We start from the raw sequence: 134466 nt of genomic DNA, 5'->3' as shown, positions 1-134466 counted from the left end.
GCCTGTTGAAGGTCGTTCCCACTCAGCGCTCAGGTCCACACATTCCTGCCTGTGCTCTCCTGAACGAGGCTGCCTGGGACCTGCCACCACTTCCCTGGCCCCCAAGCTCCCTCGTCTGCAGCACCAAAGCCAGACAACTTGTGCGTGTGTGCTTGGTACCCAGGTGCTTTTCCAGGTGAGGGGCCAAGACTAGGTGCACAGAAGTTCTCCCCTGCCACTGGCTTCTCCTTTTTCGGCCCCCCCAGCCTGGCCATGCCTGTGTTGTGGGCCCCACAGCCCCCCACCTGGAGGGTTCCCTGACACCTGCTGTGCCTTGGGGGTTCCTGGGAGGCTGCCCGCTCAGACCAGCGGTCAACAAATGTCAGATCACAGACCTGCCCTGCCCTGAGGGCCCCCAGAAGAGCCTTAGCTGCTGGCCATCAAGAAACCCTTTCCAGAGCCTCCAGACAGACGGAGGCTCCAGACAGCACTCTGCCGTGTCCCCGGCACCCACTGCCCGGAGGCCTGGGTGCATGCCATCCTCTCCAGAGTGGGAGGGACATCGTGGGCTGCTGACCTCCGGGGGCCGTGAGCTGGGTGCAGGCAGCCAGGGCTGGCCTCTGTTCAGCAGGAAGGCACTGCCCACGCCCTGCCCTGCATGGGAGACACTCAGCACTGGGCAGCCTAACCTCCAGGGCCTGAGAACAGAACATGCTGCTCACAGGACCAGCCGGGCACAGCAAGTCCTGCTCGGCCGCATCTGTCACCGGGAGGCAGAAGCTGAGGCGATGGTCACCCACTCACTGAGCAAAAGAGGGAGGCACAGGGGCAGGGCGGCCCCGGCCACATTGGCAGGCCCCAGTGGGAACACTCTGGAGGGAGCATGTGAGGGTAAGAATTCCATAGCCTCACCAAGACCCACGGCCACCTCCTGTGCTTCTCTTCCCAACCTTCTCTCTCCTCAGGGATCTGCCGTCAGCAAGCCCCTCACTGTCCCCACAGGGCCTGCTCAGTGTCCACCCAGGACGGACAGGCGCTGGAGCCTGTGTGGCAGATGCAGACACAAAGATGGGCCCTTGTGGCCTGATGCGGCCTGTGTGTCCAGACTGGCCTGTCCTTAACTGGATGGCCCAGGCCATCCAACTTAGGTCTCAGGTGAACGTGACTCATGGCCACCACCAGGACACGGTCCTACCCGGTCTCTGAGTCCATGAGTCAGACCCTGCAGGAACAGCCACAGTCGCTGTGGCCCCTTTCACGTGGGCAGCCAGAAGCTGCCAGGGCACCTGGACCCCACCCCAGGTTCCCAGAGCACGGGGGTCGGGACAGGTGTGTCAGCTGCAGATGTGGGGGCTGCCTCAGGCCTCATGGGAGCAGCATGACGTCTTTCCACACCACCAACCTGGGGCTCCCACGTCTGAGCTCCCCACCCCCTTCATTCCTGCTGCACGAGCAGGCCACAGTGTCAGACTGTCTCCCACCATGCTCCTTCCCGTGGCCTCACAGCTCCTGAAACCAAAGATGCCCCCATACTCATGACCTGCCCCCAGTTCTCACCACCCTCCCCAGCCAAGTCTCCCAAGGCCCTATCACTCCCCGTTCCCCGTGTGTGTGCACGGGTACTCCGTGCAACGAGTATCCACACATGTATATATACTTATGTATGTGCACACACACATGTGCAAGTGTGTGTCCATGTATACGCGTGTCTGCATGTGTGTGCAGTGTGCAGCTGGTGACCGTAGCTGCGTAGCTGGGAGAAGCGTTCTGTGGCCTTCGTCCCCATGAGCCCTGAATTGCCAAATAAATATTTACCCAGGGTGGGGCTCGGTGCTCAGGGTTCAGAATTAATGGGCCCAAAGTCGGAGGATCCTTTGGCAGCCCTGCAGAGCCCCGACAGTGGAGGGGGCAGGGCAGAGGGAGGGTGCATGGGCAGGGGAGCATGCATGGGGTGCAGGTTGCCTGCCAGCCTCCTCCCTTGTGTGGGGCTGGCATTGCAGGCACCAGAGACTGGGGTCTGCCCCAGCAGAGTGCAGGACAGCGGCTCTTTGCCCACAAGAAACACCCGGGCTGTGGGCACCTGCTGTCTGTTGGTGTGGAAGTTGGAAGCTGCCACCTCTGTGAAGCTGGCACCCAGAGCAAAGCACAGAGAGGGGCCGTGCTAGTCCCCGATGCTCACCCCCGTACCACCCCCGGAAACTAGCACGGCCCCTCCCACTGCTGGGTGCTGTGTCAGTCCACCCTGGGACTGGCTAGGAGGGGGCCCTGGCGTAGGGTGGGAAGCACCAGTTCCTGGCATGGCATCTCCAGTGCTCGCTTGCTCTCCTTGGAGACCTGCCTTTCCTTCCGTAGTGCCTCTCTGATAATCTGCTGGTGAGGAGTGAGGAGTGGGAAGATGCCTTTTTTTTTTTCTTTTTTGGGTCACACCCAGCGATGCACAGGGGTTACCCCTGGCTCTGCACTCAGGAATTACCCCTGGCGGTGCTCAGGGGACCATATGGGATGCTGGGAATCAAACCTGGGTCGGCCGCGTGCAAGGAAAACGCCCTCCCCGCTGTGCTATCGCTCCAGCCCCAAGACGCCCTTGTTTTGACTTAATCCCAGGCCAGTTTAGCAGGGCCAGGACTCTCCCTGGAGGGAGCCTCCCTGCCACCACCAATGCTGGGGGTACTGCAGGCTGCGCCTCCCTGTCCACACTCCACCTGAGATCGGCTTGCTGACCCCGCAGCCCCGGCGTCCCTGCCCCTGTGGGCTGACCCTGTATGGGCTTGGCTGGCCTGGGTGTCCGAGATCAGTCACACATTCTGGGTGCCCCCACAAGGTGATCCAGGAGTGTCCCCTGAAACCTGCTCCCTCCATCAGGGGCAGGGGTGTGGGCAGCTAGTTCAGGTCTTTCGGCGGGGGAGGGGGACATGGATCTCAGTCTCCGGTCAGTCCTCCCAACACAGGGGCTGCCCCGACACTTGTTCTCTATAGGAGCTGCCACAGAGCTGGCCACCATCCTCCAGCCAGTGTCTGTCCCACCCACACTCTAGTGGTCATTGGACAGTCCCCTGCAGACTGGGGTTCAGAAGGAAGTTCTGATTCCAGGAGAGGGCCAGCTGGCAGCCAGCAGACAGGTTATGGGGACAGGCCTGGATAACACGATAGATTCATTGACTGACAACAGCTCCAGAGGACCCTGGGGTGATGGGCCCCAGCCAGTGGTCTCAGGCCTGCGACCCATGGCTCAGGGACGCCACCTGCAGGCAGGCCTAAGAATGCACTAACACATCTCACACCCCACCCACAACCTGAGCTGCAAGGCCCCCAGAAACGGTGAAGCACCCTGCTGGGAGGCACGTCTGGTCACCAGTGTTCCCCACAGGGCCCCTAGTCCCTAGGGAGTGCCCTTGGCCACCTTGGCCCACCTTGGCCCACCTGCAGCCTCAGAGATACCAAGGAGATGAGCACTGGCTCTCGGGAGCTGTTCCTCGGGTCCTGGCAGGCTCTGCCGAGGCTTTGGCCACTAGGCATGCAGGGGTCAGGGGCCAGCCTGGCTGGCACCCGAGGTCCTGGCTCACCCAGCCTCTTCTCAAGCTTTGCCAAGTGACTGACATTTACACGCCTCTGTGGCCACTGCTGTGGGGTGCTGGGCCAGCTCCACCCCAAAGAGCCTGTCATCTTGGGGTCCTCTGGGGGGCCAGCCTGTCGGGGAGCACGTGCAGGACCCCACCCCAGAGGCAAGGACAGGGTGAGGCAGGAAGCACCCATAGCCCAGGCCCTGTCGGTGTAAACACAGCAATTAAGGCTCCTCCTAATTGCGGATGATTAATTAGCCCATAGCGAGGCTCCCCCAGCACTGCGCCTGTCTGGGAAGAGCTGAGAGCCTTCGCCTGCACTCACTCACTGGGCAGCACAGGTGCGCCGGGGTGGGGGCCTGAGGGCCTCCCTGAGGGGGCAGCCACTCAGGGCTGGGGCAGGGCCCCCAGGCCCCCTCTCCTGGCATTCACAGGGGCTCACAGCCCCTTCTGGAACCGCAGAGAACCCTGTCCTGGAGGCAACCACCGCCCCCCAAGCAAGTGAAGGTAATCAGGTAATGGCTGCTGGGGCCTCCACCCTGCCCCCAGCTGATGCAACTGTAGGCCCCAGGGGCCCCAGGCTGTTTGCCACCCGCTGGGCTCCCCGGGGCTTCATCCTCCCATCCTCCTGTGGGTGTGCTGGGGCTCTGAGCCACTGGCTCTTGCTGTGGGAGGGGGTTAGTCTCCATCGAAGCACTGTGTGTGGGAGAGACGCTGGGCACAGGAATGTCCCGGGGGCCAGCAGACGGAGTCAGCAACCAAAGACCCAGGACTGGCTAAGACTCAGGGGCTCCTCCAGTGACCCCTCTGGCACATTGCTCGCGTCAGGGTGCAGATTCCACAGGCTGGTGAGCGTACAAGTCACTGTGGTCATGTCCCAGCTGTGGCTTCTGCAGCTGAGACCCACAGGAACCCTCTGGCACTGCCACCCCACCCTAACACCCAGCTCTTGACCTGCAGCTGTGATGGTCCCTTGCAAGAGTGGGGCCCTCAGCGTGCCGAGATGTGCTGTGGCCATAGTCCTGGGCATATGCGCGTGGCATGCTGTGGGGTACGTGCTGCCCTGTGCTGTGTGACAACCAGCACTCCTGGGTCTGTGCCGTGATGGGCTGCCTTCCTTCCTGGGTTGCCCAGCAGCTTTTGAAGAACAGGGCCCCAGCCTCACCAAGTGCTTGCTCTTTTGCACACCCACCAATTGTATAGCCAGGTCCTATCAGCTCAGCATGGCTGAGTGTGGCCACTGTCAGGCATCTCCTTGTGGTTGGACACAGGTTCCTGGTGGCTAACGGTGCATCTCCACATCCATCTGCTCAGTGACCATCCTCACTGATGTCTCCTCACACCTTTAGCCTACCTTCAAAAACTGCATTTAGAAGCATACAAATCCTATTTCCTCCAAATTTTGAATCTACAAGTGCTCGCCCACCAAATAACAGACATCTGAACTCCAGACGAGTCCAAAAACTCTTTCTGAATTTTCCAACACTTCCCTAAATTCAGGAGGATTGTACTTTGTTTTTATGGAGGGGGGCACACCCAGCTGTGTTCAATGCTTCCTCCTGGCTCTGGAGGTCTCACCACCCCTGGGGCCCGATGCGGTGTTAGGGATGGAACCCAACACTTGTACTCTCTCTCCCACCCCAGGTTCACACATCAACACACAGGTCTGACTCATGCCCTTTGCAGGTTTCTGTGTCAGGCTGACCTCTCAGGGCACAAGTGCTGTCTGCACCATGGGCTCTGTTCCAACAAAGCTACTGGTGCATCCAGCTCTTCAGGCCTTTCCCTCCTCAGGCTTGAAACCCTGAGCTGGAGGCGTCCTTCAGGTGCACCATCAGCCTGTGGGCTGAAATGTGCCCTGGGTCCAGAACTTTCTGTGTGTGCTGGCCAGACACAGTCTCTGCCCTGGCACCTTGCCCTGCCTTCAGGATGTGTGGCCAGAGCACTGCTTGGGCAGGGTTGCGTTTCTGAGGCTCTTCAGAGGAACATTGCAGGATTCCTTAGGCCTGGTGAAGCCTGGAGTTGAGCTTCTATCCTCTGACCTACTGGTGCTCACTTTCCTTCCCATTCAGGGCCTGCCCATGCGGCCTATGGGGTCACTTGGGATATGCCAGGAATATCTCTAGGGTTTGTCCAAGGGCATAGGGTCACTGACCACCATCCCCAAGAGGCTTCTGGGTGCTCACTTTGTGCGTGGGCCCTGAGAGCAGCTGGGCAGATCCAGGGCCCCCGGAGAGCACTGTCTCCACAGGGGCCAGGTGTGCTCTGTCCCAGGGCCGGGCTCATTGGAGCAGACACCTGAGTTCTCCAAGAGGAGAGGGGTCGTGGGGCAGCAGGTCTGGGCCGGGGCAGGTATGTGCAGGACAGGACAGCACTGGGGTGCAGCAGGCTGGTCCTGGGCCCTTGGAAGACACTTGTGTGGCCTGCTGTGCACACTGGGATGCCCGGGAATTTAGATGCAAGTGTCGGGGAGAGGCAAGCCTGGGGGCAGGTTGTGGTGACTTTGACTGCCACCATCTGAGCCAGTAGCAACCTGGAACCCCCCTGACCTTTCCCACGAAGGCGACCTCAGCCTTGGCCCTAACCCAACAGTACCCTGAGATCTAAGTGACCAGCCCTCAACAGACCTTGACTCTGCCCACAGGGCTGCTGGGCTCAGGAGGGGGGGCTGCGAGCTTCTGCTCTGGTGGTCATCGGTCATCAGAGAAGGGCAGAGTTACCACCACACTCAACTTCCCCCTCCACTTCTGGGTGCCTGTCCCTGTGTGTTCCGGGAGGAATGGTGGGAGGGGCAGTGTTCACTCAGCCTCACCACAGGGGCACAAAGGCTCTGGGAGTCAGGCCCCTCCAGAATCAGCCTCAGGTCATTTAGGGTTGTCCTGTGGTTAATGCCTGCATTGTCCAGAGGGGCAGAGTGACTCACAAAGGAACTGGATAGAGGAATGTGAGAGGACTAGGACGAGGTCCTGGGGACACTGAGTGTGGTCACAGGGCATCACCGCTCACCCCTTCTCTGCCAGGTCCCCAAGGGCCTTGTTACAGAACCTCTTGAAGAAACTTCTCACCCTAAGACAGAGCACCTGCTCTTGCTGGAAACGGGGACAGTCAGGGTAGGCTGGCCATCTGAGGCGGGTCCAGAAAAGGAGGCTAAGGCTGAACATCACCCACTCCTAACCCTAAGGTACCCAGAGCTCTTATTAGTGGGTTCTTGGGGGAGGGTTTTGAAGGTGTCTTGCCGGGGTGTCAGGCTGGGGCTCAGGGGTGGGACTGGGCCCAGGAGAGGCTTCACCTGGGTTCTGTGCAGAAATGGGCCTCCTGCAGCGGTGCAGATGTGCCCAGCCACTTGTGCTTGTGAAGTCGGTATGCAAAAAGGAGAGGGGGCTTGTTCCGAAACACACATAGCACTTTGTCGTCTCACACAAACACACAGAGCGAAACACACAATTCCTTTCTCTGTCCCTTAGCAATGACAAAAATTGCTGCTGCATGAGGAATCCTGGGGAGTGTAGTCCTGCCCGTCCTTTCCACTGAGGACTGGCCTGGCGACAGGGGTCTGGGAGCCTGGATTCTCCTCACATTCCAGATTTATCCTCTTAGACTAACACTCCTAGGAACAGCCAGGCACACAAGAACAGATAGCCGCCTCCCCTGTCACTCTAGCCAGGTTAAGCTTTCACATATCGAAGGGGACCTGCTCTGGGAGGCAGCAGAGGCCACAGCGGTTCCCGGGCCCGGACCCAGGGAGCTTTTCGTCCGTGCCGCAGCTTTCCGGACACCGGCAGCCTCCTCTCCCTAGTTAACCAGCCTTTCCGGACACCGGCAGCCTCCTCTCCCTAGTCAACCAGCCTTTCCGAACACCAGCAGCCTCCTCTCCCTAGTTAACCAGCCTTTCCGGACACCGGCTGCCTCCTCTCCCTAGTCGACGAGCCTTTCCGGACACCGGCAGCCTCCTCTCCCTAGTTAACGAGGGACACCGGCAGCCTCCTCTCCCTAGTTAACCAGCCTTTCCGGACACCCGCAGCCTCCTCTCCCTAGTTAGCGAGCCTTTCCGGACACCGGCAGCCTCCTCTCCCTAGTTAACGAGGGACACCGGCAGCCTCCTCTCCCTAGTTGACCAGCCTTTCCGGACACCGGCAGCCTCCTCTCCCTAGTTAACCAGCCTTTCCGGACACCCGCAGCCTCCTCTCCCTAGTTAGCGAGCCTTTCCGGACACCCGCAGCCTCCTCTCCCTAGTTAACGAGGGACACCGGCAGCCTCCTCTCCCTAGTTGACCAGCCTTTCCGGACACCGGCAGCCTCCTCTCCCTAGTTAACCAGCCTTTCCGGACACCGGCAGCCTCCTCTCCCTAGTTAACCAGCCTTTCCGGACACCCGCAGCCTCCTCTCCCTAGTTAGCGAGCCTTTCCGGACACCGGCAGCCTCCTCTCCCTAGTTAACCAGCCTTTCCGGACACCCGCAGCCTCCTCTCCCTAGTTAGCGAGCCTTTCCGGACACCCGCAGCCTCCTCTCCCTAGTTAACGAGGGACACCGGCAGCCTCCTCTCCCTAGTTGACCAGCCTTTCCGGACACCGGCAGCCTCCTCTCCCTAGTTAACCAGCCTTTCCGGACACCGGCAGCCTCCTCTCCCTAGTTAACCAGCCTTTCCGGACACCCGCAGCCTCCTCTCCCTAGTTAGCGAGCCTTTCCGGACACCGGCAGCCTCCTCTCCCTAGTTAACGAGGGACACCGGCAGCCTCCTCTCCCTAGTTGACCAGCCTTTCCGGACACCGGCAGCCTCCTCTCCCTAGTTAACCAGCCTTTCCGGACACCGGCAGCCTCCTCTCCCTAGTTAACCAGCCTTTCCGGACACCCGCAGCCTCCTCTCCCTAGTTAGCGAGCCTTTCCGGACACCGGCAGCCTCCTCTCCCTAGTTAGCGAGGGACACCGGCAGCCTCCTCTCCCTAGCTAACGAGCCTTTCGGCGCATGTGTACGGCCCGTTTCCAGCACTCCTCTCCTCCTTCCCGCCCCTCCCCCTCCTCCCCGCCCTCCCTCTCCCCTTCCCGGCCATCCTCCCCTTCCCCCCGTCGCCCCTTCCTCCTCCCCGTCCTCTCCCCTCCCCTTCCTCCTCCTTCCCCCGCGCCTTTCAGGCTCCTGAATACACAGCCCCAGGGCCCCGCGTGCGTCTCCTAGTCTCGCGAGAACGTGAAGTCGGGGGCGGGGCCACCGGCGAGACCGGGTTCTCGCGAGGACCGCTGGGAGTTGTAGTTTTGCTGGACCGCGCGCTTCCCGGGGCCAGGGGGGAGACTACAAGTCCCGGGAGGCGCGGCGCGAGCGCCCGGAGGGCGGGGGGTACGAAAGAGAAACCCGGAGCGAGCGGTGAGTGCGGCGCGCGGGTGACTCGGGCCGGCGGGAGGGAGCGGGCCCGCGGCGAGCGCGGGGGCGGCTACCGGCCGGGTCTGGGGGCGTGGGGCTCGGACGCTGGTGCGGGCTGTGGGCCGCGCGGTGTAGGCCTGGGCGCACTCAGGCCCAAGCGAGTTCCTGCGACGCCGGCCGGCCCCCTACCGCGCTAGAGCAAGACCCTCAGAGCAGCCCCCCAGAACACTCAGAGCAGGCACCCAGGAACTCGCAGCGCAGACCGTCCAGAAACAATCTCAGTGTGGCCCCCAGAAACACCCTCAGAACTGCCTCCCAAAACACCCTCAAAGCAACTCCCGAGGCACCCTCACAGCAGCCCCCAGAGACACCCTCAGAACAGCCCCCGGAAACACCCTCAGAACAGCCCCAGAGACACCCTCAGGGCAGCCCCCAGAAACACCCTAAAAAAACAGCCCTAGAGAAACCCTCAGGGCAGTCCCCAGAGACACCCTCAGGGCAGTCCCCAGAAACACCCTCAGAGCAGCTCCTCAGAAACTCCTTCAGAGCAGCCCCCAGAAAACTTTCAGTGCAATCCCCCAGAAACACCCTCAGTGCAGCCCCCTAGAAACACCTCAGAGTAGCCCCCAGAAACACCCTCAGAATGGCTCCCAGAAATACCCTCAGTGTAGCCCCCAGAGACATCCTCAGAGCAGCTCTCAGCTATACCCTTGGAGCGGCCCCCAGAAATAACCTCAGAGCAGTCACCCAGAAACACCCAGTGTCACTGTCACTGTCATCCCGTTGCTCATCCATTTGCTCGAGCGGGCACCAGTAACATCTCCATTTTGAGACTTCGCCCACATGGCAGAGCCTGGCAAACTACCCGTGGCATATTCGATATGCCAATAACAGTAACAAGTCTCAAGTCTCAAAACACCCATATAGCCCCAGAATCACCCTCAGGGGTGGGAATGATGGCATAGTGAGTAGAGTGCACACAGCGACCTGGGTTCGATCCCTGCCATCCCATATGGTCCCCTGAGCATCGCCAGGAGTCACTCCTGAGTGCAGAGCCAGAATAACCCGAGCATTGTGGAGTGTTGCCCAAAAAACAAAAAAAGAAAACACCCCTCAAAACCAAAAACCCAGAAGCACCCCCAGAGCAGTTAATAGAAACACTCCCAGGGCAGCCCCCCGAGACTCCCTCAGTGTAGCCCCCAGAAGCCTTCATAGCAGCTCTCAGTGTAGCCTTCAGAGCAGCCCTTAGAAACACCCTCAGACATCCCCTCAGAAGAGCCCCCTATAAGCGTGCAGGTGAGTGGCAGGTGAGGACTAATGGTTCTTTCCTTGTCCCCCGCATTCAGGTGTTGGGGTGCAGCTGCAGTGTGCACAGTTGTGACTGACATCTGAGATGGCTTATGTTTGCATGTCTGTTGTGCACTGGCAGCCCCACTCCCCAGCATAGCCCCAGTGTTTCAGGTACATCGTAGGAGACTGCCGGGAAGTCATTTGGTCCTGTGCAGCCTCCTTCAAAAGTGAGCCTGGTCTCTGCTTGGGGAGACCCAAGTGCCTGGCTGGGTCTTGGCTCAGGACTTTTGCCAGGTTTGTTCCACGTTCCTCTGTGTGCAGAAGTGAACCTGGGAAGCCCCAGCTGTGCCACACCCTGGCAGGCAGTGAGGGTGTTTGCTCTGCTCTCCCGCCTCTGTTCTGCCTTATTTTTCTCATTTTGCGGTGCTGGGATCTCTGCCATATTGTCCTTAGAAGTTTGTACAGGGAAGTAAAGTCTGGATTTTTCAGAAAGCTGCTTTTCCTGGCACACACACTCCTGCCCCGCCTGTTCCTTGAAGCCAGCAAACCGCTGTCTCAAGGCTCTGAAAGTGCCTCCCAACCCTGCCCGGGCACCCTGGTTCTTAGGGTAAGTTGCGACTTACCCTTAACTGGTGCGGGAATGACCTGGGGTTGCAACAATTCTTAGAATCATGCAGTGCTAAAGAAAGCGTGTGTTTGAGCGGCTGTGTTCCAGAACCCCGTAGGGAGGGTGGGGCTGCTGCCCTCACTTTGTCAGGGCCCTGAGGCCAGCATGGTGCGCCCATACAGGGAGCAGGTGCCACAGGTGCTGCAGACTGTCCTTACAGAGACGGAACCTGCCTCCTCTGGGTCTCCTTGACCACTTCCCATATAAGATCCCTATACCTGCCTGGCAGGGTGGGAAACAGCCGGTGGACCCCCCCCCCCATGCTTCCCACATCCCGCCCATGGCCTGCAGTGATGGAGAACTGTGCCAGGTGTGGTCAGTATGCTCCGGCTAGGCCTCTTATTCACATGGCTGCCCTGCAGCTCCTAAGTCCAGTGGATGAGCCAAATCAGAACTAATTCTGCCAATACCTGTGCCAGTGGCTCAACTGTGGTGACTTGGAGGCATCATATTTTCAGTGAAGTCAGTAAGGAAAGTGAGTGTAAAGGAATATGCATGGGCTGGAGTGATAGCACAGCGGGTAGGTTGTTTGCCTTGCATGCAGCCAACCCGGGTTCGATTCCCAGCATCCCATATTGTCCCCCAGCACTGCCAGGAGTGATTCCTGAGTGCATATACAGGACTAACACCTGAACATCACTGGGTGTGACCCCCAAGAAAAAAAAAGGAACATGTACAGTCATTTAAATGCTCTCTACGCTTCTTACTCCCTTTTAGAGTTTTCTTACCCAATTACTTAGCTTTGGGCTTCTAGAAGATTTCCGTGTGCAAAGTGAACTGTGCTTACTGATTGACAATTCACAAATTCATGTCATGTGGATCTGTTTGCAGCAGCTCATGTGACTAAGGCTGGCGCGCCTGTGAGATGTGAGAGCACTGTCTGAATGTCCACTTGCTTGCCACTGCTGAGCCCTCAGCTTGTGGTGATTGCGGCTCTTGTGTATACTTCCTGAATGTTGACAGATTTCTAGTCTCATATCCAGACCTTGGTGTGGGTGGATGTACTTTTAATGTGGATAAAATTGCTTTTCTTTCTTGGTTATGCTTCTGTATGCTGTATTTTCTTCTAGAGTTTTAAAGATTGGTTTCTGCATTCAGTCTCACAGAGCATTTCTAGTTTATCAGCGAGATATTAGTCTCACTCAGTTTAGTTTGTATTGCACATGCACTAGCTAGATTTTCCAGCAGCATTTATTGAAAAACTTAATTCTCCTGTTCAATTGCTTTGGCATTTTGTCAAAAGCCATTTAATTGTTACATCTGGATTCTCTATTCTGTTGTGATCTGTCTATTCCTCCCTCTATCCGTCATTCAACAATATCTTGTGACTTAGTGTTATAAGTCTTCAAGTAAAGTTGTATAGCCTCCATCTTTTTATTTTTTTTCCCATACTCAGAATGCTCGGGGCTTTCTCCTGGCTCTGTACTCAGAGATTCCTGGAGGGACTGAGGGACCATGTGAAGTGCCAGGGATCAGTCCTTGGTCGACCGCATCGAAGGCAAGTGCCTTGTCTACTATACTATTTCTCTGATCCCCTTTCTTTGATCTTTTCAGTAATTTCTTTGGGGAGCTAAAGAGCATGGGTTAAGGTGCATGCCATGCACGTGGCTTACCCACAGTTAGATCCCTCACCTTACTGATGGTTCCCCCGAACCCCACCAGGAATGATCCTTGTGCACAGAGCCAGGAGTAAGCCCTGAGCATGGGTGTGGGTGTGGTCACCCCCCACTCTTCCACCCCACCCCCTGCTTTAAAAAAAAGAAAGATTTATTTGGGGCCTTGAGAGCTTGTTTAGAGGATCTAGCCAGAGAGCGCAACTCCTTATACTCCGCTGCAGGGAAGGTCTTCCTCTCTGATGGGTCATCACCTTCAGGAGGGACACATGTGGAACATGAAGACAGAAGGGGACTCTTGTCTAGCCAGCTAGACCAGCTGAATCAGATTTGCTGTCATTGGAGTGGCAAGTGTCATAACCAGACAAATGACACTATATCAGGTAAAAACCTTTACATGACAAAAGAAATTCAGATCTAAATAAATAGACAGGGGCCAGGAGATAGTACAGTGGTTATGGCTCATGCCTGACATGTGCTTGACTTGGGTTCAATTTCCAGTACCATACAGTTCCTCAAACATTACTGGGTGCCCCTGGCACAGCAGGGCCTGAGCAGAGTCACATCTGCAGGCTCTTACCTTGAACTTCCATCGAATCACCTGTGTGGACCCTGAGCCTCCTGAACACTACTTGGGAGGACCCCCAAATAAATAAAGTAAAAGGACACCCTACCAAACGAGAGAAAATATTTACACATAGTACATCAGATCAAGGTCTATAGCCAAGATACATAAAGCACTCACAGAGCTCAACAATTAAAAAAATAAATAACCTCATTAGATAGTAGGGGGAGTAATAGCACAGTGGGTTGGGCGTTTGCCTTGCATGTGGCTGACCCGGGTTCGATTCCCAGCATCCCATATGGTCCTGAGTACTGCCAGGAGTAATTCTTGAGTGCATGAGCCAGGAATAACCCTTGTGCATCGCCAGGTGTAAGCCAAAAAAGAAAATAAATAAATAAATAAGGACTGCTATAATTTAGATTCAGATTGTACCTGATATATATACATCTAGGAAGAATTTGTATCTTCCTGGTTTATTATTTTGGTACTTGGGATAGAGCCCAGTGCTTCACACTGCCATGTGCTCTATTACCAACCAAGTCACATTCCTGGCCCTAGAATTTGTTATATTACACCCTCTAATCTGTTGACATGGAGTAATGGTGTATCCAATATATACTGATAAAATTACGTATATCAGGACATATGATTCTTTTTCATTATTTGGAGCTTAGACTTCTCTGTTTTATACTTTTCACTATACAAGTATTGCACATTTTATTTTATTTTATTTTTTTGCTTTTTGGGTCACACCCAGCGATGCTCAGGGGTTACTCCTGGCTTTGCACTCAGGAATTACTCCTGGCGGTGCTTGGGGGACCATATGGGATGCCGGGGATCAAACCCAGGTCGGCCGCGTGCAAGGCAAATGCCCTACCCGCTGTGCTATCACTCCAGCCCCAGTATTGCACATTTTAAAATTAAACTTATCCACATGTGTTTGAACATCATTGCAAATTATATGCATATTAAAATTAATTTTTTAAATTATTTTGAGTTCTTAGGGATCATATCCAGCAGTGCTCAGGGCTTATTCCTGGCTCTGTGCTCAGGGAACACTCCTAGCTGTTCTGGGGGACCATGTGGGTGCTGGGGATCAAACCTGATTTGGCTGCATACAAGGCAAGTGCCCTACTTGCTGTATCAGCTCCCTAACCCATAAATCATATCATGTTCCTTTTTCTCTTTATTAGAACTCAGAGTAATGGGTTCTGAGTTGCAAAAGAAGATTTAGTTTTTCAATCTGCTTTGGAGTCTTTGTCCACACATCAAGCAAAAATTCACATAGGTGCTGGCGTAAATTTTATATATATGTATATGTATATATATGTGTGTGTATATATATATATATATATATATATATAATTGGTTTTTGGGTCACACCTGGAAATGCACAGGGTTTTACTCCTGGCTCATGCACTCAGGAATTATTCCTGGAGGTGAGGGACCATATGGGATGCTGGAAATCGAAATCGAACTTGGGTCGGCCGAGTGCCAGGCAAAAATGCCCTACCCGCTGTGCTATCACTCCAGCCCCACGTAAATTATATTTTTAAGACTGATTATTTAGCTGATTATTAGCAGGAAGGGATAATGATTGGTTTTGTGTGTTGACTGTATTCCTAGAACATCTTTGTATTTGCTTATAAAGTATAGTATGTATTTTCAGATGGATTTTCCATGTAGTCAGTTGTGCCCTCTGCTTGGAGGCAGTTCATCTTTCCTTTCTAACCCTTCTAGCTCTACTCTGCTGTTTACCAGTGGAGAGAAATGAGAGGTCTAGGGTAGCCTTATCTCCCTCTCACTAGGGCAGCTTTCACTCTCTCCCTTGCGGATGGGACTAGCACTCATTTTTGTGGAAATCTCTCATCAGGCTGAAGATATCTTTTTTCACTATTTTTCAAATTCTCTCAAAGTTCTCCCAAAATTCTCTCAAAATTCTCTCTTTTTTGCTATTTGTAAGTGTCTGGGATTACTCTTGACTCTGCACTCATGAATCACTCCTGGCGAGCTCAGGGAACCATGTGGGATGCTGGGATTCAAGTCTGGGTCAACCATATGCAAGGCAGGTGCCGTGCCTTCTGTACTCTGTTTGTTGGGGGCACACCTGGCAAAGCTCCAGGGTTACTCCTGGCTCTGCACTCAGGAATCACTCCTGGCAGTGCTCTGGGGACCATATAGGATGCTGGGGATTGAACCCAAGCGACTTACCTGCTATACTATCTCTCCGGCTCCTTTTTTTTTTTTATGTTTATCATGAATTGATCTAAAATTTTATCACAGCTGGTTGTGTATCTACTGAGATGAACTTTCCCTTTTGATCTTTGGAGATAAAGCATGTATGCAGCCCATTGAACTCTCTTGCTGAGGAATAAAGAGGTACTTTTTTTTCTTTTAAAAATTTACTTATTGTTCTTTTTAAAAAAAAATTATTGATGGGGCTGGAGTGATAGCATAGTGGGTAGGGCGTTTGCCTTGCACGCGGCTGACCCGGGTTCAAATCCCAGCATCCCATATGGTCCCCTGAGCACCGCCAGGGGTAATTCCTGAGTGCATGAGCCAGGAATGACCCCTGTGCATTGCCGGGTGTGACCCAAAAAGCAAAAAAAAAAAAAAAATTATTGAATCACAATGATGCATGGTTTCAAGATTGTTCATGATTGGATTTACTATGTAATGTTCCAACACCCGTCCTGTCCCTTCACCAGTGTATATTTCCCATCATCAGTGTCCCCAGTTTCCCTCCAGCACACTCTCACCTCTGTGGCAGGCACTTTCTTCTCTGTCTCTCTCTGTTTCTCTCTCCCCCCCAACCTCAGAGGTACTTATTTTTTGTTTCGGGGCCATGCCTGACAATGCTCAGGGCTTACTCCTGGCTCTGTGATTAGGAATACTTTTGGCAGTGCTGGGGGACCCTGGGGTACTGGGGATTGAACCCTGGTTGACTCTATGCAGAGCATGCTCCATACCGGCTGTACTATCTCTCTTGCCCCAGAGGGGTGTTTGGACAAACCATAGTTAAAGGAATCCATCACTAAGAAACACCTAAGGGACTTCCATAAGAGTAAGAGAAATGCCACCTGGAACTAGTAAGGTAGTAGAAGACTGGAGGCGGGTGCTTATTCCTTCCTTGTTATCTCTAACTGATACGATTAGAGAATGGTAAATTGCAGACATTGTGGTTTTCAGTCCTAAAGTTTATATTTGTTATCAATCACCTTCTCCCCTTCTCTGTGGTGTTGTGAGGACCAGGCTGGCCACACACTTGGCCCTGGTGCTCAGTGGGATTCAGACTCCTTGCCTGTACACAGGCCCATTGGCGCCATCACCCTTAGCAGATTCATTAAATGAACTCCCAAAACATTACTTTGGTTTCTGAGTACAAAAAATCATGCAGGGCGCATCAGCAAGATAACACAGAGGGTAAGGCTGACCTAGGCTTGATCCTTGGCACTACATATGGTCCCCTTCCCAGGAGTAAGCCCAGAGCACCACCAAGTTGTCCTCAAACAAACAAGTCAAACAGAAAATGATTCAATGGAGTTATTTCCAGAGTTGACAGAATGTAGCTCCCACGGCACCCATTTTTTTCCTGGCCAGACACAAAAGACACACTGAGGGCTGTGGGGACAGTGCTGGTTGCTCGAGAGGGCAGCGTCAACTGAGAGGCAGAAGCCAGCACAGCGTGCAAGTCCTTTCTCTGGCATCTTTGAGGGCTGCATATTCCCACAGTTAGGGTGTGGGTGACTAACTCTCTGACAGTGCTGGACGCTGCTGGGGTGTAAAAAGGAGAGGTTCCAGAAAGAGGAACACTGGTTATGCTGGACCCCTGTATGCACAGGCCAGGCTGAGAAGCTTCTCTAATTGAGATCTGAGTCTGACAGAATTTTTTTTTTTTTTTTTTTTTTTTGCTTTTTTGGGTCACACCTGACGATGCACAGGGGTTACTCCTGGCTCTGTACTCAGAAATTACTCCTGGCGGTGCTCGAGGGACCATAAGGGATGCTGGGAATCAAACCTGGGTCAGCCGCATGCAAGGCAAATGCTCTACCAGCTGTGCTATCGCTCCAGCCCCTGAGTCTGACAGAATTTGCTGTCTGGGTCTGAGGAAATGAATGTTTTGCTAAAGCAAAATTTATCTCTTTTCAGAGGAACCTAATAGAACCAAGAGTCTTCACCACATACTTGCCATGGTCAGCCTAGGTTTGATCCCTGGCACCTCATATAGTGCTCTGTACCCTGCCTGGAGTTATCTCTGAGCACAGCCAGTTGTGGCCCAAAACATAAACACACCCTAAAAAATGCAAATTCAGGGCTGGGAGGTAGATTAACAGATAGGAGACATGATTTGCCTGTGGGAGTCTTGGCACCCAAGCTTAATATGACTCCAAAATTAAAGGAATAAGACCAGAAAAAAAAATCAACTTTCCAAATTTCCAAATTGTTGAAAACTGTCTTAGTTAAGAAACTCAGTGACCCATGAGAAGGATAAGTGAATAAAACCAGGCCTGACACAGACTTTTCCCCTATTTCCCTCCCTTTCCCTTGTCCTGTCTCCCTGGTGGTGTTGTGATTGGAGGTGGCCCACCATAGTCATGGTGCTTATGGAGTCGCTTTTTTTTTTTTTTTCTTTTTAGGTCACACCCAGCGATGCATAGGGGTTACTCCTGGCTCTACACTCAGGAATTACTCCTGGTGGTGGTCAGGGGACCATATGGGATGCTGGGAATCGAACCTGGGTCGGCCGCGTGCAAGGCAAACGCCCTACCCACTGTGCTATCACTCTAGCCCCACATTCTTTTTTTTTTTAATTTATTTTTAAAATTTCTTTATAAAGTTGTTCATGATGGCTTACTACATTCAGTATTCCAACACTATTCCCACCATCACTATTTCCAATTTTACCAACTACCTCCCAAGCCTGCCCCAGTAGCTGGCCCTAAATAATTTATTTTATGTTACTTGTTATGAATAATTTGCTAAAAATGATCAAAAAAGGTTTCCTTAGAAGAAAGTGTGTGAAGATTGTTTTATCTCACTCTGGAACCATTAAGCCCTTTTATAAGAGATTACTAACATATTGTTATAGGTTAAGCCTTGTGTGTTAATATTTTCTTAATCAAGATTGGTTACATTCTACTTTACATCCTGTCCAATGTAGTGTGCTACTCCTAGTACATCAGTGACATAGAGTATGAGATGTCACGTGGCCATGAACGCATGGTCCAGGAATTCTAAAATTTTGAATGGAGTAATACAGGTGGGGTTAAATTTTTAACTGGATGGTGACTTTGGGGTCTGGAAGCATCTCTGCAGCTTGTTGATCTCCTTTGAAGTTTATTTATGAGTGTGAATCATGGCCGGTTAATGAACTTATATGGACCATTGGCAGTTTCAGGCTCCCAGAAGAGCAGGGAGATGAATGGAGGCAGCCCATCCCTGGAGTCACATTCTTTGTTGTGCTAGTGTTGTGCAAATAGCAGAACCACTGGGATCTGAGGTGGGCATGTGGGTGCTGTAAGGGCTGGAGATTATAGCCTCAGTCTTACAAGGCTGGCATTCATAATACTGAGTTATCCACATTACTGGAAAATAGAAATTATCATTGAAAATCTGGGAAACAAGCAAAGAAGTTCCAGCACTGCATTATTAGGACTTAAAATTTAGCATCAGTGGCACCAGTACAATTTCAGTGATCTAATAGAAAGCAAATAATGAAAAGACAAATAGACCTATTTGAACCCTAATGACAATCCCATTAAGCATTAATGAATTAAAATTCAATTAGAAGTGACTCCGAAGCCCAGGTTGTCCCTCATGCATAGCCTGTGCTCAGGCCCTTTGAGTATCTTCTTGGCCTCTTGTGGGTTCTTTGGAAGGGAATTTCAAAAATATTCAGTCATGTAGAAGATGCAGGACAGAGTATACAGAGGGATGCAGACAGTGCCCAGGGCAGCCCCACGTCCAGCTGTGCCCTGATGCTGGAGCCCACAGACATGCACTGTGTCAGTGTGGGCAGAGCAGCTCAGTGCCGCCCCATCGCCCCACCAGTGTCCCTTCCTGGTGCAGGTGTCAGGGAGGTCCTGCTTGTGTAGGGGCAGGGACAGAGCATTCTCCCACTTCCTGTTAAGGTTTGCTGTGAACCTGAAGCTGCTCTGAAAAATAAAGTCCCCTATGTGTTAAAACAACTAGAGAGATAGCACAGCAGGCAGGGCCCTTGCCTTGCACATGGCTGACCCGGGCTCAGTCTCCGGCACCACATAGAGTTCCCCTGGGTCTGCCAGAAGTGACTCCTAAACACAAAGCCAGGAGTAAGTCCCAAGAACCACCAGGTGTGTTTGTAAAACAAAAGAAAAAAAAAAGAGTTGGCCAGGAAGGTAGCTCAGAAGACTAGAGTACAGGGGCTAGAGTGATAGCATAGCGGGTAGCGCGTTTGCCTTGCACGCGGCCGACCCGGGTTCAAATCCCAGCATCCCATATGGTCCCCTGAGCACTGCCAGGAGTAATTCCTGAGTGCAGAGCCAGGAGTAACCCCTGTGCATCGCCAGGTGTGACCCAAAAACAAAACAAAAAAACAAAAAAAAAAAGAAGACTAATTGAAAGCAAATAATGAAAAGACAGACCTATTCCAACCCTGATGATAATTCCATTAAGTATTAATGGATTAAAATTCATTTAAAGGTAGAGATGGTCAGACTGGTTAAAGAAAACCATACTCTGTATTATCTGTAGGAGGTTAACCTCACATATAAATAAGTTTATAAACATTTGGATGATAAACATATACACATATACATACTCATTTATACATATTTGTATATTTTTATCTTATCATAAGAAGGTTGGAGTGACTATATTTATTTCAGATACAATATTCTGAGACATGCTATATTGTCAAAATGAAAAAGGATGTTTCTAATGATAAAAGGTTCATTTCCTCATGAAAACATCAGTCATGAATGTTTTACTAATAATAGCCTCAAAACACATGAGCAAATTTGACAGATGTTAAAGGGAGAATCATAGAAGTTTTAATGCTTCACTTTCCCCAATTATTAGAACAATACCAAAGGAATTTTGTTAGTGAAGACAGAGGATTTGATTCATCATCTCATCATCTCAGGCTTCTTTTCTCTTTGAGGGAAGGAGCACCTGGAAGTACTTAGGAATAATTCCTGGCGCTGTGCTCAGGGATCACTCTTGGCAGTGCTGGGATTGAACTGGTTTGGCTGTGGAAGACAAGCACCTTTCTTGCTGCTATCTCTGACTCACTTTTAACCCAGTTAATACAGGTAGACTGCTACACCTGTCAAAAGCAGAATGCAAAGTCTTATTACGTGCACATTGTACACACTCTAATAGGCTAACACCTGTGCCTTCAGAGTTTAAAGGACTTAGAATCACAGATTATGTTCTTGACCACTAAGGATTTTAATTATAAGTCAGTAACAATAAAATATTTAGGAGAACTTAAAAAATTAAAGTTAACCTCCTGAATAACTAAAGGGGGAAAATAAAACCAATAGGAATAGGGAGAGAAAAAATACTTCAAATGGAGTGATACTGTAATATTACATCAGATGTGAGTGTAGCTACAGTAGTCAGGAGGAAATTTATGTCTTCCAGTGCTTCTATGGGAGAAATGGCACAAGAGTCAGCAGCAAGCCAACCTCCCCACCGCAGTGTGGCCAGAAAAGGACTGTAAGCCAGAGACCCACAGTGGCCCAAAGCCTGAGAGACTGGGCACCTCTTCCTGGGGCAGCAGTGGCAGTGCTTTCAGGAGGACTGGGCTTAAGGAGGGGTCTGTGCTGGCCTGTTTCAGCCCCCTCTGCTTTGGAAGATCAGGCCCTGCAGCAGGGGACAGCTGTTGGCACTGTAGTACATGGCCTCAGCCACCATCTGGGCATGCTGGCAGAAGCTGGGGCCCTAGGCCAGGGCAGCTGGAGCAGCAAGACCAGAGTGCAGCTTGTGTCAGGGACGGAGGCAGAGAGCACCTGTAGCTCTCCCTCTGGGCTGTACATCCCCCACCCCACAGTGGCAATACTGCGATTGGTCTTTCATCTTAGTCTTTACCAGTGCCCCGCCCCATCATGGCCTTGGAAAAGAAATCCATTAGTTAAGCCACAGCGCCACCTGCAGAAAAACAAAGGAAACGAACCCAGAAACGGTTCTAGAAACATGAAAAATAGATGGAATTTTTCAGAGAAACAGGCCTCCAGATGGCAAACTTAAATTAGAAAATTGGGGATGGTAACAGACATAGAATCATAGCATACCTTAAACCCAGAAAATCTCAGCCATAGAAATGAATTCTGTGTCTCAGGAAAGAGATACCTTGAGGCTGGAGCGATAGTACAGGGGTAGAGTGTTTTGCTTTGCCATCCCATATGGTGCTCAGAGCACTGTCAGGAGCAGTTCCTGAGTGTAGAACCAGGAGTAAGTCCTGAGCATTGTCATATGTGATCCCCAAAACAAGCAAAAAGATACTAGACACAAAGCTTCACCAAGGAGGGGGCTGGAGTGATAGCATAGCAGGTAGGGCATTTGCCTTGCACGTGGCTGACCCAGGTTCGAATCCCAGCATCCCATATGGTCCCCCAGCACCGCCAGGAGTAATTCCTAAGTGTAGAGCCAGGAGTAACTCCTGTGCATCGCTGGGTGTGACCTGAAAAGCAAAAAAAAAAAAAAAAAAAACACCAAAAAAACAAACAAACAAAAAAACAAAGCCTCACCAAGGAGACTAAAGACATTCAGTGCCAGAGATGCTGGGCATGAAGGCACTCAGAAGTGCAATCTAACATGGAAAATGGTACGAGTGGACTCTGTCATAGAGGGAGGAGATCCAAAATGAAAGATAAAATCAGGTGTTTGCCTTGCATGCGGCCAACCCGGATTCGAATCCCAGCATCCCATATGGTCCCCTGAGTACCGCCAAGGGTAATTCCTCAGTGCAGAGCCAGGAATAGCACCTGTGCATCGCTGGGTGTGACCCAAAAAAAAAAGCAAAAAAAAAAATCACAGTAATGATTCCAGGAAAAGCAGAGCAAGGAGCTTGATTTAGGATAAATGTAGAAGCTATTGAAAGTAGCAGACTAGACTCAGATGGGTAAATAGCAGAACCATGGGCATTCCAGAAGGGGGTCGGAGAGAGAGAGAGAGAGAGAGAGAGAGAGAGAGAGAGAGAGAGAGAGAGAGAGAGAGAGAGAATGAATAGAGACCATATTCAAAGAAATAACAAACAAGGGTGTTCCAACTTTCCCTTCACTAGGGAAAATCATTCACATGAAAAGACAGACAGAATGAGGTGGGAAGACCAAAAAAGTATAAGCTATAAACAGAAAACAAAAGATAGAGTGGTGATTAGTACTCCCATATATCAGTAACCACTCTGAATGTGAATGGTCTGAACTCATCATTTAAAATCAAACATGGAGTGATTAATTTTTTTTTTCTTTTTGGGTCACACCTGGCAATGCTCAGGAATTACTCCTGCACTCAGGAATTACTTCTGGTGGTGCTCAGGGGACCATATGGAATGCTGGGAATCGAACCTGGGTTGGCCCCATGCAAGGTAAATGCCCTACCTGCTGTACTATTGCTCCAGCCCCGTTAGTTTTTTTAAAGGAGGCCCCACCCATACTATGCGTACCAGAGTCTCAGGTCAGTATGAGCTCAGTGAAATGGTGGAGCAGAATGTTCTACAGCAGGGCTGGAAAGGGCATGCAGTGGTTAAGGCACATGCAGCCCAGCCTAATTCACCTAATTCAGTCGCTGCCACCACATGACTTCAGAGCACTTCCAAGGTGCAGCTCCGGAATCCTCCCAACACTGCCAGGGTGGCCAGGTAATCCCTGGCACCTCAGTGCCTGAGCAGCTCCAGATCCTCAGGCCCTAGTGCTGAGAATCGCCAGAAGGGGGCGGGGAGAGAGAGAGAGAGAGAGAGAGAGAGAGAGAGTGAGTACTGCACACACAGACTCGCGCACACACGCACATGCACATGCACACGCACGCATGCTCTCACACACATGCATGCACACACGCATCCACACACACACAAAAGCAGCAGACCAACATCTCTGATGAACATAGATGCAAAACAAAAAAATCTTGGCAAGTCATTGCCAAGAAATTTGATGGCAAAAAATTTTGTAAGCACACAGTAAAAAAATTATTTATTGTAACCAAGTGTGATTCATCTCAGGGATTCAAGGATAATTCAGCATACTCAATATACCATATTTTCTTGGTTTTGTTTTGAGTGGGGATCACACCTGGCAGTGCTCAGGGGCCATATGTGGCATCAGGGATTGAACCTGGGTTGGCCATATGCAAGGAAAGCATCCTATATGCTGCATTATTACTCCGGCCTGCACCGCATTTCTTGTAATACACATCGAGAAAATTATTTTATTGCGACCAACTGGGATTCATCTCAGGGATTCAAGGATAGTTCACCATACTCAAATCAATTAATGTGATATACCACGTTTGAGGCATGGGGGTTGAGCGATACCTGGTAGTGCTTAGGGTGATAAGACATTGACAAGACATGAACTAAGGCATGCATCTAAACCCCTATACTACCTCTCCACTCTATACCACATCTTTTTAGATAAAGATAAAAATATTATCATTCAGGACATCCTGGAAAAGCAATTGACAGAGTTTAGCATCAATTTATGATAAGAACCTTCAATAAATTGGGAATAAGAAAAACATACTTTTCATGACACATATGGCCACAACTAATGTTGTACTCCTGAAAATTTGAAAGCTCCCCCCTCCAAAAAAAGCAAGAACAGGCTGGAACCATTAGGGCATTTGCCTTGCACTCGGCCAACCTGGGTTCAATTTCCATCATCCCATATGGTCCCCTGAGCACCGCTAGGGATAATTCCTGAGTGCAGAGCCAGGAGTAACCCCTGTGCATTGCCAGGTGTGACCCCAAAAGGGAAAAAAAGATCAAGAACAATAAAAGGAAGTAGATTTACTCACTTTTATTCTAAATGAAGATATTTACTGTTTCAGGCTTACTTGCTTAAAAAATAGATAAGCAGGCCTCAGAAAGCGGGGGGGGGGTGTTCATAGCTAACATACAAAGATTTGGTAAATTTAAAATAGACAACTGATTAAACCAGGTGGCCAGCAGATATGAAGAGACACTTTACAAAATGAACACAAGAGGTAATACTGGTGGTCACCACACTTAACAGGACATAGAGTCCACACCATGGATATGGTGGTGCCCACTGGCTATGGAGACATGTGGGGTCACCCTACTGCATTGTCTTGGGTGGTAGCATAACTGTGCTTTAGTGCACAACCCTTGGTGAAAGTCTGCTTTAGGGCCCGAGCTCAGTCCCACCTCCAGTGCAACCTCTCAGGCTTTGACATTCTGAGTTTGGGGTTCCTCTGGGCCACACCAGTGGTGCTTAGGGGCTATTTCTGGCTCCTGACACTGCTTGGGAACCACGTGGTGCCAGGGTCAGCCTCATGCACAACAGCTGCCTTAGCCTCTGCACTGTCCCCAGCCCCAGGGGCTGGCACTTTGGCGTTCCATCTGCCCTCCCACCATGTCCCTGACCTACCAGGTCTCTGCCGTGGCAATGTCAGTTCTGGTTGAGACCTGGTGACTCCTCTGTGCCCAGCGTGGAGGTGGCAGAGACAACAGCCCAGAATCTGCACTGCCTGGCCCGCACCTCACATCTGCCCCTAGGGTGACATGAGTTGGGCGAGTAGGCCCGTCTGCACTCTGGCTCTTCCTCCCCAGATCCCTTGCAGTGTCCCTTGCAGTGTTGCAGTGACCAAGTGGGTCTCCCCAAACATCTTATTTTGCAGGTCCGCTGGGCTGGCTGAGGCTTCCATTCTGAGAACTGGGCAGGAGCACCTGCATGTCGGCAGCTCTCGTGCTGGAGAGTCAGACCTGCACTGAAAGCCACCATCCCCCTCCCCCCGTAGCACCCTCTCACCTACAGACCCTGCACCCTGGGACATGGCATTCCAGCATGTGGTTCTCCTGGCTGGCCTCCTGGTGGAAGTTGCCAGCAAGTCCTCAGCAAGTGTGGTAGGTTCTGTGGGAGGCAGTGGGATGAGGAGAGAGGCAGATCCTGTGGGGGACAGTATATGGGGGCAGGGTGGGCTCTGGAGAGGTGAGGCGACCCCACCCTGCCCAGCTCCTGGGACGTCTTCCCTCTGACTTCAGGCCTCCGCACTGTGGAAGGTGCTCCCCCCTCAGCTGCTTAGTCAGTTCTTGTGTCTTTGCCACCCTGGATTCCGTCGCTGTGACAGAAGTAGGGTCAGGCTAAGCTGCCCACCACCACTGGGATGAGGCAGGGCCATGGGCATCAGGAGGAGCTCCCTGGGTGTCTCTTGATGACTCTGCCACATGAGCCACATGGCTGCTATCTCCCCTGCAGGGCCAGCAGCCCGAGTGTTGTGTGGCCACACTGGACACCAATGCCACTTGCCCGGGCACAAGCCTATGTGGCCCAGGTAAGTGGCTCCACGCTCGCCAGCATTGACTGGCCTCTGGCCCCTCCTGCCTTGATGCCACTACCCCATGGGTCCCTGTGTGCAGGGAGCCGGGGCCTGATGGCAGGGGCAGTGGGGGGACACGGGACACAGGCCTGGGAGGGACTGCAGCTAAACTGACCTAGAACAGGCCACAGGAGACACAGGAGCCTTGTTCTGAAGAAGACTCAGAGGGACAAGCAGTGCAAGATCCGGCCTCCGAGCGGATCTGTGATGTTGAGGCTTTCTTGGGGAAGAGTGGGGGAGGGTCCCCGCAGAGGGTGGAGGCCCGGAGTGGACATCGTGTCAGGCCCCGATGGAAGGGGGTGGGCTGGGGCCCACCATCCCCTCCAGAGTGAGAGAACCTGGCCTGCTTCCTACCTGAGAGGAGCTACCTGGGCAGCTCCTGCAGGTGCTGACTGGCTCCCCCACACCCCTGCATGCTTGAGCACCAGCAGCCCCTCCCCTACAGTCCTGAGCGCTTCAGCCTTGATGGCCCCTCCTCTGCATCCTGCATGTGCACAGGCTGATGGTCCCTCCCCTGCCTCCCACAGGCTGCTACAGGCTCCCCAATGAGGATGGAAATGCCAGCTGTGTGCAGTGCGGGAACGGGACCTTTCTGGCCAACGGCTCCGAGTGCAGAGCCTGTATGTCTGACCCCTGCCCTGTGCCCCCTGGTGCTTCCCACTCACCAAAGTGGTGGGTGAGGCCTGCATGCTTCCTCCCTTTTACATTTCTTTTTCTTCATTTAAAAAAAAAAAAAATTGGGCCACAGCCAACTGTGCTCAGGGCTTTCTCCTGGCTCTGTGCTTATGGATCACTCCTGGTGGGGCTCAGGGGACCATATGGGATGCTGGAGATGGAGTCAACAGTGTGCAAGGCAAATGCTCTCCCCACTGTGCTATGGCTCCAGCCCCCTCTGGCCAGGCTGTCTCTGGCTTCCCGGGAGAGCATGCAGGACAAGCAGAGGACTTGTGTGAAGTCCCATGCATGGCCGGGACTTGCCCACAGAGCCATGGTGCTAAGTCAGCTCTGTCCCCCAGCCGCTGGCCAGGACGGACACTCCTCAGGGAGCCAGAGCACAGCAGCACCCAGGCAGCTGGACTTCGGTGAGTGTCTAGGCTGAGTAGGCTAGGGCAGGGATTCTGCCAGGTCCTGAGGTAGTGGTAGGCACCAGCTTAGCAGTGCCACAGCGGGGCCACAACCATGGTCGCCATCACTCAGCCAGCCAGGCACTGTGTGTGACACCCTGTGTGTGGACAGGGAGGCTGGCCCTACGGTCCGCGTCAGCCCTGGCTGAGGCATCCCTCCCGCCCTGCCTGCTTCTGGTTGGCAGAACCCCGCAGAGCTCAGCAGATTGGGGGAGTGCAGTCTCCAGTTCTGCGACTGGCCCCTGGCAGTGTCACTCTACCTGCAGGCGGTCCTCAGGTGGCAGCCTCCCTTTTCCTGGGCACCTTCTTCGTCAGCTCCGGCTTCATCCTTGCCGTGGCCGGGTGGTTCTACCTCAAGCGTGCCAGTAAACTCCCCAGGGTCTTCTACGGAAGAAACAAAGGTATTCCCAGATGCCGAGCAGCCAGGGGTGCCCAGCACACACTCCACGCAAGATCCCAGGTGAAGGCTGAGGGCCACCCAGAAGGGACCCGGGGCCTGGATGACAGCCTAGTCCCCACCAGGCGGGGGCCCCCTCTGCCCTTGTTGCGCAGTGAAGCAGGGATGGGCGTGACTGGAGCCCTGACCCCAGAGCTGGGCCACTGCCTCTCGGATCCTTCCTTCCACAGTGCAGGGGCTCAGGGACAGGGCAGGACAGTTGGGCCTTCAGGTTCTTGTCTGTGAGGAGGTGGTGGTGCAGCCCCTCCCCTACCCCCCCAGAGACACAGGACCAGAAGTGAAGGGTCAGGCCATATGGTGGTCCTTCCTGTGGGGTGGGGGAAAGCAGGGCAGCCAGGTGGGAGGGGTGAGCCTGCCGGCCCCCACGGGAGGGGAGGAGACCCTCACGGGGCCCCCTGACAGTGCTGTGCTTTTCCACAGCCCCTGCCCTGCAGCCTGTGGAAGTGGTGAGTGACCCAGGACATCCTTGTGCTGTGCTGGCCCCATCCCTGACCCTGACCTCTCTGGGCCCCCGTGTCCCCACATCCACTCTGGGCCCGCTGTCCCTGTCTATACTAGGCCTGCTGTGCCTGCATTTACACTGGGTTCCCAAGTGCCTGTGTCCACACTGGGCCCTCATGTTCGTGTATCCACACTGCGCCTGATGTCCCTGCATCCACATTGCACCCCTACATTCATGTGTCCACACTGGGCCCAGTGTCCTCGCATCCACTCTAGGCCCCGGTGTCCCCGTGTCCCCATTGGACCACCCTGTCCTGTGTACTGTGTTGTCACTAGCCCTCACACTTCCTCTTTTCCTTTCAAGGCCTCGATGAGCTCCTCCCCGCGGTCCTCAGGTACGTCCACCCTTTCTGTCCCTCAGTCTGGCCTTTCTCGTCTCTGGTAGCTAATTCAAAGCACAACCCATGATGCTTCATGGATGTGTGTCTTCTCAGGCTGCCTGGGGTGGCACAGGGACAGGGACAAGGCTGGCCAGGCCCATCCCCACCCCACCTCTGCTTCTCTGCTCTCACCATCTCCCTCTCAGTAAGCCAGCATACTCAGTGGGAGGATCATCTCAGGGCCCTTATGTACCCCTGCAAAGACCCTTTCTCCAGTGAGGCCACATCCACGTGGGCCCCTAAGTGCATCGTGGGGTCTGTGCCTATTTTGAAAGCTGGTTCCTACCCGGCCACCCGGCACTCCTCACCAGCCACCGTCTGCCCACAGTGCTGTGTGTGGCTGGGTGCGGTGGCCTGGCTCTGACGCCTCTCTCTGGCTCTCCAGTGCGAAAGCCTCGCTATGTCAGGCGGGAGCGGCCCTCGGATGGGACCATGAGCCCCACTGCCATCTCCCTAGAGGGGGCCCGGCTCAGCGACGTCTGACAGACTGGCAGCTTCACACTGGATCTTGAGGCTTCAGGACAGACCTGGATGTGGCCCAACTCAGCTCGTCTACCTCGCACCGACGGTCCCCCTGCTTTCTGCACCCTGTGCCCCTGCAAGAAGAGAGGCCAGACCTGGGTGTTCCAGATGGTGACATCCTGTCCGGGTGCATAAGCGAGCAAAGCCCTTGTTTTCCTCTGACCTGTTTGTATGCAGAAGTGGATTTAAAGAGAAATTGAGTTCTTCTCTGCTCCACACCTGACCCAGGTGTCGGGCCCAGGACAGTGCCTCAGCTGTAGGAACATAGCATGTGGCTCCCATGGGCTGTGACCACAGATCTGTCTGCCTCCAGCATCGCTCCCTGGACACCCTCCCTGAGGCCTGAGGCTCTGCAGCCTGGTGGGAGGGAGGCAGAGCAGGGCTGTGTTCCCCCAGCCCAAGGTCACTGTGCCAGGACCGATGGCAAAAGGAAGGAGGAAGGAGAGTGTGCCTCAGGACAGCAGCCCGACGAGGGCTTGTCCCAGCGCCTCCTGCCTGAGACATGCTGCCGCTCTCCCCCAACCCTGTTAGGTCTGGGGGGTCCCAGATCACTGCAGGCCCCTGAGTAGAGAATCAAGCCAGTCTCCAAGTCTGAACAAGACAGGGAGTGCAGTCATCCCTACCAGGCCAGACAGATGGACCCTTTCCAGTGACCGTCCCAGGAGGCCCCTCACTCTCCTGTGACCCCTCAGCTCCAGCCCTGCCTCACCCTGTTCGCAGTCTCAGTACCATGCACACTGAATGCGACCCCACCCTCACGCTGACTTGAAGCTCCCCAACCCCACATCACCCTTGCTTCCCCTCACCTTTGATCTGCCTCTTGGGGATGGCTCAGCTACTCTGGCATCTCTGAGCTAACAGGATGGGGCAGCCGGCCCTGCTGGTCCTCATCAGATAGTGTCCAGCTCAGAAGGCAGGTGGGTGGTAGTGTGGAGTGAGGGCAGAAGGTGGTGGGAAAGGGCACGGGGGCGGGCAGGTTAGGGAAAGGGTGCCTGGAGTGGGAGCCGGCTCAGCCCCACCCACTTCACTCCCCCGATCCCCCAGTCACCTCTTCCCTGGACTCAGTGCTGTGAGAGTGAAGTGGCCATCAGCTGAGGTCAAGGCAGGGCCTGTTCCTCCTGACCCCCTCCCAGTTTCTGGGTGTCGGGGCCCTGGGGCCCAGGTGAGTGGGCTGGGAGATAGTCCCTCTCTCCACTCTGGAAGCAGAAGTCAGGCAAAAGGCCTGTAGCTGGGTGCTCATAGCTCGGGAGGTGTGTGAGGGTAAAGGTCCTGGCCAGGGTGTGGCGTGAGCACCAGGTGGGCTGACCACCAGGTGTCCAGAGTTGTCTCGTGCTGTGTTCACCTGAGTGGCCCCACGTATTCTGTCCCCAGTCCCAGGGTTGGGGGGAACTGGCCGGTTGCCATGTCAAGAAGAGCAGCAAGTCTCAGGCTGGCTGCAGGCAAGGACACAGGTACACACACACCACCAGGGTCACCCGGGCACAGAACACTGTAAGGGACTGAGCAAGAGGAAGGGGCATAGCCCCGCCTGTTACATTCCTCAGTGCTGTCCCTTTGCCTCGGGCACTGACGCTCCCGTGAGAACCATGGTGACCTCAGAGCTCACCCATTCCCTGGAGCCTTCAGGAGGGGAGGCTGTTCACAGCACAGGGATCAATCAGGATCAACCTTCCAGTTCCTCCTCACTCTCCAGGACCCAGACGACAGCTTGGGACCCAGAGTCAGGATGCCCAGGGAACTAGAGCCCACACCTGGGGCTGGCCCCACTGTGCCGACCCCAGGGCTGCAGCACCTGCCTAATCTTGAGTGATCCACAGCACTGTTGGGTCCCACCCAGAAAGAAGAGCAGGTTCTTGGTGACCTCCGATTCCTCCTCACTCTCCTAGTGCGGAGAGGTGGGGCAGTCTGCAGTAAAAGACCCCTGGAGCCCTGTCGAGCGCCCTCCCATCCTCTCAACCCTCCATTCCATCCCCCTTGGTCCCTCCGTCCTGTTGTCCTTGCAGTCCCTCTATCTGATCCCCTCAGCCCTCCATCCAGTGTCCTCAGTCCCTCCACACCGTCCCCTCTATCCCTACATCTTGTCTTCAGTTTCTCCTTCCCATCCCCTCAGTCCCTCCATCCGTTCTCTCAGTCCATTCCGCCCCCATAGTCGTTCCACCACATCCCCTCAGTCCCTCCATCCCATCTCCACACGCCCTCCATCCTGTCCCCTCAGTTCATCCTGTCCTCAGAATTGCTCTTCCCGTCCCCTCAGTCCCTCCATCCCATCCCCTCAGCTCTCCATTCCCTTCCCCTTAACTCTTGTCCTTTCAGGCCCCTTCATCCTGTCCTCTTAATCCCTTGGTGTCCCCTAGGCCTCTCCTGTTTCTGTTCAGCTGCCCCCTGTCTTCCAGCCCTCAGACTAAACTGCCCACACTCTACCCCTGGAGGTTCCAGAACTCTGCCAGTTGCTTTCTCAGCCTCCAGGGTCCCTGACCAGCAGGGACTTGAGGCGTCTGGCAGTCACTTCCCTGAAATGGGTCCTGGGGCCCAGCCTCACCAGAGTCTGCTCCTTGGGGTGCTCCCATTCTCCTAGGTAGAGTGAGGGTTTCCTCTGCTCCTAGAGGCTGTAGGAGATGCAGCAGGTCCACAGATGTGGAGGTGTGTATGGCAGGTGGTGCTGGGACAGAGCTGCCCAGAACAGGCCACCCACTGGGCTGAGCTCTCTGGAAGCCACTGTGCACTTAGGGGTACTGAATGGAGATTACTGGAGAGGCCACAGGCTAACCTGCCAGAGCTGCCCTGGCGGGCTCTGACTCGCCTTGCCCACACCTGGAGAGGGCGGGCCAATCCCAGGGCCCCAGGCCACACCCCTGGGCTCATGACCTCAAGCATATAAATACTCCTGCCGAGAGCCCACGCCCAGACAAGTCACACCTGCCACCTCGCCTGAAACAGCACACGCACCCCTGGCTGCCCAGCACAGAGCAGAGGACGCACCTGAAGGCCTGGGCCACCGACACTGCTAGTGTTGACCGTGCTGAGGGTCACCTGCCTCCCTGCAGGAGAGGTCCTCCAAACTGGCTACCGAGAGCATGCCAAGGCCCTGCTGACCGCCTCACCAGGTAAGACCAGCTCTCTGGCCCTCACCTCACAGGCTTGGTCCCACCTCCTGAGGATGGGGCCTCAGTGCCAGGAAGTTGGCTCTTATGGGATGCCCCAGCAGACCCCTAGACTGCCAAGGCCCCTACAGGCCCACAGGACTGCTCTGGGACAGAGGGCCACCTCATGGCATGACACGGGACATGTGTGATGTCACAGTGACAGCACCACAACTCATGCAGTCAGTCCTGACAGTGTGTCACTGTGGAGTCACCTGCATTGCTCAGGGTCAGGCTCCTCTGAGCTTGAAAGAATTAGCCTCTCCCCTTTCTTCGCCCAGACAAAGCTGATTATACAGGGAGGTGCGGGCTCCTGGGGAGGGGTGCAGGGAGATGGGACTCCTGGGTGGGATGTAGGGGAAGAGAGCAGATGCCCTCTACTCCCCCACAACACCTCCATAGCCGGTGCCCCAGTGTGGGCTTCCAGGCACAGCTGGGAAGACCATCCTCACAGGGATCCCACTTGGGCCCCAGACCGGAACCTGATCCTCAGCCTGTGACCTGGTTCCTGCAGGTGGAACATGTGTATCCACCCAGAGTGGATGCCCAGTGGGTTCCCCTTAGAGCCTCTGTATCAACCCTGGCACCTGGGACTCGTGAGCTGTGGGCTAGGTGGCCCGGCTCCAAGCTGCCTTTCTGCAGTGGCCTCTGAGAGGCCTGGCTGTGACCCAGTGAGGTAGGAGTCTACTGCAGGCCCTTGTCACTGTCCCTCCCCACACTCGGCCATGAGGACAGGACAGCAGGGGCATCCTGCAAGGACATGATGCCCTTCAGTCTTGAGCTCTCCAGCCAGCCAGGCTATGCAGTTGCAGGTCACGCACATCCCAACTGTGGCGTCCCTTCCCGATCAGGGTCCGGTGCTGGCAGAGGTACAGAAAACAGCTGGGTGTCTGCAGGGTGGGGTCATCTTTGGTCACTCACAGTGGTCTCTGTCCCACAGCCCAGAGCCATGTCCGCAGGCCAACAGGTGTGGCACACAGCCATGCCACCCAACAGCCAAAGAAGCCCCACAGCCTCAGTGCCCAGGTCCCCCGGCTCCTCTGGCGACCCGCGGTCCCCCGGCTCCTCTGGTGACCCCCGGTTTCCCAGCTCCTCCAGCAACCCCTGGTCCTCCCGCAACCCCCGGTCCCCCAGCTCCTCTGGCGACCCGCGGTCTCCCGGCTCCTCTGGCGACCCACGGTCCCCCAGCTCCTCTGGCGACCCGCGGTCCCCCAGCTCCTTTCGAGACCCGCGGTCCCCCAGCTCCTCCAGCAACCCTCGGTCCCCTGGCACGCCTGGCTCAGAGAGGGTGGCCTCTCCTTTGGAGTGCTCCATCTGTTTCTCTGGCTACGACAACATCTTCAAGACCCCCAAGGAGCTGTCCTGCACCCATGTCTTCTGCCTAGAGTGCTTGGCACGGCTGGCAGCTGCTCAGCCCACAGGTCGCCCTGGTGGTGAAGCCGTGCCCTGCCCATTCTGCCGACAGCCTACGGTTGTCCCAGCCGCCGGGGCTCCAGCACTGCGCACCAGCCGCCAGCTGCAGGCCAAGTTGCCAGCACACCTGCGGCGGGAGGAGCCCGTGTGGCTGGAGGGGACCAGGCTGTGCTGCTGCCCCCCGCCCTCTGCCCCTGGCCTCGCTGCACCTGGCTTTGTGTGTGTGGACGTGGGCCTGAGCAAGCCGGCTGAGCCCCCTGTGCCCATGCTGGCCCCAGGCTCTGCCCGCCGCCCAGGCCGCCTGGCCCGCTGCTGGGCCCGCTGTGGGGACTGGAGGCGCCTGGCACTCATAACAGCACTGCTGCTCCTGCTGTTCTGTGTGGTGCTCTGGCCTGTGCAGTGCGCGCTTAAAACCGGCAACCTGCGCTGCCTGCCACGGCCACCTGCGCGTACCACCACCGCGGCTGCCACCGAGGCCACCTTCTCCCTTGGGCCCCGCACCCACAGCTAGGGTTGCCCACTACATAGCGCGGGCCAGCAGCCGGCCTACATCCCCCCAGAGCACAGTGACTGCTCGCTCGGCAGTGCTCCCAGGAGTTAGGAGGAGGCCCAGCGCCTCTGAGGACCCCACTCCTGTGGGTTCCTGGCACCCTGCTGCTGGGTCCCCCAGGTCTAAGCACTGCAGACTTCTGTGGATGCGGAGGGCGCGGATGCCCCCTACAGAGGCTCAGGAGACAGCCTCTGGGCACAAAAGGGAGGCATTAGCCCTGACTGCATGTTCTTACGGAGTGCTCCCCTGGACCCCGGCCTGGCCTCATCAGCAGACGGTGGGAGCAGGGCGGGAGCAAGAGGCCTGGCCTCTCCTGAATTGTACATTTCTAAATAAATCTTTTTGTATCCATGTTTTATAAGCGGTTTTACCACATTTGCCCTCTTCCTACCACACTGAACCAGTGCCCTCCCTCCAGGGGTGTCTCAACTGGATCTGACCCCAGCCGCCCTAGCGGAGTCCAGCTTCCCTGCTGGCCAGTTCTCTGGATTCAACTCCCACCTCCCCATGTCATGGAACTGCTCCAGGGAAACCGGTGTGGTGGGAGGCAAGTTCTTTCCATGCCTCCCTGTTGGTCACCCTGAGTCACCCCCAGGCAGTCATGGCCCCCTAGGCGTGCTGGGAGCTAGCTGACTGGAGCCACAGACCCCGGGGCCCCTGGGGACCGAGGCCCAAGGATACATGGAAGCAGAGATGGGCCACCCCACCACACAGTGCTGCCGCCAAGCCCCACCCATTGCACCCCGTTCTGAGACCAGCCCCAGGAATCCTGCACCACCAGGTCGGTGTGGAGGAGAGGCCAGGCAGGTTCTGGCTCAGGCAGGTCTCTTCTTCCTCAGCCTCACCCCAAGCCCAGATCTTCCTGCTCCAACTCGTGGGCTGTGGTTAGGGTGGGGAGGGGTGCAAGCATGCTGAAGAAGTGGCCCATCGGTAGAGTTCTGCTCTAAGCCCAGCACAGACTTGGAACAGCCAGTGAGCACTTTCCTGAAGACACCAGGAAACCCCAGGTCCCCTTGGCCACATGCCAAGCATTACCTGTCATAGTCATGGGGACCTCACGGGCAGGGCCAGGCCCAGGAGGAGGCTGCACACACCCTCATGTGAGCACCTCACACATTCCCTCATCCAGCAAACATTTCCCCAGTAGTGATGGTGCTGTGAGGTTCAGGCCTGGCACGCAGGGACTAAGACACAGCTGGTTACATCCCAGGCACTCAAGGAGATGGGAGGTGGCACAGGCAAGATGTCCAGTGAAGCCACAGACTGACCACACTGCACACTCCTGCCACATATACAGGTGGACATTCAAATACATGCCTGGGGTCACACACGGTCATTGCACTGTGCAGGGGTCCTTGGTGGTCACAGGCAGCACCCCTAGAGACAAACCTAAACCTGCCTCCCTCTATTCTCACCCAAGATCTGAGAGAGGCAAAGATACCCGGTCCCTCTGGTGCCTCTTCTGGTTTGTAGCATCCAGGCCTGGTTAGGGAGAGGCAAGGTAGACTCTGGGAACCCTTCCCTATCTCTGGTACAAGTTTCTGTCATTTTTTCTCCAAACATGGGCCTCTGCAGGTTCACCAAGACAACCTGTGGAGACCCAAAACCCCTTCAGGTCCAACTTGCTGACAGGCTTCTGGAATTCTGCTGGTGGTGGCTGGGTTCGGCCAGCACCACTGTCTCTGCCCTGGCTCCCCACTTTGTTCTAGGGAACCCAGGTCATAAGTGGAAAGCCTAGTGTAAGACGTGTGAGACTCGCATCTCTTTTGCTCACCTTGGCTCACCCTGCACGCACCAACATCAGGTCTGCACCTCCCTGCATGCTACCACTGCACCAGCTGGATCATCTTCTTGATGTGCTGGTGTCGGCCAAACCCAATAAACAAGCATTCAAGAAGTCAGGGGTGGGACTATATTTGGGGCGGGTCCAGATGGGAGGGGACAGACCAGAGAGATGGAAGGGATTAGACCAGGGGGCGGGACCCCTAGGAGGAGAGGAGTTATACCAGAGGGGTGGGGCCTGAAGGAGGGTCGGGACCGCCCAGAGCAGTGGTTTGGGCAGAGCTCAGCTGTGGCCAGATCATGTCATGCAGTGTGTGGACACAATAGCAATGGCGTGCCAGGGAGTTCACCAGTGACCGGGGAGGCTGGTGACGAGTTCTCCCAGGAAAGTCCTAATCTTCATTTCCGTCCCCAGCGCACCTGGACCGCACAGCCACATCTGCAGGATATTTCAGGGGTTCTGGCTTGCTCCTCTCCCGTGCTGCTCTGGGTCTCGTGGGCTCTGACAGGACATGCTGCTCTGTCAGCTGACGTAGGGTCACGGCTCCCAGTGGGGCGGGGATCCCCGGGGTGGGAGGACACTGACCTTAACTCACACGGCTTTACCAAAGGAATGAGCAGCAAACCTTGTAGTGGGACTAACGCTGAATAGGAGCGGGTGGAAGGGTGGAAGGAAAGGTCAGGTGTCCCCGGGACTCGGGTGCTGAGGAGGGCAAGTGAGAGGTTTCAGGGATGCAGAGTTCTAATTTGGGAAGGCTATGAGGGTATTAGCCCCAGGGGGCACAGGACCAGGCTGTGAAAACCCCTCTGGCCACTGCCCCCCACCTGAGCAAACCCTAATGTGGGTCACCGTGTCCAGCATGAGGCTCAGTTCAACTCGATTCTCTGGTGCTGGAAGTAGCCTACACAGGGCAGTTTCGTCTCAGGTAGCACCTGGCCTGAGAGGTGGAGAGGGACACAGGTGAGACTGGGGAGGGGTCCCAGACCCACGTGTAGATGCAAGGCTCAAGGATGAGACACTGGGGCAGGGACACAGATGCTGATACCTGTGGACGGGTTGCTGGAGCACGGGGATAGGGCTGCAAGATGCAAGGTGGCCACTAGGTGGCAGCCTGACCCTTTGCCCAGAGGGGACCTGTTTCACCCCCTTCCTGGTGGTGGCAGCTCCCCCAGACCTCAGCAGTGCTCACCCCAAGTCCCCAGCCAGGAGGGCAGAGGTCAGACAGGCGGCAGCACCCCTGCTCACATTCTTGGGTCTGGCGCCTCCTTCTGGGGAGGGCTGCAGGATAGACAACACATTCTTGGCAGTTATGCCCCAGCTGAGCCTGAATTGCGGGGCATGGATGACAGCCCTGTGGGTGATGGGCACGGGTGCATTTCCCTGGCTGCCCCCATGCCACAGGGCCTAGAACCCGTCCACACTCTTTCAGGAGTGTCCGCTTCCTTCAAATCACCCTCACTTGCTGCAGGCTCTGCTTTCTGTCACGGTCAGCGCTGCCCATTCCTCCTCCTCTGCAAGGTCCCTGAGCATCTCTCCTTTAGGGGCATTTCTGGGCTGAGATGGGACTGTCCTCAGGCAGCACCTCTGAGCAAGGGGAGAAGCAGGTGCGAGTGCACATGTAGGTGAAATGGACGGTCCACTCCCTCACCCACCGCCAGCAGCACTGGACACTGCGCAGTGCACCCTCGGAGCCCTGTCCCTAGGGCAGCCAGTGCACCTGAGGGCACCGCAGATGCTGCAGTGTACAGACTGGGTCAGACGAGGGTCCTGCGTCGGCTAAGAAAGCCAAAGCTCCGCCTCACCTGTAAATTGGAGGATCCTGTGAGGATCCCAGTCCAGCCCACCGCTCATACCGCACTCAGACCTGCTCTTCCCCCTCCTCAGACCGCCCGTGTCCTGGTGGGCCTGCTTGCTCTGCCTCCATCACTGCCCATCATCCCCAGGGGCTCCCTCCTGTTTGTCATCCGTCCGAGTCCTGGGTTCCCGTATCCTGTAGCGGGTTCTTAGAGGCTCAGATGACCTGCAGGACTGCCCAGTGTGATCCCGCTCATGGCCACTTCCCCTCTCGCCCCTGCAATCACTGGCTGCAGTTTCAGTGACCCAGGAAGGCTGCAGTGAGCAGGACTGTCTGTCACGTGGTGACGATGGGCAGACTCAGGAGAGCCGAGAGCCCACGAGTAAGGGGTGTGGGGATCGTGGGGGAGGCACAGACCTGGAGGGGGAGACCAGACCCCAGGGACACAGCAGCGGCCCTGCTCTGGCTCTACCTCTGCTTCCAGAGCAGGGCCCTCTCAGCCCTGCGACAACCTGGAAAGTGTCTTTGCTTCCCCTGGGGTCTGGCTAGCCCACAGGCCCTGGCTGTGGAGAGGCAGGTGTCAGGATTGAGGGGCCACCCGGGAAGGCCTCCCCCAGCAGGTCACGACTGAAGCCTGGCCTCTGGAGTTCCTTAAAGGAGCCACAGCCCACACAGCTTGCTAAGGTGCCTAGAAAGTTGCACCAGGGTCAGGAAGCATGAATGTCCTTCACTCACCTGAGGCCCTCTGCTCTCACATGCTCCTCCCCACTCTCTTCATTTACCCCAGCCAGCACTGCACACACCCCTCTGACCTGTCACACCCCCACCACTGCCCTCAGCTTTCTGGTCCTTCTTGCCCTCCATTGTCCAGATTACCGTGCCAGACCATGCCAGTCTCCCCATGCCCCCTGACCGCTGACCCTGGAGATGTCCCTTAACCAGCCAACCCTCCACCACCACTTTTTAAAGTATAGAAACTTCTGGATCTCTGCTGCATTCTTCTCCCACTCACCAGGTCACCACCCATTTCTGGTCACCTCTCTACTTCCCAGAGGTGGCCCCGGAACCTCCCTCCTCCTGGGAGCATCCAGTCTCCCCAACCCAGCACCTTCCCAAAGACCTTCTAACACCCAGGGGCTCATCCCCTCACTCAGCAGACCCCTATCAGATGTGGGGCCTCAGCACAACCCGCCTTTGCCTGCCCGCTCTCAGGCGCCCGTAGACCCTCTAGGGTGGTCTGCACCGAGGGGCTCCAGCGCAGACCTCATGCGCAGTACCCTGCTGGTCACTCACTCCCTCTCAGTGTCCTCTCCGCGTGAAACAGGCCCCAGCACTGTCCAGATGACGGATCCCCTTTCTCCTGGGTCCTGATGCCACACTGGTGTCAGAACGGCCAGTCGGGCCACAGGGCCTGCACTAAGTTCGCAGCTCTCCACCTTCAGGTCTGGCTGTGTCCACTTCTGAAAAAATCCCCATTGGGACCAGGCCCAGAAGTTTGGGGCCTGAAATCACTCTTGGTGATTAGTCTGTGCACACAGATGAATCCATGCATACGCACCATGCCCCAGGAGACCTGCATGGGTGCCAGCTCCCGTGCCCTGCCCCCAGCCCACGGATAATGGTGCAGCCACTGCAGATTCTGCTGGAAGCAGCCCATACCCTGCCCAGGTCCCTCAGGTCAGCTCTGCTGCCAGCTGAGCACGAAGTGAGTGAGTGACCAGTGGGACCAGGATGTGGGCAGACAGACAGAAGCTCTTTCTGAGTGTTCATACTTTATTTCACGTGACGGACACAAACAAGACTGGGGTTAGTGGGCTGGAGAGAGCACAGCAGGTAGGGCACTTGCCTTGTATACGCCCGACCTGGTTTGAATCCTCGACATCCCAAATGGTCCCCTGTGCACCACCAGGAATAATTCCTGAGTGCAGAGCCAGGAGTCACCCCTGAGCATTGCCGGGTATGGCCCCAAAACAAACAACAAAATTGGAAAAAAAATGAAAAAAGACTGGAATTAGTAAAGAAACAGAGCTGGAGGCTCCCACTGATCTCTGGGCCTGAAGCCCTGCCCAGTGCCCCTCTCTGACACAGTGCTACAGCTACAGGCAGGTCTGGCGTGGCTGCCTGGTCGGCTGTGCCTGTACCTTGGGCCTTGGTCAGTCATCCGGCCAGCCCCTAGTCGATCCTGGGCAAGGGCGCCCACGCCTCACTCCAGGAGTGTGAGGTTTTCTCTGTGTAGCTGCCAGCTGCCCTGGCTGCCCACTGCCCTGAGGTCCAATAACACCAACGCTCAGAGAGCTCAGGCCTAGACAAACACCCGCGGGCTAGAGCTGTCCAGGCAAGCAGACACACACCCACCATGTTCCCCGTGTCCTGCTCCCTTGCTGTGCTCCTCAAAAGGCCTGGGGTGTCCGTGAGGGGACATGCCCCTGGGAGGCGGGTGGACAGGCAGGGCCAGCTAAGGGCCGGGCCTCTCCAAGGCCCGGGCATGGTACACATAGTTGCAGAGAGGGGGCAGGGCAGTCCCCAAAGTAACATTATTCCTAAGTCACAGTACTGGCCCAGGTGAGCCCCGGGAAGGGCCCAGGTGCTGGCTGGAGGGGCCACTGCTGACCTCACAGAGGGAAGGAGGACAACGTATGCAGAAGGGACACAGCCCAGGACAGGTGGGCAGTGGATGGCCTGCAGGCGACGGGTGGGTCTGGAGGGCGGGTCGCGTGAGCCTTCCCTCAGAGCACCATCTGGATGGACAGAGTCTCTCCAACCAACACAGGCAAGAAAATCATATCAGGAAAGAAACGCGTTTACAAAAGTAGAAAACGGTTAGCGCAGGGGCTGGGGCAGCAGCGGGCTCAGGGTCTGGGGCAGGGCTGGAGCGCTGGTCTGGCAGCTGCGTCCTCCACCAGCTGCAGCGGCCGGCCGCCCACCACCACGTCGCGGAGGCAGCCCACAAAGCCCGTGCCGTAGGCCTTGGGCAGGGCCTGGCCCACAGGCAGCTTCTCCAGGCCTCCTGCAGGGTAGACAATAGGAAGCCGCAGCTGAGTCCAGGCACACCGGTGCAGGGGAGGGCTGCGGCCCGCCAAGCTCCAGGCCTGGTCCTGCCCGGGCCAGCGTGCTCTGCCCCCAGGGCTGTTTCTGGGACGGGTCCGCCCAGCGCTCAGGCACTCGCCCTTGGCAGTCACTCCCACTCACCCAGCCACAGGGCTCCATCTGTGTCCAGCTGCGTGGCGCCCAGCGGGGAGGAGCCGGTCACGGGGGCCTCATTGCCCACCTGCAGCGAGCCTTCCCTCTGTTCCCTGTGGGGGTGGGTGTAGTGAGACCCCACCCTGGCAGCAACCTGCTGGCCTGCATCCCCACGTGGCCACCAGTGCCCGACGTCCCACTGACCTGTGTGCCCTGACCCGCAGCCAGCGGTTGGTGTTCACGGGCACCGTGGACCTCAGTACCACGGGCTGGGAGCCCAGGTCGTAGGCCAGCTGCAGGTGCCCATCCACGATGGCCAGGGCAACGTAGTCGGCCCGCTCCGTGGCCTTGCCGCTCCACAGCACCAGCCCCTGCGTGGCCTCCGTGCGCAGGCTCAGCTCAAAGTGGTTGGTCTGCAGCGCCTTCTCGCTGGGGGGCAGAGGCCTGCTCAGGGCACCTCAGGGGCAGGCGGGGGGGGGGCACACATCCTGGGGATGGGACCTGGGGTGGCTGGACGGTAGGAGGGGCCGTGGGCAGACACAGGGGCCAATGAGGGGAAGACAGCAGGCTGGGCCACGAGCTCACCTGTGAAGGGCCCCAGGGTCTGGCGCTTCGGGGCTTAGAGCAGGAAGAGAGGGAAGCAGGTAAGCAGGGAGCAGACAGGCTGAGTGCAGGCGAGGAGGGAAAGGCAGCAGCCCCTGCCCCTTACCCGCTTTGTAATGTGGGGAGGATTTGGGTGCCATACCCAGTGGGCCCAGAGCCAGTGAAGAAACAAGCACGAAGAGACAGTGGATGTGGACACCAGCTCCAGCCCCCCCCCCCCGAGCCTCCCCCACCTCAAAAAACTCAGGAACTGTCAGGGGCTGCAGGCCCGGCCCAACCCGGTGCACAGTTCTGAGGTGAGGCAAGGGGGATGGAGCAAAGGCACAGTCCACCTGCCTGGGACACCCCCACAGACAAGCGCTGGGGCTGCTGGGCACACAGAAAGGCACATGTGCAGGCACACATGCATGCAGCCCCATGCTTTCACATGCAGGCACACAGGCAACGCATGTAAGACACATAGGCACACTTACATACAACACACAACCACTCCTACACACATGCATCCAGGCAATTCACACACAGGCACACACACTCACACATGCACACACTTATACATGACACACAGCTACACATTTACAGGCATATACATGTAACATATGCACACTCACACAGGTACACACATGCTCACACACAGGCATATGCACACTCATGCACATGCAGGCACACATACAGATTCACATGCATACTCACGTACACGTACATGCGGACACAGAGAGGTGCACATATACACACTCATGCACACACACAGGCACACGCAGGCACACTGAGCCTTTAGCTGGGAAAGGGGACGACACAGTTCTGAGCTGGGAAGCAGAAACAGCACCCTGAATCTGCCTGGGTGCTGGGGCCCAGCTGTGGTGGGAAGGAAGGAGCAGAGAAAGGGTCGAGGTAAGTGAGTCATGAAGGTGGGCCAAGCACTACTTACGCTGGGATCTCATTGGTGAGTCCGCTTGGAAGCAAAGAGACAGCCGTGAACAGAAGAAAGGGGAGGGGTATGCAGCGGGCACACTGGTAGCATGTGGCCTGCCTGCACACACACACACACACACACACACACACACACGTGCAGAGGGGACACAGAGGGAACACAGAGGTCACGCACTGCCTCTCCCTGGGGCTATTACCTCTCTGTCACTGCATTGAGGTACTCGATGTATGTCCGCCCGTCAAAGGCTAGGCTCTCCAGGTCCCCTGCTGCCTTCTCCAGGAGTCCTGAGAGACAGTCGGTGAGAGGTGGCCGCAGCTCCACGACCCCTGCAGCCACAGCCCCGTCTGCTCACCCTGTTCACAGTGCAGCCCTGAGAAGCCCCCAGGACACAGGCACTCGTAGGCAGCCTCCCGGGGGACACAGGAGGCCCCGTTGAGACAGGGGTGGCCTGAGGCCTGGGTACAAGGGTGGTCTGTGAAGGACGAGACGTCCACTGCCCGCACCACATGTTCCGGGGTCAGCAGCTGGCGGCCCTTGAGGGAAACCTGGGGGATGGGGAAGCCTGCGTGGGAGGCGATCCCTAAACTGGGACAGCACCGGGAGAGGCTCCACACCCCCACCCTCTGCTCCGGCCCCAGCCAGCCCCACATACTAGCTGGATGGCGCCGTTGAAGCCAGAGGACACAGCGGCAGCCCGGGCCAGCTTGCTGAAGTCAGGGGCGCCCCCCACATAGAGCGGCTCCTTCAGGTTGAGGATGGTGTGTGGCACCTGGCGGAGGTCTTGAGTGAGGGGCCGTGGAGGCCACCCCCTGGGCAGGGACTGGCCCAGCCCCAGATGCCCCCCCTGCCCCCACCCATCAGGAGGCAGCGCTACTCTAGAGTGGAGGCACCAGAGGGCGCCAGCAGGAGAGGGAGCTGGTACCTTGCGGGATTTCTGACATCCGGAGAGGGGGTTGCAGAGCGAGAGCCAGAGAGCAGTAGGGGCAGAGGGGACAGAGACAGGCGCAGCGCAGAGGGAGAGAAAACAGTTCAGTGAGGACGCGAGGCAGCGGGCGGGAAGGCCAGTGGCCTCTGCGCCCGGGGACACTCACCGGGGACTCCCCCAGCTCACGGGGGCCGTTGCCCACACGCAGAGCACCCTTGCGACCGGTCCGCTCCAAGAAGACCCTGGTCCAGGCTCCTAGGGCCACTGGCTCCGTGCTCCTGGCGAGGGACACCATGGCAGGCTGTGGGCTCAGCCACTCTCCCGCTGACCCTGGCCACTCACCCTCTGGGACGCAGCCAGCACGCACCTGATGACCGCTGCCCCCTTGCCCAGGTCATAGCGAAACTCCAGATGCCGGTCGTGCAGTGCCAGGGACACAAAGTCCCCCTTGCCATCTGTCTTCTGCCCGTTGTAGAGGAGCAGGCCGCTGGGCCCGCGGGCCAGGAACACCACCTCCAGGGCCATCTTCTCCCTGGGCCAGACAGGCGGGCGGGCAGTGAAGCAACAGTGGGTGCGAGGGGCCAGGGCAGGACCCCTCACCCACCCCTCGATCCCACTGACCCCAGGTCCCGGTCCAAGGCGTGCAGGCCTCTCAGCTCCAGGTAGGAGAAGCCATTGAAGTCAGCCAGAAAGGGCAAAGGGGCATCCCTCTCTGAGGCTGTGAAGGGCAAGAGGCTGCCAGTCACACGGAGTTACACCGCCACCCTGGGGACCCCTGCCCCCACGGCTCCCTGAGCCCTGCGGGTAACTCACCCGCCCCCACCCCCATAGCTCCCTGAGCCCTGCGGCAACTCAGACCGTGGCACCAGCCTCAATTCCAAGCCCAGCCCCACCCTGCCTGGCCATGCGCCAGCCCCCTCTGCACTCTCCCACCTGTCTGACAGAGAGCGCCCCTGCGCCCCAGAGGACACTCGCACTTGGCCTCGCCCGTCGGCAGCGCGCGGCACGGGGCTGCCCCGTGGCACGGGTTTGGCTCGCACGGATCCTTCTCGTCTGCACAGGTGGGTCCTGTGGGGACAGAGGGGAGTGCCAGGGAGCTGCATGCAGAGGTGGACCCCGCCCTGAGGACCCAGGCTGGGCGCTGCTCTCACCGAAGCGGCCGCGTGGGCACTGGCAGTGGAACATGCCGTTGTCCAAGGCCTGGCATGGGGCTCCGCCCAGGCAGGGGCTGGGGAGGCAGGGCTGGTCCCCACACTCGCCCACACCGGAGCTCCGCGTTGCGGCCTCCTGCCAGCGACCCAGCTCCAGCCGCTGGTTGTTGACGTCCAGCAGGCGGATGCAGCCCCTCAGGCCGGTACCCACAGAGGTGCGCTCCAACACCCTGACACCAGGATGAGGGTCAGAGGTCAGAGCCTCCTCTGACACCATCCAGGGTGGGGGGCAGCACAGCTCCCGCCCCACCGGCCACACGATCAGAGCTGGGTGTCGGGGGGAACGAGTCAGAGCAGCCCAAGCCCTGCAGGCAGTCTGGCCCTCAGGGACCCCCACAGACAGGACAAGCGGGGTTGAGGCAGGTTCGTGAGGGTGTCTGGGGCCACCTGCCCCAGTCCAGGTTCCGGCCCACCCAGTCCTTTGCTCACACGGAAGCCTGGTCCTCGGGGAAGCCACCCACGAAGAGTTCTGTGTCCAGGTTGAGACCGTCGGTGCCGCTGGGGCTCTGGCCCACCACTGGACTCTCTCCATCCACTGAGAGAGAGCCACGGCGCCAGTGCCGGGACAGCTCCAGGCGGTGCCACCGACCCGGCTCTATCGACACCGAGCTGGTCAGCACTGCAGGCCCCGATCCTGTGTCAAACCTGGAGGAGCAGGTGTTGAGAACCACCCAAGGAAGCCCCAGCTCCAAACCCTGCCCATGCACTGGTATCACAGAACCCCACTTACCCAGTCTGCCGGGCCCCACAAATTCCGCCCTCCACTACAGCCCCGCCCCACCACCGCCCTCGCACCAGGCCCCGCCCCGCCGAGCCCCTCCCACCAGGCCCCGCCCACCAACACGCCCCGCCCCCTCCCTGGGCCCTAGACCCTGCTGCACCTGAGCTGCACTCGGCCTCCCTGCAGCGCCAGCGCCAGGAAGTCCTTGCCCCGAGCGTTGCCATTGTAGAGCAGCAGCCCCCTGGGCTCCAGAGACCGGAACTCGAGCGCCAGGCGCAGCGTGTGGTAGGCACGCAGCGTGGGGAAGGCCAAGAAGGAGTGGCCCCCAAATGCTGGCACCAAGCTGTGCAGCGCTGTGGAGACAGACAGGACCGCTGGAAGGAAGGCAAGGCGGGCCCTGCCCAGCCCGCCAGACCTGCCTCGTTGATCCTGCCTCTTCCCTGGGGAGTGAGGACACGAAGGGTCCCCAACTTGGGCTGGCACAGCAGCCGACACTTACCCTTCTCACAGATGGCACCGGTCCTGCCTGCTGGGCAGCTGCAGCTGAACTTTCCAGCTGTGTCCTGGTCCCAGCAGGTGCCCCCGTGAAGGCAGGGATGGGAGTCACAGGGACTTGGGGGCTGCTGGGGGCGTGGGCTCAGGGGCCGACGTGCAGGTACTCGACCAGGGGCAGTGGTAGGGGGCCGGTGTGTGTGGGGGGGGCCTGTGGTCCTGAGGACCGGTCGGCTTGTGTGGCTGGGGTGGAGGGTCCGGGGGGGCGCAGTGGAGGCAAGCCGATGCGCCCCAGTGGTGGCTCTGGCTGTGGCTGCAGCGGGGGTGGTGCCTGTGGAGGCTCCCGTGAAGAAGGCAGGAAGCCAATCTGAGGGTGGGGCACCGGTCAGCACTGGGGGCACGGCGGGGCCTTGGGGGCCCGTAAGCTGCACCAGTGGGGCATGGGGAGGGGCCATGGAGCACAGGGGCGGGAACAAGGGGTTAGGGTTAGCCTGTGGGGGAGGCGTGTGGGCTCACCAAAGTCCATGAAGCGGACGTGCTCTTGCGGGGGCCGCCTCACCCCCAGGCGCCTGGACGCCTGGATCTGCCTGAGCAGGGCCCGGGTCACATCTGCCGCCCGCACGCTGGAAGCTGTGGGGGAGCGACACTGAGTCCCTCGAGCCCCACGGAACCCCACCTGCTCCGGGAGCCAGCAGGGCAGGGCCTCACTGGGGTCGAAGTGCACGTCCACGATGGCTCGGACGGAGAGGCCAGGCCCCAAGTCCCGAAGTCGGACACTCCGGAAGTCCTTCTTGACTTCTGAGTTCCGGAAAAGGTCCTCCAGCTGTGGGGGGGGGGGGGGGAGAAGCGGAGGGTCCGGACAGCTGCTGCCAGGCCGTGCGCTCTCCCGCCCCGTCTCCTCAGGATCTGCCCTTCTGAAAGGCCTGGGGCCGGGCTGCAGCCGGACCCTTCCGGGGCCCCAGACTCACTGCACTCTCAATGCTCCTGGCGGTCTCCCCGAACAGCTCCGACTTGGGGTCGGCCATCTCTGGTGTGTAGAACAGGTCCTGCCCCTCGACCTCCTCGAGCTCCAGCACCCCCTGGAACACCTTCGTGGCTGTGGGGGAGGGGGCAGTGAGGTCCTGCCTGGCATGGCTGGGCACAGCCCCAGCAGCAAGCCCCGCGGGCAGCCAGCATGTTAGTCAGATGGCCATGAGGTTAGTGGGCCCCGGGCAGTTACCAGGCGGACTCCTCATGACAGTAGCCAGGCCGGCTTGCAACAGGAGAGACGGGTTAGCCGCGAGGTCCTGGGCACCCACGAGTGTGGGGGCCGAGACCACACGTGCACGTGTGCAGGGTAAAACCCCAGAAGCGGGCACACGTTTGTGCGGAGGTCCGAGCGCCCTGGGCCCGGCGCAGACCTGCGGTGACGGCTTCCCGGGGGTGTCGGACTCCTGGGCTCACCGTGGCCCAGCCCCACTCACCGGGACAGTTGGAGCCCTCTGTGTCCAGCGAGGGCGTCTTGCCATCTGAGCAGCAGCCCAAAGGCGAGTTGTAGCAGGACGCCCTCTCGATGGGCAGCCCTGGGGCCTCAGTACGGCCCACCTCAGGAGGCTCGAGTCCTACAGAAGGAAGTGCAGCGTGAGGCCCGACTGGGCCCCTGGACCTCCCCCCAGGCCCCTGTGCCTGCACACACACCCTGGGGCCACCTCCACAGGCCTCCAGGCCCCCGTGCCTGCACTCACCCCCTGAGCCGGCTCCGCTGGCCTCCAGGTCCCCACTGAGCTCCTCGTCCCCACTCCCATCAGCACTGCCAGACTCGCCAAAGGCGGACATGGCAAGGCTGGTTGTCGCAGGGGGTGCTGTGGGGGGCATGGTCAGCGCGGGCCTCGCCGTGGCCCTGGGCATGCTGGCAATGGTCCGTGGCGGTGCAGAAGGCTGAGGGGTGGGCTGGCTATGAGGCGTGCTGCTGGGAGCCAGGGGCTGGGCACTGGTGGGGGGTTGCGGAGCCTGGCTCGGGCGGAGACCCAAAGTGACTACAGACGCAGATGTAGGGGGCATGCCAGAAGTGACAGCATCTGCAGGGAGAGGGGAGTGAGGATGGGCCGGGCAGGACCGGATCTTCCTGGCCAGGGCCGGCAGGGGCAGTGAGTCTCACCTTGGCACGGCCCGAGGCTCTGGATGGTGATGTCCAGGCCCTGGCGGCAGGCGATTGTTCTCAGCTGACACTCGTTCCCGTAGGTGACACCGTCTGACCCACAGACCTGGGCACAGAGCAAGGATGTTTGGGGCCATCTCTGCCCCCGCCCCCCCTACTCCCCAACTCTTACCTTGGTAGCATTGGCCCCCAGACAGGTAAGTGCTGGACACACACAGTGGGCAGCACCAGCCTCCTCCACGCAGGACGCCCCAAACTCACAGTGCATCACGGCACACGTGGTGGGCACTGCGCCGTCTGGCACGGAAGAGATGCTGCTGGCTCAGGAGGCCTGGCCAGCTCGGCCAGCCCCACTCCCAGCTCAGAGTTGGTCAGCAGAGGCCCCCTCACCTGATTCACAGCCAGCAGGGCCCAGAGCGCGGCCATCCGGACACTGCCCACATTTGGGGCCAGCCACCCCGGGCTTACAGGAGCACAGCCCGGTCATCTGCTCACAGTCATCCCGCACTGCGCCCTGGGAATCACAGCTGCAGGCTGCAGGCAGCAGGGGAAGGCCGAGGTCTGTGCCTGGACCCCTCCCCAGCTGTCCCACAGCCTGGCTCCAACCCCACCAACCGTGAGGCAGGACGGGTAGGGGTACAGAGCTGAGGCCAGCATGGGTCTTGGCACTCACGGGTGCAGCCGCTCCGGCCATCAGTGACGATGCCACGGAAGTTCCAGAAGCCAGGCTCACAGCGGTCACACTTGAGGCCCCCTACACCCGGGCGGCAGGAGCACTGGCCTGTGGCCGGGTCACAGGTGCCAGTGTAGGAGCCATGTGGGTTGCAGTGGCAGGAGCCTGCAGGAGTTGGGCAGGACAGTCACGGGCCTGTGGTCACAGCCACTGCCTTGCCAGGGTGGGTCTAAAGGGGCACTCAGTCACGTGGCCTCATAAGGGCAGGTCTGCATGGACACTCAGTTACATGACGTCCTAAGGGTGAATTTAGGGGCACTCACCAGGGCAGCCAGCGTGGCCCACACCCTGAGCAGCAGTGAGGTTGTCTGGACAGCACCCGAAGGGGCTCTGGGTGCAGTGGGGAGGGACTGCCGGTGGCAGTGGGGACAAGGTAGGACCTGCAGGCAAGGGCAGGAGTTGAGTGTTGAGTTCTGCTTCACTCTCCCCTCTATGGCCACTCCCAGCTGAGAACACATCTGTGTGGGCAGGGCCAGGGGCGACGTTCTGCACAGCTGGAGGCACACCTGGGCTAGTATCATGCACAGCCTGACACACACACGGAGACACGGACACACACACTACCCAGCACCCCCAGACCACACATTCGCCCACACAGCCACCAACATGTGCACACGCAGCTTCAGGTGCACAGTGCTCGGGGGACTGCGCCATATCCAGGGCTGAGCAGAGCTCATGCTGCAGCCTGCTGGCATCTCCCAGCTCCCCGCCCCCCATTACGCAGCAGTGAGTGTGACCAGGTTCCCCCACTAGAGAACCCCGAGCGGTGGGCACACAGGCACAGCATGGCACAACGCATGGGGAGCACAGGCCAAAGGTCAGGAAAAGGCTCAGGAGAACGGCTGGACGTGCACACCTTGACAAGCGCCCTGGGCCACGACGTGCAGCTCCTGCCGAGACTCGCACCGGGCCTTCTTCAGCTCGCACTCGGTGCCGTAGGTGACACCATCAGAGCCACAGACCTGGGGAGGCAGCAGTGGTGAGGCCAGCCACAGCCCCCTCCTCACTCCCGCCAGAGCCAGGAGTGCCGGGCCTCACCGGACTCCTTGGGACGCCCTGGCAGCTGAAATCACAGACGCACGGCCCATCCTCGGAGTCCTCGTCCCAGATGCCACCTCGCTGCTGACACAGCTCCTGCTCACACTCGCCGTCCTCCCCAGAGCCAGAGCCACCGGAACCGCACTCGGCTGCAGGAGGGGTGTCACCTGTGTGTCACACCCGCACGGGGCCAGCACCCCGCAACCCGCTGCCACCACCTACCCTGCTCGCAGGGTCCTGCCCGGGCCTCCTCGATCTGCTTCTGCTGCTGGCACGCAGCCTCTCGGAGCTCACAAACACTCTGGTAGGTGACACCGTCACTGCCACACACGGGCCCAGGCGGGGGGTGCTCACACCGGGGACACACACACCGGCCCGCCGAGCACACGGCCCCAAAGGCACACACCGTGTCCCCACAGGCCTCTGCAAAGGGCAGGTGGTTAGGCAGTGTCCTCCGGGGCAATGTCCCTGTAGCACTCTGCCCCGTGCCCCCACTCACGGCAGGGTCCGGCGGAGGCCACGTGAAGGCTGATTTGGTGTGTGCAGGCGTGGACATGAAGCTCACACTCACTGGCATACGTGTGCCCATCTGAGCCGCACACGGGCTGAGCCATGGCCACACACTCGGAGGGGCACACACAGCGCCCTGTCTCTGGCTCACACAAGGCTCCAAAGTGACACTGGCCGCAGCGATCTGGGAAAGAGGCGACGTTATCCTGGGACCTGGACACTGCCTGTCCCCCACCACCAGCAGAGCTGCTCGCCTGCCACTGACCACAGGGTCCTCTGCGTGCCACCCGGATCTCCCGCTTGAGGGTGCAGGCTGTGGCCTCCAGTTCACAGGTGCTGCCATACGTGACGCCATCACTGCCACACACAGGGTCATAGACACCAGAACACGCCAGTGGGCACGCACATGTGGCCTCCCCATTCTTCACAGCACAGGTGGCCCCGAATGGGCACTGCACTCCACGACACGGGGACGGGGGCTGGCCTGGGGAGAAGGCAGACAGTCAGGGGTCCAGTCACTGCCTGGGACATGCACAAAGCCCCCGGCCCCTTCCCGGCAGCAGATCCTTTCCCAGGGGTTGGGAGAATAGAGGAAGTCGGGCCGGAGGCACAGAACACAGCTGGAGAGGGACAGACACACAGCAGACACGGACAGGACACAGACCCAAATGGACCTGGTCCCACGCGCGAGTGTGGGGCTGCTCCCAACACACTGGCGGTGGCGGGGCAGGTGTCCTCAGCCGCCCCTGCAGCCCCAGGACAGCCATGCACGCACACACGGGGCCTGTGCCACCGGGGCGCGAAGCTCTGCAGCCCACTACACCCAGGGGCACACAGGGAGGGGATGTCCGTCCATTTGCTCTGCGGAGCACAGGCCAGGCAGCAGCGAGCCACACCCCCCCTGCCACACGGGGGGCAGACCTCGGGCTGCGGCTCCTGGCGGCAGGCGCGGGACCTCATCCTGCCAGCGGCTCAGGCTGGAAGACACAAGAGTCGGAGCCGAGAGGGAAGGAAGGACGGAGGGACAGAGAGACGAGAGAGACCAGAAAGATGGACAGACCTACTGACGAGACAGCTGGAGGTGGGCAGCACCGCCACGCAAGACACACCACCTCCACCCTCTGCTGGCCACACAAAGCCCAGCGGGGACACGTGGGACCCAGGGAGCTGGACACCACTGGCTGGGAGGTGCCAGGTTCCTCGGCAGAGTGGACCCTGCCCCCACCCAGAACCCACTGACCAACACGTGCCGGCCATCCCAGTGACCGGAGCCTCAGGTCCCTCGACCCCAGGGAACACAGCGCGAGATGGAGATGGCAGTGATGAGGGCCGCAGGGACCTCGGCAGGCTGGCTCCCGCACGGCACCACCCACGGAGCTCACCACACGGGCCCTGGTGCTTGGCGGGAATGGCTCGCTGCTGCTGGCACTCGGCCTGCTGGCGCCAGCACTCGTTGTCATACGTGTGCCCATCCTGAGCGCACACGGGCCTGTAGGCTCCGTCACACGTGATTCGGTCGCAGGAGCAGCGGGAACGGCCTCGGCGAGACAGGCACACAGCATTGAACTTGCAGGCTTCTGGGCACTGGTCTGCCATGGAGTGGAGCCAGAAAGTCAGACGGGGGGGGGGGGGGGGGGGGAGCACCCCAAGAGGCAGTGAGGGCCCAAGGCAGTAGCAGGACCCTCCTCCCAGAGTGGCCCACCTCTAGGCTGGCACTGGCCAGAGCGCACTTTCTGGAGCAGGAGGCCACGGGCAGCTCCCACGCGGTCCATGATGCAGTCGTTGTCGTAGGTGACCCCATCGTCCCCGCACACGGGCGCCCGCCGGGAAGGGCAGCTCTCAGCGCGCAGGAGCATCTCCGGGCGCCGCGTGCGCGGATTCACGCGGCAGAAGCGGCTGGGGTCGCTGAGGGCACTCTGGCAGGGGTCTGGGGGCGGGAGGCCTGGACTCAGCTAGCGCGCATGGTGGGGGGGGGCGCCCTCCCGTGGCCCCACCGCGCCGGCGCACCGCACGGGCCATCGAACTTCTTGACAACATCCTCCTGGCGCGCGCAGGCTTGGCGCAGCAGCTGGCACTCGCCGGGGTAGTCGGCGCCGTCGCTGCCGCACACGGTGCCTTCGGGCGCGCCGCGGCAGCTCGCGGGGCACAGGCACACGGCGCTCTGTCCGTCGGCCGAGCGCGCGCAGGTGCTGCCGAAGCTGCAGGTCACGCCGGCGCACGGGTCCCGGGAGCCTGTGGGCGGCGCGGGGCGGGTCACCTGCCGGCGGCGCCGCCGCGCCCCCGCCCCGCCCGCCAGGCCCCGCGCTCACCGCAGGGGCCGCGGCTCAGCAGCCGGATGCGCCGCTGCTGGCGGCACTGCGCCCGCAGGAGCTCGCACTCGCTGCTGTAGGTGGAGGCGTCGGAGCCGCACACAGGCGCCACCACGCTGGGGCAGGCGCTCTTCTTGCACACGCACGAGGCGCGGCCCGGGCTCTCTGCGTTGGGCTCGCACACGGCGCCGAAGCCGCAGAGCATCCCTCGGCACGCTGCGGGGGCGGGAGGGAGGTCCGGGCTGTGCATGCAGGTCCTGGGCACAGACGGGGCCCTGCGCGCCGCCCACGGCCCCGACCGGCCGTGAGGCCTCCACGGACACCTTCCCGCATGGGTGGGCCCGTGCGCGAAGTCTGCGCTCACGGCCGAGACACACGTCCCACCGGGACGCACCCTCCGGCTCCAGCCCTTCCTCCTGGAAAACCGTCTCTGCCCACCGCCCTGCCAGGCCCTTAAGGAGAGGGGGCGCATCTCCTGCAACCCCGTGGCCAGGCCAGACCTCAGGTCCCCACCACATCAAGCAAAGTCCGCCACGGCAGCTGGCCTTCCTCCAGAGCCCTGGCCCCTTCCTGAGAGCTGCCTGTGTCCACAGCCACATCTGCCACCCCCTACATCCCCCGCCCTTTACGGACAGACCTTGGGGTGTCCAGCTACAGTAAAGCGGGGTGCCTGAGGACCCTTTCTTCCATGTCTCCCCACTCCAGCCTCCCTGGAGGCTGTTCCCTGCTACCAGGCCCTTTCTGAGTGGCCTGAAGGGAGAAGCTCCGGGCCCACCTCCCCAACTCCACTCCCAGTGCGTAGGTGCCCGTGCAGGGTCCCACCGCACAGCGTCCCACATGCAGTGGCCCGGGATGCCTCCCGGAGGCCTCACTCACCGTCCGCAGGTGTCAAGGGCGCTGGTGTGAAGTGGGCGCCAGGCTTATCTGGAAGAGAATGAGTTTCCAGGTGAGGCCCTGCCCATGCCCAGCTATGAGCCCCCGTCTGGCCATGGGCAGGGCAGGGTCTCGACTCCCGAAGCAGCAGCGACCGCATGTCAGGATGAGGACGGAGCCAGCGACCCGAGCGAGGGGGCTCAGGACTGCCCTGCTGCCCGTCCCCGAGCTGGGCGGATGGGGTGAGGGGCCCCGCCTGGGGGGGGTCCCCGCCGCCCCGCACGTACAGCCGCCGAGGAGGAGCACCGGGGCGAGGCTGAGCGTGACGGTGGCCAGCAGGATCAGGCAGACATTGCAGGGGATCATGAAATAGCGCACGAGCACCGACGCCCCGTGCGGCTGCTGCGGGTCCCGGGCCAGGGGCAGGGGCCGCATGGCCCCGGGCTCCTCAGCGCCCCCCTCCTGGGCGAAAGGATCCTCACGGGGCGCCCTTGGGCCTCTTCGGGGCCACGGCCCCCATTCTGGGCCGCCCCGGGCAGCTGACAGCAGCGGGGCCCCGAGTTCAGCTCCAGACCCCGCCCCGGGCCCCCGCGCAGCCCTCCGGGCTCATCCTGGGAAGGGAAGTGGGCAGGACTTAGGGGCACGGAGGGCGCCGGCGGCGGCGCGGCGGGTCCGGGGGGCGGCCGGAGAGGGCGAAGGGCCGCGGGGCGCCCTTCCCCGAGCGGGCGGTGATGGGCGCGGGGCGCGCGGAGGGCGGCGGGCGGGGAGCAGAGACAAAGAAGCAGCCGCCGGGGACCCCGGGTCCGCGGGGAGTCGCGGCTCGCGGCGCAAAGAGGGACCCGGCGGCGGCACAAAAGGGCGCGCGGGGGCAGCTGCCGGGCCGGAGCCCAGCCAGGGGCCGGCGCGGCTGCAGGGGCGGGAGGTGCGCGCCGAGAGGGGCGCACGGGGTGAGAGGGGAGTCGAGAGGGGCACAGGGGCGGGAGCGGGGAGCGGAGAGGGGCACAGGGGCGGGAGGGGGATCTGGAGGGGCGCAGGGGCGGGAGGGGGAGCGGAGAGGGGCGCAGGGGCGGGAGGGGGCGGCCGAGAGGGGCGCAAGGGCGGGAAGGGGGGTGATAGGGGCGCAAGCCGCGGGAGGTGGGAGCCGAGGGGCGCAGGCAGGCAGGTGCTGGGGCGGGGCAGGGGCGGGGCCAGGAGCGGGGCGGGTCCACGGCCGGGGCTGGGGCTTGCTCACCCGCAGGACCCGGATAGGCCGAGCTGCGCGTGTGCTCAAGCGCGCGTGTCGCGTGTGCCCGCTGGCATCTGCTCCTCTCGGCCCGCCCAGGCGCCACACCCAGGTGGGGACCGAGCTGGGTCCAAGGCTGAGGGTGGGAGGGGCGTGAAGGCACAGACACGCTCTCATCCACTCCTCCCTGGGGGCTGACAGCGACCCCAACGCACCCCACAACGCACCTAAGGCTGTCCTCCAAATTCTAGGGCCCATCCGATTAGCCTCCCTTGAGCGCCCTGACTGACTTCTCACATCAGCAGAAAACCTTAACTGTCCAGTTAACCCTAAATCATACTTTTCCCCTCCTGTGCACTATATCACCCCTCACATCCACTCAACTCACCCAATCACACCACCTCCTCACACACCCAATTCACACTTGCCCAATCATACTCATCCTGACACCCACCTACCCAATTTCACTCACCCACAGGCACACACACCCACATTCACTCACACGCTCCATCACACAACTCCCCCTCACTCACACACGTCTATCACATGCTCCCAGACACAGCCATATTCACTCATGCTCCCCCTTTCACATACACACACGCACTGCACCCAGGTCCTGGCCATGTCTACACTGTCAAAGACCCCTTTCAGGTGAGGCCCAGCCCATGCCCAGCTCTGAGCCCTCCGTCTGGCCAGGCCCCTTCCTGCCCCTGCAGCTGGGCCCAGCAGCAGAGGCATCGGGGTCCCTGACTCCCAAAGCAGCAGCTACTGCATGTCAGGATGAGGACCGGGGCCAGTGACCCGTGCAAAGGGGCTCAGGACTGCTCTGCTGCCAATCGCCAGTGCTGCCCCAGTCACCTCTGGCCTCATCTCAGGGTATCTGGGAAGAGACATGATGAGCACAGTAGTCTCCCTGGAGCCCCAAGACTGGGGGGCTCCTCTGCCTGGCCCTTGGAACAGACACTTCCTGAGCCATCTCTGCCTCAGCACCCACCAAGCTGCCGGCGAGACCGTCTCCCATATCCAGCTGCCTCACATGTCCCTTCCCACACTCTCACCTTTCTGCCCCCGTGCTCAAGTCTGCCCCGTCTGGCACGTCACCCACAGCACAGATCTGCAAAGCCTCTTAGCATTTGGAACTAAGGTCCTAAGGAAACCGATGGGAAGCTAATACCGTGTGGCATCAAGCCATGGGACCGCCTGCAGACCCTGGCCCCCCAACCTCACCTCCCTTGCCCAGAGTGCCTGTGCCTGCAATAGCGTCTCTGGTACTACCCTGGACAGGGAGTACCAGCAAGGCCTGAGTCAGCATCTCCACAGGGTGGGGCCTGACCCAGAGCCGAGACCTGGTATGGGGAGCCTTGGAAAGGCCCTCGGCCCCAAGACTTTCACTGCAGCTCTCAGGACTGCGGGCTGCATCTCTTGGCTCAGAGAGGCCCTGGAACAACGCGAGGAATTAAATGCCAGAGATGTCCACTGGGCCCAATTGGCCCTGCCTGCCCCCCACGGCAACCACAGGACATTTTGGTGGACGCCACAGGAGGGGGCTTGGGAAGGGTGAGTCTAGGATCAATGGGAGTCATTGGGGCTTGCAGAGAGGGCCACACATGCTGCCTGGAAAAATGCCCCCCACCCCACCCCCACCGGTGCTGGCCCGGTCAGAACAGAGGTGTCAGGGCTAGAGCCCACAAGGCAATGGGCGAAAGGGAAAGAGTGAATGCAGCTGGCCCAGCAGCCCTGCCCCAGACTGTCTGAGCCCCCCAAAGGAACTGGACGCCTTCAGAGAAACAAAGGGCCATTGAGGCCCCAGACCAGCCCAGGGAGGGGAGCTCAGGCTACTGGAGCTATTTTGGGATCTTCAGACTCAAAATCATTCAGCCCTGACCAGCCCACTCAGTCTCCTGCCTGGGGCATGAAGAGAAGATCTGAGCCACGACTCAGCCCTGCTCTCTGGTCACACACACAGCAAGACACAGCTGCACACTCGCACCCCCCCCCCCCAGCTCTCCAGGCTTCCCACATGGAACACACACATGTGAACACGCCCCAGAGCCCAGCCCAGGGGAAACCCACCTGCCTCCTTCCCTCCCGTCCCAGGGCACACACATGTACATGCAGGTCTGGGAGCCTCCAGGAACAAATGGCCTGAGAAGCACAGCAGGGGAGGGGTCTGGAGAGCTTTCTCAAGCAGGGGCCCCTCCCCCCATTCCAGCTTCCTGGAGAGGCCCACGGCTCAGCCCCACACTGCGCCAGCATCTCTGATGGACACGGCCCTGGGACACAGACCTCAGAACCTGGTGGGAGCCACAGGTGTCCACAGCAGACAGGGAGTGGAGGCTCTGCAGCTCCCTCCCCTGCCCCCATCCCGGGCCTCTGGGGCCTCCAGTGTCCCCTCCCCCTGCCCCAGCAGACAATAGGCATTTCACAGCAGGGTGTTCTCTGGGTGATGGCCAGAGAACCTCCACTGCAGCTCCAGGTGAGACTGGGAGGTGTCCCGGTGTAACTCCTGGGCTGCAAACCCACCACACCCCCTGCCAGCTAAGCCTGCTGCGGGTGGGGGTGAGTTTGGGGAAGGGGCTCAGCAGGACTGGCTCATAGGACAGCAAACACAGCTGCTGGCCAGGCCTCCGTGCCCTCCCACTTGTGACTCAGCAGAGCTTTACTCACCTCCTGCCAGGGCCCCTCCCCCTCGCCTGCCAGCACATCCTGGCTGTGTGGTGCGCCCTGAGTCAGGTGAGCTCTGGACAAGAGTCTGGGAGGGACCCCAGTGACCTGACATGGGCTGGCAGCTCACTGGGGGGAAAGCCTCCAGCCAGTGGCCCAGGGTTCCAGGGGAAAGGGCCCAGCTGGGAGCCCAGGCACCTGTCAGGAGTTGGACACCCAGGTTCCGGGGTGTCCATGCCCTCAGTCTCTGCCTCCCACACGGTCCTGCCCATTCCAGGAGGAAGGAAAGCTGGGGGAGGCAGGTGGTGGCCAGGTGCGGTCTGGGCAGTTGAGTCAGGAGGCAGAGTTCCTGGTGAGCCATGCAATGCCCACGGAGGCAGTGAGCATCACAGCCCTGCACGGAGGCCGGACCTGAGGGTGGGGTTTCCTGGACAGGACAGGTGGTGTCCGGGCACTCCCTGAGGGAGGACAGGCGGAGACCCAGGATGTACAGGAGGTCATGGAGGCAGCCAGGACCTAGGGAAGTTGCTCCTTGGGTAACAGGCTCCAGGCCCTGGTCTTCCCTGCATTCATGGCCGGTCACTGTGCTGTCCTCTCCACCATGCCAGTCCCCTCCACTCTCACAATTCGCACCTGCCTCCGAGCACACCCAGCAAAGCAGAGTCTTCGGCCCTGAGGTTTTGCTGCCGGGCAGTGAGAGGCCACGGTGTGGAAGGAGGAGCGGAGAGCAAAAGAAGCAGGTGCCCTCTCCTCCCCAGCTGTCGGTCAGGCCAGGCCACATCTTGGCCCAGATACCCAGACACCACTGAGCCTGTGTGTCTGTTCCAGATGTGCACGAATGAATGTGTGCACCTGTCTCCCAGATGTGCACTGGGCTGGCATGTCTGTCTCCTAGATGAGCCTGTGTGGCTGTCCCCAGATGTGCAGAGTCCATGTGTCTGTCCCAGATATGCCCTGAGCATCACAGCTGCAGGCAGTGGGGCAGGTGGTCCTCCTGGCTTCCCTTTGGCAGGTGTGGGACAAGGGGCACTGCTGAGGGAGGAGCAGAAACGCTCACAGCTGCCCTGCCACCAGGGGGACTCCTGTCAATGTCAGGTCTGGCAGGCACGTAAGGGCAGTGAGCTCCCTTGCCTGTCTTCTCCAGTGGCACCAAGCACTGTCTCAGCTGCTGCGTCACTTGTATAGAGCTGCAGGAGCAGGGCCCTTTGTCAGGCACCGGCTGGCCCCCCAGCCCTGGAAAAACAGGGTGGCCGGAAGCACAGGCCACCCGCTGGGCTCCAGCCAGGCGCCTGCACACAGTTCAGTGCAGCTGTCCACAGGCAGCCTTGCACACGTGCACACGTGCAGCCCACACAGCTGGACACAGCTGGATGGCGCTGGCTGCCGGGGCTCACTGAGCTCCCCTCTCCCACGCCTCTGCTCTGCGGGAGGAGAATGGGGGTGTGGGAGGGGCGTCCTCCTTTCCCAGGTCCAGCTGTAAGCAGAGCTGGCAGGGGGCCTTCCTCAAAGGAAATTCTCAGGATCTGCTCCGAGGGAGAGGCCCCTTCCAGGAGAGCGGCCCACATCACCCCTCCCCAGATCCCAGCTTCAGTGTGGATCTCAAAAAGGGCCCCTCCAGACCCAGTGCAGACCCCCGTGCCTCTGCTGACTGCATCAGTACGGGGCAACAGCCCTGGGAGCCATCGCAGCCCCAGTACGCTCCTTTTTGTCCTACTTCCAGGTCAGGGAGCTGAGGTACGAAGAGGGTCCTGGGTCCTGATGACACTGTACGGGGAGCCAGGGATGGAATGGCAGGGGGGGACGAGTTTGCTCCCAGACCCAGATCTGGAGGCAGGTGGAAGGGCACCCAGTGGGTCCTCCAGCTGGAAACAAGGGCGGAGGGGGCTGCTTCTGAAACTCTTCCACTCTCCCAGTGTGGTGGGAGCTCCCGGGGCTGAGTTCCTCCCAGGGCTGGGGCTAGGGACAAGCTTTCAAAGAGAAGCCATCTCGCCAAGCGGAGGAGGCTTGCTGGCCTCAGAGTGACCTCTGGCTGGACCCTGGCCTGTGACCTCCCTGCTCTGCAGTCTCTGCACCCCCACTGCAGCCTGTAAGGACTGCTGGGTGCAGGGCCAGGAAGTCCAGAGACCCAGGCCAGTGTCTTGACCGCGTGTGGCCCCGGGCCCGGTCAGCTCTAGGGAGAAGCAGGGAAGGCCAGTGTGGCGAGAGGGAGCAGGCAGGGCCGGAGGGAATGGATGGGTGGAGAGTGTGGGATGGGCGGGCTCTGGAAAAAACCCAGAACTGTTTCCACCAATTCAGCCCTACAAGAGGACCACAGGCCTCGGCAGAACAGAGTCCAGCCCCGAGTACATGCAGAGCAGCAGGAACAGCAGCTCCTGGCCAGCCCAACCAAGTCCCTTCACTAGGAGGGAGGAGGGGTGGCAACCTGCAGCAGGGTGTCAGGGCCCACAGCCTGGGGGGACCTGGAACAAGCCACTTCCACTCAGGAGGGGCAGGCTCAGAGCAGGTGAGGGGATGCAGGCGCTAGGTGCCACGTGGCAAGGGACAGGCCAGCAGTGTGTGTGACACCACCCTAGCCTGCTATGCAGAGTGGCCCCTGCTGGTACCAGCACCCACACCAGCAACTTCTCCAGGGGCCCTGAGCCAGGCTGGCCTGGCAGAGAGTTTGGGGCGCTGCCTGGCCAGGCCAGGGAGCGTGGCCACCAGGACCCCCAGCCTTGGGGCCGGGCAAAGCCAGGTTGGACCAGTGCCAGACTCACTCCGACCCTGTCTGTGTGCCAAGCTGGTGAGGGCAGACAACACTTCCTTTCTCCACTCTTGGCTCCTGTCGGGGAGGGAAGGGCCCTCGACTGCCCAGCTGGCCTGCAGCCAGGTCTATGGCCCTCCTGGGGGCTTCAGGGGAGGCCCCTGACCTGCCTTCACAAGGCAGGGTTGGGGGAGGGCAGGAGAGGCCCAGGCTGGGTGGTGTGGAGCGGCTGGGGCGGGGGAGGGCCCTGAGTTTCCCTGACAAAGCAAGGGCGGGGGTCTCCTTCCTTCCGGCCGCCCTCCCTGCACTTCTCCTGGCCCAAAGGTGGCGCAGAGGGAGGGACACATACCTGTCTCAGTTATGCCAGGAATGTGGCTCCCCAGGCCAGGTCGGAGGAGGGGCCTTCTGGCCTTCTGGGGGCTGGGGAGGGGACAAGGGGGCAGAGCCGGCAGCCCTGTGGGAGAAACTGAGGACGAAGCAGAGCACGGTCACCACAGGACTGGACAGACTGCAGAGATGACGCAGGGGCGGTGGTAGGACTCTGTGAGGGGAGAGGGCAGGGGCTAGGGACAGGAGGAGAGCAGCAGGGCAGGGGAGGAGTGGGGTCAGGGTCTACCGGGAAGGCGGTCTTTATCTCCCACAGAATGGGAGGGGGCTGCTCTGGGAGGGGTGGGCACAGGACAGCCCTGCCCCAGCCAGGCTCCAGTTTCAGGGGGACTCAGGCTCAGGCCAGCTCCCAGACCCCCCAGGAGAGAAGCCCTCTTCTCTGCCCCCTCCCCACACACAAGTTCCAGGCCCTGAGGTCAGGAGGTCCTTTCCCAAGACCTGCTCCCTGGTAGGCCAGCCCCAGTCCCCACCTGGAGCTCAGGTCAGAGACAGGATGGGTGCTGGCCGCTGAGGGCAGAGGCCCACCCTCTCCCAGCCTCACTAGGAGTCCCTCTTGCAGACCCCTTCCAGATGTTCCTCTGTTTGGCAGGCGGCATCCGGCCTGAGACAGCCCTCGGACCCCACAGATAGCCGGTCACAGGGCCACAGACCCAGCTGGGTCCACCAACCACCTTCCTGTCTGCAGGGGTGGGGCTTTGTGGCCCCCGAGCCCTCCGCTCAGCAGTCGCTGCCAAAGCTGGCCCCACAGAGCTTGTCCCATCTGCACCCGAGCAGGGGCCCAGGCTAGGAGGCCCCAGTAGGCGGGGGCTGGGGCCACAGTTCTCCACGAGGCTGCAGCTGGGACCCTGGAGGTCCCCGGGGTAAGCAGTGCTGGGCGAGATGCCACAGGTCCCACAGTTCAGGCTCACCTCCCCCATCGGCCACCGTCGCCCAGGACCCCCAGAGGCCCAGTGGCACCTCAGCACCTCATGAGAGTCAAGCTCACTGCTCTGCTGGCCACAGAGCGAACCGGACAGCAGGAAGTCTCGGACCCTCCCCACTGCCTGTGCAGGAAGAGTCTCCCCACCTCAGACATCCCTTCCCAGAACCTGTGGGGGGCAGACAGGATGCGGGTGACGACAGTTCCCACAGCTCCGGTGACACCCCCCACCAGGGACCTCTGCCCACTGCTGGAGCCGTCCTGGGGGGGAGGCCACCTGCAGGTCACGTAGGCCAGGCAAGAGAGCACACAGGAGGACACAAACTCCACCCCTGCCCATATGACCTCTTTCCCAGATCACGGACACGGGGCAGCCCGGCCTGCTCAACATCTGGGCCCTGGACAGATCGGGCTTCTGCTGCACAACGCCTGGTGCAAGCCTCCCCCTACCAAAGGGCCCTCCAGGCTGGGAGGGAGCTCGGGTGGAGCCGACACCCTTAAGGTACCAGGCCAGGCGGGGGGTCACAGCCCTCCAGAGGGGAGTATGCAGAGCTGGGGACAGTGGGAGGCGGGCACAGGGACAGGACGCACAGTGCTGCATGCAGGTGGGTCCCACCAGCGTTGCTGACCAGAGCAGGCCTCGCCGTGTACCCAGCCCTGCCCCGACCTCCCAGCCCCGCGGCCAGACCCACGCACCTTCCACGCAGTGCTCCACCTCCTCCAGGTTCCGCAGGGTGATGCGCATGAGGCTGGAGTTGAGCATGAGCTCGTTCTTGTGGGCCGGCCACAGGTATGGGGGCGCAGGGTTCACAAAGAAGATGCGGGTGTCCCCAGTGGACACCTGATTGTCACAGATGAGGGGGTCTCCGAAGCCGCCGATCACTACCTTATTGCCGCCATCCATCAGGCTCTCCTGAGTCACCACGTCTTTGCCCTTCAAGTACCGCCAGACACGAACCTGGGGACACGCAGTGCATCAGGGGTGAAGGGGCTTTCCTCCCCCTTCAGTGCTGGGGCAGGCAGGGGGCACTGAGAGGCGGGAGGGTGAGATCTGGGCATCAGCTCCAGGAGGAGGCTGCGGGGGTCTCACACATCCTGTTCACGTCCCACATGATTCTCTGGTCAACTCGCCCCTCCCCCAATGGCCCGGCCAAGTCCAGTTCCAGGAATGCCCATCTCAGCTCGGGGTACGGGAAGGGGACCCACAGGGCGTGGGGTGCCAAGGGTCTTCCGTGTCCCACCCCCCATCTGCCTACCACTAAGGACCCCAGGCCCAACCCCTGGCAAAGCTGGGGACAGACAAGCAGCTGTTTCGGGGCTGTGGGATCTGAGTTCCCGGCCGGCTGAACTCCTGGCAGCCGTGGGTGGGCTCAGACACTTTCCCCAGCAGCGAAACCCCCTCTTCGAGCCAGGCTCCTCCAGGCGTGCGGGCAGGGCAGCCTCACCACAAAATCAAGTTCGGGCAGCGCTGGGCGGGCACCCCACCCGCCAAGCGCACTCTCTCGGAGCCTGAGGGCACCTGCTCTGACAAACTGTGCCTGGGACGCCCACAGCCAGCCCCCCGGTGCAGGAGGGGGTGGGGGCCCCCAGAACCTCCCAGGGATGGTACCCATCACAGCACACTTGCTCTGGGGCCCACTTCTCAGGAGAGGCCCCTTTCCTGAGCTTGGGCCAGCACTTCTGGGATGGGGGATGGAAGACAATGGTGTGGTGGCACCTGCCCAGCCCTGCGGGGTGCCCTTCCCCCAGCTAGTCCACCCTCTGCCCCACCAACATGCAGTGGCCGGAGAAGGATGATAACCAGCAGGGGAGGGCGGCAGCTCTCCGCCTCCCCCCACCCCAGCCACACCCAGGAGCAGCGGGGAGGAAGTCGGGAAAATCCTGCAGGGACTTGGCAGAGTGCCCTGGTGCTAGGGAGGGGAAGGGGCCCGGTGGGGGATCCCGCCGCAGCCAGGCAGGAGGCCGCCGCCCTCCCATCCGCACCGGGACCAAGGTGCCATTTCTGGCGAGGGAGGCAGTTCGGTTCTGGGGGCCAGACCGGCATGGGCCCCCGGCCCCCAACCCTCACCTGGCGCTCTGTCCCAGGCTGAACTGCGGGGAGCCCGAACAAATGCACCCACGGGGCTCCCAGAGCTCGACGGAGAGGCCGGGCGAGCCCCCCGCAGAGGCCAGGAAGACCCGGCGCCCGGCGGAGGGGAAGGCCTCCTGCGTCTGGAGTCCTTCCCACTCTGCCCCGCCCCCACCCGGGCACCGGAGCCCCCAGTTTGTGCCCCCCCATCGCCCCGGCCTGGGGAAGGGAAGGAGGGCAGAGGAGTCGCTGGCCACGGGCGCCCCGCCTCCACCCCGCACAGCGCGTCCCGCTCGCTCTCCCCGGGCTGACGGCGAGGGTCGCCAGAGCCCGGGGGGTGGGGCGCGCTCGTGTCCCACGCGGGTGGGCTGCCGAGAGAATCGCGGCGCCGCGGGAACTTTCCCTCCCGCGCTCGCCCGGGACTTTTCCGGGACCGGCGCCCCCCACGGCGCCCGGCGGTCGCCAAGGGAGCGCGAGCGGGCGAAGCGGGTCGGGGCCGTTCCCACGCCGGGCGGGGGCGCGGGCCGCGGGGCGCGGGGCGCGGGGCGCGGCGGGGGCGCGGCGCACCTTGCACGAGTACGTGTGCTGCACCGGGTCCACGTTGAGGATCTCCTCCACCGTGCCGGTGAGCACCACGTTCGCCTCCTCCTCCCGCCGCTCCAGCGCGCGCTCGGGGCACGTCCCGTGGGCGCGGGGCAGGGCGCGCGCGGCCACCAGCAGGAGCAGCAGCAGCGGCCGCGGCGGGGCCGGGCGGGCCATGGCGGCCGCGGGCGGACGGCGGGAGCAGCGCGCAGGCCGGGCCGCGCCGGGGACGGGACTGGCCGGGACGGGCCGCGGCTCGCGGAGGCGGCGGGAGCGCGGGCGGGCCGGGGGCGGGCCGGGGCGGGCCGGGGGCGGGCCGGGCCGGGGGCCGGGGCGGGGCCCCGCGGGGAGGAGCCTGCGGACGCCGCGCCCGCCCCGGCCCGCCCCCGGCCCGCGACCCGCGCCGGCCGAACAAAGCGCGCGGACTGCGGCGGGGGCGGGGGCGCCGGCGGGCGCGGACGCCCCTCCCCCGCGCCGGGACGGCCGACGCTGGGCCCCTGCCTCACGGGGGCGACGTGAGGGGACTTCCAAGGGGTCGGCGCCCCCGCAGTGCGGACCCGGGCCGCGGGGATTGGCGCGAGCCCGGCGTGGCTCCGCGGCGCCCCCTGCTGGCGGCGAGCGCCAGCCACGCCCCCGCCGCGACCCCCGGACCCGCAGGGTTGGTCCGGGCCGAGGGGGAGGGGGCAGGGGGCTCCTCCGGCCCTGCGAGCCCGGACCTCGGGGCGGGAAGCGCCCAAGGCCGGGGAAGGCGGCGGCTCCAGGACCGGGGACCGCGCGCGCCCGGCAGGTCGCGGGGGGACAAAGAGGCTTGGGTGGAAGTCAGGCAGCGAGAAGGGAGCTCGGAGAGCCCCCCACGGTCCGCCGCGGCCCAGACACGGACGCCCATAGACGAGTGGAGGGAGGGGCGGTCTGGGTGTCCGGGGTTGGACACGCCGCGGCCCGGCGGCGGGGGGCGTGGGGAGGAGGCAGCCTTGGGGCCGTGCCCGCCGGCACTGACCCACCGGCCCCCGGTGTGGCCCCCAGCCCCCACCAGGAGAGATCGCCGAGCACCGCGTGGCCCCCCAACACGAACCCAGCCAGAGGGCAGCCTTGGAGCTTTATTGCGGTGTTGGGGTCTCAGGCCACGCCCCCAGCGCCCCCGCGCAGGTACAGGTTCATGTCCACGGTGCAGAGGTTTGTGAGGCCGTAATTCCCCAACAGCTCCGTGTCCACCATCTGTCTCCCCTGGAAACCGAGCCAGAACTGGTCGGCCCGCACCCGCTCCTTCTCGCACACTTGCTGCTTGAGCTCCGCCACGGTCTGTGTGAGCTGGACATCGTAGGACACGCTCTGGCCCTGGGTGTTCCTCACCAGGATGTTCCGCGCCACGTTGTTCTCGACCACCAGCAGGACGACGGCGTTGGGGCGCAGGCCCTGGCCAGCCAGGCTCTGCCCGTCCTGCAGCACCGTTCCCTCTGGGTGCAGGGCCAGGCGCTGCAGGAAGGCGGGCACGCCCGTCTGCCGCTCCACCAGCCGCTGCAGCTCGCCCAGGGTGTCCGCCAGGGGCACCGTGTACTCCTCTCCGCTCAGTTTCTTCACCTTCACGAACCCCTGCGGGGGCGGGGGAGGGGTCCGAGGTCAGAGGCTTGCCTGGGGCCCCAGACACTGCCCCTCCGCTGCCCACAGAGATGGACTGGGGCCATTTCTGCAAGAGACCAATGAGATGACCTCCGTGCAACTTTTTTTTGGGGGGAGGGCAGGGGGCAGGCCACACCCAAAGGTACTCAGGGCTTTCGCCCAACTCTGCACTCAGGAATCACTCCTGGAGGTCTTGGGAGACTCTGGGGAGTGCTGGGGATTAAACCCAGTCAGCCTGCCCACCTGCTGTACTATTGCTCCGGCCTGCCACGCACTGACCTGCTAAGATGCCCCTGGTGCTGACCCCAAGGGATGTGTGAGCTGGACTCACGGCAGAAGCTGCCTTTCCAGACCCAGACTCCGAGCTGGGGGGGGGGTGTCCTTCCCTCCCTCCACCCCTGGGAGACAGGAAGGTGGACTCTGAGTCCCGCTGCCCACCTGTCCTCCTACTCACCATGGCTTGGTTGGGGCCTCTCCACTCTTGACAGGTGCTCCGCTCCAGCTGCTGCAGCCCAGACTCAGCTCTTTTAAGGCCTGGGAAGGGCGGGGGAGACCACAAGAGTCACCAGCAGCCAATTGGGCTTTAGTTTCCAGTTGTGGTTTCAGTTTCCTTTTCCCACAGCAGGCCTCAGAATGAGCGGCAGAAACAAAACTGAAAACTGGATGCATGAGGCGTACCCAGGCTCCTGGAGCTTCCACTCCCCAGGGCTGCTTGGAGAACCCCAGGCCAGGTCATTGTCCCTCAGTTCTGGATGGAAATTTCACTTTCCATTCACCACAATTAAAACTAGTGAACTTGGAAAACCTGTCCCAGGTCAATTCACAAATAACATAAATCAGTGGCAATCCACACTTCTCAGAGATCATCACTGTAGGATAACATTGGTTTGTCCTTTCTCCCTTGCTGCAGGGAGCTTAGGTTTACTGAGTTACTCCCATCACAGTGCTCCCGAGGCACTCCCATTCCTTTGTATTTAATTTCCCTGTGCTCTGCTTCCCCTATCTGTTGATCACCTATATCCCCAAATCAGGCCCTGTGACTTGTAAGATCAGATCCTTCTAAGGACTCTGGATTTTGTATATGTAAGTGGAATGTTGCTTTTCTCTTTCCCTTATGTCCTTTGCACAGATTACTTTAGAGCAATGCCCTTTTGTATAGATACAGGAAGACAGTTAATGCTATGCTTTAAAAATAATTTTTAATTGAATATCCGTGACATAGACCATTACAAAGCTGTTCATAATTGGGTTTCAGACATACAATGATCCAGCACCCATCCCTCCACCAGTGCACATTTCCCACCACCAATGTCCCCCGTTTCCCCACTACCATCCCGCAACCCCAACCCCCTGCCCCTAGCCTTCCTCTATGGGAGGCACTTTCCTTCTAGCTCTCTCTCCTTTTCCTTTTATGCATTATGGTTTGCAATACAGGTGCCAAGAGGTTATGGTATTTGTTCAGGGCATTTGGTATTTTTATTGGGACAGTAAGGCTAGAGTAGCTTTTTAATTAAGTGGAAACTTTGGGGAGTGGATGTGACTTCCAGAAGTACAGGGAGGTCGGGGGAGAGAGAAAGCCTGGAGATTTCCCAACCCCGAGAAAGCCTGGAGATTTCAGTCACAAAACTCACATACCAGAATTTTCAGCAGATTATATCTTGGTGAGGTCCGTCCTGAGATCGTGGAGTCAGGCTGGGGTATGGTGGCGATTTTGGATTGTGGAAGCAAGTGGCTGCCGGGGGCTCTGCTTGGTCGGGCCAAACTGCCCCCTCCGATTTAGTTTCCAGTTGTGGTTTCAGTTTCCTTTTCCCACACCAGTCTGTTCAGCCATGAGCGGGTCCAAGATTAACTGTGGTTTTTGATCTCTTTTGAGATTTACCTATGGGGGGGGGGGGGCGGCGAAGCAATAGTATACCAGGTAGAGCATTTGCCTTGCACGTGGCTGACCCGGGTTTGATCCCTGGCATCCCATATGGTCCCCCAAGCACTGCTAGGAGTAATTCCTGAGTGCAGAGCCAGGAGTTACCCCCGAGCATCACTGGGTGTGAGCCAAAAAGAAAAAAAAAAGAGGTAGAGATTTACCTATGGGTCTCTGAAATAAGGCCAATAAATTGACCATTTAATTTCTTGGTAAACTTGGTCCCGAGTTGTTGGGGTCTGGACAAAGGCACAGTGGCAATTTTGGGGTGTTAGGAAGCCTGAAAGTACCATCAGGCTGCTGATGCATTTGCCCTGCAGGTACAGGCTGGCCTGTTGGCAGCACCATACCTCCAATGCTATGCTTTTGTAACTTGGGAGTCAACTGACTGTGAATAATACTCCAGATACTCCTGGGGATCTGTCATATTTACTCGACTTAAGCCTCAGTTGCCCTTAGTTCCTAGCACTCCAAAAGGAGGATTCCGAGGAAGGGACTGGATGGACCCAGGAAAAGCTGTAAGCTACCCTGGCATCAAAATGGGACAGGCCAACTGCCATAAAACTTATAAGTTAAGGGGCCGGAGCGATAGCACAGCGGGTAGGGCGTTTGCCTTGCACTCGGCCGACCCGGGTTCGATCCCCGGCATCCCATATGGTCCCTCAAGCACTGCCAGGAGTAATTCCTGAGTGCAAAGCCAGGAGTAACCCCTGAGCATCGCTGGGTGTGACCCAAAAAGCAAAACAAAAACAAAAACAAAAACAAAACTTATAAGTTAAGAGCACGGTTATGAACAAATTCTGTCATGACCCAAAGAGAATCAGCTAGATAAGGACTCTGCTGGGGTTAGAAAGAACTAATCTGGCCTGAGGACTCTAGTCTGGGATCTATAGTGAGATACCTGCAAGAGAGTCACCCGTTAAGCTTAATATATCTCTTACTTTGTCCAAACAAAATGACTAGAAAGATTATTAAGAAGTAAATTTAAGATGACCGTTTAAATGTATATGGACTAAGGAAAGGAGAAATACGCCCTTAGGTGAAATTCCACCCTTAAGCAGATCTACGGGGAGACTAGCATGAAGGACAGTAGGAGACAGGAATGAAGGTCAGGGGGAACTGGAAAGGGGCATGCAATGAGACTGGAATAGGTACACGGGGAGAATGGAATAAACGGTGGCTGATCACAAACCAACCTGGCGGTCTTGTTCCCTCCTTCATGTGTCTGGTGGTGGTGGCAGCTGGCCGGGGGTGGGGAAACGACTCATGACCACTGAACACACATGGTGAGCATGCCCTCACATTTTTACTGAACACACAATCACCATTGATTTAGGACAGTTTTTGTTCAGACTTAAATGAAAGCCTATGAAAATGAACTCAGGGATTCCAGAACAAAACTTGGAAAGACTACACGCCTGGAAAGTTTTCACTGTGCAGAGGAGAGGAGAACACATGTGCAGATCCCATGTCAGATCCGAGTTTAGTATCCATGACACAGAAGGGACCTGAAGAACTCTACAATAGAGGGATAAGAAACTCAGTTTAGGGACCGGACCCACAGTACAGCGGGTTGGGTGCCTGCCTTGCAGGTGACTGACTTGGGTTCGATCCCCGGCATCCTATATGGTCCCCTGAGCACCACCAGGAATAATTCCTCAGTGCAAAGCCAGTACTAACCCCTGAGCACTGCCAGGTGTGGCCCACAAAACAACAAAAATTTAAAAACCTCAATTTAAATAAAAGGCAGTGAATTAAAAATCTGGGCAGCTCAACACTGCTAGTCATGAAGGAAGAGCCAGCCAATGCCCCACATTAGAAATGTCACACCAACTAGCATGGCCACAGAAATAATTTAAAAAGAACAATATCTGGGACCCAGAGGGTGGCTTCATGCATAAAGGTGCCTGGCTTGCAATGTGAGGTCACGAGTTTGATCCTCAGCGAAAGCCCTACGTGCCAGTCAAGGTCCAGTAATGTTGCTGTCTGTGATCCCCTTGCCCCCATGCAATGACTGAGATTGTGACCCCTGGCACATCACCAGGTGAGTGTCTGCACCACAACTACAAGTGTGTGATGCCACCCCCCCCCACCCCAGCAGCCACTGCAACCAGAACTGTACTAAAACACCACTACTAACTGTGTGTAATCCCTGATGGACACTGAGGCCAAGTATGCAAGCCCCCGGTTACAAAACAAATATAACCAGGGAAGGAAAACCAGAACCCAAACCAGCAGCAGGGCTGAGGAGGTAAAGAAATCGGAATGTCAGACATGGCTCAATGAGTAACAAAAAACTGCGGCTGCTGGGACAGTCCACTCTTCCACAGTCAAGCAGAAGCTCCTCAGGACCTAGCAATTTCACTCCCATAGGAACAACAAATGCTTGAGAGAAGCAGTCTTGTCCAGCAGAACCGTCCACACTAGCCGCAGTGAGGCCCAGGCCAGGACCAGGCGGAAGTGGCAGTGTGTTTGGCTGAGCCTCAGAGGACTGCCCCACCCTTGAACATCTCTTATGTCCCAAACGCACAGCCACATGTTGTCTGCACACACGTGACCGCATGATGCGCCATCTAAACGTGGGCCAGTGAAAGGGGCACAGGCAGACCCAGTGCAATCAGACGCTCCTTCGGCTCTGGAGGAGTGTGACTGCTCCCGGGGGGAGGCCTCCTGTGTAACAATGAAAGCTTGGATGGCTGAGTACACAGGAAATGTGCTGAATCACATACTTTACAGTTGCTAAATTTATGTGGTAATAATTCATATTTTTAAATTTGAAAAAAAATTGAATCACCTCAAAGTACTCTTACCATTTGGTGCCCTACTCCTCAGTCACAGTGTATATAGTAAGCATTTTCACACGGAATAGACACCCCATCAATCCCACATCATGAATATGAAATGGTTATATACATATATTGGTTTGGGGCCGACTTGGGGGGCCAGGTAGTACTAGGGATTAAATCCACGCCTCCCACATGCCAGATGTGCACTTAGCCCTTGGAACTCTTTTCTCAGCACCCAAATAATCTAATATTTAGATTGTTCCCCAATTCTTCCTACGGCAAACAGCACATAATAGGGAATAAGTTGGAGCTGGAGAAATAGCACAGTGGGTATAGGTTTGCCTTGCACGAGGTCAACCCGGGTTCGATTCCCAGCATTCCATATGGTCCCCAGAGCACCGCCAGGAGTAATTCCTGAGTGCAGAGCCAGGAGTAACCCCTGTGCATCGCCGGGTGTGACCCAAAAAGCAAAAAAAAAAAAAAAAAAAAAATAGGGAATAAGTTAACTAAACATTTCAGAAAAAAATACCATTCAGCAACAATACATTAAGAAATTGCTAAATGACATATTAATAACAATTATATAATAATAAACTAATAATATAATACCTTATTAATGTTATTAAGAAATAAGACTAGGGTCAGAGAGATAGTAAAGCAGGTAGGATGTCTGCCTTGCAGGTGGCCAACTGGGTTCAGTTCCTGGCACCCTGCATCCTCCCCTGAGCAATTCCTGAGCTCAGAGCCAGGAATTACCTCTGATATCATTGGGTTTGGCCTCAAAACAAAAAACAAACAAAAAATAACATTAAGAGAATAAATCATTAAATAGAAAAGTAGAAGAGTAGAAACAAACAAAATGTTTAAATGTGAATCTTGGTCTTTCCATCTCACCAAACATAGGTACTAAAGTTAACACACAACATGTATTAAGTTTATGTTTTACTTTCATATTGGTATAAATATGTTGACTTTGTGAAAGGAACACATTTATTGAACGCAAACATTTGTTGAAACAAAGAATGTGAAAACACCACTTTTCCCTTGTGGCCATGATTAGAAGTGGTTTAACCAAATGGAAAGAGAGACAGAGAGTGTGAGAGAGAGAGAGAGAGAGAGAGAGAGTGAGAGAGAGAGAGAGAGAGAGAGAGAGAGAGAGAGAGAGAGACAGAGACAGAGACAGACAGAGACAGAGACAGAGAGAGCAAGAGAGAGAGGGAGAAAAGAAAAGTGGCTGTCAAAAGGCAGACTGGGAATAGGAGGGTGAAGGAGGGAAACTTGGGATATTGGTATTGGTATAGGAAATATATATACACTAGTGGAGGTACAGGTGTTGGAGCACTGTATGATCAATCCCAGTCATGAACAACGTTGTAACTATGTATCTTATAGTAGTTTAATAAAAATATTAAAAGAAAAATATACACACACAAAATACCCAGATCAGAGCTGGAGAGACAGTACAGAGGGTGAGGCATTTGCCTTGCATGGAGCTAGGACACAACAATAAAAAAGAAAAAAAGAGGAAAAAAAGAGATGGCATGCCTCCTGGTTTCTGATGTCATTTCTTTTTTTTGGGGGGGGGGGTTGTTTGTTTGTTTGTTTGTTGCCTTTTTAGGTCACACCCGTGCACAGGGGTTACTCCTGGCTCTGCACTCAGAAATTGCTCCTGGTGGTGCTTGGGGGACCATATGGGATTCTGGGAATCGAATCTGGGTCAGCCGCGTGCAAGGCAAATGCCCTACACACTGTGCTATTGCTCCAGCCTTCTCTGATGTCATTTCTAATGTTCCAGAATTTTCTGGACTCAGAACTCAGAAACTCTGAGGTGAGGTTTTTTTTTTCTTTTTCTTCCTGCTTTGATAGAGGACTAAATGGACAGGCTCACCAGACTGGTTTGAAGTCATCTGAGGACCAGAGCAATAGTACAGTGAGTAGGGTACTTGCCTTAACGTGGCTGACCCAGGTTCAATCCCATATGTCCCCCTGAGCCCACCAGGAGTGATTCCTGAGTGCAAAATCAGGAGTAACCCCTGGGCACTTCCAGGTATACCCCAAAAGAAAAAAAAAAGAGGAGGAGGAGAAGGATTAAGGAAAAAAAGAAGGTGGGGGAAGGAAATGACATCAGGATAGTGGTGTAGGTCTTGGGCCCTTTGGTGGTGGTAAAAGTGTGGTCACTGTACATCAAAACCATAGATGTTAACACGATTGTAGCCATATTTCCTAACTGAAGTGAAAATCAAATTGAAGGTGATCTGATCTTGGAGTCGGGAGATGGCTCAACGGGCTGAGCACCTGTTCTGCATGTGAGAAGCCGTTTGACTCTAGGTAATGAGTCCCCAGCAGGGTCCCTCAGCACTGCCAGCACTCACTAATGACCCCTCAGCGATCACCGGGGTGCTTACGAGTGGCTAGTAGCTCCTGGCCATAGCCCAAAGGTCTTCCTCAGGACAGAGCTATGGTTTTGTGGAGTCTGAGCTGAGCACACAGATCTCCGGACAGATGGGGCTGGAGGTCTGAGCAGGCTGTGACCGCAGGAAGAATCCTGGGTGCCTGACTGGCCAAGCAGGGACTTTGTCCTGGAGACCAAGGTGGCTCCTATGCCTCAGGATCTCCAACACTAAGTTGAACCAACCGAGAACATGTCCAGGCTGAGTCCACTGGACGGGAGTCTCTCCTTCAGTCTCCCTAGAAGGTGAGCTTGCCTCTGCTGTGACCAGGGGCTGTGTGGCTCCATGGCCATGCCAGAGTTGCCCACCCAGCCCTGCCTGATGAGCATGTTCCCTCCCAGCCCAGCTGCCCACGATGGCTCCTGGGGAAGCAGGGTGCCAGGGAGCAGACCTGGAGCCCAGCCACACACGGCAGCCCTGTCAGCTTCTCACCAGCGGACCCTGGGATGGCAGTTTGGCCCTTCGAGAGATGGGGTGCGGGGCATGCAGCTGGAAAGGGCTGGGAGGCCTGAGATGCTGGGGCTGCAGTGCAGGGGTGCTCTAACCCAGCAGTGAGCAGGGCAGAGAGCGCTGGGGAGATGGTACAGGGGTAAGGCAATTGCCTAGTACATGCCCTACCCAGGTTCAGTCCCTGGCACCACATAGGGTCTCCTAGGCCTGCCAGGAATGACCCCTGAGCACAGATCAGGAGTCATCTCTGAGCACTGGGGGCAACAGGATGAAAGGGACCTCTTAGTTCAAACCAACGGGACCTAGTTGGTGAGGGGGGAGCCCTCCCATCTGGTGCGAGCAGGGCCCCGTGGCCCTACAGCCAGCTGCACACAGCTGGACCAACCCCGGAGGCCACTGTGCTGGGGCCACCGGCTGTGTGAAGGTCTTGGACCACCTACATGCAGATCAGTTCATAGCCTTTTTTTCCTGAGTGGACAGTGGTGAATGGAGCCAAGCCCTGAAGGGAGACCAGACCAGGGTGCTTCTGGGAATTGGGAGTTTGGGAGTCCCAATTAGAGCCCAACGTGTCCTTATAACTGACAGTTCCCCCACACAAGGCAGGTCCTGCAGGAAGGACAGGCACTGCCCAACAGCTAAGCTGGGGGCCCTATCCTGAGGAGAGGACGACAAGGGAGCTCACTGGGGGTGGCAGGGGGGACACAGGTCGTGTGGGAGTGGGGGTACCCCAAGCTGGGCTTCATGGGGCCCTTCTTCCTGCTGGCCTTGCTGGTGCACATGTGTCATGACTGAGGGGTGGCACTAAGGCTCCCCATGGAACAGGCCACGACCCCATGTGGCGGAGGCCAATTTCTCCCTGACCTGTGCCCTCTCTTGGGGTCCCCAGAGAAACTGCCGCCCAGACCTTCTCTAAGCAAATGCTGGGAACTGAGGTAAAAGTCAGGGCTCACCCTGCACCCCACTAAACACTGTCCTCACTCAGCCGTGGATCTGGACAACATCCTGTCCACACGGCAGTTCCTGCAGTGGGTCCACACATGTCCATGTGCGCAGTGTCTCTCATGGGCCATGCCTGGGCAGTACTGACACGGCTGGGGCAGAGGGAGTGGACAGTGCAACATGGGCCAATGCTGAGGTCATCAGGAGAGGCCAGTGCTGACACTGAGCTGTCATGTCACCTCCTGGAATGCTGGTCATCCCCGCGAGGTAGCTGCTCCAGTGTGGGCTGGATCATGCCACAGGGCAGAGCCGGGGTGCAGTGGACAGGCAGCCAGGGGCTGGGTCATGGTCATCACCTCGGAGCTGGGCATTGATGTGGCTTCTGAAATGCAAAAGAGCATCCTACCCACATTCCTGTCCAGCCTCACCGCCGCCTGGGCCCAAGCTGCTGCTCCTGGGGCAAGAGGAGGGCACCGACTCAACGGTGGGCCCGGGAGCAGAGGGGGCCTCTGATGTCCTGAAGTCCTGTGCCAGGGGAGCACTAAGGGGCACAGCAGGAAGGCATCGGGTACCGTATCAGCACCTGGAAGTGGGTGTGCACAGCCAGAACTTGGCAGCCCTCAAGACCCGGGGCTGGACTTTGCCCAGTGAAATGCTATCACAGTAGCCAGATGGGAAAAGACGGGCAACACCCCACCCCCCATACACAACATACACACAGAGTGGTGGGCCTCCACGTCTGGCCTGGAAGATAACTCCATCTTTTTCTTCCTTCTTCCCTTCCTCTCTTCCTTCCTACCTTCCATCCTTCCTCGATTCTTACTTAGGCACTCTGAGTTACAACACTATTAATAAAGGTTTCAGGCATATAATGCTCTAGCACCACCCCCACACCAGAGTGTCAGTTTCCCTCTACCAGTGTCCCAAGGCTCCTTCCCACTCCCTACCACCCCCACGGCCAACTCAGCTCTGTAAGGTGACTCTCAGGGTCTATTACTGGTGGCAATGTGTCATTCCTCTATTGTGCTTCTTTACAGTCCACAAATGAGAGCGATTCTGCCTTTGTTCCTCTCCTTCTGACTTCATCAGCATGGTATCCTCTAGTTCCATCCATGTAGCACTGAAGTGCATTACTTCTTTTTGTTTATTGGGCCACACTTGGCGGTACTCAGGGCTTACTCCTGGATCTGTGCTCACGCATCACTTCTGGCAATGCTCAAGGAACGCTATGTAGTTCCAGGCATTGAACCTAGGTTGACCCTAAAGGCAAGCACCCTAATATTTGGGGCTGGAACAATAGTACAGCGTGTAGGACATTTGCCGTGCACGAGGCCAATCAAGGTATAATCCCCGGCATCCCATATGGTTCCCAAAGCTTCCAGGAGTAGTTTCTGAGTGCAGAGCCAGGAATAACCCCTGTGCATCGCGGGTGTGACCCAAAAAGCCAAAAAACAAAAAAGAGGTTGTCCTATCTCTCTGACCATAGTTCATCTTTTCTTATAGCTGAGTAGTAAGTATTCCATTGCATATACAGACCGCAGTTTCTTTATCCACTTATCTGTTCCTGGGCATTTGGGTTGTTTCCAGATCTTGGTTACTGTGAATACTGCAATAAACGTAAGAATGAAAAAATCTTCGAAATCTCATTTTTTGGGCCCTTAAGGTAGGTGCTAAGAAGTGGGATTGCTAAGGCACATGGAAACTCAGTTCTTAACTTTTTGAGAAATTCCACACTATCTTCTAAAGAGGCTGAGCCTGGCTGTTTCACTCGGGGTGTCCCAGAGGGGGGTGGGTGAGAGCCCTTCCCACCCCAAGGGACCCAGCTCTGGCAGCCGAAAACCTCCACAACCTAACCACCACCATGCTCAAGGCTGCTCCCCGCATGCTTGGGCCTAGCCTCTTGCCCGAGTGAACGTATTCCTGGACCATGTGGTCGCATTCACGGCTGCTTGACACACAAGAAACTCCATACCTATTATCCAAGAGTACCACACCACATTTGATGGGTTCAAATAGCAGACAACCAATCATAGAGGGAAAAAAATATATGCATATATACATATTTTCAGGTAAATATATGAAAGCTCACATCAATCAACCTATAACAACATGTTAGTGATATCCTAAAGAATGTCTTAATGGGGGCTGGAGTGATATAGCACAGTGGGTAGGGCGTTTGCCTTGCATGCGGCCGACCTGAGTTTCATTCCCAGCATCCCTTATGGTCTCCTGAGCATGGCCAGGAGTAATTCCTGAGCACATGAGCCAGGAGTAACCCCTGTGCATCGCCAGGTGTGACCCAAAAACAAAACAAAACAGTAAAAAAGAATGTCTGGGTGGCCCCTGCCAAAATAGAACAATCTTCACACTGTTTCCCCTATGGATACTTTTTTGTAGCATTTTCAGCGGTTTTTCATAACAGACAATACAAAATATATTATTTCGATTGTGCCTTGGGACAGGGCTTGGGGCTTGGGATGAAAACATCCCAAATATGGTGGTGGGAAGGTGTAATGGTGGTGGGATTGGTGTTTGAATATTAAATGTAATCAATAGGGGCTGGAGCGATAGCACAGCGGGTAGGGCGTTTGCCTTGCACTCGGCCGACCCGGGTTCTAATCCCAGCATCCCATATGGTCCCCTGAGCACCGCCAGGGGTAATTCCTGAGTGAAGAGCCAGGAGTAACCCCTGTGCATCGCCGGGTGTGACCCAAAAACCAAAAAAAAAAAAAATGTAATCAATATTGTGAACTACCTTATAAAATTAAAAAAAAAAAAAACAAAAAACAAAGAGGCTGAGCCTGACACATTCCCACCCGTGTCTGTGTCCCTCCCTTCTACTTTCCTGCCTCAGACCCCTCCCTATTTGCCCTTGCGCCAACACTGGGTGATGAAGATCTACCTGGACCACCAGTCACCTGGGTCTGTACCCAGGAGGCCTGACCCAGAAAGCCCATCTCCTGTGGCCCTGGTGGGAGTGTGCCCTCGAGAATAAGGCAGATACGAATGAAGGGAGTGAACAGCTGGACACAGCCACATGTGCAGTCCCAAAAGGCATGGTGGGGTATAGAGGACCTCCCACCTTGCAGGGGGCTCAGCCCTGTCGGAGAGAGGACTCCAGAGGAACCAGGAGCAAGGGGCTCTGGGGGAGTCCCTGCCTGACAGGTGCACTGGGGCATGAGGAAGCGGGGAGAGCAGGTGGCTCTCCTCCCCAGTCTCCCCTTTGGCCAGTCCCTTCTCTGGGCAGCCTGCTTCTGGGTAGGTCCACAGCTTCAGTTGGTACTGCAGGCTCTCACCACGTGTTTCGTGCTTTCCTGTAGGGTCTCACCTAACTATTGACAACCCTGGGATGAGTGAGACCACCTGAGCCAGAGGACAGTGCAGGGGTTGAGACACTTTACAATGTGTGGGCCGACCTGCTCAATCTGGGCCCCAGATAGAGGCAGCACAGGTGTCACTCCGGAGCACCGAGCCAGGAACAGTCCCTGAGCATGCACGGTGCAGCCCGAACTCTGCCCATCACCCATTTCACGGAAGTGGTGAGTCCACCGAAGAAGCAGCAAGGGAAAACTTGGTCCAGACAGGCCCTTGGGTCAGCCTTGGAGCCCAACTTTGCTTGGATGGGGTGGGAGCACCCTGTCACCTTGCAGCAGTAGGACACATGCTGGCTGCCCCACCCAAGTCCACTCAGTCCTCCCAGGACTCTCTGAGCCTACCGAAGTCTCCCTGCTCAGCTGCCCACCCTGCCTGCTTTCAGGCCAGAGAGAGGCATAGATATGCTGGGCTCTGTGCCTTGCAGCTGCCCAGTGCCAACACCCCTACCTAAACGTGTGGCAGGGAGGACGTGTCTGATGCCCTGTGCTGGACTTCGTCAGGCATCACCCAGAACCAGATCAGGGTGGCCTGGAAAATCAGAGGGTGCATCTGACAGGGACACCAGATGGGATCTGGTGAAGGGTACGGGTAGGCCAGGTGACCCATTGGAGCTGCCAGAGTACCAAGGACAGATATCCTTGCAAAGCTCTCTCAGACCCCTTCCTCAGCCCCCAGATACCACAGCCTTGAGATCCTTCCCCTCCTCTGTCACCACTGCAGTCTTTCTCCTCCTCCACGTACCCTGTAGTACTCCCCCTCCTCTATGCATACCTTCCCCCTCCTCCATACATCCCTGCCCTCTCCGTGCATCCCTGCCCCCTCCATGTGCCCTGCAGTCCCTCCCCTCCTCCATACACCCCTGCCCCTCTTCCATGTACTTCTCCATGCGCCTCTGCCCCTCTGTGCACCCGTACAGCCCTTCCCCTCTTTCATGCACCCCTGCAGTCCTTCCTCTCTTCCATGCACTCCTGCCCCCTCTGCGCACCCCCAAAGTCCTCCCCCTCCTTCATGCCCCTGATACTCTGTTTTGACGCTGGGACCTACCCTTTGCACGCCTACTCAAGACCTCTGCAAAGCTTTCTGACCCTTCCATTTGAGTAACTACCCGTTTCTTTGTAGGCCATTCTGTATGCACCCCTCTACAACACTCTGCAGGAGCTGCAGGAGGGACTTCCCTAGCTCCCAGGACAGGCCGTGGGGGGTGCAGACACTGAAAGCACACTCTCAAGATGGCTTAGAGCGAAAGACACTAAAGCAAGAACCACTCTGTCACTTTAAAAGAAGGAACAGGGGTCCAGAGTGGTAGCAGAGCAGATAGATTTGTCTTGTATGTGGTCAACCTGGGTTTGATCCCTGGTATCCCGTACCTGGGCACCGCCAGGACTAATTCCTGAGTACAGAACCAGGAGTAACCCCTGAGCATCACCAGCTGTGACCCAAAATACAAAAGATATATATAATAAATAAACAAACAAACAGGAAGTGGAGAGAGAGCACAGCGGAGCACCTGCCTTACTTGCAGCCCACCCGGGTTTGATCTCCGACATCCCCTGTGGTCTCCCGATCACTGCCAGGTGATCTTGAGCAGAGTCAGGAGTAAGCCCTCAGCACCGCTATGACCCCAAAACCAAAATAAATAAATAAGTGAAGGAACAAAACTCAGGCACTGCCCCCAGCCCAGCCCCCTGTGAACCTTGCTTGCTTGTGACTGATGCATCGTGGGATGTCACCAAATCCATGCTCTCTCTCCACCCGTCGGTGTCCTCACCTTCCTATTCCCTGGCACATCCCCTGTGACCCCTCCGGTGGCATCTTGAGTCTGGCCAATGGCCTCCTTTTGGCACCTCCCTGCCTGACCTCATTCGACTAGGCCAGCAGTGTTGCCTCTTTGGTCCTGTCCTGTCACTTACTGAGTGACCCAGCCTGCCCCAGGCGGGGCCTCTGTCCAGCTGGGCACCTGGAGTCCCAAGTCCACTGGGCCGCTCTGGAGTAGTGGCTGTAGGCTAGAGGCCTGAGGACGTGGCCGGAGGCGTGCGAGGTGCGAGGTGCGAGGCCGGAGGAGGCCCGAAGGTCTGGGGCGGAAGCTGGACCCTTCTCGAGGCTTCAGATCCCTTCCCCTCCCTGGGCCCACGCGGCCTGCAGCGGGGCCTGGCGACCCTCCCAGCCCGGGGGCGAAGGGGGTGAAGGCTGGTCCGTCCGGAGAGGCCCCGCGGCACCGGAGGGGCGCGGCGACTCTCCTACCACGTCAGTCCGAGCGCTGCCCCATCGCGAGGGCGGGAGGCAGGGCTCACCCTTTGTCGTCGCGGCTTCGTGTTCCCGGAGCCAACGCTTGAGTGACAGCCGCTGGGGGCGGGGCGGGGCCGGGGGGGGGGCGAGCGCCGGGCACCGCCTCCTATTGGCCGAGCAGGGAGCGCCTGTGGAGCGCTGCCGCCGCCCATTGGCCGAGCCGGGAGCGAGCGCGGGGCGCCGCCACCGCCCATTGGCTGAGCCGGGACCGAGCGCGGGGCACCGCCGCTCATTGGCTGGCGTGAGTGTGGGAAAGCGCGCCGAGCGGCGTTCACACGCCCCGCCGCGCCGCCTGAAGTTGCCGCACGGCAGGCGAGGCGCGCGGGAGGCCAGGGAGCCCCGCGCCGCGGCCGCCGGACACGCCCCCAGCCCTGTCTGCCTCCAGCCCCGTCTGCCCCCAGCCCTCGCCCCGGTTCTGCAGCGCGGCGCCGAGCGCGCATCACGGCAGCCTGGCGCTGCGCAGGAGCCTCCCCCTGGACGCCCTCCGGGGAGACGTGAGTCGGAGGGCGCGGGGGACGGGATCGTGCAGGGGTGGGAGGGGTCCTGCTAGTCACACAGGCCCTGCCCGGCGCCCACGGGGCCCATTCTCGGGGACTAAAGGTGGACCGGGCCGGAGAAGTCTGCTCCCGAGGCCGCGGGGAAGGCAGCTGGGCTGGGTGCTGGACGGGGAGGAAGGTGGCGGGGGCTGGCCGGGGGCGCCTCCCACCGGTGTGGGAGAACCGCCGTGCCAGATAGGGTGGCGTGTGTGCTGGAACCCACCCTGGCCACTGTCCTACCTTGCCAGGTGTGCCCAGGCTGGCGGGGCTGCGCCCCGGGGCCAGGGGAGTGACCTGAGCCACTGAGGATGAGAGTATCCCCCCTGAGGCGTCCACATTTCCCCAGCAGCCCAGTTCTGAGGGCCATTGCCTGAGGGCAGCTTGGCCAGGCTCCTCCAGGAGGAGGAGGACGAGGGGGGAGTCCCTGCTAAGCCTGCCCCATGACCCGTGGGGGCACCTGGGGTCCTCCAGGTGTGGCCGTGCCGTCCCAGGACCTGCACCCAGCTCCGCGCGGCCGTGCCCACCTCCCCATCAGGACTATGGGAAGGTGTCCAGGAGGAGAGTTAGTTTTTGTTTGTTTGGGGGCCCCACTGACCAGTGCTGAGGGATCGCTCTTGGTGGTGCTTGGGGACCTGTGGGATGCTGAGGATGGAACCTCGGTCAGCTGCGTGCGAGGCCAGCATCCTCCTCGCTGCTGTCTCTGCAGCCTCCTCAGGGGGAAGTTGGGAAAAGGGTGGGTGGCTAAAAGTGTCTTGTCCTCAGCCTACGCCCTGGAATATCAGTCCTCCACCCCCTCTCCTGTACTCTTTGGGTCCAGCTTGCTGCTGGGGTTTGCCAGGGGCTTCTCCATACTGACCTATTGAAGCTCAGAGACAGAGAGTGTCTCAGAAAGGTGTTGCCTGGGCAGGCTGGCAAGCCGAGTGTTCCTGTGCCTGAGGTGCACCTCAGGGGGCAGGGCGCAGGGTCGAAGGTGCCTCAGCTGTAGAAGTCACCTGCTGCCCTCCCTGCCCAGTCTGGGTCTGGATTTCTGGCCCCTCCTACCTGCTGCACCGAGACCCACCTGTGCTTTCTCCGGGCACCGAGGTGTGTACGTGGGGGATGGGACTCTCACCCTTCCAAGGCTCCTTCCTCCTTTCCACCCTTTAGCCCCTGCCGGGCTCTGTTGGGCTCTGGGTCATTTTCTCTGCTTCCCTTCCCCAGCTATCTGTATCTTAACTTTTACCGCAGGGACTCCTTCTGAGAAATGAGATGGAGCTCCTTCCTCCTGTGTTGTGGAGGGGGCGCTGGGGGTTCCTTTCACTTTCCCTCCCTCCCCCCCAGCAAAGCCGCTCATCTGTGGGCAAGGAAACGAGTCAGTAAATGTTTGCTGGATTCTTACACACAGCCAGCTGTGCTCTTTGCAGGCTGTCTGTAGGCTGTGGGCCCAGGGCTTGGAGACCGAACCACTCCATTACTATTCAGCAGAAGGAGTCCGCTGCGAAAGCTGATACAAATACAGGAACCAGCGGTCTTGGGATCTGGAGAAGGAATGGGTCCGCACCTGCACAGGACATGGGTTCAGGTCACTCGGACACACGGCGCTCTGGCCCTCAGCCTGGGGCCTGCGTCAGATCTGCCCCACAGAGACCCTGCGGAAGGTCAGGTGTGTGGGACTCGGGCTGTGGCTTCTCTTGCTTCTGGCCACAGAGAAGCTGCAGGCTCACCAAGGCCTCCATCCACAGTGGTGCCATGGCAGCCTCTCAGGAAGACGCGGTGCCGTCCACAGCTTGAGTGTGGAGCCAGACCCTGCCCAGCCCAGCAGCCCAGGAGCCGGTTCTCAGAATTGTAAGGTGAAAGCTGCTGTTTGCTTCAAGCTGTTAAATCAGGGCCAGGCGATAGCGCAGCAGACAGGGCACTTGCAGCAGACCCAGGTTCAGTCCCCAGCACTGTGGTCCCCTGAGCCGTCAGGAGTGATCCCTGAGCACAACTGTATGTGGCATCAAAACCAAAAGAAGACTAGAGAACAAAACCACGCTGTTAGACCAGATCAATGTGCTACCCAACAGTAAGTAACAAGACAAGAGCTAACGTTTATTTTACATTTAAAAATAAGGGCAGGAGCCAGGAGTCAGCCCTGAGCACCGCTAGTTGTGGCCCAAAAACCAAAAAATAAAATGTAACATCAGAGGCAGCACCCTGGCCCTTGGAGTCACCCCAGAGGCTGGAGCTGTCCAGTTCTCTCCGTGCCGATCGTCGTGACCAATAAAGACCATTGTTGGCACCGTTAAAAAAAAGGGGGGGTGGGGCTGGAGTGATAGCACAGCGGGTAGGGCGTTTGCCTTGCACGCGGCCGACCCGGGTTCGATTCCCAGCATCCCATACGGTCCCCTGAGCACTGCCAGGGGTAATTCCTGAGTGCAGAGCCAGGAATAACCCCTGTGCATCGCCGGGTGTGACCCAAAAAGAAAAAAAAAAGGGGGGGGTGCGCCAGAATGATAGTACAGCAGGTAGGGTGCTTGCTTGCAGCTGACTAGGGTTTGATCCCAGCACCCCAGATGGTCCCCGCAGTACTACCAGGAGTAAGCTCTGAGCACAGCTAAGTGTGGCCCAAAAAAGGAAAGAAAAAGGGAATGGAAACCACAATGACAGCAGAGATAACAACAAACATCAAACATGAATGACGTTTGATATTCCCAGTATCAGGGAGAGTCTGAGCAACCCAGAATGTCAAACACTGGTGGGAATGAAAAAGTGTGATCACATTGGAAACAGCCTCACAGTTTCTTAAAAAGCTAAATGGTAACCCATCATATAGTCTCTGTGTTCCCGCCTGAGTATTTCCCCAGAAATAAAAGCCAGGTGCACTTGAAGACTTAAGCAGAAGTATTCATTGTGACTTTACGGTAACCCCAAGCTTAATGAAACTCAGATTTCACCACCAGATGAAATAGACTGGGATAGCCAACAGTGGAATGAATGCTCCATTTTAGAATTATTTTCCCTGGGTTTCACAAAGTGGTGATACCACCCCAAGGGGTCCAGTGCAGGGAGTGGTAGTTGTGATGTGCAACTGGGGGCACTTTCTTTTCATTCTCCTAAAGAAGGTGGGTTTCTGGGCTGAGGGACCTGAGCTGAAAGTGTGGGGTAGGCCAGATGTTTGTGTACACATGACCTGTACACATGACAGCACAGATACATTTATTTATTTTTAATTTAATTTTATTTTTATAAAGTAGTTCACAATATTTGATTATATTTAATATTTGATCACCAATCTACCATCATTGCACCTTCCCACCACCATATTGTGATGTTTCCATCCAGAACCCCAACCTCTGCCCCAAAGCAGAACCAAAATAATTTATTTTGTTTTGTTTGTTATGAATAAACTGCTGAAAATGCTCCAGAAAAGTTTCCTTAGAGGAAAGTGTGTGAAGATTGTTGTATTTCACTCAGGGACCATTGAGCCTTTCTATAAGAGATCGCTAACGTGTTGTTAAAGGTTGAGACTTGTGTGCTTATATATCTGTAGAAATATATTTCCCTCTAAGATTCGTTTCCTTCTACTTTAAACCCCATCAAATGTGGTGCGCTAGCCTTGGACTATGAGTGGTGTGAGGTATAAGACGCGAGGTCCAGGAATAGGTTCACTCATAGGTGAGGCTCGGCCCACGTGTGTAGAGTGCCCGTGAGTATGGCGGCGGTTGAGTTCTGGAAGTTTTTGGCTGCCAGGCCTGGGTCCCTTGGGGCAGGGAGGAGCCTCACCCGTCCCCCTCGGGGTGCCTGGAATGGAACAGCCTGGCTCAGGGTCCGGCTGCATGGCTATGGCAAGTTGTTTTTATTCTCTCTCCCGAGAAAACTACGAGTCTGAATCATCACAGATGAATTTAAAATGATTCAATCAGGGGGCCGGAGCGATAGCACAGCAGGTAGGGCGTTTGCCTTGCACGCGGCCGACCCGGGTTCAATCCCCGGCATCCCATATGGTTCCCCAAGCACTGCCAGGAGTAATTCCTGAGTGCAGAACCAGGAGTAACCCCTGAGCATCGCTGGGTGTGACCCAAAAAGCAAAAAAAAATAAATAAATAAAAATAAAAAAATAAAATAAAATGATTCAATCAGACTGCTTTGTACTGCACAGACCAGTCTACACTGCTTGATCCCACTCATGGTTCTAGACAAACCGCCAACAGTAGTTACAGACCCCACTTTACTCACTTTTGGTGGATGTCTGAGGAGGGGAGGGGGTGGGTGTTATCAAGGGTTAGGGGAATTGTTGGGGTGTCGGGAGGTCCACTCTAGCTTCCTGGGTCTGCATGCAGACGAGAACTTAGCAAATTTAAACTTTGAATATGTGCAACTTACTATATGTGAGTTTGACAATTGAAAGTAAAAAGCCCTTAATTTGGGTACAGGTTTTGAGACTGGCAGGTAACAGTTGCTCATTGAAAGCTGCTCCCACATGGAAGCTGGAGCGATAGAACAGAGGGTAAGGCACTTGCCTTACACGTGGATGACCTGGGTTCGATTCCCCAGCATCCCTATGGTCACCTGAGCACCGTCAGGCGTGATTCCTGAGTATAGAGCCAGGAATAACCCCTAAGAAGCATCACAAGGTGTGTCCAAAAACCTAGGGCGGGAAGCTGAGCCTGGCTCACGCCTGGCGTTCCCCATGCCCTCTGGTGGCTGCTTTGGGGACTGCAGTCTTATCCCCTTTGGCCCTTTACCCTACATTTCCGTTTAGGGCGCCAGTGACAATCAGAAATAGAGAAAAACAGCACTGTGGCACTTCAGGGAATAGTTGTGGAGTATCTTTTAAAGTTGGGTGAGCACAGCCTCCGACCCAGCAGCCCTCTGTGATCACATACTTAGGTCTCGCAAAAGAAATGCCGTGCTCAGTTGTAGCACGCTCACGTGTGAGGCCGTGGCACTGAGAACAGAAAAAGGAAAAAGAAAAATGGGACTGGAAAGACAGTACAGAGAGAAAGGTGTTTGCCTGGCACGTGGCCAGCCCAGGGTCGATCCCCAGCACCCCATAGGGCCCCCTGATTCCTGGCAGTAGTGATCCCTTAGCTCAGAGCCAGGAGTACACCTGAGCATCACCAGGTGTGGAGGAGGAAAAGGTAGACAGGAAGAAAGGTTAAGGAATGTTCACAGCATCAGTATTTGTAGTAGCTGCAAGCTGGAAGCAGTCTGAATCTCGGAGAACGATGGAGCAAGCTTCACACTCGTGTCGGGCCAGCCCTAGTGAGGCCCCAGAACCCCCTTCACGTGGAGAGAGAATTACCACAGGAGATGTGCCCCTCGGCCTCTGTCCTGGTACTCGTGCAGGGCTCTTCAAGCCCTGGGAATCCCTGAGAGAGAAGAGCACTGGAGGGGCTGGAGCAATAGCACAGCGGGTAGGGCGTTTGCCTTGCACGCGGCCGACCTGGGTTCGATTCCCAGCATCCCATATGGTCCCCTGAGCACCGCCAGGGGTGATGGGTGATTCCTAAGTGCAGAGCCAGGAGTAACCCCTGTGCATAGCCAGGTATGACCCAAAAAGCAAAAAAAAAAAAAGAGCACTGGAACATCTTTGTTTAACTGTGTCCTCTGCGTGGGCCCCTGGGTGGGGGCTGGCCACAACAGGGACAAGGCTTATAATCCCAGCCCCACCCCCACCCTGAGAGTGAGAAGGCTGGCAGTGAGGCCCTGAGCTCAACCTGTGGCAGGCGGTAGGGAGCAGTAGGGGTCCACAGTGTGGTGGCGGGAAAGAGCTCATGACACGGGAGCAAGAGGCTCCAGCTCAGGAAAGGACCCATGTGCTTTGCCTGCTGACTAGGGCCCTCTGTAGCCTCTGACCTGCCAGGAGATTTGGCCTCGCTGGGCCCCCTCAAAGGCCATCTATTTGTGGCCTGGACACTGGTGTTAGCAGGGGACATGTGACCAGGGGTGTATTTTGGGCAGTGGGTGGAGCCTGTTGTGGGGAGCCCAGCACCATGCCGTTCTGGGACAGGCTGCTCGGACGTTCAGCACTGCTGCCCAGCTGGCCCTGGGGTCCCAGGTAGGATGGTGTGAGCCCCTCTCTCCCACCCTGAGGAGCCCCAGAGACAGGCCACCCCACAGGGCTTCCGGGGGATCAGAAAGAAGGGCCAAGTTCCGGGAGTCGGAGATACACGGTGCCTTGGTCTCAGGGTTCTTGTCTTAGCAGCTGCATGACCGCAAGCTCCCCCAGGTCCAGTGGAGTGGACCAAAGACTGGGGGGGCCACTAAGGGCTCTGGTCTGGTCGCACTGAGACAGGACAGCTGGGAAGGCCTGGGACAGGGCCCTGAGGTGGCCAACAGTCTGCAGGAGATGAGAAGCTCACTTCCGCTCTGCAACTGCTGACCGGGCCCTGGCAGGGCTAGGCGACCTCTGAGCAGCCTCTGACCTTGGTGAACCTGAAGGGAACCCAGCTGACAGGTCACACCCAAGGCTGGTCACCTGCTGGAGGCAGTGGCCCTTCCCCATGGCCAGCGGGGCGCTGGGCCAGGCCAGGACTGACTCTTGCTCCCAGGGAGCGCGGTGAGGGCCAGCCAGCGGGGAGCTGGGAGGGCTGGAGGCTACTCGGAGCACAGGCTGTGCTGCTGGCCCTGGGCGGCCTCACTCAGCTGTAGCCGCGTCTGATTTTGGGAGGCGGTCACTGGCTCTGTGAAGCTGCCCTCAGGGCCCCTAAGATGTGGCAGCGGTGCCCAAGGTGGGAGGGCAGCTGGGGGAAGGGGGTGACGCCCTCCGGCTCTTTCCTTCTTTCCAGGGCCAAGATGGAGAGCTGGCCCAGAGCCCAGAAGGTGGGGGCCGCCCCAGGGGGCAGCCGGGGTAGAGGCCGCGTGTGCCAGGCCTGTAAACCCCACTCTGTGCCAGCCAAGAGCCTGTGCTGACCCGAAATGGAGAACTTCCAGTACAGCGTCCATTTGAGCGAGCAGGACTGGGCTGAGTTCTTGGCCACAGCTGAGGAGTGTGACCTCCTGCAGGCCAGCCTGGCCTCCGGGGACGAGCTCCTGTCCAGTGACATTGACCAAGGGGACAGCAGTGGCAGTAGTCCTCCTGGGCCCCCACCTCATCTCAAGGGGCAGTCTACTCCTGCGGGGAGGGGCTGGCCTGGCTTCGAGGAAGAGGACAAGGCGGTCACCCGACAGCTGGTCAGCAGTTCTTGGCGTGAGCCTGGGCTGGCCCTGGGGGCCAGTCAGCAGACGCCGAGCACGTCCACACAGTCGGAAGCTTGGCTGTCCCTTAGCTCTGGCCAGAACTCGTCCTTCCCTGGGTCTTCCAGATCCGAGATGCAGCGACTTCTGCAGGGGCCAGCCCCCCGGGGTCCTGCCCTCAGCCCCCCTGAAGGGACTTCTCAGAGCTCAGAGGCCCCCGCCCGCAGCACCGCGCCCCAGGGGCACCCCAGCAGCCCTGGAGCCCCGACACGCAGCCCCAGCCGAAAGAAGAGGCGCTCTGCAGGCACCAAGGCCGGGTGCCGCTCCAGCACCCCGGGATCTGCTCCCACCCAGGCAAGCTCGCCCCTGGGAGCCAACACCAGGTCCAGGAGCCCAGGGCCTGGGGAGGGACCCTTGGCTACGGTTGGAATGCGGACCCCAGGCACCAGGCAGGAAAAGTCATGGCAAGACTCTACAGAGGCCCCTGAGCAGATGGCCACACAGAGTTTGGATCTGTCTACACCCGCCTCTCCCACCAAGCAAGGTCAAGACCGGCTCAGAATGACCTCTGGGGCCCAGCCACATGCAAAATCCTCACCTGCCCTGGAGGGTCGCCTGGATAGCTCAGTGGCTAAGTTAGACACACCTCTGTCTACACCCGCCTCCAAGACTCAGCCCGATACGCCTCTGTCTACACCCACCTCCAGGACTCAGCCCAATACGCCTCTGTCTACACCCACCTCCAAGCTTCACCTTAACACACCTCCGTCTACACCTGCCACCAAGACTCAGCCCGACACACCTCTGTCTACACCCGCCTCCAGGACTCAGTCCAATATGCCTCTGTCTACACCTGCCTCTAAGATTCAGCCCGACACACCTCTGTCTACACCCGCCTCCAAGCCTCAGCCCGATATGCCTCTGTCTACACCCGCCTCCAAGCCTCAGCCCGATATGCCTCTGTCTACACCCGCCTCCAAGCCTCAGCCCGATACACCTCTGTCTACACCTGCCGCCAAGACTCAGCCCGACACACCTCTGTCTACACATGCCTCTAAGACTCAGCCGGATACGCCTCTGTCTACACCCACCTCCAAGCTTCACCTCAACACACCTCCGTCTACACCTGCCGCCAAGACTCAGCCCGACACACCTCTGTCTACACCCGCCTCCAGGACTCCACCTGATACATCTCTGTCTACACCTGCCTCTAAGATTCAGCCTGACACACCTCCGTTTACACCCGCCTCCAAGCTTCAGCCCGATACGCCTCTGTCTACACCCGCCTCCAAGCCTCACCTCAACACACTTCTGTCTACACCCGCCTCCGAGACTCAGCCCAATACGCCTCTGTCTACACCTGCCTCCAAGACTCAGTCTGACACACCCGCCTCCAAGTCTCAGCCTGACACGTCTCTGTCTACACCTGCCTCCAAGACTCAGCCCGACACACCTCTGTCTACACCTGTCTCCAAGCCTCAGCCTGATACACCTCTGTCTACACTCACCTCCAAACCTCAGCCCGACACACCTCCGTCTATACTCACCTCCAAGACTCAGCCTGACACACCTCCGTCTACACCCACATCTAAGCCTCATCTCAACACACCTCAGTCTACACCTGCCTCCAAGCCTCAGCCTGACACACCTTCGTCTACACCTGCCTCCAAATCTCAGCCTGACACACCTTCATCTACACCCTCCTCCGAGATTCAACCTGACACGCCTCCATCTACACCCATTTCCAAGCTTCAACTCGACACATCTCTGTCTACACCCCCCTCCAAGATTGAATTCGATACACCTTTGTCTACACTTGCCTCTGTGCCTCAGCCTAACATGCCTTTGTCTATACCTGCCTCTGAGATTCAACCCAATATGCCTCTGTCTACACCCTCCTCCAAGATTCAACCTGACACATATCTCTCTACATTTGTCTCTAAGCCTCAGCTCAACACACCTCCGTCTACACCTGCCTCCGAGCCTCAGCCCAACACACCTCTGGCTATACCCACCTCCGAGCCTCAGCCCAACACACCTCCGTCTACACCCACCTCCGAGCCTCAGCCCAACACTCCTCTGGCTATACCCACCTCCAAGCCTAGACTGGACACAGACTTGGGCAGAACCAGCCCAGTGGTGGAAAAAGAGGTGGACTCATCTGTCTTTGCCTCCAAGGCTGCACCCCCTACAGCTCCGCCTGCTGTGGACCTGCTCACACCTGCCCCCACTCCCCAGAGTGGGCCTTCTGCTCTGGGCATGGAGAGTGCCCCTGTGAGTGAGCTGGGTCTGAGCCCTGCTGTGGCTTCAGGGTGGCCCCAGGAAAACCCCAGAGGCAAATCCCCAGAAGGCGCCCCTGCTGGTCCTGCCCCAGTGCCCAGGAGGAAGAAAGTGCGGTTCTCCGTGCCACCTTCCTGCCCCGAGGAGCCAGGCTCAGGAGGGGCCCCGGCGCCCCCTTCACCTGCCACAACCTGGCCCCCCGCCCTCAGGACAGTGGCAGGGGGCTGCGGGGGGCCTGGAGCCTGGGATGCCGTGGCCGTTGGGTCTCGCCCCCCCCAGCCTCGGATCCTTAAGCACTTGCCTCCACCCGCCCCCTCTGCTTCAGCGGGGTCTGGACCTCGGAGCTCCTTTGTGGTGACCCTCCCTGAAGCCTACGAGTTTTTTTTCTGTGACACCATTGAAGAGGAAGAAGAAGAGGCTGAGGAGGCCTCAGAAATTCCCACTGAAGTTCAGTGGCCGGATGTGTGTGAGTTCTTCTTCAGAGACAGACAAACCCAGAGGGCAGGGCTCAAAGGGGGCACCCAAGCCTCAGCACCCGGGAAGGAGCCCGTACCAGGCTTCCCAGCCCCCATGAAGGACCCTGCACCCATCACTACCCCTGAGACCTATGAGCACTTCGTCAGAGAGAATCAGCCAAGAAGCACATTGGAGCCGGCAGTCCTCCAGCTGCAGGCCACAGGCAAAGAGTCGCTCCCTGAGGCACCGTCCCGGAAAGTGGGGCCTGGCTGCTCCCAGGAACCCCAGTGTGCTGCCACTAAGCAGCCCCAGCTGGCACTCAGGCAAACAGGTAGGTGCTGTGTGGACCCCAGTGATTGCCCAGTGCCTGAGGACGCACTGTGTGTAGAGCTCAGCCAGGAGGGTTGCGGGGGACAAGAGGGAGAGGGAGGAAGGAAGGGGAAGGAAGGATGGAGGTAGGAGAAGGGAGGAAGGAGGAAGGCAGGAAGGGAAGAAGGAAGGGAGGAAGGGGGAGCCAGGAGGGAGGGAGGGGGAGGAGGAATAGGAGGAGGAAGGAGGAAGGCAGGAAGGAAGGGAGGAAGGAAGGAAGGGGGAGCAAGGAGGGAGGAAGGGAGGGAGGGAAGAAGGGAGAGAGGGAGGGAGGGAGGGAAGGAAATAGGAGGGAGGAGGGAGGAGGGAGGGAGAGGGGAGGAGGAGCAAAGGGGATGGGAGGGAGGAAAGGAGGACGGAGGGAAGAAGGGTTCCAGTCATTCTGGGCACAGTCAAGGGTTAGGTGTGCAGGCCGCCACGCACGGTGGCCCTCAAGAACCTGAATTGGAACTGACCTCTGCCCTGTGCTGAGTTAGATAATCCCAGCCCCCCGCAGGAGAGGGCTGGGCAGTTCCTGCTCTGACCTCATGGCGGGTAGGTCAGGTACTCACTCGACCCCACCTCATGTTTTCTCAGAAGATGTTTATGACCCAGGTAATAGTGGCCCAGAGATCACATGTCTGATGCTGGAGGCTGCAGATACACACCGTGGCAGAGGGGCTGGGGCCTGGGCTCAGACAGTCCCCGGACAGGTGCATACTGCAGCATGTCCGAGGACACAGGCGGAGCTCGGAATGCTGCTTCTCTTTCTAGGGGAGCCCTGGGGTCCTCTCACTTCGTTTAACTTCAGCCAGAAGGACATGTGCCTGGTGTTTGTAGCCTTTGCCTCCTGGGCTGTGAGGACGTCAGATCTGCACAACCCCGATGCCTGGAAAACAGGTGGGACCCTGGGGGCTGGAAGGCAGGGGAAGCCCTGGGGAGGGGCTGGTGCCCAGCAGCCAGCCAGAGGGCAGGTGTCCAGTCTCACCCCATCCGGGCCAAGGGCAGGTGTGAGGGCACTGGACTTCTCTCTGGAGAAGCCACTGCTTGCTCGGCCGCCACCGGCTACTGGGCCTGGACGGCTGGGCCGTGGGGGGGGAGGGCAGGAGGTCAGGGTAGCCTGGGAAGCCAGAGCTCAGGAGGCCTCGTGACTTTCCCACAGTCCTGCTGGCCAACCTCGGCACCGTCTCAGCCATCCGCTACTTCCGCCGGCATGTGGGGCGCAGGCACCGCAGCCCCCGCCGCAGCAGAAGCCCCAGCCCCAGCTCCTAGGAGGCTCCTTCCTCGTCCAGCCCAGGATGATGTGGGACAAGCAGCCACTGGTGCTCAGGACAAGCTCTGCCCCCTGTCCTGCCCCGCACCCTGTTTCCTGCAACATCGTGGACGGAGCTAGCATCATGCTGGCTGCCTTGGGCTCACTTGAGTGTCCGGACAGCGGCTGCCAAGGCCGAGTCTGCAGAGCACAGCGAGGAAGGGGGAGGCGAGTCTGCGGGTAGGTGAGAGCAGGTGCTGGTGGGAGGGTGGCCCCGCAGCCATGTGGCGCTGGGGATGGATGCACTTTCTCCAGCGAACTGCTGGTGTGTGGCCTGTCTGCTAACTGGGTTCCTGGTTGGCTGGGGAGGAGAGGCAGAGAGGGATGTTGGAAAGCAGAGGCCCCAAGAACCTGGGCAGGGGCTGAAGAAAGGGTGGGCTGGGTGGGTGAGGGGCCCCGCCTCTGAGGCAGTGGGCAGCAATGTGGGGAGCTGTGGGACAGAGTCTCAAGGCCCTCCTCTGGGAAAGCTAAGTGAGGTGCAAGGCAGAACAGGGCAGGCCTAGTCAGAACTGAGCAGGTGTTGGCGGGACGGGCTGCCCAGCTGACTGTGGGCGGGCATTCAGCCTGAGGCGGCAGGCACTCGGTCCTGAGCACACAGTGGACACACACACCAATAAACTTTTGCTGCCACTTCTTTAGTTCAGTTCCTCTTCACCTGCCCCACACTTGCTAAGACACCCTCCCCGTCCATGACATCTGACCTTCTGACCTCTGACCTTCATACCCTTGGCTTCACAGCTGTGCTACCCCCACTCCCAGGTGAAGACCCAGTCAGATCCCAGCCCCCCATTCCTTCTGGAGCAGGGGCTGGAGTCTGGCTCCTCAGGGTGACAGTTCCCTCGGGCCCCTCTGGAACCCTGGGCTTCCCAAATCCAGGGTTCCCGACTTGGCACTGGGTGGGGTACAGGCTAGCCACACCTGTGCCAGCCCTCCAGGGTGGGTGCTGGCAGGTGCCGCCCTGCTGGGGCTCAGATCCAGTGCAAGGGCCCCCCCTCAGTCTCAGGCACACTGAACCGGGGCCACCGCTGCCGGCAGGGGGATGGGGCCTTGTCCCAGAGGTTGTAGCTCCTGGGGGCACGGCCATCTGTGGGGGAGGGCAGAGGTGCTTCTGTCTGCGGGAAGCAGCGTCTGGGCCCCCCAGAAAGAGGCAGGCCTCACTCACCGGCAGGAGGAGGCACGGGGAGAGGAGAACCGTCCTTCGCAGGGGAGACCTGGGGGTCCAACCGAGCAGCCTTAGAGCCCCAGGGGGTGAGGGGCAGCCAGCTCCCTCCCGCCTCATCTTCTCACTGCACCCCCATTTCCAGGTCTCTTGCTTTCAGTCTAGGCCACACAAAGGCGCGGGGCGGGATGGGCTTCAACTCACAAGCTGCGGGGAGTCTGGCGGTGGTGGGGCCCGACCTCGATGCCGTGGGGAGGCCCGCGACACCAGGGTCCCCTTCTTGGACAGTCCACAGCCGGCGTCTGACACGGGCACCGACACAGGGATCGAGGGGAATGAGCTCGCGGGCTCGGACCGCAGCGAGCTCTGCATGGCGCTGAGGAACTGTCGGAGAACGTGGGACTGAGGCCTCCTGAGCCCCTCAACTCGGCCAGGGCCCGACTTCAGATGCAGGGTGTGCTGCAGGCGGAGTGAGGACGTCCCAAGCCCTGACCTCGGCCCAGGTCCCAGCAGCTCCCTTCCTGACGCCCAGGCGGGGACTGACCTCGTCCAGGCCCCGAACATCTGTGACCTTGTGGTGGGAGGTGGCGGGTGGTGTGTAGGGGTCAGCATACAGCGGGGAGTGTGGGGTCTCCAGAGAAGGGTCTGGGGCCTCAGGGCTGCCTTCCAGGCTAAGCTGTGGACAAGGGATAGGAGAGACAGGGCTCCTGGGGCTAGGGAAAAGGCCTGGGGGTCCCGGAGTGCAGGAGGGCAGGCCAGTCAAGGGCAGGTCAGCTGCCTGGGCCCACCTTGGTCAGGTCGAGGTGCAGGGGGCTGGTTGGACCAGGCCTCTCTCCTCGGGCCTTGCTCCTGGGGGACCGAGTGCTGCCGCTCCGTCTCAACTCCAACTTGTGTTTGCTGGTGCTGTCCCCCTCCTGTGGGGACCAAATTCCCAGACGTCCTCAGAATCCTCTCCTGCTCTGGGGGTACATGGCCGCCACACAGGAACCAGACCCCAGGGGTGGGGTGACCGGACAGAGCCTCCCCTGCCCTCAGAACCTTCCTCGGCAGGAACCTGGTACTCACAGGTGGAGTCTGTGCAGGGCAGCTCACAGGGGATACCACCAAGGATTCAGGGAGAGACTGGCTTGTGTGGGTGGACGGGGGTGCCGGGCACCCTGAGTCCCAGCTGGTTCGTCCATCTGAGGAGAGCGAGCTTCGGCCACCACCCCTGATCTGGGCAGCCAGGGTGCCAGTGCCGAGATGAGCAGGATAGTGGCCCCGCCCACACTGCCCACCCGGGCTTGCCCTCTGCCCGTGCCTGGAGCTGTGGACAGCGTCCCCTGCTGGTCCTCACCTGTGTGGGTGCCTGGAGCCCTGGGAAGCCCTGGGGGCCGGTCACTGCCTGCAGGCACAGAAGCCAGCGGCTGTAATCCTCGTAGCTGGCACACACCACTCGGATGGTGTTGATGAGGGGGCCTGGCACACAAACCCTGTGAGAGGCTGGCTGCAGTTTCTCCCCGCAGAGCCCCAGGGAGCAGCCGGGCCCCCTCCTGGCCCAGGCCCTCACGGTCACCTTCAATCAGGAAAGAGCGGATCTGTTTCTCCTTCTCTTCCAGGTTGATGTGGACAGCACTAAGCGGCAGCTCTCCCTGCCAAGTGCAGGCAAATGAAGCTCAGGGCTGGGCATGCTCAATACACGCTCACCCTCACACATACACATGCACCGACAGGGTGCAAATCATGCACGCACCAGTGCACAGCCCCAGGAAGTACATGAATGCATGTATACATGTCCTCACACCCACAGACATGTACACATGCACTCACACTCATGGACGTGCACACGTGTCCTCAAACCCATGGACATGCACACATGTACACATGTGCTTACACCCATGGACGTGCACGGACACACATGCACACATCCCCCGTGGACATACACATGTCCCCACATACACGGACACACAGGCACTTGTGTGATGAGTGTACACAGGCATGTATACACATACAAATAAGATACGCACCTAGGCATATGTCCCGCGTATGCCAGGAAGACTCCCACTGAGAGGTATGGGCCTCTCAGAACAGGGATGGGGCAGCAGAGATGCACTCTGGGGTCATTCTGCTCCAGACCATGCCCCATGATGGCTGCCAGGGGCTCTGAGATGGGACACCCAGTGGGGAGGGTCCTCCAAGATGGGTCACCCAGGGGGGAGGGTCCTTGAGACCACTTATGGGGGGAGGAGTCTTGAAGAGACTGGACAGGGGGGAGGGGAGGGTCCTCCACGATGGGACACCCAGGAGGGAGGTCCTTGAGGAGACAAGACTGGTGGGGGCGGGTGCTCCGAGATGGCACCTCGCCTGCCTCAGGGCTGAGAACACACTGACCAGGGGAGTGTGGGAGGAACCAACTTGCTCTGTCACATCCCAGCCTGACAGACAGGTTCATGCTGAGCTGCTGCCCCCACCCCGCCCTGCTAAGGGAGTCTCCCAGGGCAGGTCTGCAGCGAGGCCTCACCTTGAAGCAAAGCCCGTCAGCTTCCTCGGAGAAGATGGCCAGGGAGGTCGGGTACAGGAGCAGCAGCCGGTCACACTGCTCCTGGGGGCAAAGGGCATGGGCGGCTCACAGTCGGCACCCGGAGTCCACTGCACCTGCTGCCAGCACCTTCCCCTGTCACCTGGGGCCACGTCCCTGGGCCCAGTGTCCCAGCGTCCTCACCCCAGGTCTCATGTCTTCTCCGTGTCCCCATGCCCCCTGTGCCCCAAGTCTCCCATGCCCCATGTTCTCCCATGTCCCATGTCTCCTTATGGCCCCATGTCCTCCCCATGTCCCATGCCCTCATGCCATGGGAAGGACATGAGACACAGGGAGGACATGGGACATAGGACAGAGGGAGAACATGGGACATAGGAAGAACATGGGACATGTCCTCCTTGTATCCCGACCTCCCCGTGCCCCCCGCCCCCCGCCCCCCACGCCCCCCCACGCCCCCCATGCCCCACACCCCCACGTGCCCCACGTCCTCCCCGTGCCCCACGCCCCCCGTGCCCCCCATGCCCCACACCCCCCACGTGCCCCACGTCTACCCCAAGCCCCAAGCCCCCTGTGCCCCACGTCCCTCCCCCAGCCCCCCGTGCCCCACGTCCCTCCCCCAGCCCCCCGTGCCCCACGTCCTCCCCGTGCCCCACGGCCCCCCATGCCCCACATCCCCCCAAGCTCCAAGCCCCCTGTGCCCCACGCCCCCCCCCGTGTCCCACATTCCCCCATGCCCCATGTCCCCCCCAGTGCCCCACGTCCCCCCGTGCCCCACGTCCTCCCCATGTCCTATGCTCCCAGGTCCCAGGTCCTCCCCATGTCCCGTGTCCTATGCTCCTGTGCTCCTTGTCCTCCCCGTGTCCTGTGTCCTCCCCACGTCCCCTGTCCTCCCTTGTCCTCCAGGTGCCCCATGCCCTCCCGTCTCCCGTGTGCCCTCTCCTCTACCTGGGAGGGCAGATGCTGCAACCTCACTCTGGAAGCACAGATGGCACTGCCCACCTTGTGGCGTCCCGACACTGTCCGCAGTCTGGTGAGCCTGCGCTGCAGAGTCCAGGGGAGCTCGTCCTCAGGGGGGCCCTGGCAGAGGGGGGTCAGGGGCAGGCGGAGGAGGCTGGGGAGGAGAGGTGTGGGGTTCCCAGCACTGACCTGCGGGGGGGCCGAGTGGCAGCGCCGCAGCCCGCCCAGGAGGGCCATCTGCTTCTCCAGGTGGTAGAGCCAGCGGCCCAGCTCTGCATGGCTGGGGCACAGCACGAGCAGGGGTGCAGGCAGGGGGCCTGCAGGGAAGGCAGAGAGGGCTGGCACAGACCCCAGGCCCCGCTGGAGGGAACAGTGGCCACTGCACGGGCCCTGGTGTCCTCAGACTCCTCCTGCCCTCAGCTGGGCAGACCGTGTGGCCAGTGGAAGAAAGGCTCCTCAGCATCAGGGCCCACTGCTGTCCCTGGGCTCAGGGCGGAGTGACCACTCACCTGTGATCTGGAAGGCAGGCTCTCCGGACCCCTCCAGCGGGCAGACACTGAGCTCCGTCAGCGGCAGTAGGCCCTGCAGGGCACAGGGCAGAGGCGAGGCTGGCTTCTTCCTCTCCCCGCCTCCCCCTCTGCCCTGTTTCCTACCTGGAAAGTGAGGCCTTCGGAACCCACGGCCTGGAAGTACAGGTGAGCGGGGAAGAGCTCCAGGTAGCAGTCACTGGCTTCCTGGGGAGAGCAGGGCATGTTGGCTGGGCTGAGGTCAAGGGCAGGTTCCCCAGATGGTCCCTACCTGGCTCTGCCCCCACCTGGCTGTGCTGGAACCGCAGCTGGACCTTGGCATAGTGTACGACCTTGCCCAGACTCCTCACAGGCACTCTCCGCCGACCCTTCTTGAAGACACTCAGGAATGGCTGTTCCAGATTTTCTTGCTGGTTCTGCAGCCCTGGGATATCCTGAGGGGAGTGACACTCAGGGTAGGGGCTTGGAGCAGGGCCCCACTGGGTTGAGAACACACCATCCCGGTGACCAGAACCTACACACTCCTGGTGCCATCCCAGAAAGCATCTCAGACACAGGCGCGTGCATACCCACCCAGTCTCGTGGAGACCCAGCCTCAACCTTCACCTTCCTAAGCTGCCTGCCCTGTGGTGGTTCCCCAACCTTCTGAGACTGCGGGGCCAGGGGCATGTCTGGGGGAGTCTCAGAGTGTCCACGTCTGGCATGTGGTTCTGTAGGAAACAGGCTGGACCCAGCACCTGCTGCAGACATGCCCACCACAGCCTATTGAGCGCCAACGTGGCTGTTTGGGGTGCCTGAGGGGTCTGCGTGGCAGCGCCAGGAAAGCTTTTGTCCACTTGCCCACAGCTGCACTCCGCACCTGCCCAGGACTCATCCTGCAGCATGCTGGGGACCCGTGCCCTCTGCCAAAAGCCAGTCTGGTACCCAGAGAGCCCTCCAGAAGCAGGCCCCACTCGTGCTTGGGAGGGGCAGCGATGGGAGGGGTCAGGCCCCTTCTCCAAGGGAGCTGGCAGAGGCCATCTGCAGAATGCTGTGCCCGCCAAGTGAGCTGCCTCTCAGGTGAGCCCAGGAATGCGAGCAGGCAGACTCGCGGCTTCCCCTGCCCCTGCCTCTGCCTCTGGGTGGGGCTTCTCTCACCCACACCCAGTGTGGGAAATGATGCCAAGACAGGACAGTGAAGTAGGCCACAGAACCCCTGGGTGTAGCCCGGGCTCACCGCACGCAGGAGGTAGCCAGCTCCACCTTGATCCCCAGCCTAGTTCTAAAGACCAGCACACGGCACTGCCACCAAGCAGGCCAGGCAGGCCGCTGGTTCCATGGGACCCACCAGGGGGAGGGCTGGACAGAGGGACTCGGGATCTGAGACGTGGCCCCACACATCTGGGGCCCGGGCCACTTCCCAAGGAGCCGTTTCTGAGAGTCCTGCAGGGAACCCTGGGATCAGGGCGCAGTGAGGGGCGCTCTGGGGCCTGGGGGTGAGGGGGTGGCTGGTTCGGGCCTTCGGAGCCTGCGGGAAGGTAGACCTTGAAGGACAGATGGTGTCTCTGTCCAGGCCCCAGATGTGTATGGTCACATCTCAGACCCTGAGTGTGTGGAGGCCTGTTCCCAGACCCGGGCAGTCACAGATATTCCTCTCCCCGTGGGTGCTGGGTAGGAAGTTGGGGGCCAGTTCACACAGGTCTTGGGTCTCCTCAGTGAGGTGGCCACAGCCCAGGCCTCCCTACCTCTAGCCCAGAGCTGCACAGGAGCTGGGGGGGACAGCGAGTGGCTGGGGCCATGTTCTTGCTGCCGCAGCCATGGCTGTGGGACGGGGGCCCTTGGCGAGGGAGAGGTTGCAGTGAGGGAGCAGGGGTGCCAAGGAGACCCCCGAGAAACCGAGGCCTGGAGAAGGCGAGAGGCTGGCCCGCCATCACCCCAAACTGCTGAGCTCGCAGTGCGGAGGGGCCAACTCCCCGGCCCAGGTGCCGGGGGCCTGCCTGCGCTGCTCCAGGCTCGGGCCCTCCGTGTGGCCTCCCTCCACCCTGCCCCCGCCCTGCTCTTGCAAGCCCTGACTCAGGCACGGGGCAGTTTCGCTCCACCAGACTTTCGGCTGATGCGCTGGGGCGGGGCAGCCACTTCCTCACCTCGCTCTGGACTTGCCCCCCCCTTTGGCTGGGAGCCCCTGCGCTGAGTGAAGATCAGACACCCCAGCCGGCCCACCCTCTCGGGGCCCCACTCAGCAGGGACCCGCTCACCGTCCCAGGGATGTAGTAGAAGATCTTGTCAGCTGTCGTGTCCCTGTCGGGACTGGCCTCAGTGCCAAACAGGCCAACCAGCTTCCTGGCGCTGTCCTCCCTGGGAACAAGGGAAGGGGCTTGCAGCCTGACTCCTGCGGCAGGCCGAGAGTCTGTGACCGAGGCCAAGCCGCCCCTGCCGCACCCCCGCCCCCTCACCTGGTTCCCTTCAGGGAAGGCTTCCTGGAGAAGGAGGCCCGGAGCCTCCGAGGGGCCTGAGGGACGCACTGGCTGTTCCCCATGGCTGGCGGTGCCGGCTGCCAGAGCAGGATGAAGGTCTGCGCACCTCTCCTGCCGGCAGACAGGGCGGGAGTGCCAGGGTGCTTCTGGGCGAGTAGGTGGAGCCGGGCGGGGCCGGTCTACCTGTGTCTGCCCTGCTGGCCACCCCCACTGGCCCGGGACAGGCCTCAAGGCTGGCCTCAGCTCCCGTCCCCCAAGTGAGTACACATCCTGTTCCCAACAGCAGCCTGCCTGAGTCACAGCGGCTGGAAGGGGCGTCTCTGCCTCAGCAGCTGGGGAGGGAGGCCAGAATCCCCCCTTCTCTGCTTCCTGCCTCAGCCATCTTCACCCCAGCCAGCTCAGAGTCCCCCAGGCACCGCCTCGCAGGTGGGCCTGTGAGATCAGGCTTAGCTCTCCGCACGTGGGGGAACCGGCCCAGCCCTGGCTCCAAACTGCACCTCCCACAACCCTCCCCAGGCCCCAGAGGCCCCAAGGGTAGAGAGGATGCTCAGCCTCAGGTCCCCACAGCCCAACAAACACATTTATTGTTTAAGTCGGTGCATATTGCTGTGTGGGTCTGGGACACACGTAGTGCCCAGCTCGGCGCAGGACCCGGGAGAGGTGTGCCGAGGGAAGAAGCTGCTTCACTGTTGACTCCGGGCATGTGCCTGGCCAGGTGAGGTGAGGCGAGATGGGCGAAGCGCAGGCTGGGCTGCTCAGAAAGCCCCCACCCCATTCCTGGCTGGCTACCCCACGTCTGCTTAGTGGCCCTCCAGATCTGCCAGTTTGAGGAGAGGCTGAGGCCCTGGCAATGCCAGTCTGGCAGCTGCCCAGTGGTGCCCTTGGTGCTGGACTTGGAGGGCAGCTTGGTTCCCTAGACACAGGACACCTCAGGAGGGACTGCAGTGCTGAGGGACTGAGGGCACTGCCATGCTCCTCAGCGTCCAGTGACAACAAAGAATCACAGGAGTAAATAAATAAAGGACACACAACACCAAGGGGTGGACGCAGAGACATGGACGGACGATGCAGAATGTCCCTGGGGGGCGCTGCCCCGCGGGCTTAAGGCATGTGGGAGGCAGTGGGCCCAGCCTCCAAGGGTGCGCAGGGTCAGAGGCTGGTGGACGACACGGACAAGGTGGGCGAGGAGGGTGGTGGGAAGTTGAGCAGCTCCAGCACGGCCACGCCCACACTGCTGCGGCGAGTGAACATGCAGGCGGCCGCCACCCACTTATTGGTCCTGGGGTTGTACTTCTCGATGGAGTTGAGGCTGGAGCTGCCGTCGTTGCCGCCCACTGCGTAGAGCCAGCCATCCATGGCGACCAGGTCGTGGGTGCTCCTGGAAGCAGCAGGAAGACCGTCAGGGGCCGGGCCTCTGGGGGAGAACAGGGACCCCACAGGGTGGCGGGTGGAGCGGGACAGTGGGCAGGGCCGCAGGAGGAGCTGGATGGTGAGGTGGGGGATGAGGCCTGGGGACAAACGCGCGTCTGGAGATGGGTCTGGAGTGCCCTGGGGCGGCAGCAGGCACCTTCGGATGTTCATGGGCGCCACGCTCTCCCAGGAGCCCGCCTTGGGGCTGTATCTCTCCACGGAATTCAGGCAGCTGGTGCCATCGTTGCCCCCAGCCACGTAGAGGACGCCCTCCAGCACGGCCACGCCTGCAGAGCTGCGCCGACTCAGCATGGAGGCCACAGGCGTCCACGCGTTCACCTGCGGGGAGGAGGGACGGAGGGGGCAGACTCATCACCAGCCTCCGTGCACCTCCACCACGCACACCCCAGCTCCTAGGCAGGTGCCTGTGTGTTGGGGGGCCGACCGCCCTCTGGGCTGGCCGAGAGGGGAGCAAGCTCTCAGGAGGGGTAACTGTGTGCAGGTGTGTTTCGAACCTGGGGCTCGTACTTCTCCACAGTGGCCAGGTGTGACGAGCTGTCGTAACCGCCCACGGCGTACAGGGTCCCATCTGCAGGGAGTAACCCACGTGCCCCGCTGTGGGTGGGGCTGGGGGTGGGCTGGGGTGGGCGCTACGGGAACAGCTTGTCACCCACCCAGTGTGGCCACGCGCACGTATCGCCTCCGGGTGCTCATGGCAGCAATGGACGTCCAGGTTCCCGTCAGGGGGTCATAGCGCTCAGCACTGTGAACACCAGGATGGCCACTGACCTAGAGCAGTGGCAGAAAGGCAGCCCTGGTACTGGGACTCGCCCTCTTGCTGGAGCGGACAGTCACACTCCAGTGCCAGGCAGTCACAGACACTCGAACCCGGTCCCACCAGAGCAGGCAACAGACCACAGCTGACTGGCAGAACACGACCCCGGAGAGGAAGACAGGGAGCCGGAGAGGCTCAGACGAGAGGCCTCGCAGTCCTGAATCCAGTGAGACCTTCCTGTCGCCCCCACACCGCCCCCCCACACCCCCGCTGCTGGGTCATCCCAAAGGCCCGCCAGTCCCAGCCCCAGCTGCTACCTGTTGAGGCAGGAGGCACCATCATAGCCACCAGCTGCGTACAGGAGCCCGTGCAGGGCAGCCACGCCCAGGCAGCTGCGCCTCGTGCCCAGGGACACCTCAGGCTGCCAGGTGTTGCCCACAGGGTCATAGGACTCGACGGTCGCCAGGTCTGAAGTTCCATCATAACTGGGGAAGGGTCCACCTCAGGTCAGGGAGGCTGGAGGGCACACATGACCCAACCCAGGACCACCTCCAAGCTTACCCGCCCACTGCATAGAGTCGGTTTCCAACGGCTGCCACGCCCACCCGTGCCCGGCGAGTGGACATGGAGGCCACCACGTGCCAGCGATCAGTACGGGTGTCGTATGCTTCACAGTCCCCATGGATGGCAAACAGGCTCCCCCCACCTGAGGAAGGAGAGGGGAAGGAGAGGAGACACAACAGGAGAAAGGGTTCGGGGAGGTGGTGGTGGGGCAATGCTCTGCACAGCCTACGGTCAGGGTGGCTCTTACAACAAGGAGTGGGGTGAGGAGGTCACCATACAAGGTCTTCCATGGGTGTTGTTGAAACAGGAGGGCGGGTGCAGGAAGTGAGGGGTGGTGAGGGGTGGTGAGACACCAGTGAGGAGGACTGGGGTGGTGAGGAGTGAGGGGGACTAGGTAGTGAGGGGTGAGAAGACTGGGATAGTAAAGAGTGAGGGGGACTGGGACATGAGGGGTAAGGGGTGAGGGAACTGTGTAGTGAAGGCTAAGTACACTGGGTAGTGAGGGGTGCGGGGACTGGGTAGTGAGGGGTGCGGGGACTGGGTAGTGAGGGGTGAGGGGACTGGGTAGTGAGGGATGATGGAACTGTAGTGAAAAGTGAGGGAACTGTGTATGAGGAATGAGGGGACTAGGTAGTGAGGGGTGAAGAGACTGGGGTAATAGAGTGAGGGGACTGGGTAGTCAAGGGTGAGGGGACTGGGTAGTCAAGGGTGAGGGGACTGGGTAGTCAAGGGTGAGGGGACTGGGATGTGAGGGGTGAGGGGACTGGGATGTGAGGGGTGAGGAGACTGGGATGTGAGGGGTGAGGGGACTGGGATGTGAGGGGTGAGGAGACTGGGATGTGAGGGGTGAGGGGACTGGGATGTGAGGGGTGAGGAGACTGGGATGTGAGGGGTGAGGGGACTGGGATGTGAGGGGTGAGGAGACTGGGATGTGAGGGGTGAGGGGACTGGGATGTGAGGGGTGAGGGGACTGGGATGTGAGGGGTGAGGGGACTGGGTAGTCAAGGGTGAGGGGACTGGGATGTGAGGGGTGAGGGGACTGGGTAGTGAAGGGTGAGGGGACTGGGATGTGAGGGGTGAGGGGACTGGGATGTGAGGGGTGAGGAGACTGGGTAGTGAAGGGTGAGGGACTGATGTGAGGGGTGAGGGGACTGGGATGTGAGGGGTGAGGGGACTGGGTAGTGAAGGGTGAAGGACTGATGTGAGGGGTGAGCGGCGTACCCACAGCGAAGAGCACAGGGCCGGCCCCCTCACAGCGCCGAGGCCGGGTGCGGCTAGTGCCCAGCACACCTCTCTGCTCAGGCAGCAGGTGGAACTTGAGGGCCTCGATGAGCAGGTCCTTGCAGTCAGGGTGGTGTCGCACCAGGCTCTCTGCGTCCACATGGCCGAGCAGGAAGTCCCGGCTGAGCAGGGGCAGGCGCACACACTTCATCAGCTGGGGCAGAACGCGCTGGTCACACAGTGGGCGGGGTCATGGGCACACTCAGCCCTCTGGCCAACCCCTGCCAACACCAGTACGCTGGACTCCTCTTGAGGTATGTCCACGGACAGGAGAGCGCTTGGGCATGCCCAGTTCCTCAGCCACTGCTTTGCCTCCCCGACCATGGGGACCCAAGTCCTGCCTCACCCGGGGCACGTGCTGCCTCCGCGTGTCCACGTCGTGCTTGACCCAGCTCAGGACTGCTCGGTACACGTCCTCCTCAGAAGGCACGTTCAGGCTGTCACTAGAGACCAGTTCCAGCACCTGGGGGTGGGGACCTTCAGACATGAGATCTTGGGAAGGTTTGGGGGCCTTTGGAACCCAGAAGGTGCCTGGGAGGGAGAGTCAAGGGGGACTCAGTGGTCCTATGAGGGGGCTGCAAAGCAGGTTTCTGGGGGCCTCAGCTGGGAGCAGTGCTGGGGTGTGGAGCCAAAGATGGGAGCATGTAGGCTGGGCTGCCTCCAGGACGGAAGGTGGAGGGCTGGATGATATCAGGAGGCAGGAAAGGGCAGGAGGACCCGGGACGGTGGTGCAGACAGGGTAAGAGAATGGGTGCGAAGGGGTGGGGAAATACATAAGACTCTAGGGCCAACACGGCTGGGATGAGACAAGGGCAGGGTCCAGGCTGTGCCCAGCACGTTACCTGCTTCAGCGGCAACAGCATGAACTCCTCGGTCTTGGCCACGTCCACGAAGTGCTGCAGCACGTACCTGTGGGCCGCCTTGAGCAGGTCGCTGCACGCGTGCGTGTCAGCGAAGCCCCGAATGCCCAGGCAGTTGGCAGGGTCAAGCTGACTCAGCAGGAACTTGCAGCAGGCGTCACGGACACCGTTCAGCTGCAGAAGGCTGGCTGCCGGGAGCAGGGTCTGCAGGGAGAGGGGAGCGGAGTGGGAGCGGGGAGAGGCACGGGACCCCCGAGAGCTGCAGCACAGCAGGACCGGGGGCCCGAGCCGCCTTACCTGCACGTTGCCTTCCCCCACCACTATCTCGGCCGTGTAGGCAAACTGCACCAGCTGGTCTAAAGCCTGAGGGTCAATGTCATGCAGAGTGACGTGAGTCTGCCGGCTCTCGCTCATCTCATCTGCGGGGAGAGGAGGTCAGGCTGGCCTCTGCCCTGGGGTCTGCGCCCCCAGTGCCCCACCAGGCTGGGGTGTACTTGCTTGTGAACATGGCATGGAAGTACGGGCTGCAGGAGGCCAGCACCACCTTGTGTGCCCGGATCTCCTTGGCGGCCACGTGCAGGACGATGTCACAAAGGAGACCACGCTGCCGCATGCGGCTCATGGCCACGAAGGCGTCGTGGTAATGTCGCTTGGAGTTGTGGGACACGGTGTGGCCCTCCCGGCTCAGCAGCTGCATGGTGCCCTCCATGGGGGCTGTGGGCCAGGTCTGCCGAGGACGGGGACGCTCCGCCTCGGGGCTGCAGATGGGCAGTGACAGGTCAGGGCCTGCAGGGTCCACCCCTCCTGCCGGCAGCCCACCCCTTAGTTTCATGATGGCCCTCCCCTGCCCCTCCACACCCGGCTAGCTCCCTTTCCACGCCCTCCTGTGCACCGTACTCCCCTCTGCCCAGTTCTCCTAATGACCAGGAGGACAGGCGCTCTGTGTCCATCCTGGGCTGCCCTGGCCCCTTCTAGTCCAGCGTCCTCAACTGACACGGGCACACGAGGGCGCACGGAAGGGAAGCAGGCAGTCCCCTACAGCCACCAGCAGGTGTGACCTCACTTGACCCCGAAGATGCCCGGCGACGGGGCCCCCACCCCCCACTCCTCGGAGGAGTCGTGGGGTGGGGAGGCGCGGCTGTCCGGCCAAGCGCACGAGAGAGCGGCGCGGGCCTGGGCCCCGCGGAGCCGCCGGCTCCGTCCGAGGCTCCGTCCGAGGTCCCTCGGGGTCCCGGCCCACTCACGCCGGCGGCTGCGGCGGCGGCGCCTCGGGCCCGGGTCCCGGGCTGCCGCGCTCCGGGCTCTGCGTCCTGCCGGCCGGGCGCTCGCTGCGCGGCTGCATGGGCTCGGCCGCCGGGCCCGCCGCCCGCCCGCGAGCACGCACCAGCAAACGGGGCTCGGAGCGCCGGAGGACTGCGCGGCGGCGGCGGCCCTCTCGGCCCCCCTCGCTGCTGCCACCCGCGGGCGCGCCCGCAGCGGCTGTTTCTCGGCGCCGGCCGCCCCGCCCAGTCTTTCCGCGGAGGCCTCCTCCGGGAAGGCCCCCGGGCCGCCCGCTGCTGAGCTCCCCGCGGCCTCCGGCCTCTCACTCGAGTGCCCTTTCCCCGGGTTGGCCAGCGAGGGCACTCCCGCGCCCTGTCGTTCCTCCGACGTCCCCCCCCCCCGAGCCACTGGCCGCTCACCCCACCAAAGCCCGAGGAGCACTGGACTGTGAGCGCTAACTCCGTGGCGGCGGCGGCCGGCTTCCGCGCCCCAGGCCTGCTCTGAGTCTGCCCCTGGGCAGCGGGAGGGCGCAGACCCGGTCCCCGCTGCCCCCGGCACGGCTGGGCAGATGTGTCCGAGGGGACGCCCGGGGAAATGGGCTGACTGTCCGCCCCGCGCGGGGCAGGCGCCCAGGTGCCTGGCCATCGGGCAGCGCTGGCGTCGGGAGGGCCGCCCTCCTGCCCCCGTTTCTGATGGGGCTGGTTCCCCTCAGCGTTTTCCGTGTTTTGGCCACTCCCAGCCGCGTTCAGGGCGTGCTCCGGGCTCTGTGCTCAGATATCACTCCCGGAGGGTGCTGGGGATCGAACCCGGGTTCACTGTGTGCAAGGCCAGCGCCTCTGCGCGGGCTCAGGGCGCGCACGCCCAGGCCAGAGGCTCCTGGCAGGCATTGCCCCTACAGCCTCTTCGTCCTGCCAGCGTCCCGAAGGACACGGAGCTGCACGTGGGCCCCCGGGTCCACTCCACGCGGGCCTGCCTGGCGCCGGGCGAACGCGCGCGGGAGGACCCGCAGCCCCAAGACGTCAGTGCCCGCCCGCCCCGGGAGCCTCGGCGGGAGAACCACAGAGACAACCGCGCGCGCGGCCGGGGCGGGGCCTGCGCGCCGGAAGTGCGGCGGCGCGCGGCCTGCTGGGGCCGGAAGTGCGGCGCTCGGGGCGGCTGGCGGCTATGGCGGCGGCGCGGAGCCGGAGGAGGCGAGTGGGCGGCCGGGCGGCGGCCCGCGCGGGGCTCCTAGCCCTCCCCGGGCAGCCGGGCGCGCTGACCCCCGTCGTGTCCCGCAGGCGCCTGGCGGAGCTGACGGTGGACGAGTTCCTGGCCTCGGGCTTTGACTCCGAGTCCGAGCCCGAGCCCGACGCGGCCCCCGGCGCGGAGTCGGCGCCACGAGGAGGCCCCCGGAGCCCGGAGACGCGCGGCGGGCGCGGGGCGGCGCGGGGCGGCAGGTGTGGGGGGCCCCGTGCAGGGGGCGGGGGAGAACCCGCCCCGCCCCGCAGCCCAGGCGCGGGAGGGGCCGGGCTCTGGGGGGCCCCTCCAAGGCCCGGCACCCGAGGGAGCGCAGGTGGAGCAGGGGTGCGGGGACTGGGAGGTCGCTGAAAGGGGGCGCCTGTGAGACCCTCCCTTGGCTGATGCGGCGGGGAGGCAGGTGGAGCCGTCATTGACTCCGAGGGGGCAGTGGGGTCCAGAGAGCCTCACCCTGCGTTTCCCCTTGGCCCGTCCGACACGGTGAAGCACAGCCGGCGCAAAGGCCGCGCCTCCGAGCACAAGGACCAGCTTTCTCGACTGAAGGATAAAGACCCGGAGTTTTACAAGTTCCTGCAGGAGAACGACCGGAGCCTACTGGACTTCAGTGACTCTGATAGCTCCGAGGAGGAAGATGGGCAGCTCCATGCCCTGCCAGACACGCTGGAGGTGAGAACCCCAGAGACCCTCACGGGGCAAGCCCCCCATGTATGTGGCCTCTTGCCCCTGCTCCAGGCCTGCCTTCTGTTTGGTCCAGGAAGCCAGTGAGGACGAGAGTGAAGATGGGGTCCCTGGGGAGAAGAAGAGGAAGATGGGGGACTCGGTGCCTGTGACCCTTGCCATGGTGGAGAGGTGGAAGCGGATGGCCAAGGTGAGGGGCTGAGTGGAACCTGCAGGGCCCCACCCCCTTCGTCTGCAGGCATGACATGGGTGCTCCTGGCACTTGTCCTATGCTGGGGCCCAGGACTGCTTTCTTCCAGCAGCGATTCTGGGACTCTGTGGGTCGTTTCTCCGTTTCTCTTTTGCTCGCCGGTTTCCTCCCAGCTCCAGCTTGGGCTCCCTGCTGTGAGAAGGGAGCTATTCGGTCCTCCTGCCCCTGCCGCCGCTCTGTCTGAGAGTGATCCACGATGGGCCGCCACTTGCTGTCCACACGCAGCTGACTGCCTTTCCCGTGTTCTGGGTTCTCTGCTCCTTAGCAGCACCTCACTCCACGGCTGCTGCACCAGATCCTGCAGGCGTTTCGAGCCGCTGTGGCCACCACCCAAGGAGACCAGGAGAGTGCTGAGGCCAATCGGTTCCAGGTCACTGACAGTGCTGGTGAGCCAGGGCCGGGGGACACAACTCAGGCTCCTTGTTCCGCCTTCTGTCTGTGAGTGACAGCTGTGTCCCCCTTGTTCCAGTGTTCAACATGCTGATCACTTTCTGTGTCAGAGACCTCTTTGCCTGCCTCCAGAAGCTGTTGTTTGGGAAAGCCCCAGAGGAGGGTGGCAGGTGAGAGGGCCAGGGCTGGGGAGCTGTTTCGGGGAACAAGAGCACAGGCACTGGGGAACCCTGGGTCCATCCCAGCACCTCTGGCTCCTGAGTACCCCTAAGGGTTGCCCTCAAACCGTGAGAATGATCTTGAACAGGAGAATTCTGCACATCTCTAGGCTCAGACAGAAAAGGGCAATGAAAAAAGGTCACCCCATCCTTTTGGCCAGATGGGGTGACCTGTGGGAACCCCTTCCTGGGCCCTGATCCAGCTGTCAGATCCTGCACCCTTTGGAAGGCGGGGTTGGGGGTGGGAGGAGACCCTCCTCCTTGGGCCCTCTGTCCTCCCGCCTTGGGCAGGACACGGGCTTAGCCTGCCTTCTGCTGACCCGTGTCCAAGCCACAGGACCGGTGGTGTCTCTGTAGGGTGCTTCCGCCATCCAGTAGCCCGCTGTGGGGGAGGCTCCGGCTGGACATCAAGGCTTACCTGAGCTCAGTCCTGCAGGTACAATTCTGCTTTTAGTCTTTGGCCAGGTGGGAGCCCTGAGGGAGGGGGGGGCGGTAAGGGTGGAGCTGCCACCTCCCTTTACCACAGTTGGGTGGGGACCTGCCCCCCCTTCACTGGTTTGGGCCTCCCTGTTTTCTCTGCTTTCACAGCTGGTGGCTTGTGTGACCGAGACCACTGTAGCAGCGGCCATTCTTCAGCACATCAGCCACCTGGTGCCTTACTACCTGACCTTCCCCAAGCAGTGCCGCGTGCTGCTCAAGGTGGGCAGCCCAGCTCTGCCTTGTCCAGTGAGAGGCGTGGCCGCAGACTTCTCAGTTTGGGCTTGTTTGGGGACAAACCTGTGGGGGTTGGAGGCTATTCTTGGCTGTGTCCCGGGGAGTCATTCTGGCAGTGTTGGGGGGGAACCAGGCGGGACCCCCGCATACAGAGCTTGTATTCCTGACCTTGTACCTTCCCCCTGAAGCCCTTTTTGCTGTCTGGGCAGTCATGGTCTGAGCTGGGTGTTCACGATGGGCTGTGACCTGAGTCCTCGTCCTCCTAAGTTCTTGGGTGGGGTGGTGGGGCCGGGTGGGATGGGGCAGGCCCAGCCCTGACCCTCGGCCTCTGCAGAGGATGGTGGTCGTCTGGAGCACGGGGGAGGAGACGCTGCGAGTGCTGGCCTTCTTGGTGCTCCTCCGAGTCTGCCGGCACAAAGGCACCTTCCTGAGCCCCGTTCTCAAGGTACGCAAGGCTGCTCTGGGCAGGCCTGGGTATCATGTGGGACAGAGTTCTCCGTGAATGGCTCCTTGGGACACCTGTTGCCCAGCCTCACCGTCCCCATTCTGAGTTCTGGCCCCCCCCTCCCCAGCTGTCTACACGGTAGTTACCCACCCCTCTGCCCCTGGTCAGGGGGACACACCTGTGGGAGAACCAGGGTTGTGAGGGTCTATAGCAGGCATGGCTGGTGGGTGGCCTTGTGCAGGGGGGTGGGGGCATCTCTGAGGAAAAGGCCTGGGCATGGGTGTGGCCAGTAGCGGATACAAACGGCCTTGAATCTCAGCAATCTGTCTGGGGTCTTCTCATAGCAAATGTACATCACCTACGTGCGGAACTGCAAGTTTACTTCCCCTAGTGCCCTGCCGCTCATCAACTTCATGCAGCGCACGCTGACCGAGATGCTTGCCCTGGACCCTGGCGCGGCCTACCAGCACGCCTTCCTCTACATCCGACAGCTGGCCATCCACCTGCGCAATGCCATGACAACACGCAAGAAGGTGTGCTCCATATTCGGTGCAGTCCACAGTGGGAGGGGTGCTTGGGGTGGAGTACCTCTGCGTCTGACTTCTGCTGCAGTCAGAGGTCCCTGAGGTGGGGGGGTGTGCATTGCAGCTGCAGTGGGGCTTTGTGGGAAGGGACTGAGGCTCTGGGCTCACCTGCACGGGGTTTTGTCCTCCCCAGGAGACGTACCAGTCCGTGTATAACTGGCAGTTTGTACACTGCCTGTATCTGTGGTGTCGTGTGCTCAGCACCATCCGGCCCAGCGAGGCCCTCCAACCGCTAATCTACCCCCTTTCCCAGGTTGTCATTGGCTGCATCAAGTGAGTGTGGGATGGGAAGGTCTGGGGCGGGGGAGGGGGACGCAGGGGCAGGGGTCAGCCATTCTGCAGGAATGGATTCTCCGGGAGGGTCTCATCCCAGTTGCCACAGTTGGCCAGGAGGGGGCAGTCATAACCTAAAAGTGCTTAGCATTTTAGGTTCTCCACTCCCACTGAAATGAAATTGTGAAAAGTTGGCGCTGTGACCCATTGTTCTCCAGTGGAATGGGTAGCAAGTTCTTAAAGCTGAACCCAGTGCAGTAGGCTGGGGGCGGGGGGGGGCAGGCGTGGGGAGGGCAGCCACTGGGGCAGAGCCCAGGGACACTCTACCTGGAGTTTGCAGTCGCTTGTGGGGATCTGAGGCTTGCCCTTGCCCCCTCTGCCCGCAGGCTGGTCCCTACCGCTCGTTTCTACCCGCTGCGTATGCACTGTGTGCGGGCCCTGACCCTGCTCTCGGAGAGCACCGGCACCTTCATCCCTGTACTGCCCTTCCTCCTCGAGGTGAGAGGGGCCCCTCGCAGGCACGCCACTCTCACCCTGGATGCCCTGGCCTTCCTTGCTGCTACTCAGGCTGGTAGGAAGGACGAGGACAGTGGCTGGCAGGTGCCGGATTCAGGCCGGCTTGTGTAGTTCTCAGCAGTTTCCTGAGGTGCGCCCAGCAGAGCTGGGCCAGAAGCCCAAGTCAGGTCTTATCCCAGAGCTGCACCTTGGCACAGGTGTTGCTCCTGTATGGCAGGGAGGGCTGCCCTGTGCCTGGTCCCGAGCCAGCAGCTGTCCAGGGTTCCCATCCTCCACCAGAGGCCCCAGTGCCATCCACCAGGTGGTCAGGAGCCATCTCAGTGTGACTCTTGGCCCCACTGAGCATGAGGCAGGGGCTGTGGGGCCCTGACTGTGCTGAGGAAGGCTCCTTGGGAACACTGTCTTTGTTGGGGGTGCTCAGCTCCCAGGAGTGCCCACCTTTCTCTCCAGATGTGACTTGGGGGTAACACTGCTGGACAGAGGCCCTCCAGTCCCTGAGCAGGACAGAGGAGGTGCCTCATTGCTGACTGTTTTAACTTCTCAGCATTCCTGCCCCAGATCACCCACATGCAGGCATGGAGGAGGCCGGGACCTACTCTTGCAGCCTCTCACCTCTACACAGCACAGGAGGGTCACTGTCCTCTCTTGAGAACGTGGGAGGGTCACTGTTCTCTCTAGAACACAGAGTGTCATGGTCCAGCCTGTCCTCTCTGCAGAGTGTAGAAGGGTCACTCTACTCTTTAGAATATGGAGGGCCAGTGTCCTTTCTAAACAGGGATTATCATGTTCCTGCCTGTCCTCTTTGTAGAACACAGGAGGGTCAACCCGAGCCCGTCTTTGAGAATGCAGCAGGGGCTTTGTCTGAGACCATCTGTCCCTTCCTGATGGCTCCTGAGGCCAGGCCCAGGGTGTGATCTGTGGCCTGTTGGAGGGGGCTCTGTCTGCTCACAGAACCCTCCTGATCCCATGTGGTAGGGGTGGGTGGGAGCAGCACAAGGCTGACCAGACCTCGGGCAGGTTTTCCAGCAGGTTGACTTCAACCGGCGGCCCGGGCGCATGAGTTCCAGACCCATCAACTTTGCTGTGGTCCTGAAGCTGTCCAAGGTCAACCTTCAGGAGAAGGCTTACCGGGTATGAAGGACTCCAGGGGTCCCACGCTCCAGGCCTCTGGTAGACCACTGAGCGTCGTGTTGGGTGTTGCGGCCTGTTTCCCTGCTCTGTGCCCTGACTCGCTTTCCTGCCACCGCCCACCTCAGGATGGCCTCGTGGAGCAGCTGTACGACCTTACCCTGGAGTATTTGCACAGTCAGGCCCACAGCATTGCCTTCCCTGAGCTGGCACTGCCAGCTATCCTGCAGGTGTGTGCTCTGCCCATCTCTCTTTATGCCCGCTGGCAGCTGGGTCCCTGGGGCCGAGGCACAGGAGCTGCCTGGGTGACTCCCTCAGGACTCAGGGACTGCCAGCTCCTCCCCACACCAGCCCCAAGGCCTTTCCTGGGGACAGTGGCCACTGAGCAACCTGGGTCTACCCATACACTGAGGGTCGGGCCACTCCTGGTGGTGGACATAGCTACTCCCAGCTCTGTTCTTGGGCGACAGTGGTAGTGGGGATTGTGCCTGGGCTGTCCTTTAGCCCTTGGGCTCTCTAGCTGGAGGGTGGATTGATTCTTCCAATAAGCTGCTGCTGGTGGCCTGGTGGAGGCTGTAAGGAAGGTGGAGGGACCTTCCTTCTCTCCTGATACTGCAAAACAGCTTTTGCCCTTCTTGGCAACGCTGGGGCTGGAGTGAGCTCCCCCTCTCTGAAGCCACTTCTGGGCCTTCTGTTGAGGTGCTCAGAAGTGCCCCCATCAAAGAGTGCCTCCCACAGGCGGACCCATTGGTGGACTCAGCCCTGCTACTGGGGCCTGGGTGTGGGCCAGACTTAGGCCCTGCCATTGAGCCACATGGCACACCAGGTTCCAATTTGGGGACAAGGGTCGCTGCTCCCTGGCTCGAGACATCGAGCCAGGGAGCAGCGAGAATTTCTTGTGAAGAGGCAGCTGGAGGATCTTTGGTTTTGGTTTTGGGAATGCAAAGGGCTCATTCCTGACCGTGCATTCTAGAGTCACTTTTGGCGGGCTTGGGGACTGTATGGGATGCCAGGGATCTAACTCTGGTTAGCTGCGTGCAAGGCAGGCGCCTTCCTCAATGTACTATTTCCTAGCTCCTGAATCTTTGGGCCTTGCAGCCACATGGTTTCTTAGACTTTGAGAGGACACGGCTGTCCCTAAAGGACAGCGCATGTGCATGAAGAAGAGAGCAGAGGGCTGTGCCAGTGAAGCACTGTACCGGGATTGCTCTGTGCCTAGCCCAGTTACATCTTGCTGTTTCTCTGTAGGGCTGGACTTGCATGCCCTGAACCCCCCTACCTCACCCACCCCATTTGTGGCTTCCACCACTAGGGCTGCTGTGCCCGGAGCTGAGCCCTCTTCCTTTGCAGTTCAAGTCTTTCCTCCGGGAGTGCAAGGTGGCCAACTACTGCCGACAGGTGCGCCAGCTGCTGGAGAAGGTGCAGGAGAATGCAGAGCACATCAGCAGCCGCCGCCAGCAGGCCTCTTTCGCTGTGTCTGCCCGGCACGCAGTGGTCAGTTGGCTTCTGGATGGACTGGGTGGCAGCACTGGCTGAAGCTTCACTCCAGTCACTCCCCAGGGTGGCTGGAGTGTGGGGGCTCACCGAGCTGGGGTGTGACACATCTCCTCCCCCATAGGATGCCTGGGAAAAGCAGACCCGGGAGGCAGGCACACCACTCACCAGGTACTACAGCCAGTGGCGGAAACTGAGGGACCGAGAGATCCAGCTTGAGATCAGCGGCAAAGAACGGGTACAGAGGGAGTGGGATTGGGGCATGGAAGGAGCTGGTGGGAGCAGGGTGAGACCAGAGCTTGTGCCCATGGCCAAGGGTGGCCGTCCTTAGGGATGGAACAGGCAGGAGGTTCACCCAGCTGTGGGTTTCCAAGGTACTAGGGCTGCGTAATGGAGGCCACTGCCCTCCTCTAGCCTGGTGGGGCAGGTATGAGTGCTGACATGTACCCTGTCTGGTGCTGGCAACCGGGGGCCCAGGGAAGAGCCTGCAGGTGGCTTTGCGTCGGCGGCTGTGGCTCTGAAGGTGCTTTGTGGTCAGCAGGTGAAGCCGACCTGGCTGCTGCTGAGGAATCAGCTGGGAATTGACCGAGCAAGGCAGGGGTTGGGGGTGAGGGCATTCTGCTATGACCATGGGGGCCTTGAGCTCTCTGGTCACCTGCTCACCGACTCAGTCACCTTGTGGTTCCTGGTCCTTCTAGCTGGAAGACTTGAACTTCCCAGAGATAAAACGGCGGAAGCTGGAGGATAGGAAGAACGAGGACAGGGTGGAATTCAAGGACCTCTTTGACCTGGAGAGTGATGATGAGGGTACCGCAGACTCCACAGAGAAAGGTAGGGTCTGTGTGTCAGCATCTGAACTGACAGGGCAGGTGGGCCTGGAAGGGCTCCCTAACTGCCTTTGCCCAGCCCTTCAGCCGCTGGGCTTCATTTGTGGTGGTGGGGTCTCCTGGAAATGGGGCTGCAGTGCTCTGAGCCTGCATCCCGCCGTTACTGTTTGTGAAGTGCTTCTGCTCTGCTTCCCCAGAGTCACCTGGTTGCCTGAGAACTCGGCAGAGGGTGGAAGAGGAGGGCAGTAGCAGTGACGAGGCAGCGGGCAGTGGCTCAGAGGGTGAGTGTCCTGGGAGTTGCTGGGCAGGTGGCCTGGTTGTTGGGGGGGGGGGGAACGGTGTGCCTTGGGGCAGAGCCTGCTCTGCTCTCCAGGGACGGCAGGCCAGCTGCTCCATCCCCTGCAGCAGTAGCAATTCCGATAAATTAATTAGTGCTGTGATTAATTAGTGATGAATAACCTCGAGGCTGGCTTCTTCCTGATAACGCACGATTTATGGAGGATCATCTCCCTGCAGATGGAAGCCCAGACGTGGAGGCGGGGCTGCTGCCTGGGGAACTGTGGAGTCTGGCGCAGGGGCCAGATGACGAACTGCAGGACCTGCAGCTGTCTGACGAGGACTGAAGCTGTGTGGTGCCGTCACCCATTGCTGCGCTCCTGTTCATGCCGGGCCTGTGGGGCTGCAGCTCCCCGAGCGGCCTTGGCCCCAAGACCCCGTGTCAGACCATTTTGGGGAAAGGCTGGTAGATGCACAAGATTTTTTTTTTTTAATTTTTTTTACAATATGAAAACACCAGAAAGTATCAAGCGCTGTGCTGATATCTGGAGTGGTGGCTGTGAGGGCGGGAGCGGGCACTGACCCATGCAGATGGGCCAGGACCGCGCCCCCTCCCCCCCAGAGGCCTCTCTGACACCTTGCCCCGGTTCAGGGTGCTTTTGGCGTCCACAAGAGCAGTTCCCATTTAAGAAGTTCAGGGGCATGAGTGACCCTTCTTCATCTTTGGTTTGTCTGTACCGCCCCTGCCCATCTGCACAGGTCACCTCGAGTCTTTGCTCTTGAGTGATGTGTCTCACCTGTGTCGCGTGCTGTGAGGGGCTGGGGTGAAGGCAGGGAGCCCCACCTGTGGCTTCAGCACAGAGGCTGGGAGGGGTCAGCAGGCCCCGGTAGTAGAGCCAGGGTCCCATTTCCTTGTTTGGGTGAGGCTTGGCCAGCAGGTGTGTGCCCTGTTCCATAGGGCGATGTGGCCACTGCTGGGGACAGGGGCTGTTCCCCCGAGGCTGGGCCCCGCTCAGGAGCATGGAGTGAGGGTGGCTGCAGCGGCAGAGCCACGGGAAAGCTGGCCATGTAAAAGATGCGTCCCAGACGCTTGGCCACCTGCAGAGATGTGGGCGCAGATGCAGAGTCGGCCAGGGGCGAGTGGGCAAGCCCCAGCCCCACACCCCGACTGGAGCTTACCTGGGCCCGGATCTTGAGTGCAGGCCCCAGCTTGAGCCCCATGGTGGTCAGGAGGTGTTCCTCTGTCAGTAGGGGCAGCGCCTGCCCGTCGATTCCCTGTTCTCTGAAGACCTAGGGGTAGAAGCAACCACACCGAATGCCAGGACTGTCTGGCAGTCTTTCTGGAGCACAGACTGGAGATTGCTGAACAAAAAAATCTTGGGCCAGTAGACCACGAGGCTTGCATGTATGCAGCCCAAATTTCTATCCCCATGCATCCAAGTAAGGGAGGCACATCTGGCAGTGCTCAGGGTTTACTCTTGGCGGACTTGGTCAGCCACATGCTGTCCTGTCGTTCAGACCCTAGTACGGGAGAACTGCTCCAGAGAGATTGCTTTGAAGGCACTGCAGAGGGGATGCTTGCAACAGAAACTGTAGGGGGGATGCTTGGGACATAAGCCCCTGGTGGCCCAGTAGTATCTATTGAGCATCTGCAGTGGGGAGGGCGGAAGCCACGGGCGTCAGGGACATGTACACTGCACCATGTCCAGTATGGGGGAGAGGCAGGCAGGTCCCATCTCACCGGTGCATATTCTCCGCAGCCAGACAAGCCCCCCACAAAACTGCAGACATCATCCACTGTCCACTTGCTGACATCCTCGGGGCTGGTGGCTGACTCTCCGTCCATCAAGAGCCCCCCCATTGCACCTGCTGGGAGGGGGGGTGTTACTGGGACCCAGCTCTGCTAGCCATTCCCTAACTGCCCATCACCAAGGTAGGGACTCTTTCCACTGACACCTTCAGTGCGTACTGCGGGTTGGGGCTCCTGCCCGCGGCAGGACGGTGCCTACCTGTGTGTAAATATGGGCTGACCGCATAGGGTAAGCCCAGGGGCAGTGGTGGAGGCAGCAAGGGTCCTGAGAGGAGCCCCTTCCCCTCGGAGCTGGCCCCTCCGTTTGGGACCCGGCCCCCGGCAGCCACTGGCTCCTCTGGCTCGTGGTCCTCCCCATCTGAGTCCTTAGGGGCCTCCTCTTCAGGACCTTCCTGTGTCCAGGGCCCTGCCTCAGCCTTCTCCTTGGGCTCGCTGGGCCGGGCCAAGACTGGGCTCGAGATGCCCTTGAGAGGGGCCCTGCGGGCAGGCTCCCGGGGCGGGGTGGGGGAGCCTTGCGGGGGCAGGGCCAGAAGCGGCGCCGAGCTGTGCCTCAGCACCAGCATGGCCCCGCGCCGCTGCACGTCATCGGGGCCATCGGGCGGGCGCGGGGCGGCCTCGGGCGCCGGCGGCTGCGGGCGCGGGGCGCTCTCCAGCTCCTTGTGGCGCAGCATCTCCGCGGACAGCTCCAGCCTGGACCCGGGGAGCAGGCGGGGTGAGCGGCGGGCCCGAGCCGCGCCCCCGGCCCGTGGCCCCCAAGCACTTACCGCGCCAGGTTCTGCTTCCGCAGGAGCTCCTGCTGGCGGGCCAGCGCGTCCGCCGGGGAGGGCGGCAGGAAGCCAAAGCCTGGGGGGACACGCAGCAGGTGGCCGGGCGGCCCTGCGGGAGCGGGCGCGCGCGCCCGCCGGGGCAGAAGGGGCGGAGCGCCCGGGCCGGCCCGTTACTTACCGGGGCTCTGGCAGAGCGCCGAGGGCACCCCCAGGAAGGGGGGCCTGAGGTGGGGGCCCAGGGCCACGTGCGGGGCATTCTGCGGCGACAGCAGCGGGGGCGGCTGCGACAGCTCCCTGCGGGCGGCGCGAGTGAGCGGGGCGCGCGACCCGCCCCGTCGCCCCCGCTAATTGCCGGCCCCGGGTCGCGCGCCCCCGCCCCGCCCCCGCCGGCGGCGCCAATTAATCTCGGCGGCGGCGCGTAGGCGGCAATTACCGCGGGGCGCCCGCCGCCCCCCGCCCCCCGCCGCCTGGGCGGCTGTAATTAGCCGCAGTCCCGGCGGCGGCGGCGGCGGCAGCTGCAGCTGGGGGCGGGGGGCGGGGGCCGCGCCCGCGTGTCCGGCCGCCCCCGGTCGCGGGTACCTTTCGGGGAAGGCGGGGCCCAGGGCGGGCGCGCCGCTCTCCCGGAGCGGGCCCAGGCCCTGCTTGCGGCGCTGGCCGCCGGCCGAGGGCAGGTGCACGTCCAGGCCGCCGGGGCTCCTCGCCGCCGCCTCCTGCCGGACCCTCAGGAGATCTGAGCGGGGTACGGGCGACAGCACTTACTCCGGGCCCGGCCTCACGCCGGAGCTGCAGGACACCGACGGGGACGAGCCGGGCCCGAGGGCGGGGGGCGGGGGGAGCAGGCAGCAGGGTCCGGGGCAGGAGGTGGGCGCCGGTCGGGGCGGGGAGGCCGAGGGGACAGCCCGCGGTGGGGATGCGGGGCGGCGTCCTGGGGAGGCCGGAGCCGCAGCGGCGCTGCGCCCCGGTGACCCCGGGGGAGGGGGGCGGGCGGGCGGGCTGCCAGCGCGCGGCTCGCCACCCGGCTCGGCGGCCTGCGGGCTCCGCGCCCTTCCCGAGCCCCCCACTTGCGCTGGCTCCGCCACCGCCGCCTGTTTATAAATTAATTACCCGAAAAGCGGAGGTGGGTCCTGCCCCGGGCCGGGTGCCAGCCCGCAGAGCCCAGCCGGCGCGGCCGCCTGCGTCGATCCCAGCCGGCGCGGCCGCCTGCGTCGATCCCAGCGGGGCCCCCGCGCCCCCGCGCGCCCCGCGGCCGCGGTTATTTACAGCCGGCTCCGCGGCGGGGGCGGCGGCGCGGGGGCCGTGATTGACAGCCCGCTCCCGGCGCGGCTCCCCAGCGGCCCGCGCCCCCGCCCCCGCGCGGGCCAGCGCAGCCGGCCCCAGGCAGGGCAGGGAAAGCAATTAAAAAGGAAGATTTTTAAATTATTAACATTTGGTGAATTATTCAGGCTCTCGGTGCCTGAGCTGCCCTGGGGGACAGTGCCTGTGTGGGTAGAGGAAATCCTGCCCCCCTTTCCCAGCACCCCTCCCCCACCCACAGCCCGCGCAGGCTCTGGGAGGCCTGGGGTGGAGGTTGGGAGGGGTCCCTGAGAGGGTGGCTGGGATAAGACAGGTGGGCCAGCTAGCCACAGGGCGCAGAGCCTGGTGGGATGTCGCTGCCTTGCCTGCCTTCAGCACATCTCCTGGCCTGGCCTGCTGGCTCATGGCCCTCCTGTGGCTAACCCAGTCATTCAGCTGGAGTGGGCACCTCAACATGCCGACCAAGGGGCAGGGCACTGGCCCGTGACAGCCCCAGCTGCTGTAGGGACCAGTGGGATGATCTCCTTGGGTCTCCAGTGCCCACAGGGGCCAACAGGAGGGGAGCTGCCAGGAATCTGTGTGAGCTGGAGGGTGTGGGGGTGGCAGGGACCTGGTCGTGGAGGACAGCAGCAGAAAAGATGACCCTTCCATCTGCCCACATAAGCAGATGCCTAGGAGGGAGGCAAGTGCATGCCTCACTGCCCAGGCACGGGGGCAGGCCCTGACACGCATTCCCAGCCTCGCCAGGGAAGGGAGCATTGGTGGGGACCTTACCGTGACTGGGGGCACCCAGGTGGTAGAGCCGTTGGTCCTCCAAGGTTCCTGCCTCACTCAGGGCAGACATGAGCCGGCGGTAGTGCTCCTCGGGGGCCATGCCAGAGCCTAGTTCTGGCAGCAGCAGAGTCTCTGCTTTGTGGGGGCACAACAGCTTCTTCAGAAAGAGATGGGTGCCCCTCCCTCACCAGTGGCCTGTCCCCCAAGCCCCCGTCAGATTCCCACCTTGGGGGGACTCGCTTCGGGCCTTCTTCTCCAAAGGGCAGCCACTGCTGGCGGGGGAGCGGGCCAGCCTCTTGCCCAGCAGGTCACCTGTGGGAGGGCAGAGGTCTGGGAGGGCGAGGGCGACCACTCTGCATAGCCCCCCTCTCCTGCCCCTATGCTCAGTCCAAAACCAGCTCCATTGCCAGTGTGGGTGGGGGGGGTGTTCTGGTGGGCAGCCACAGTCTCCTGAACCCTTCTCAGGGTGTCCAGGTGCCCTGCTGGGCCCACTCTGCCCCTCTTCAGCCCATAGGGCTCACATCCAATCAGAACCACTCTCTCTTCCAGCACCGGACTGGGGCCAGTGCTAGGAACCCAACACTCCCCCTCAGGAAGGGCTGCAGGTGACAGACCCTGCCTTGGGGCCAGGCACACTTATCACATCCACCCTCTGCCAGTCCACATAGCTCACTGTCCCCAGGAGGCCTGAGTCAGTCCCTTGGTGTCGCTGCCCTCCTGGCCAGGCTTCAGTTCCCAGGAGCTGTACCAGCACCTCAGCACCATGTCCCCCAGTGCACAGCCTGGCCACAGCCACGTTCTCTCATGGTCCCTTCTCATACCTCACATCTGCCCAGTTGGCTGTCCCCAGGACCCAGCCCCTCCCTGGCACCCCAAATCCAGCCTCCTCTTGAGCCAAGAGCTAGCGGCAGCCAGTCTGCATGTCCACCCACTCTCAGGACTGCAGTTCGGCCCCATGCCTAGGGCCCTTCCAACCTCACAGGACCACCTGGGCGGACAGGTGAGGCTGTTCCCTCTGACTTCGGCCTCCCCCAACCGGGCAGTGAGGTGCTCCCCAGAAGGCCTGCCATCAGCCCAGAGCCTAATTCCTTTTCTTATTCCTTTAATCTGTCATTTTTATCAAGCCAGGGAAGTGCGGCCGGCAGCAGGAGCGCCGATCAATCTCCACTTTACAGCTGACAGAATGGTGCTAATAACTTATTGATCCCAGCCACCTCACTGCCACTGGCCCGGCAGGCCCTGCCCTGAGAAGGATGAGGTCCCCCTGCCCTGAAGAAAGGGTCCTGCCTCAGTGACCTGGCAGGAAGGGGGCCACACCAGCTGGAGGCCCCTAACCCAACCACAGTGGGTGCCCAGGTTCCAATTTGTATGTGTGTGCACACACATGCATACAAGCATACCCACACACATGCACATACAAAATCATGCCCCAACATGCACACACATGTGCATTCACATGCAGGCACACATGCATTCACATAAGCACACATGTATGTGTTACCCATGGAAGCACACAAACATATGTGCACTTACCCATGCATGCACACACACATAAGCACACAGACACATAAGCACATATGCATATGTGCACTCATACACACAAACCTTTAGAACCCTTCCGCCCAGAACTTGTTCTCGTTTTTCACATGGGGATCCCCTCTCAGTCTAGGGGAGGTGCCCCTCGGGGGGAAGAAGGCCCCAGAGTGAGCCTGCAGCAAGTTACTGCTGTGGAGGTCTGGGGGTTCCCTTGTCACTATAATAGGGGCCTCCCTAATGGGCGAGTCGGAAAAGCCTCCAGAAGTTGACAAGTCACAGATGTTGCCCTCGGGGGCCCCCCACAGCCCAGGGAGGGTCTCTGAGACTGACAGCTTCTGTAGAAGCAAAAGGAGGGGACCACAGGTACACATGGGAGTTGATGGGGGCTATGGTCTGGGAGGGCAAAAGCGTGGCCAGTCCTGACAACCCCATAGCACTGAGCAGTACCCAATGCTCTCCTGCACCGTTCACCAGAGAGAGCAGGACACACAAGTGTATGCACATGTGTGCCGTGAGGAGGGGAGAGCCTGCTGGCTCAGACAGAATATCTCAATCACCGAGGACTCCCACAGCTCTGCCGATCGATGCGGCAATTAGATTTTATCAGCTGTCTGCTCAGCCACCACCTCCACACCGCCTCCCCCCCCCCTCCTTGCCTGTCCAGGTACGGGCAGGCCGAGGGGGTTAACTGGGGGTTCCAGGGTCTTTGTGGGAGGCCTGCAGATTTGCCCAGAGCTCCAGGGCAGGCAGCATGGAATGTGCTGAACCCGGAGGGGATGTGGAGGGGACTGCTGCTTCGATGCCTGTGAGGAGAGGACTACAGCGGTCCTGACTGCTCCAAGCCCACCCCTGCAGCAGCCACACTGGAGCCACTGCCTCCGCCTCCTGTCTGCCTGGCCAGCCAGGATTAACACAATTACCATCACATGCAGCCCCAGGGGACAGCCGGCCTGCCACCTCCTCCACTGGCCTCCCTGGCTGCCCGCCAAGGAGGCTGGCGATGGCAGCCTCCAGAGTGGCTGCACACAGACCCAGAGGGCAGCGGAGCAGGCGTCCTCTGTCCTGGCACCCAGGTTGTCTCTCACCTGAGGCTCCCAGGCTGATCTCCACACCACTTCTCTGGAATTCACAGCGACTCTGGTGCTCAGGCATAACGAGGCGGCTGCGGTGCAGGCTGGAGATGAGGGTGGGAAGGTGGCTGTCCTGGCTGCAGGGAAGCAGACAGGGAAGGTGCCTAAGGACAGTGTGGGGACACCTCACGTGCACTCTGTAGGCGCGCCTGGGAGCAGTCTTGTGACCATCCCTGGGCCCGCAGGTGAAGCTCTCCTGCCTATGAAGGTCTTGGCAGGCCCCACCGGGACCAGTAGGATCTGCCTGGTATCTGCCTGTTTCAAGGCCTTGACGCTCAGACTCCCTGAGCTTCGAGGAGGGTGTGCGTAGCAAGGGCCCTGACTCAGACTTGTACCTCAAGAGGACACAAACTATCCACCGGGCACTTACCCCTCACCCAGAACTCTCTTTGTCAGCCATTCAGGAAGAACTTCCTTCGTAGTATTTCAACTAACCCTGCAACTTCCATGGACCCCTAGTTTCTTCAAATAGGGAGACCTAGGCTGAGTGCAAAGTCCCATAGTAAGAGAGATGCACACGACGAGGCTAGTCACATGCCATATGCACACGCACACACACACATAGGCACATGCCACCTGCACATATACACGGGCACACACACATAAACAGGCACACACCACCTGCACACACACAGGCATATGCCATCTGCACATACATAGGCACATGCCACCTGCACATACATAGGCACATGCCACCTGCACACACAGGCACATGCCATCTGCACACACACAAACAGGCACATGCCACCTGCACACATAGGCACACGCCACTGCACATACACATGGGCATACACACATACACAGGCACACACCACCTGCACGCACACAGACACACAAGTACATGCCACCTGCACACACACAGGTACACACCATGTGTACACATACAGACATATGGCTACTTACACAGCACCTGCACACAAGGTCACATGATCATCCACCGCACCTGCACACACACAGTGGCACAGACCACTCATACATTTGTACACACAATCACACAGGCACACACAGACATGGGTAATAGGTATACACCACTGCACATACACACACACACACATGGGCACAAGCCACTCACAGCACTTGCACACACACGGGCACATGCCACCACATAGCACATACACACACACAGAACAGCAGCAGATGTACACACATAATCTGTAAAGACGCACACAGTATCTGCTCGCGTGCACGCACGCACACACGCACACACACACAGGGCTCAGCCCCCTCCTATTCCCAGGGCTCCCAGAAAGAAACTCAGTCACTGGCAGTGTAGACTGGTAATAAAACACCCACCTAATGGTTGTGTTCTCTTCAGTCCCTCCTGTTAAGTCACCTCAACCCCCACTTCACAGGACCATGAGGGAACGAGGGAGCCAGAGTGCCCTTCTGACTGTGTATAACAGTCCCCTTCCCTGTTTGCAGAGAAGTCAGTGGTATGATGGGATAGGAGAGAGAGAATCAGAAGAGTTGTAGGGTGCCCACCCACCTCTTGTGGCTGTGCTCCCTCCCTGGCCCACCTGCAATGGAGCGACCTCCTGGCTGGGCTGCTGCAAGGAGCCTCCACAGAGTGACCTGGGAACCGAACCTGAACCTGGTTTAAGAGCCCTCGGCCCCCCAGCCTGGGTGACTGGAGCTAATCCAGGTTGGCCCTAAGCAGATCAGTTTCAGCACCAAGTCTCTGAACTGAGGGGGATGCAGTCCCCTCCCCATCCCAGTCTCTCCCTGGAGGGAAGAAGGCCCCTCCCCCAAGCAAACAGGAGGGCAGGTGGGGAGGTGGTAAGTACTTTATGGGATTAACTGGCAGCCAACCTGACCCCCTATTGGTGCTCATGGGTGTGGGGGTGCAGAAGAACTGCTGTCCTCAGCACCAGGGAGGGGCTGCTGGCCTGCAGTCCCCACTCCCGGCATTGCACCCTACTAGAGAAGAAGCAGGTGGGGACGAAGCCCCTATTTTCTTCCCCTTGAAACTTGGCCCTTGTGGTGTCCACTCGCCCAGGAGGTTGCTCAGCTGGTCAGGCACTATCTTCGTCTTTGGGGTAAAAGTTTCGGCCAGTGGGAATCAGGATACTTGTGCTTCCTGCCTTAGGAGCTTGCCCAGAGGCCGCAGGACAGCCTGGCCTGACCTGGTCAGCCCAAGCAATCAGGGTCACACTGGATGGGAATGTGTGAGTCCCAGCATGAGATTCTCGCAGCACAGACATCCCTGGAGGGTGCAGTGAGAGGGAAGTGAAGGGGCAGCCTGGGCCAGCAGGGGTACAGGGTCTGTGTCCCCAGCCACACAGGCTCCCGCTGTTGCCCTCCTGCTGAGGCAGGGACTATGATGTCATGGCATGGAGATCCCAGCAAGCAGGGTCCTCACTGCAGTCAGATCAGTGATGAGACAGAGAACAGGTGGGAGCAGTGGGAAGAACAGACACAGGGCGCCCAGGGCTGCAGAGGCACCCGTGTGGACTTAGAAGGGGGCAGACAAGCAGAGAAATGACTGAACAGAGACTAGCAGATGGAGACAGAAAGTAAGGTAGAAATGAGGAGGGACCAATGTCCAGCTGGTAGAACAGAGGCAGGACAGAGGCCAGGCCAAAAGGATTTGAGATGAGGCAGAGCCAGGCCAGGGCAGAATGTTGCAGCTGGGCTGTGGCCTGCCTGGAGCCTTAGACTTAAGAGTGTGCTGTGGCCGGATGGGTCAGCTGTGTTAGAACATTTTTCCTGGCTCAGCTGTGGCACTTCCCTTCTCTTTCACCACAATCTCCCCTTGTAAAACCCAGAAAACCATTCCAGTCCCTCTGAAGGCCCCAAAGGCCCTAAGGAGCCCTTCCAACCCTGCACACATTTGGCTCCATCTCTTAGCAGGGGCCCCTGCATTTGGACATGGGGCTTTTTCCTGCTCCCCATGGCTGAGCAGTGGTGGGGTAGGGATTGCGGCAGGCAGGAGGGCAGGAGGGCCAGAGGGCAGCTCTGGATTCCCTTACAACTTCACTAACAAATTTATTCAGCAGCTTCCCAAGTCAGAGGCTCATAAAATGTCAATGTTCATGATGGTTCATAAAAATGATCAGTTGAGCCGGCAACTTCAAAATGAGGTAGAAATACGTTTAAAGATGTTTTCATTGTAATTCGACTCCTGAATCCAGACATTCTCAGAGACATAAATAATAACACCCCTGGCACAGGGCCAGGCTGGGAGAGAGGGGGGACAGATGACACAGCCTCTCCTGTTGTTCTCCCCAGAAGCCTTGAGGGAAGGCTTGATCCTACAGACAGGAAACCACAGCCGGACCCTGCTGATGAGCTGACAGCCCCCTATCCCTCTGGAAACAGGCCTGGGGTCTCCTCATGTACCTCACTGCTCACAGAGCCCTTCTTTTACTGACACACTAATCTGGGATTCACCTGCTCACCATTCTCCCAGCCTGAATCACCATGGGCTGGGGTGGACCCCCAACCTAGAAGGTGAACCCTCCAGAGGACCTTTTCAAAAGATACTCCTGACCACGCTCCTGATCATGAACTTTCAGTGATTCCCTATTTCTCAGAGGCAAATGCCCAGATTCTAGGCCTATTAGTGTCCAGTTGAGCTGGACCTGCCCAGCTTCCCCCCCTCCCTCCCCCTCTTTCATTTCCCCCATCTTTTCAGATACCCACTTCTCCTACTGAAACTGTTCTGTGTCTGTCACCACCTCATGTGTTCTCATCTCCTGGAGGGTCTCTGGGAGGGTGGGAGGAGGAAGTTCACAGTCTTGGCTTGATGATCCCATCTTGGGTTGATAGGCCCAAATGCCCAGTCCCCTGTGGGAGGGTGTCCTCAGAGACCATACTGCTAGGGTCACAACATGGCACAGTGGACAGTGAAACTGCAGACCAAGGAGAGGAGGGAGGCTGATTTACAGGAAGACCCCGGGGTGTGGAGGACAGCCCCTGCTTGTGCCTGAGTGGACAGAGGCCTGGCCTAGGCAGTGGCCTACCTGCAGGAAGTCTCTCGGAAGGAGATGTTCACATCCCAATGGGTGTGGACTCTGTCGGGAGAGAAGCAGAGGGTCAGCTCTAGGTCCGTAGAGGGCAATCAGACCCTGTCCCTGGGGGGCACAGCAGAGTCAAAGCTGCTTGTTATGTCCCAGAGGGGCCCCAGTCTCCTCTGTGCTCGCCACTGAGCCCCAATTCTGGGTCTCTAGAGCAGCCCCGAGGGCTGGGATCAGGTTGGGAAGTGACCTTGTGACCAGCTCCAGTACAGATGGGGGTGTCAGGCCTTCATGGGTGCAGACACTTGTCCCAGCTGCTGTCACCTCATCTCCCTCAAGTGGCCACTACACAGTGGAAGGATGCAGGAGAGGAAAGGGTGGTCATGAGTAGGGGCTGGAGCCTGAAGCAGTGAGGTGCTGGAGACAGTGGATGGGGTCTTCCCTCCCAGGAAGGCTGCTGGAGCTGAGACCCTCTCATCCCTGGTTGGCCACCCCCCCGCCCCACACGTGGGCAAGCACCTCTGCTGCACAGCTGAATCCTAGCATGTGGCCCTGTTCTGTCCTGAGAGTCCTTGTCTTGTTTCATGAGTGGTAGCTGCTATGTCCTCTGAGACAAGACAAGGTAAATGTGACCATAGCCCAGCCCCCAGGGAACACTGCAACCCCCCCCCACTGATGCAGTCCCCATCTCAAAGACTCCCCCCAGAGCCCCTGCACCCACTCCCACCCCCTGTGGTCCATGGGACTCGCACCTTCTCTTCATGATACGGACATGTGGACCCTCCTGCTTCAAGCCCAGCCGCCCACAGGCCAGGCCGCTGCCGTCACTATCACCATCACTGGGGGGCAGTTCTTTCTTCAGGGCCCGAGCAGGAGGCAGGGCAACTGTCCTCTTATCTGCTAGTCGACCCCGGTTCTGGACAGGGTAGACAAGGGAGGGTCAGGCCAAGGTGGGCATCTCAGCATCCTGGAGAGCTCATACCTCGGTTGCTCTCCCACTGGGCCCCCAGACCAGCTGCAGAGACCCAGCAGACAGCTGGCTACCTGCCAGAGCCTCCCACTCCTGGTCTAGAGCAAGGTAGAGTCTCCAAGTCTCTGCTGTGGGCATGAGGAATTTTAGAGTCACAACTGGCCGAAGGCCACAACAAGAGCAGGAAGACAAGAGCTCCTGGGTAGGGTGTTGCAGCCCACTCGGAAAGTTGAGAGGTGAGAGGGCTCTGGGTATGGCCTTGTCAGGCACTGTCCAGCCTGCTCCCCTCCAGGCACTTAGCCTGGCCCTCAGGCAGACCCTGCGAGGAGCCGCACGCCACAGCAGGCCCCTGGCTTCACCTGTGCAGCTCTCTGCCCTTTTCTGTTCTGGGGCCTGTGCAGAGACGGCACCCTGGGCCTGAGCCCACTGGGCCATGGAAGACAGCACCTCAAGGGTCACAGGTTACCAGTCAGAGGCCTAATCAGCCCATGCCCTTTGTCCCAAGGGCCTGCAGGTAAGGAATGGAGACTTTAATAAAGTCTCCCACAGGCCTATTCTTACTCCCAAGTCCACGGGTAAGTGCAGGAAGCACTGTGATGAGGCAGCTAACAGGCTCGGAGGAGCAGGAAGGCACATATATGCTCACCTCACAGTGCTCATGTGCCCCTGCGAAGCCCACACCTGGCTCTTTCCACCCTTTAGTTGTCACCTCCCCACCACACTTCCTCTTGTGGAATAAAGTCACACTGGTCTATAGGCAAGACCTTTTGTCTAAGAAAAGGTTACTGACACACCAGGTGACAGGGCCTTGGGGTTATCGACTTGTTCTTGGGGCCACTCCCTCACTGACAAGACAATGATCCCCTTCCCCCCAAGTTTGAGGAAAGTGTCTGGGAGGGCCTTGCCCTTCTGGAACCCAGGCCACCTTGGGTGGACACCCCAGCACAGGCAGTGCCCTGATAAGGAGGTGTGAGAGCCCATGCCCCACAGTCCAGGGGCATGATGAGGACCTTCCATGTCCTCTGCTACAGTCAGTGGGAGGGGCAAGGCTGGACAGGCCTGCTCTGTGGGTTCTGCTGAGAGCCTGCCCTGCCACTGCAGGGACAGCACAGTAGGCACACTGGCGGGTGACCACTATGCCTCTACACCAGCCCCAGGATTCTGAGGCTGGTCAACCACTAGGAAGGCTACAACCATTAGCCCCAGCTCAGTGTGCCACTGTTCTTCCCTTCAGAGCTCCCTTGACAAGAGGGGACACTGGTCACAGCGAGAGCACAGCAATCAGTGATGTTGCTAATGGGAATGATGCTAGAGCAGTCTCGCTGGTACACAACGGTTCCTGGGGCTCCTGGGAAAGGAAGAGGGACCAGAGCAGAAACACACAACCCCCCATCCTCAGGACTAGGCACACACATGCCTAAGAAAGACAGCCTTGGACATGAGCCTGTCAGCAGTGCACAGAAGTGAGAGCACGGTGAGGTCTGTTCAGGGGTCACAGAGTGGCCTGCATGGGTTTGCATGTCTCTGCCATGTGCACTCTCACATTTTCCCTTCAGTGTGTATGTCTGTGAGGCTGTGAGGTGTGCACATACCTGGTGTGTGTGTCTGTGAGGCTGTGAGGTGTGCACATACCTGGGCACCTGGTTGAGCGGGGTGGGGAGACAGTCTTTGTGAGGAAGTGAGGCTGGAAAGATATGGGGGCTCACTGCAGTGCCCCCCAAAGGGGAAGGTTCAGGAGCTTGGGCACTAAGCACAGGTCTGAGCTTCCCCTCATGCACAGCATGGACCTGGGAGCCACATGAGAGGCAGCTCTGAGCTCGGTCCCGCTTCCCTCCCTCTGACCCTGTTATTACTTACGGGGCTTGGTGCTGGCCTGGGGCAGCCTGCTCTGCCTCTCCATAGAAGCGTGGGAGAGGCAAGGCTCCTGCTTCCTGAACAGAAGCTCCAGACCTAGCTGGGTCCCAGAAGCTCCCTTTCTGGCTCCAGCTGCTTGAACAGGAGCTGGGTCTCTTGATGAAGGCAGGTTGAGTGGCAGGTAGTATGTGCGTGTGTGCGTGCGTGCGTGTGTGTGTGTGTGTGTGTGTGTGTGTACCTGTCAGCTGTTTGTGGAGTGCACAAAGGTGAGATGAAGCTGCATCGCCTTCCCCTGACCTCACATTTGTCCTCACAGGTGTGCCCATGGAGTCCAGCTTGCTACCTGTCACCAGAAGCACAGGGTACTGCCCCTATCTTGATCGTTGACTGCCCTATTTCCTCTGGGTTCTGTCCTTCTCAAATCTATTCCTTTAAAAATCAATTCTTCAGCCTCCCTGCCTGAGGACACCGATATGCAAGGCAGCACTTCCAAGGAAGGCACAGCCCCTCCCTTCGCTTTTTCTGCCTCTCTTGGCTAGTGAAGCAAGGGTGGGAGGCCACCCTGTACCAGCTTCCAACTTAGTTCTTTTGCTACCAAAAGGTCACAGGACACAGATCCTGCCCCACCTGGTCTGTGTCTCCCCCTCCCCAGGCAGGCTTCCAGGCTTCAGGACCCCACATTCTCAGCCAGGTCAGCCGGCACACTCACACACTCACAGCCCAGGACAAGTATCACTGGCTGGGCCAGTGTTATGGGGACCTGCAGGCCAATTGGGGCACTCACCAGAGAGACATTGTTCATGGACAACGCCGCCCCCGCCCCCTCCCCCCCCCCCCCCCCCCGCTATGCCCGGGGTCAGGCGTGGCAGCTACCAGGGCCACATGGGCAAGACTGGCCCTGCTTCCACAACAGAGGGCCCTCAAGGCACCGGACATTCCCACCCAAAGCATCTCCCTTGATTCCCCTTTGGAGAACCCGTTGCACTCAAACAGGGTTGAGCAAACACAGGCATAAGCTCTGCAGAGAAGAAAGAAGCCCCAAAGCCCCCACTTTTCTCCCACATCTCACCACGGGGGACGATATTCGACAGCCCGGACAGTCACAGATCGGAGGGTGCACCTGCAGAATCCCCTTGGACATAAGCGTCTTCAGACTTTTCCCTGCGAGGAGACCGAGCAGGACCAGTGAGGGGCCCAGGCCCACGGGCAGGGCCCGTGCAGGCAGGCACGGTTTGGGGCGCCGCCGCCGCCAGGCTGGTCCCAGTCCTGGCAGGTGGATGAGCACCCACCGCCGTTCAACTTCCCAATCCGCGGCCCCGCGCTGCCACCCACCCGCCTTCCCGGACGCCGCAGGGATCTGCAGAGCTCTGAAACTCAAGATCGGGCGAGCGCCCTCCCCAGCGCGCGGCCGCCTCCTCCTCGCGCTCCGCCTCCCCGCGCCCCCCGCACCCCCGCGCGAGCCCCACCCTCTGGTCCGCAGCCGCCTGGAGAGCGGCTGGGGGCGGCCGCGCGCGCTGTGCCGCGCCGCAGGATCTGGGGCAGTCCCTGCGGAGCGGCGACCCCCAAAGCCGCGCTCTAATGGGCCTCTAACTTTCTAAGTCCCCCTTACCTCCGCCCGCGATTGCGCAGCCCCGGGGCTCCCCGGAGACAGACCCCGCAGGCGCCCGCCCCGCCGCCCCTTCACTCCCCAAAGCGCCCCAGGCTGGCATCCGCCTCCCGCCTGCTGTTCCGAGTCCCAGAAACTTCCCCGGAGCCCCAAGGCCCAGGCGTCCCTCCAGACCTGCCGGGTGGGGCGCAACCAGAGCCCAGGGCACTGGCCCGGCCGAGGGGGTGTCCCTGCGGCAGCCCCGGAGTCGCAGCGCCCCCTCGGGGCAGAGGTGGCGGGGTGAGGGGTCTCCCGGACGCGAGGGAGGGGCGGCAGCGACCCGGGCCCCCTGCAGCCGCCGCACCTTTGTGGCGGATGCTGCGTTTCCAGTCCTTGGCGGTCTCGCGGCCACTGACGAACTGGAACTCGTTGGGTGTGAGCCACTCGCCGCGGTGGCGGATGGACGGCCCCTTGCTGCCCTGGCAGAGTTTGCGCACGTAGAGCAGCGCGCGATTGGCGCCGCACTCCACCTCGATGCAAGGCTCGCCGTTGTCCAGCAGCGGCTGGAAGTCCGGTGCGGCGGCTGCAGGGGCCGAGAAGCGCTCGAGGGCCAACGGGTCCCGGGGCAGGTGGAGGTGCGGGGCGGTCTCGTGCAGGCTCAGGTAGGCGCGCGCAGCACGGAACGGCGGGGCCAGCAGCGCCTCGTAGCCGGCGGTGGCCGCGGGCAGCGAGGCAGCCGGGGGTAGTGCGGCCGCGGCGGGCAGCGGTGCCAGGTAGCCGGGCAGCGGCGGCAGGGGCAGCGCGGCCAGGTTCGGGTGGAAGGTGGCCAGAGCCAGGGCCAGGTCTTCGCGGCCGGGGAGCTCCTTCTTGACCGCCGGCATGGCGGGCCAGCGGCCCTACAGCTCAGCTGTCGCCTCGGCACAACTTGTCCCGCCCGGGCCGCACTTGGGTCCCGAGGGTGGGGGCGCAGTGCCGGCCGCGCGCCCGCCCTCCCGGCTACTGCGCCCCGGCTCCCGCCGCCGCGCCGCCGGCCGAGCCCCTTCGGACCGTCGCCCGAGCGGCTGGCGGAGCCTCGGCCGTCCGAGACATGCTGCTGCCCGCGCGGCTATCGATCTTCGATCGACCCGCCGAGAGCCGCAGCTCCAGGGTCCCGGAGCTCCGCCGGGCGCCAAGAGTGCGGCGCCCGGGCCACCTGCGCCCGCACCCCCAGGGGCGGCCCCGCGCCCGGCTCGCTGGTCGCCGGACGGCCGGTCGCGGCCGGGCAATGAGCAGCCGGGACGTCTCGGGCCCCGCGCCCCGCCCCGCCCCGCCCCGCCCGGGGGTCCCGGGCCCCCGGCCCTGCCCCGCCCCCCGCGCTCCCGCCCGCTCCGGAGCGCGCCCGCCCGGCGGGGACTTGGGAGACTCCCGCCGCCGCCGCCGCCGCCGCCGCCGCCACAACTTGGCCCATTTAAACGGCCCCGGCGCGGCGGGCGGGCGGCCGCGGGCTCCAACAGGGGGGCCGTGACAACCGACTGAGCTCACGCGGGAGGCAGCAAGGGTGAAGGCGGAGGGCGGGGGGAAGCAGCGGCCACTGCCCTATTCCCGAAGGGGCGAGGGGACGAGGAGAGGAAAGGGGGGTGTCTTGAGCGAGCCGAGCCGAATGGGTTGTGCTGGGCTGCTATTAGGGGAGTCTTTATTTGGGTGCGAGTCCCGGACCCCAGGGGCCGGAGCTGGGCCGGCTCCTCAGGGAGGCAGGGACCATTCACCCCTGTCGTTCGCAGGCCTGTGTGCATACTGGTGAGAGGTTGTGACTGTCCCAGGTGCGGTGCGGGAGAGTGTGCGGATTCCGTCTGCCCTTGCTGCCTCGCCCTGTAGGCACACCTGCATCGTCTTGTCTATCATGTGGATGAGGGGCTGCCCCACAGAGAGGCCCGACTCCTGATGACACAGACTGAGCATCTGGCTACAGGACAGACTCTGTGCTGTGGTACCCAGCTCCCGAGAGAGGAATGAATTTGCAGGGTGGGGGGGACACATTTCCACTTCCTCTTAAATGCAAATCTGGGGAAAGGGAACCTGTCTCATCCAGGCCAACCTGGGTGCTGTGGAGGAGCCCCTCAGCCCTGACCCTGCTGGGAGTCAGATCAAACTACCCCTCCCTATAGCTCAGGAGAGCAGCAGGAGAAAGCAAGATACTCTGCACTGACAGACAAACTAGTCTCTCTGGTGTGTTTGCTGCAGCCTCCCATCACCCCTTACTCCCATCCAGGCTTCCAGGATTCTGGGGATCTCCACAGGGTTTCTCCCGTCCAGGCTCTCGGGAGCTGCCCTCGGACTCAGGAGGTCCTGTGCAGAGACCAGGGTGCAGGCTGAGAGGCCACACCACCACACTTCCTGCCGGACACGTGGCTGATTGCTGTTGATTATAGGGCCTTCCTGCTGGACCACACACTGTCCACTTCATCTTCAGCTGAAGCTGTCAAGCAGCCCCAAGGTGGACCTGAGGGTCAGTCTGGACTCTCGCAGGACCGTGTCCTGGAAGCCCTGGAGCTAGACCTCACATCCCCTTTCTGTCCCCTGTTGGGTCACTGCATGTGCACATAGCTGTTGGAGTCTAAGGTCTCGGGGGCAATATGCATGTGACCGTCAGTGACCCCTCCTCATATCAGCCCTGTTGTCCAGCTGCAGACCACCTGGTGTGAGGGTCATGATTAGTCTCTCAGTGGGAGACCTGTCTGAGACCATGGCCTACGTGGAGGGGACACAGCACTGATTGGTGGCCATGGCTGGTGTGGGGAAGCTGTCAGTGTTCAGCTGGAGACAATGTGGGATGAGCCATTTGCCTACTGCCTGCTCACAGCTGACCCTGTCTCTTCCAGAACCTTCTCACCGGTGCCTGGACACTGAGGGCCTTCAAACTGTTGCCAAGGAGGCCTGGATGGGCACTGATCAGACCTTTTCCCTTCAGGGGCTGCCAGAGGCTTTCCATGTGCTCCTCCCACTTGGGGGTTCTTTCTTGTCCCCGAGGGAGGATCTGTCCACTTCCTCCCTCTCTGGAGAACCAGTGTCCAGTTCTTAATAAATGACCACTGGTCCCAGGCACCCTAGGACACCTTCCTTTCAAGGACCACCCCCAATTCCCCAGACACCTCCTTCTAGGGACAGTACCTGGCGATTAATCAGTGAACAATACAATTTTATTTCTATTTTTGCCACACCCAGTAGCGCGCTCAAGGATCACTCCTGCTGGGGCTCAGGGGACCATGTGGGGTGCTGGGGAGTGAGCCCAGCTGAGATGTGTGTGAGGTGCGTGCCCTCGTGGCTGGCCCATAGCTCAGTCCACAGCAGTGCAGCTCTAGCTCTGAGCCCTCTGTAGAGGAGACCTTTACCATGGACACCTTGGGTCTGACTTTCTCCTGAGGTCCTGGTGCTTCCTCTCTCCACTGGGGCCCAAATCCCTCTGAGCTTTGGCTGGAGGCGGCAGAGGCAGCTGGGTAAATTCTAAGGTTAGCCTCACTTCCTGCTGTCACACTAGCCAAGCGGCACAGCGGGGAGCCCAGGTGGGGAGACCCCGCCCCCTCTTGCCTGTAGTTGTGGCGCCTTCGGTGCTCGAAGTCCCCCCAGCTCGGGGCCCTCGCCGCTGGGCTGAGCTGAAGCTGCCGCCGCCGCCGCCGCCGCTGCCGCCGCCGCCGCCGAGGCCGCCTAGGGCGGCAGGGAGGAGGAGGGGAGCGGGGGTCATAAATAACCCTTGGGGCTGGCCGCTCGGTGCAGACAGTGACCCGAGACATCCCCCTGGGATCCAGCTGCCAGCGGATCCTGTTGCCCCCGGCACAGGCTGGTCATCCTTGACGGCCCCCTCTGGGGCTCCCTAACCTTTCGCTGCTGGCACTCCTACCAGAATCTCCCTGGTGTCCTGCAGAGCCCCGCCCTCCCCTCAGAGCCTCTTTGCTTCCCGCCCTCTGCTTCTCTTTGGGGCACCAGAGGTGATCCTGAACCCAGGATCTCCCAGAGGTGAGACTGGCCCCAGCCCTACCTTACAGAGATCAGGTGACTGAGGAGTCGGGCAGCAGGCCCATACTCACCTAGTGACCAGAGTCACCAGGGGTAAGCCCTCAGCCGTGCGGAGTGTGGGGATCCTGGACACCCACCAGAGCGCCCAGGGCACACCCCCCACAGGACAGCTGTGCTCCAGTGTAGACAGGGCCACCGCACAGGCAGAGTGTGCAGACCTCTGTGCACCACAGCCAGGAGGGCAGAAACCTGACAGACACTGGCTGGTGTCCAGTGTCTGGCTGACAGCACTGACCCTGACCCGAAGAGGAAGTCGGGTTAGTGGTTTGTCCAGCAAGAGTGGTTCAAGTCCCCAGGAATGTGTCTGTTCCTGGACGGGTCCAGCTGGGCTGGGGTGAAGGGGGGAGCAGTGGGGAGGCTGCCCGCCGCCACCCCCACCCAGGTCTGTCAGGAGGGGAGGTGTTTGTTAGGGTAGGCCCACTGACATGAACTGGTGCCACTGAGAGGAGCGAGAACGGGCCTGGCAGCAATTTCCCTCTGACACATGTGGGGTCCCGGGGCACACACTGTCAGCATAAGGCCTTGTGTTGTAATGGCACTGCCACGACCCCCACACACTGACACATGTGACCCCCTTCT

General features: G+C 59.8%; 8 protein-coding genes and 1 non-coding gene across 50 annotated transcripts; 3 read left to right on the top strand and 6 right to left on the bottom strand.

Moving 5' to 3' along the window:
• Nucleotides 1–8760: 8760 nt before the first annotated feature.
• CUNH1orf159 (chromosome unknown C1orf159 homolog) lies at nucleotides 8761–33956 on the top strand. Of its 11 annotated transcripts, XM_055139848.1 has the most exons (10): nucleotides 8761–8894; nucleotides 24865–25090; nucleotides 25443–25518; nucleotides 26091–26183; nucleotides 26580–26645; nucleotides 26954–27088; nucleotides 27565–27590; nucleotides 27950–27980; nucleotides 31592–31651; nucleotides 32628–32912. In XM_055139848.1, the coding sequence occupies exons 2-10, from the start codon at nucleotides 25019–25021 to the stop codon at nucleotides 32759–32761; spliced, it is 693 nt and encodes a 230-aa protein (XP_054995823.1). In that variant the 5' UTR covers nucleotides 8761–8894; nucleotides 24865–25018; the 3' UTR covers nucleotides 32762–32912. The 11 variants fall into 11 exon arrangements, with proteins under 11 accessions (XP_054995823.1, XP_054995824.1, XP_054995826.1 ...); XM_055139849.1 differs by lacking the exon at nucleotides 26091–26183; XM_055139851.1 differs by lacking the exon at nucleotides 26954–27088.
• Nucleotides 14196–14319, bottom strand: LOC129405423 (small nucleolar RNA SNORA40). The gene has a single exon (XR_008630570.1). It is a non-coding gene; the product is annotated as a small nucleolar RNA SNORA40 (small nucleolar RNA).
• A 5234-nt stretch (nucleotides 33957–39190) lies between the features above and the next one.
• Nucleotides 39191–63696, bottom strand: AGRN (agrin). Of its 8 annotated transcripts, XM_055138940.1 has the most exons (39): nucleotides 63462–63696; nucleotides 61523–61784; nucleotides 52895–52942; nucleotides 52019–52234; nucleotides 51717–51941; nucleotides 51412–51636; nucleotides 51092–51298; nucleotides 49975–50193; nucleotides 49699–49893; nucleotides 49422–49622; nucleotides 49200–49348; nucleotides 49018–49123; nucleotides 48425–48541; nucleotides 48102–48266; nucleotides 47819–47962; nucleotides 47601–47725; nucleotides 47429–47534; nucleotides 47016–47348; nucleotides 46755–46892; nucleotides 46260–46387; nucleotides 46000–46114; nucleotides 45808–45921; nucleotides 45299–45658; nucleotides 44960–45152; nucleotides 44508–44723; nucleotides 44019–44248; nucleotides 43801–43935; nucleotides 43489–43585; nucleotides 43235–43399; nucleotides 43034–43145; nucleotides 42865–42876; nucleotides 42595–42711; nucleotides 42295–42487; nucleotides 42139–42226; nucleotides 41940–41963; nucleotides 40994–41026; nucleotides 40613–40837; nucleotides 40418–40521; nucleotides 39191–40235 (listed from the first exon to the last, which is right to left on the bottom strand). In XM_055138940.1, exons 1-39 carry the CDS (start codon nucleotides 63651–63653, stop codon nucleotides 40078–40080), a joined length of 6192 nt encoding a protein of 2063 aa, XP_054994915.1. In that variant the 5' UTR covers nucleotides 63654–63696; the 3' UTR covers nucleotides 39191–40077. The 8 variants fall into 8 exon arrangements, with proteins under 8 accessions (XP_054994915.1, XP_054994917.1, XP_054994916.1 ...); XM_055138942.1 differs by lacking the exon at nucleotides 40994–41026; XM_055138941.1 differs by lacking the exon at nucleotides 42865–42876.
• Nucleotides 63697–64559: 863 nt separating this feature from the next.
• On the bottom strand, nucleotides 64560–79353 carry ISG15 (ISG15 ubiquitin like modifier). Of its 5 annotated transcripts, XM_055139677.1 has the most exons (4): nucleotides 78922–79344; nucleotides 66729–66972; nucleotides 65548–65627; nucleotides 64560–65066 (listed from the first exon to the last, which is right to left on the bottom strand). In XM_055139677.1, exons 3-4 carry the CDS (start codon nucleotides 65548–65550, stop codon nucleotides 64593–64595), a joined length of 477 nt encoding a protein of 158 aa, XP_054995652.1. In that variant the 5' UTR covers nucleotides 65551–65627; nucleotides 66729–66972; nucleotides 78922–79344; the 3' UTR covers nucleotides 64560–64592. The 5 variants fall into 5 exon arrangements, with proteins under 5 accessions (XP_054995652.1, XP_054995654.1, XP_054995650.1 ...); XM_055139679.1 differs by lacking the exon at nucleotides 66729–66972 and having other exon boundaries at nucleotides 79303–79353; XM_055139675.1 differs by lacking the exon at nucleotides 66729–66972 and having other exon boundaries at nucleotides 78780–79344.
• Nucleotides 79354–79626: 273 nt separating this feature from the next.
• Nucleotides 79627–91827, top strand: PERM1 (PPARGC1 and ESRR induced regulator, muscle 1). Of its 4 annotated transcripts, none has more exons than XM_055138762.1 (4): nucleotides 79627–79791; nucleotides 86586–90040; nucleotides 90832–90957; nucleotides 91220–91827. In XM_055138762.1, exons 2-4 carry the CDS (start codon nucleotides 86716–86718, stop codon nucleotides 91327–91329), a joined length of 3561 nt encoding a protein of 1186 aa, XP_054994737.1. In that variant the 5' UTR covers nucleotides 79627–79791; nucleotides 86586–86715; the 3' UTR covers nucleotides 91330–91827. The 4 variants fall into 4 exon arrangements, with proteins under 4 accessions (XP_054994737.1, XP_054994739.1, XP_054994738.1 ...); XM_055138764.1 differs by lacking the exon at nucleotides 79627–79791 and adding an exon at nucleotides 81724–81877; XM_055138763.1 differs by lacking the exon at nucleotides 79627–79791 and adding an exon at nucleotides 85812–85855.
• Nucleotides 91828–92010: 183 nt separating this feature from the next.
• PLEKHN1 (pleckstrin homology domain containing N1) lies at nucleotides 92011–99401 on the bottom strand. Of its 7 annotated transcripts, none has more exons than XM_055138775.1 (16): nucleotides 98963–99401; nucleotides 98765–98864; nucleotides 96818–96964; nucleotides 96657–96737; nucleotides 96513–96585; nucleotides 96193–96320; nucleotides 95992–96123; nucleotides 95029–95109; nucleotides 94084–94159; nucleotides 93865–93986; nucleotides 93594–93743; nucleotides 93317–93442; nucleotides 93073–93099; nucleotides 92733–92987; nucleotides 92532–92580; nucleotides 92011–92453 (listed from the first exon to the last, which is right to left on the bottom strand). In XM_055138775.1, exons 1-16 carry the CDS (start codon nucleotides 99043–99045, stop codon nucleotides 92338–92340), a joined length of 1746 nt encoding a protein of 581 aa, XP_054994750.1. In that variant the 5' UTR covers nucleotides 99046–99401; the 3' UTR covers nucleotides 92011–92337. The 7 variants fall into 7 exon arrangements, with proteins under 7 accessions (XP_054994750.1, XP_054994751.1, XP_054994752.1 ...); XM_055138776.1 differs by having other exon boundaries at nucleotides 92733–92912; XM_055138771.1 differs by having other exon boundaries at nucleotides 92018–92453; nucleotides 93073–93204.
• Nucleotides 99402–99541: 140 nt separating this feature from the next.
• On the bottom strand, nucleotides 99542–105336 carry KLHL17 (kelch like family member 17). Of its 5 annotated transcripts, none has more exons than XM_055138766.1 (12): nucleotides 105118–105335; nucleotides 104372–104631; nucleotides 104171–104292; nucleotides 103856–104077; nucleotides 103360–103476; nucleotides 102954–103167; nucleotides 101730–101874; nucleotides 101486–101653; nucleotides 101068–101177; nucleotides 100909–100982; nucleotides 100551–100732; nucleotides 99542–100361 (listed from the first exon to the last, which is right to left on the bottom strand). In XM_055138766.1, exons 1-12 carry the CDS (start codon nucleotides 105213–105215, stop codon nucleotides 100133–100135), a joined length of 1941 nt encoding a protein of 646 aa, XP_054994741.1. In that variant the 5' UTR covers nucleotides 105216–105335; the 3' UTR covers nucleotides 99542–100132. The 5 variants fall into 5 exon arrangements, with proteins under 5 accessions (XP_054994741.1, XP_054994742.1, XP_054994743.1 ...); XM_055138767.1 differs by having other exon boundaries at nucleotides 101068–101156; nucleotides 105118–105334; XM_055138768.1 differs by lacking the exon at nucleotides 100909–100982 and having other exon boundaries at nucleotides 105118–105336.
• A 920-nt stretch (nucleotides 105337–106256) lies between these two features.
• NOC2L (NOC2 like nucleolar associated transcriptional repressor) lies at nucleotides 106257–114945 on the top strand. 3 transcript variants are annotated; one of them, XM_055138883.1, is made up of 19 exons: nucleotides 106257–106323; nucleotides 106411–106569; nucleotides 106861–107035; nucleotides 107124–107237; nucleotides 107563–107683; nucleotides 107767–107857; nucleotides 108263–108341; nucleotides 108494–108604; nucleotides 108954–109064; nucleotides 109409–109597; nucleotides 109782–109921; nucleotides 110308–110419; nucleotides 111455–111568; nucleotides 111694–111795; nucleotides 112916–113059; nucleotides 113184–113297; nucleotides 113758–113890; nucleotides 114084–114167; nucleotides 114403–114945. In XM_055138883.1, exons 1-19 carry the CDS (start codon nucleotides 106298–106300, stop codon nucleotides 114507–114509), a joined length of 2226 nt encoding a protein of 741 aa, XP_054994858.1. In that variant the 5' UTR covers nucleotides 106257–106297; the 3' UTR covers nucleotides 114510–114945. The 3 variants fall into 3 exon arrangements, with proteins under 3 accessions (XP_054994858.1, XP_054994857.1, XP_054994856.1); XM_055138882.1 differs by having other exon boundaries at nucleotides 106271–106569; nucleotides 107566–107683; XM_055138881.1 differs by having other exon boundaries at nucleotides 106271–106569.
• SAMD11 (sterile alpha motif domain containing 11) lies at nucleotides 114630–131180 on the bottom strand. Of its 6 annotated transcripts, none has more exons than XM_055138877.1 (14): nucleotides 130202–131176; nucleotides 129322–129413; nucleotides 126181–126344; nucleotides 125435–125485; nucleotides 121428–121549; nucleotides 119032–119118; nucleotides 118807–118941; nucleotides 117319–117469; nucleotides 116918–117033; nucleotides 116737–116815; nucleotides 116172–116662; nucleotides 115904–116028; nucleotides 115342–115452; nucleotides 114630–115260 (listed from the first exon to the last, which is right to left on the bottom strand). In XM_055138877.1, exons 1-14 carry the CDS (start codon nucleotides 130716–130718, stop codon nucleotides 115015–115017), a joined length of 2487 nt encoding a protein of 828 aa, XP_054994852.1. In that variant the 5' UTR covers nucleotides 130719–131176; the 3' UTR covers nucleotides 114630–115014. The 6 variants fall into 6 exon arrangements, with proteins under 6 accessions (XP_054994852.1, XP_054994854.1, XP_054994851.1 ...); XM_055138879.1 differs by having other exon boundaries at nucleotides 118807–118938; XM_055138876.1 differs by having other exon boundaries at nucleotides 115904–116031; nucleotides 130202–131174.
• Nucleotides 131181–134466: the final 3286 nt, after the last annotated feature.

The sequence above is a fragment of the Sorex araneus genome, chromosome 5, assembly GCF_027595985.1.
Source record: "Sorex araneus isolate mSorAra2 chromosome 5, mSorAra2.pri, whole genome shotgun sequence".
NCBI lineage: Eukaryota > Metazoa > Chordata > Mammalia > Eulipotyphla > Soricidae > Sorex > Sorex araneus.
This window is presented reverse-complemented; position numbering and strand designations above follow the sequence as displayed.

Excerpts from the sequence above, each read along its gene's own strand:
- CUNH1orf159 (XM_055139845.1), top strand. The coding sequence starts at position 32,637 with ATGTCCGCAGGCCAACAGGTGTGGCACACAGCCATGCCACCCAACAGC.
- AGRN (XM_055138940.1), bottom strand. The coding sequence starts at position 63,653 with ATGGCCCGCCCGGCCCCGCCGCGGCCGCTGCTGCTGCTCCTGCTGGTG. Across the intron at positions 61,785-63,461 it reads AGCACACGTACTCGTGCAAG|GTTCGTGTCTGGCGGTACTT; the intron begins GTGCGCCGCGCC and ends GCGTGTCCCCAG. Across the intron at positions 43,586-43,800 it reads GGGCGCTCTCTGTCAGACAG|CCTCAGAGAGGGATGCCCCT; the intron begins GTGGGAGAGTGC and ends TGCCCTTCACAG.
- PERM1 (XM_055138762.1), top strand. The coding sequence starts at position 86,716 with ATGGAGAACTTCCAGTACAGCGTCCATTTGAGCGAGCAGGACTGGGCT. Across the intron at positions 90,041-90,831 it reads GCTGGCACTCAGGCAAACAG|GGGAGCCCTGGGGTCCTCTC; the intron begins GTAGGTGCTGTG and ends TTCTCTTTCTAG. Across the intron at positions 90,958-91,219 it reads CCCCGATGCCTGGAAAACAG|TCCTGCTGGCCAACCTCGGC; the intron begins GTGGGACCCTGG and ends ACTTTCCCACAG.
- PLEKHN1 (XM_055138771.1), bottom strand. The coding sequence starts at position 99,045 with ATGGGGAACAGCCAGTGCGTCCCTCAGGCCCCTCGGAGGCTCCGGGCC. Across the intron at positions 96,321-96,512 it reads GCCTGCCTTCCAGATCACAG|GCCCCCTGCCTGCACCCCTG; the intron begins GTGAGTGGTCAC and ends CCTTCCCTGCAG. Across the intron at positions 93,443-93,593 it reads GCCCTGCACAGACTCCACCT|GAGGGGGACAGCACCAGCAA; the intron begins GTGAGTACCAGG and ends TGGTCCCCACAG.
- KLHL17 (XM_055138766.1), bottom strand. The coding sequence starts at position 105,215 with ATGCAGCCGCGCAGCGAGCGCCCGGCCGGCAGGACGCAGAGCCCGGAG. Across the intron at positions 100,983-101,067 it reads CGTGCGCGTGGCCACACTGG|ATGGGACCCTGTACGCCGTG; the intron begins GTGGGTGACAAG and ends TACTCCCTGCAG. Across the intron at positions 100,362-100,550 it reads GCGCCCATGAACATCCGAAG|GAGCACCCACGACCTGGTCG; the intron begins GTGCCTGCTGCC and ends TGCTGCTTCCAG.
- NOC2L (XM_055138881.1), top strand. The coding sequence starts at position 106,298 with ATGGCGGCGGCGCGGAGCCGGAGGAGGCGAGTGGGCGGCCGGGCGGCG. Across the intron at positions 106,570-106,860 it reads GGGGCGGCGCGGGGCGGCAG|CCGGCGCAAAGGCCGCGCCT; the intron begins GTGTGGGGGGCC and ends GGTGAAGCACAG. Across the intron at positions 108,342-108,493 it reads ACCTGAGCTCAGTCCTGCAG|CTGGTGGCTTGTGTGACCGA; the intron begins GTACAATTCTGC and ends CTGCTTTCACAG.
- SAMD11 (XM_055138874.1), bottom strand. The coding sequence starts at position 130,718 with ATGCCGGCGGTCAAGAAGGAGCTCCCCGGCCGCGAAGACCTGGCCCTG. Across the intron at positions 117,470-118,806 it reads CCTGGGTGCCCCCAGTCACG|ATCTCCTGAGGGTCCGGCAG; the intron begins GTAAGGTCCCCA and ends TACCCCGCTCAG. Across the intron at positions 116,029-116,171 it reads CAGCCCATATTTACACACAG|GTGCAATGGGGGGGCTCTTG; the intron begins GTAGGCACCGTC and ends CCCTCCCAGCAG.